Below are 144,179 nucleotides of genomic sequence, written 5' to 3' on the forward strand. Positions count from 1 at the left end.
CCCGGCTACTGGTAAGCAGAGAAGCTGCGGGAGAGCTCTGTGCCGTGTCTCTGGAGATTTCATCTGACATTCAAGCAAGATAAGAACATCACCTTGTTTACATACTGAGCACTGGGAAATCTCTTATTAACCAACCTTCTGCAAAATGTTTCTGCAAAACCATGGAATGAAGTTCTCCCGGGCAACCGAAGGAAACACCGTTTGGGCCAAACAACTCATTGCAGAATAGTAACCAAAATATTATCTATTCACATCCCATGATTTTTTATGATGTCGTTTTTATTTCTGAATTACACTATTTACACTGCAAATAATTCACTCTACAATATAAAATTTCATTCCTGAACCAGCAAGTGTATTTTTTTTTTGTGTAATATTGGTGTGTAGATGCATCTCGGGTCATTTTGCCTGGTCATGTGCTTTCAGAAAGAGCCTGCACTTTAGGATGGAACTGCTTTCTGGCAGGATGTTGTTTCTCCTACTCAATGTAACTGAATGTGTCGCAGTGGGACCTGGATTTTACTATTGAGTGCTGTTCTTAGATCTACTAAGGAGCTGTTATCTTGTGTTAGGGAGCTGCTGTCTGGTTACCTTCCCATTGTTCTGTTGTTAGGCTGCTGGGGGGAAAGGGAGGGGGGTGATATCACTCCAACTTACAATACAACAGTAAAGAGTGACTGGAGTTTATCAGAGCACAAGTCACATGACTGGGGGCAGCTGGGAAACTGACAATATGTCTAGCCCCCTATGTCAGATTTCAAAATTAAATATAAAAAAGTCTGTTTGCTCTTTTGAAAAATGGAGTGCAGAATTCTGCTGGAGCAGCACTATTATCTGATGCATTTGAAAAAAAAAAAAATTCCCATGACACTATCCATTTAAAGTGATACTGGCACAAGTAAAATGTGGCGCATTCAATCAAAAGTCTCATTGGAGGAAGAGCACTACTGGCCACAAAAAAAGGACACATTAAGGGCAATAGCACACAAGAAAATGAATCGCCAGCAGTAAATCTCTGCTTCTGCGAGACTAATCTCCCACATGTGTCGCTTCAGTCTTCCAAAATCGCTTGAAGTTTCCTCTGCAACTTCGGGCGACTTCAGAAAATGAAGCACTCCGAGTGCTCTCCCACCAGCGATTTACATTCTAACCAGCGGGAAGGCAGTTTGGGAAGATTAGTTGCCCTGAAGAATAGGAGACTTGTTGTCGGGCGACTAATCTCGCCGAATATGACCGTGTGCCTCTGCCCTTATGCCTTACTAAAGCAGCTCTGGGAGGGGTCGCTGACTCTTTAACTGTTCTAAATTGATACATTTCTTATCTTTGTCTCTGCTGAGCAGAATCCCTGAGTATCATTACAGGCAGCTGTTAGAATTGATACAATAGTTGCTAATATTCCACAGACACTGCTGAGAAATGGATCAACTGACACTGCAAATTGTAACAGTTCAGAGTCTGTAGCGGAATTACTGAGCTGCCAGTAAGAGACACATTTTAAAAAAATGGTTACACAAAATTGTAAAGCAATTGCTATAAGCCTTTATTTTTGATGAAAGATCAAAACAACTGAACTGAAGAAGTGTTTGGAAGGTGAATAACCACTTTAAAGGAGAACTGAACCCCCCAATTAAGAAAAGTCTTTACCTACTAACCTAGATAGTCCCCGCTCCCTGTTCCCCCCCTCACATACTTCATTACCCCTGAAAGTGACCCTAACATATTTATTACCTGTCAGTGCAGAGTAAGCGCAGTGGAGCTCATGGGCGCCATCTTTCAGATCTTTGGATTTCATTGGGTCCTCTTCCTTCCCTTCTGCAATTTCCGGCACTTTTGGCACATGTAATAGGTGAGTAATATGTTAGGGACACTTTCAGGGCTAATGAAGTATGCAGGGGGGCAGGGAGGGGGACTATCTAGGTTAGTAGGTAGGGGCTTTAGTTCTCCTTTAAAGGGGAAGGAAACCTAGTTGGCGCAAAAACCTCCCCCCCTCCTGTGTGTTGCCCACCCTCCCTCCTCCCCCCTGGTCTACCCATCCCACTGGGCAAAAGTACTTCGTGACTTTTGGCGCATGCGCAGTAGATCCGTACCGGCGAAATGCTCCTACTGCGCATGCGCCAAAACACCGTTCAAAGCAGGAAGAAGATCGTGTGGAAGAAAATGGTGCCTGTGAACTCCCTGGACTGGACCTGCGCAGAAGGGTAAGTAACAAGTTAGGGGCATTTGCCCAGCAGGACGGGTAGGCCCGGGGGGAGGAGGGAGGGTGGGCAACAAACGGGAGGGGGGGGAGGGTTTTTGCACCAACTAGGTTTCCTTCCCCTTTAAAGGGATACTGTCTTAGGAAAACATGATTTATACTTGTTTTTTATATTTAGTTTTGAAATCTGACATGGGGCTAGGCATAGTGTCAGTTTCCCAAGTGCCCCCAGTCATGTGACTTGTGCTCTGATAAACTTTAGTCATTCTTTACTGCAAGTTTAAGTGATATCACCCCACAGCCTAACAACAGAACAATGGGAAGGTAACCAGAAAACAGCTGCCTGGTAGATCTAAGAACAGCACTCAATAATAAAAATCCAGGTCCCTCTGTGACACATTCAGTTACATTGAGTAGGAGAAACAACAGCCTGCCTAAAAGCAGTTCCACCCTAAAGTGCTGGCTCTTTCTGAAAGCACGTGGCCAGTAGAAATCACCTGAGATGGCTGCCTACACACCAATATTACAACTAAAAAAAAAAATACACTTGTTGGGTTAGGAATGAAATTTTATATTGTAGAACGATTTATTTGTAAATAAAAACATAAAAATCATGAGCGAATCCCTTTAATCCCATGGAAATGCATGCCATACTTACTTTGGCAACTAAAGAGTTAATTCCAGTAAATGCATGGATGCCTGTATTATTGTGATCATGTGACACAGAAGCAATGTGTAAGCAGCATCTCCTTGCCAAGTGTTTTACCTTTACAGCCAATTAAGCGCTAATTATCCCTGTAACACAATGGGAGGCAAATGTCTTTTCCTGCCGGGTTATCAGTCAGGTGCAGCCTGACGTCAGGCCCGTGTTTATCCTGAATGTTCTGTTCTCTCCCTGCTGGTACTGAAGACAACATGGGGGTGGCATGGCGGCTGTGCAATGACCAACTGCAGTCGACCTGTGATAAGAAAACAATGCGTCACTGTTTCTTTGCTCTAATCTGGGCCCTTCTGTTTCTCTGGAGCTTTCAGTACAGTTGTGCCTAAAGGTTAACTTGCAATTTCAACACCTGTCCTTGAACATTGCAGTGTTTGTGGATCAATAAATTGATACGTTTATTTGGACAGATCCGGCCCAGTTCCAGAATAAACTGATTTACATGCGTCTCTGTGAACATTGTGATCTGCTCCCTGGCATGGTGGGGAGACTTTATATATAGAACAACAGTTTCACTTTGATAACAACAAAGGCTAATGAAAACCAAGTCACTGGCAGGTCTCCTCTCATGGAAGCCTTCCACTAAATACTTCCTCATAGTATCCCAGGGAATTGTGGATTATTTTGCCACCGTTGCCTCCAGACTCAACGCTTCTCCCTGTCTGTTCCAGTGTAAATAACTGTCCCAGATGTGGTTGGGGGCAGGAAAGTCAGCGCAGAGAAAACCTCTGAGCTCTACAATAGCAACATTTCTGCTAAACCCTAAAAATAAATATGCCCAAAAATGCCATATTTTATATCCTGAACTAATTGCACCAGCCTAACGTTTCAGCTTGTCAATAGCAACAATGATCCAGGACTTCAAACTTGTCACAGGGGGTCACCATCTTGGAAAGTGTCTGTGACACTCACATGCTCAGTGGGCTCTGAGCAGCTGTTGAGAAGCTGAACTTAGGGCTCGTCACTAATTATCCAGCAGAAAATGAGGTTGGTCTGTTATATAAGCTGATGCTACAGGGCTGATTATTAAATTCTGATGCTAATTGCACTGGTTTCTGTGCTGCCATGTAGTAATTATCTGTATTAATTACTAATCAGCCTTATATTGTGACATTTCTATTCTATGTGTACTGTATATTGTGAGTGGGTCCCTAAGCTCAGTAAGAGACAACAGCACAGAGCATGTGCAGTGAATCAGCAGCAAAGAAGATGGGGAGCTACTGGGGCATCTTTGGAGACACAGATCTTTACTGCTAAAGGGCTGTGGTTGCCTTGGGCTGGTACAGAAGCCCAAAACATAATGTACAACATTTCTAGCCTACTTAGGCTTTAGTTCTCCTTTAAATGTAATAGGGGCAGCAAAACAAAAGGTCATCAAAAACAAAGTGTGCATGTAGTAACTTGTAGCCACCCCCATTCTTGTATGTTCTGCTGGGAGCTCTGTTCTGAGAACTGTATCTGCTTTTGGATATGAGGCACTGTGGGACTTTCATATGATATGTAAAGCGGCGGAACTAAAGAATTTGCACAGGGCGCCTTTATATTCGCAATAAATGAACCACATATTTGGATCAGCAAATCACACGACACAAACAACATCCGCGGTATTACCGTCAGTATCTCCTTGTACATAATATTCTCATCCAATAACTAATTTATTCATGTGAATCCAGAGCAACTCCTCTCACCAATTCTACATGTTTGTGCAGCAGCAGATCACAGGGGGTCACCATCTTGTAACTTTGTTATCATCTTTGCAATATCCTATATAATAAAGTTGAAGTGTCTCTGCGTCCAGTCCCTGTGTCCATGGGATTGCGCTACTGCGCATGTGCCCCACGGACCGTCTCTGGCATAAGTGGGACACCGGTAAATAGCCATTATGGGTTGACTTTCCTTTGTGCCTCAGATAAAGCCCCAGTTGGCAGGAGAGTCCACAAGAGCCGCTATTGTGTGTGTAGGCGAGAGCAGCGGAGCAGGCGGGTTGGTAAGTAGGAGCGTCAGTCACAGTCCAGAGAAGTAACAGACAGGAGGGCTCCGTGAGAAGGAAGAGGCAGTGGCAGATCAGCTGAGCCGGGGGGGCGGGGTCACGGTCCATCTCAACTGAGCCTGGGGGCGGAGTCACGGCAGATCAGCTGAGCTGGGGGGTGGGGTCATGGTCCCTCCAATCATGGCCGCCTCCATGGACAGTGGAGATTCGCTTGGTCAGCAGCGGGAAGGTACCAGGGAGCGTCTGGCTGGGGGTCAGCGGGGTCGGGAGAGAGTGGGGGACAAGGTCTGTGAGAGGCTGGGAGTGAGGGGAGGGAAAGCAACTGATGAGCCGCGGCCCGTGTGTCTGAGAGGAGGGATATGAGAGACACGGCGTTACCTGGGAGATTATTAGTTTCACGTGTGAGTAACAACAGGACAGTGAGTGGCCCGGGCCCAATGTGTCTCCTTCACCCACGTGACTCCCAGTCTCCTGCAGCTCCCTGTGTGATCCACTGACTTGTGTGTGACTCCTCTGTACAATCAGATCTGTGTGTGACTCCTCTGTACAATCAGATCTGTGTGTGGGAATCAGCAATCCTATATAATAAAGTTTAAGTGTCTCTGCGTCCAGTCCCTGTGTCCGTAGGATTGCGCTACTGCGCATTTGCCCCACGGACTGTCTCTGGCGAATTTACGCTAGCGTGCGCAGCTCGAGCTGTGGGATGTTTTACCATTGTGGGTGATAGTCTGAAAAACTTAAATATGTTACCGTTCGCCGACCTAGAACAATTCTGTTTTTATAAATGTTTGACTACATATGTTCTAGCGCCCGTTAATTTAATGGGCTTAATGTCTAGTACTTAAATAATTCTCCAAGGCATGCTGACAAGTTAAAAAATATAGTTTATTTATATCAAAATGTTAAAATACATTAAAGAAATAACCCCTTTAGCGCCTAACGTGTTTCATGCTTACCTAGCACTTAGTCATAGGCAAAATCCAACTAGGCTCTCATAGTCCCTCCCCTCAATAAAACCAATTACGATCCAGCACGTGTTACAACTTAATTGGTTTTATTGAGGGGAGGGACTATGAGAGCTAGTATTTAAGGAACAAAGGAAAAGACACTAGTTGGATTTTGCCTATGACTAAGTGCTAGATAAGCATGAAACGCGTTATGCGCTAAAGGGGTTTTTCTTTAATGTATTTTAACATTTTGATGTAAATAAACTGTATTTTTTAACTTGTCAGCATGCCTTGGAGAATTATTTAAGTATATGATTGTACCTCTGTTTGGTCACTAGAGAACTCCGTCATGCTTAATATTAATGTTTACTGGCCTCTACTTCCAATTTGATTAAAATAAAACATCTTTGCAAGACTAAGACTGTGCACATGCTCAGTGTGGTCTGGGCTGCTTAGGGATTGTCATAAACAAAGCTGCTTGAGTTCTGCATGGCTGGGAAGTAAGGCGGGGGCTCCCCCTGCTGTTCATAAGTATGATTGTTTCCCTACTCAGCAGTTAGGGACCATCTGACAATTCCTATCCACAGCAGTAAATGAAGGGAGAATTTCACTGCATATAGTCAGGTTTCTTATAAAAACGGTACACGTTTTTAATTAAAGTATATTGGAGATATGTTTCTTTTTCATTAAAGAAAGTAAAAATGGGATTTGATTTTTTTTGTCCCTTTATATGCCCTTTAAGGCAATGGGAGAGGTCTGGGAGATCAATATGGAGTTGTTTGCAGCCTTCCTGACATGAGCTTTTTTTTTTTTTTTTCAGAGGGAAAAAAACCCCTCAAATCGAGTTTTTACAATTTGGGTCAATTTAATTCATCCGAGTTTATAAAATTTGATTTTATTAATAAACTTAGCACACGAAGGCGTCACATGTCATTTATTGTAGGACACACAATTGCCGTCTCATTCAATAAAAGTCTTACTGAATCAAGCGCCAATACAATGACAGATTTATTCTTCATATCCCACCCATCTACTGAATATAAGAGGACTCATTTATCAACTTGCACCTGGGCAGCAACCCATAGCAAACTGTCACTTTTTCCAGCCACCTGCAGGTTGTAAAATGAAAGCAAAGCTCTGATTGGCTGCCATGGGTTATTGCCTAGGTGCAAATTTGCCCAGTGTTGAGGAGTCCCAATATTTGTTTGGAGCTGGTATCAAGGCTGATTATGGTGCTTACCAGAAAGGGCCTTGCACAGGGCCACTACAATAATTAGGGTCCCTATGGGAGGAAAATAAAAAGGACAGAATATTGTGTAACAAAAGTTGAGATTTTTCTACATCAGCCTGAAGCTGTTGTTACACTGCCTTTCCTATCGTCCCACCGACAGCTCAAGGTCGTTTAGTGTTGTAGATTGAGCATTCTTTATTATTTTAATAAGTCCCAGCCTTGATGCAGCCCCTTCCTCTTTAAAGGAGAACTAAAGCCTAACTATATAAGTAGGCTAGAAATGTTGTACATTATTATGTTTTGTGCTTCTGTACCAGCCCAAGCTTAGCTTCTCAACAGCTGCTCAGAGCCCACTGAGCATGTGAGTGTCACAGACACTTTCCAAGATGGTGACCCCCTGTGACAAGTTTGAAGTCCTGGATCATTGCTGCTATTGACAAGCTGAAACTTTAGGCTGGTGAAATAAGTCCAGTATATAAAACATGGCATTTTTAGCTAAATTCAATTTTAGGGTTTTGTTCTCCTTTAACTCCACCCGTTTCCTTTTCATTCAGGTTTAGTGGACCCTTTAATCTCCTTACAGGCCCATTTGTGGCCATTAGAAATGACTTGCAATTAAAAGGAATTTCCATTTCATGTTTCCCCTCTGACACATCCCCGAGATCAACTTTAAGTCAATGTTATGGACAGAAATAATTGGGGTGCAGAGCTGCAATGGCAGGGGGTAACCTGGAGAGAGAATAAGAACGGAATGAATTCAACACGAGTTTTCTCTTTTCAAACAAACGCTGGATTAAAAAAAAAGTGATACTGGAGACTTTTATACAGTAACAAAAGATAAAAATAAATAAACGTGAAATAAAAGGTCACTGCAATATATAGGATAATAACGGATACTGTCCATTGGCTACATACCACCAACTCATTTAGTTTCTTCCTCTGACTCGGCTGGAAGTAGCCGCACAGCAGAAACAGGGGCTCACACCAAATCAGTTGAGAACAACCACAACATTAGCAGATGCTACAGCTCCAACCCCCCCCCCACTCCAGAATAAAAAGTCTGCACCCTGACAAAAATCCAGGGCCATATTTAAGTGAACAAAAGTTTTGTCCCTACTAGAATTGGTTAATTTTTTTTTTATAAATATGGACCCTAATGACCAATCATTGTTTGCAACAGACATAACGCGTGACCTATCAGCCATTGGTTGCAACATTCTTGCTGAACAATAAAGGATCTGTATTGAGCAAGAGAAGGATTCATACATGAAGCAAGCAGAAGGGCAACGCTAACATCCCATTTTCGGGTCGGTGTGAACAAGGGATGCACCGAATTCAGGATTTGGTTCCGCCAAATCGAACCAAATCCTAATTTGGCTTTGCAAATTAAGGGTGGGGAGGGAAATCGCATGACTTTTTGTCACAAAACAATTAAGTAAAAAATGTTTCCCCCCTTCCCACGCCTAATTTGCATATGCAAATTAGGATGTATTCAGCCGAAACGCTTGCAAATGATCCGGCCGAATCCCAAATAGTGGATTCGGTGCATCCCTAATGTGAAACCATTCCCAGGGCTAGGGTTGGACACAGAAAGTAACTGCTTTGGGGGATCAGAACATATACATATATAAAAGTACAAGGAACATACAGTGTAGCAATCGGTAGATATTTTCAGTATTTACATCAAAGAGGTCCAACCCAAAGTCCTTTAGTTGCTGTTAAATAACTGAAGGATGTCAGGGGAGAATCTGGGAGTTGTAGATTGCCAATAGCTGGAGGGCTGCAAGTGGTTTACGGTAATATATCCTAGAGTCCTGCAGCGGGTCGGGTACCCCCGGGTTACCCACAAAAACCTGCGGTCCCCTGCGGGTTGAAGTTCCGGGTGAGGGTTGGCGGTTCAGAGGTCGGGCCGCAGGTCTTTTCAATAGCGATTTTAACTCCTTTTTTTCTATCACGTCTACTTCTGTTGACGGCACTTCCGGTTTACAATGACTGCACTTCCTGTTTTACGCTTTTTTCCCCCTGATCACGCCAACTTCCTATGATGTCACATCCGGTTCACAATGACAACACTTCCTGATTCTTGATGGTCAGCAGGTAGTGGATAAGGTACTTGCAGGATGGGTAGCGGGTAAGAATGTGGGTTGCAGCTCCGGGTTCAAAAAAAAAATGGACCCGCGCAGGACTCTAATGTATCCTCCCCTCAGCTCTTGCTCGAGCAGTAATATAGGACCTAAGCTTTTTTTTTTTTTTAAAGGGATAATGGAACTATGTTCTAATGCAATACTTAGTGGCAATACATGTGTAAAACAATGAGATCAGATCTCTGGCAAGGAAAAATAACCCAAGAGAATATATTACATAATGGGGCTCATTTATAAACGCTGGCCAAATTTGCATTAACCCACAGCAACCAATCAGTGATTAGCTTTTTCAGCCAGCTGTAGGTTGAACATTGAAAGCAATCATCTGATTGGTTGTCACGGGTTACTGCCCGGGTGCAAATTTGCCCAGTGTTTATAAATAAACCCCCACAGAATTTTACAGCCTAGATATCGGAAAGCATAATGGTAAGTACAATAATAAAGTGACTGAGGAGTGAGCGTACCCTAATCCCAATGCTGCCTCATATCATTCCATTCCCAGTCCTTCTGGCAGTCCCTGTGTGACTTGCCTGCGGCCGAGCGCTTGTTCTTTCTATGTACAAATCAGAAGACAAACGGGTTCCTCTTATAAATTACGGCTTTTGCCCTTTCACAAAGGAACAATGCATCTTACAGATGTCCACGTGTGTCGTTGCTACAAGTACCAGAAGGGATTGTTCTGCTGCTAAAAGTACACGTGTCCGTTACAGTAACAAAAGTCAGTTGAAGAAAGTCTCGTATTCCTCTATAGTGTTTTGTTGCCGATAGTAGTTTGGGATCATTGATCTTGTGCGTCGCGTTCGTCTGTCCGATTCCACAAAACGTGATCTAATGGCTATAAAATACGTATATAAAACTATTTTACAAAAGAAAAGAAGAAAAGCGACTGATCGAGCATCCTAAGGCACGGTGTTGGGAGAGCTTTGTACAGATGGGGACAAGCTGCTGAATCAGTGTATGGTCCAAAATATCAGCAGGCTTGACTCTCACACGTAGGCTCCGAGGGCAGAGTGAAATTCCGTCAGGCACTGGACTAACTGCTGGAACTTTGGCCTTTCTTCTGGGTCCAGGGCCCAACAACAGGCCATGACAGCAAACCTGCAGAGCAAACAGCAGAGCAGTTAGACAGGTACTGAGAGAATCCTAATCAAAAACTCCTTGCATCAAATAAACTCTTTGACAAATTTTGTTTTAGGATTTTCTAACCCAAGTATGATGTTTTCACCCACTGGTGCTGGATAGCAGTCTCACTAGCAATATAAAGCTGAATGACAGACGACAAGGGCATTTCCTGGTGTTGGTCATTCTCCTAAATGTTTTTCTCTGTAATAACTTTGTTAGAACTTGTAGTCAGTATGTATACACACAGGCCTGGATTTACTAACGGGGCGCCCCTAGGCTGTCTCTGCTCATCTCCCCCTCTATGTCTCTCTCCCCTTCCCCTCCGCACCTCTCTTCCTTCCCCATCCACCTCCCCTCTGCGTCTCTCTCCCTTCCCCAAGCGCCTCCCCTTCTGCGTCGCTCTCCCTTTCCCCTCCGCGTCGCTCTCTCCCCTTCCCCTCCGATGATAAACTGTACGGACATCAGAAATACTGTATTATTCACCAATACCTGTACAGGTATGGGATCCATTATCCGGAAACCCGTTATAAAGAATGCCCTCTACCATAGACTCCATTTTGTTAAAATACAAATTTTTTAAATGATTTCCTTTTTCTCTGTAATAATAAAACAGTAACTTGCACTTGATCCAATTAAGATATAATTAATGCTTTTTGGAAGCAAAGCCAGCCTATTGGGTTTATTTAATGTTTATATTAAAGGAAAACTATACCCCCCAAACAATGTAGGTCTCTATTAAAAGATATTGCATAAAACAGCTCATGTATAAAACCCTGCTTCATGTAAATTAACCATTATCATAATAATATACTTTTTTAGTAGTATGTGCCATTGGGTAATCATAAATAGAAAATTGCCATTTTAAAAAATAAGGGCCGCCCCCTGAGATCGTAAGATTCACTGTGCACACATACAAACCACATGTAAGGTCACATGAGCCAATTAACAGACAGAGTTCTGCCTTTTGCTTCCTCACTTCTTCCTGTTACAGTTAGTGTTGTAGTATTTCTGGTCAGGTGATCTCTGAGGCAGCACAGATAGAGTCACGAAATGGTGGTTCAAGGCAAGAGATGTAAAAGGGCAATATTTATGTAAATATATATTCCAGTTTGGTAAGATTCTTTAATATGTCATTCAATTTGATATAAACTATCTCTTGCTTAAGTATTCATTTTGGGGTTATAGTTTTCCTTTAAGTAGACTTATGGTAAAAAGATCCAAATTACAGAAAGATCCATTATCTGGTCAACCCCAGGACCTGAGCATTCTGGATAACAGATCCCATACCTGTACTGTGAAAATAAGCAATTTCTTCGTTACATGAATACTTACAGCTCATCAGGACAGTTGATTGGCTGGGTTATTCTGTAGCCATCTTTTAAATAGGCGGCCATTTCAAAGGGATCGATATCAACGTATGGCGTTTGTCCCAGCGTCATCAGCTCCCACAGGGTCACTCCAAAAGCCCACTGTAAAAGTAAATATGGTAATGAACAATATGCAAAGTGACAATCTGAAACCAGCTTAAACATAGAAAACTGTAAATCAATTTGAAGGATCCGTAAAATTTGAGATGGCAAGGAAAATAAAAGTGCACAATTATATAAAAGTGTGAGGCTTTAAGCCGAGGGCAATTGAAGGGGTTGTTCACCTTTAAATTAACTTTTAGCATGTTGTAGAGAGTGGTATTTTGAGACAATTTGCCATTGGTTTTCATTTTTTAGTTATTTCAATCTTTATTCAGCAGCTATCCAGTTTGCAATTTCAGCAATGTGGTTACTAAGGTCCAAATTACCCTAGCAACCATGCATTGATGTGAATAAGAGATTGGAATATGAATAGGAGAGGTCTGAATATAAAGATGATTTAGGGTCTGGCTACATGGGAAGATTCGGGGAGATTAGTCGCCAGGCGACAAATATCCTCTTTTTCGCAGTGAATAATTTCCCCGATCTGCCTTCCCCCGGCTAAAATGAAAATCGCCTGGGGGCAGGCACACGGAGCGTTTAGCTTTCCAAAGTCACCGTAATTGCCTCACGAGGAAACTTCGGGCGACTTCGGAAAACGAAGCGCTCTGTGTGCCTGTCCCCAGGCGATTTACATTTTAGCCGGCGGAAGGCAGATGGGGGAGATTAGTCGCTGCGAAGAAGAGGAGATTTGTTGCCTGGCGACTAATATCTCCGAATCTGCCACGTGTAGCCAGACCCTAATACAAAGTAGCAGTAACAATAAATGTGTAGCCTTACAGAGCATTTGTTTTCTAAACGGGGTCAGAGACCCCCACTGGAAAGCTGGAAAGAGTCAGAAAAAGACGACAAATAATTAAAAAACTATAAAAAACAAAAAATAAAGGCCAAATGAAAAAAGTTGCTTAGAATTGGCCATTTTATAATATACTAAAAGGTGAACTACCCCTTTAAGGTCACAGAAGCAGGGAGCTACATTACTTCAAAGAGTCATATGGCATCACTAGTTTTGTAGAACACGTACATATTTCTTTGCGGAATCATACATATCGAAGGAAAGCAAATGAAATACTGTAGAACCCCCATTTTACATCCCCTGATTTTAAGTTTTCCCTTATTTTACATTGTTGTGGTCCCACTTATATATTATGCATTATACATTATACATTTCCCTGATTTTACATTTTCCTGGATTTTACAATTTTTTTCTGTTCCACTGAAAAACGTAAAATAGGGTTTCTAGTGAACAATTTATCCTGTTTCTTATATTTTTATTACACAATTACAAACTGGCTCAAGCTGTAGCCAAAGCAGAAGAAATATCACATCAGAACAAATGACAAAGAACAATTGCACAAACATTCTCAGACCAATGCCCCAGGTTCCCAGTTAGTACATTAATCACACCCTAAGTTAAGGCTGTCTCTACACTGGGAACACATTTGTGAAAGGCTCCTTGAATGGCAGGAAGTTTGTTATTTCACAGTTCTTAAGAAAACAAGAATTGCGTGTTCTGGGGACCAGTTGTCTCAAGAGGGAGGTCAGCCTGAGGATGGCAGCTGATAAGTGGAGAGCTTTCCAGATACAGAAGAATGTTAGTTCAAATAGAAAGTACTCAGAAATTGCACATATAAAACTAGGGAGGGGATTTCTTGGGCACATGGTGGGGAGAGAAGCAGGTCTATGGGGCTGACTCAGGTTGGGAAGAACTGGGTCATAAAGAAACCATGCATGGACATGTCTTAATTGTAATCTTTTGAAAGAAACATGAAAGACTTAGAGGAGAAGGAAAGGCTTTCAGCACTTGGGGGTGCCAAAAGCTAGGCACCCCAAGTGATTGTATTGACTTACCTGAAACCCCGGACCGGTGCTCCTATCAGCAGAAAACTGCACCGGACTGGGGTTATACCAATGAGCATCACGGAGCGATCCGTCTTCTTCTGTCTTCAAATTTCCCCCGGCAGACGCATGCGCAGTTGAACTAAATAGCCGACTTTTTAGTGAAAGTACGGCTTTTCATTCTAATACGCAGCTGCGTGAAGAAAGAGGAAGATGGAAAAGGATCGCTCTGTGGTGCTCACTGGTATAACCCCAGTCCGGTGCGGTTTTCTGCTGATAGGAGCACCGGCCCAGGGTTTCAGGTAAGTAACTACAATCATTTGGGGTGCCTAACATTTGGCATCCCCAAGTGCTGCAAGCCTTTCCTTCTCCTTTAAAAGGAGAAGGAAAGGCTAAAATTAAATAAGCTTTATCAGAAAGGTCTAAAGAAATACACCAGTAAACCCTCAAAGTAATGCTGCTCTGAGTCCTCTTTAAAAGAAACACCACATTTCTCTTCTTCTATTTCTCTTCTTCTATTGTGTCCACATGGGCTTCTGCATCAGACTTCCTGTTTTCAGTATAAACCTCCAGGGCGAGGGCTTGAGCATGCTCAGTTTGCTCCTCTCTCCCTTTCTTTTCCCCCCTCCCTGCTGTAATCTGAGCCCAGAGCTATGAGTGAGTAGGGAGAGACTCAGGCAGGAAGTGATGTCACATCAAGACAATATGTCAGCTGCTATCCTAAACAAACAGAGAGAGCTTCTAGAACCGTTTACTCAGGTATGGTAAAGCATTCTGCAAAATAAATATATAGTGCACTATTGTGGCTAATCTATTGGCAATAAACTGCTTTGGTTGCTTTCCTTCTCCTTTAAAGGGCATGTAAAGGCAAAAAAATAAAATCCCATTTTTACTTTCTTTAATGAAAAAAACATATCTCCAATATACTTTAATTAAAAAATGTGTACTATTTTTATAGGAAACCTGACTGTATGCAGTGAAATTCTCCCTTCATTTACTGCTGTGGATAGGAATTGTCAGATGGTCCCTAACTGCTAAGCAGGGAAACAATCATACTTATGTACAGCAGGGGGAGCCCCCGCCTTACTTCCCAGCCATGCAGAACTCAAGCAGCTTTGTTTATGATGATCCCTAAGCAGCCCAGAGCACACTGAGCATGTGCACAGTCTTAGTCTTGCAAAGATGTTTAACAAAGTTACAAGATGGTGACCCCCTGTAGCCAACTTTGAAAGCATAAATTATTTGTTTGGTTAGGCTTGTGGTGCAGTAAGTTCATGTTTATATTTAGTATACAAAATACAGCATTTCTAGCCTTATCCTATTTTAGACTTTACATGCCCTTTAAAGGAAATTCTGTATAATTTCTCTGCTATTGTGTCTGAATAGACCCTATTTCGACCCAATCATTTGGCCACACTGAGCAGAGATATGTTTTCTTGGATCCTACAGATTTACAGTTGAACTTCCATTTTTCTCATTCTGAGAATCAGCTCGTGTCACTTAGGAACACAGGCACTCACCACATCCCCTGCACTGGAGAACTCTTTGTTCACTAGACTCTCAAGAGCCATCCAGCGTACAGGTCGGTTCTCGTTGTCTCCGAGACAATGGTAATCCATGGGGAAAAGATCTCGAGAGAGAGCATTGTCTGTAATCTTTACCTGAAGAGACTCATCAATCCTGTGGAGAGAGACACAGTAAGAGTGGCACAAGGCAACTTTTGCTCAAGACAAACCATGCTTTGCAGCTGATGGCCAAAGCCGGACCAGCCCATTTCTTTCTGTTTATGCCAACTCATTTTATTGAACCGGTATAGGTCCACAAACTCTAAATGCATCTACATGCCACAAACTGATGTAAAGTCAGCCATACACGGGCACATATAAGTTGCCGATATAGGCCCTTCAGACTGATTCTGCAGCTTATCTGCCCGTGTGTGTGGATCCTCAACCAATATCTAACCCCAAAATCAGATGTTGATCCAGCAGGTTTGATTTTCCTGTAGGATTGAAGTCCACATGTGCTCGTTGATGTAGGTCTCGATCCAACCACTGCCAAAGCAGCAATAATGATCTGATCATTGGTCCAAAGGATTGGATCAGCCCAATATTTCCCACTTCAAAGTTTATTACTAATTAATTCAGACTGACATTACATAACAGTTGCCAGGAGCACACTGAGCATGTGTCACTACTAACAAACAAAATCCAAGATGGCTCCTGTCTACAACTTTAAAGCCATGGGTTATTACTATTACAGCCCTGCTGAACCTCAGGGCTTTTACATTAAGTATATAAAATCCAATATTTCAGGCTTAAATCCTCCTTTAAGCATTATGATATAAAACGTATATTGTTACCGAGAAGTAATACGTGAATGTGACGAGGCAGATCCATGGGTTACGAGAAAACGGCACATTGTGGTTAGGGTTGCCACCTGGCCGGTATTTTACCGGCCTGGCCGGTAAAAATGATGGTTGACTCAATGTTGATAATAGGGAAAAAAGACAAATATATAGGAAGGCCGGTATTTTATCCAGAAAAGGTGGCAACCCTAATTGTGGTAAGAGTTCCTGCAGTTCAGAACACACATACTTACACACAATTTCTAGCAGCAAGGTCTTTGTGAATAACTTCCCGTCGTGCCAAGTAACTCATCCCACAAGCGATCTGAATTGCCATGTGCACGAGATCTTGCTGGGAAATTGCCTGAAGGGGAGAAATAGATAAGTATATACATCAACATGTCAGGTTACATAAACAAAGAGTGTAGCTTTAATCCTAACAAGTCTGGGAAACGCTTGTGTGTGTGACAAAGCCGTCACCAGTATGGGCTCTACAGCCAATGTTTATAGGGAACATATAAATCTACTGCACCCTCACCCCTTACCTACTATAAGGAATCCTTAGTATAAAGTATATGCTGCTTAATGTTGCCTAAAACAGATATGTGAATGCCATTATGCCTTTAAAGTGAGACAGACAGCAATGTAGGCACTGGATTCAGAACACAGAACGGCTCTGGAGCCAGAACTTCTGCTTGCGGCTCTGTAGTTATTGATGCCGTGGTAGGAAGCAACTTTTTTAGAACTTTTTGTAAACTTTACATTTTATGGCCAGTTATCCTTTAACATACATTAACGGGATTCTGTCATGATTTTTATGATGTCGTTTTTATTTCTAAATTACACTGCAAATAATTCACTGATATAAAATTCCATTCCTGAACAAGCTAGTGTATTTTTTGTAGTTGTAATATTGGTGTGTAGATGCATCTCAAGTCATTTTGCCTGGTCATGTGCTTTCAGAAAGAGCCAGCACTTTAGGGTGGAACTGCTTTCTGGCAGGCTGTTGTTTCTCCTACTCAATGTAACTGAATGTGTTGCAGTGGGACCTGGATTTTACTATTGAGTGCAGTTCTTAGATCTACCAGGCAGCTGTTATCTTGAGTTAAGGTCCCCATAGACGTTTTCTTGCCGAATGACCGTTTAGCGAAGTCCGACCAATCCGTCGAAATTATCGTAAAGTTAGTGGGATTCGAACGATCGTTCATCTTACGATTGATTGGCCAGGTTAAAAAATCTATGTTTGCAGGGTCAAGCAGCTACTCTTCAGTTTTGCTGGCAATATCACTTGAAATGGTCTTTTTAGCTGATGGGACACATCGTACATTTAAACAATCGTTTCGAGATATTCGTGGTCTCACGATAACGATTGGATCTTTTAAAAATCTTTACATCTATGGCCAGCTTTAGGGTAAGGGCACACTGGGCGATTCTGGGAGATTTAGTCGCCTGGCTCCCTGAACGCCTTCAGCGCTGGTTTAAAAAAAAAAAAAACACCGGCGCTAATCATACGCGGTCGCTGTGAGAGAAAGCATTCAGGGAGATTGGTCGCCACAGAGTCGAGGCGATTAGTCGTCTGCCGACTAAATCTCTCCGAATCGCCCAGTGTGCCCTTACCCTTAGGGAGCTGCTATCTGGTTACCTTCCCATTGTTCTGTTGTTAGGCTGCTGAGGGAAGGGAGGGATGTGATATCACTCCAACTTGCAGTACAGCAGTAAAGAGTGACTGAAGTTTATCAGAGCACAAGTCACATGACCTGGGACCATCTGGGAAACGGACAATATTTTCAGCCCCATCTCAGATTTCAAAATTATATATAAAAAGATCTATTTGCTTTTTTGAGAAATGGATTTCAGTGCAGAAGTCTGCTGAAGCAGCAATATTAACTGATGTGTTTTGAAAAACTTTTTTTTCCTATGACCGTATCCCTTTAAGGAAAGTATATATAATTTTTTTGGCAAAATCTGGTGTTGACAATATCCCTCCGCTTACGGCCGTACCACAGATGGGGCACAGATAGCTCTTATAGTGTGTGTGTGTGTATTCATTCATTGGCACAAGCCAACTCTCTACAACCGAATTCAAACCGAGAGCAGTTTCCAGAGCCAAAAAGCTCAGACTTGCCCTTACTAGCAGGAATATTTCAGAGGCGTGAAAATGGATGTGTTTGGGAATGTCAGTATGGAAATAGGGGGAAGGTCACAGAAATCCATGAGCATTCAATAGATGCATGTACACACGCATGCACATAACTCATTGCACCTACCATAGAGCAAAGGGAAAAACAATTCTATAACTCCAACGCAGTACTCAAATACCGTCTCTCCTCTCATAACAATACTGACATCCCTGGGTCTATTGTTCTCTCAATGATTACATTTGTACTACCCAAAATGATTTATACCTTTAGAGTAACTGTACATGTGATCAAATGCCCGCTTGTAGATGTTATTTGGCCATTTAGCAGAAAAGAAATCTTAAAAAGCTTAGTGTTTTGTGCCAAAATTGGTACTTGGATTTGTGAGTTAGCTTTCATGACATATAACAGGCACTAGGTCCCCAACCAATGGCTAGCAAGCAACAGGTTACTCACCAACCCCTAGGATGTTGCTCCCAGTGGCCTCAAAACTGGAGCTTGTTTTTGAATTTCAGGCTTGGAGGCAAGTTTTGGTTGTATAAAAACCAGGTGTCCTACCAAACAGAGTCTCCTCTAGACTGCCAGTCCACATAGGGACCCTTATTTGGCACTTCCTAGGAACTATTTCATGCTTGTGTTGCTCCCCAACTCTTTTTACATTTGTATGTGGCTCACAGTTAAAAAAGGTTAGGGACCCCAGCACTAGGGGATGATAATGCAAGAGTGTTAATGGACACAAAACACTAGGGCAGGGGTCCCCAACCTTTTTTTACTCGTGAGCCACATTTGAATGTAAAAAAGAGTTGGAGAGCAACACAAGCATGAAAAATTCCATGGGGATGTCAATTAAGGGTTGTTGTTGGCTGTTTGGTAGTCCCTTCATGGACTGGTAGCCTACAGGAGGCTCTATTTGGCAGAACACCTGGTTTCTATGCAACCAAAACTTGCCTTGAAGCTGGGAATTCAAAAATAAGCACCTGCTTTGAGGCCACTGGGAGCAACATCCAAGGGGACGGTGAGCAACATGTTGCTCGCGAGCTACTGGTTGGGGACCACTGCACTAGGGGAAGGTTTAAGTAATTACGCAAAATGGATAGAAAGGTAAGTCAAATTGTTGATTTGGGTTGGAAAGGTGGACAGAGGATTTTTTACCATCACTGACACATCTGATGGCAATGAATTTGTGTGATTACCAGGACTAAAACTGTCGGGGGATACTGGTCTGTGTGCAGCTGATTTATTCATTTAATAATGGTGTAGTATAAACTGTGTGCAGATTATACTACACCATCTGTGAAACTCTCTGGCCACAAGTACATTGTGCACGCCGGTTACTGTAATCTCCTTTCAGCAGTGGAGCTCCTGAAGTTGTTCATTATTATTCCCAAAAGGTTGTGAGTTTTCTCCAAAAGTAAAGACCAAAATTATAATCATTTATTAGGACATACAGATGACAGCCCAACGCGTTTCATGCCTGCTGGGGCACTCACTCATAGGCCCATGAGTAAGTGCCCCAGTAGACACGAAATGCTTTAGGCGGTCATCTGTATGTACTAATAATAACTGATTCGAATTTTTAATTATAATTTTGGTCTTTACTTTTGGAGAATACTCACAACCTTTTGTTGTTCCGGATTTTTGCACAAATAGACTGGGTGAACTGTGAGTATTTTTCTCCTCTCATTAAATTGTTTGACACTTTTTATTTTTTGTTACTGGCATAGTGCACCAATTCCTTTAATGTTTGACATAATATTATTCCCATATTATTTCCACCTGCAAACAGCAGCAGCAGGACCCAGACCGGGGAGGTTTGTCAAGTGATTTAGAAAATGCACAGCTGCTATATGGTTCTTAGTTCATAAAATGCATAATTTATAGCACAGTAACAATAACAAGTAGCTACTTTTTACATATGGACAGTTTTATTCATTGCCAGGTGGGACAAAGTAAAAGAAAGGTTTTCCCCAACAGCTTGAACAAACTGAATAGAAATAAGTTCCATATGGTTTTTCGTGACACGGTAGAAAACAATAAATATTTTTAGCCTGAAACTATGTGCAACGTGAAGCTGCTGACTGGTACAGAAACAGTGTATACAGTAAACTAGATATGCTGTACATTTAGTGCTCATCTCTCTGCAACCTCTTCCTTCCTGCTCCAGACACAAAGCTGAACAAGCAACGGGCGCTCACTCTAAACATGTCATTTGTCTAAAGATAAGAATGGGAGAATGTAGATATAAAACTGCAGCGGCAAGTACAGATATAATGTAAAAGGGAAACCAGCTACAACCATTTAAGACGATGCCCCTTCATGTGCATTTCATGCGCTCAGACACAGAGGTACCATTTTGGATAAGGCTACACAGTGTGCTGTAATGTGTGTAATTTAGTGTTTTACATCAGGGTTAAATAACCTATGGGTAGGGACACATTTTTGGGTCCCCAAGGGTGGTGGCACACGTAGCTATTCAGGGAGATTCGTCGCCCAGCGACAAATCTCTACTTTGGGTGATTAATCTCCACTAAAAACTTTCCTGCTGGCTAGAATGTGAATCGCCAGCAGGATGGCACTCGGATCACTTCGGCTTTCCAACGTCGCAAAGTTTCCTCGTGAGGCCGATGGGAAGGTATTTCCGGGCGATTAGTCTCCAGAAGAAAAGGAGATTTCTCGATGGGCGGCTAATCTCCCCAAATCACAGAGTGTGCCACCACCCTTATGGAAATATCAAACTCCTTCCTAAGTGTCTCCGGAGACCAGCACACCTCCCTAGTAAGCCTTCCTACCTGGTAATAGTCAAGCTGGGAGGCTCTGTGGTTTGCACAGCAGTGTGTGATGCAAATTGCTAGTACTTATACATAGCTGTGCTGGGCTGATAAGCACAAATGGTTCTGTTCATTAATTAAAAACGTCAAACCCGATTTACAATTGCTCAGCTTCAGCAAGTTATATCAATTGATAGCCACATACAATGATGTTTTGGCAACTCTCCCTGGAAGGTTTAATGACACTTTAAAGTAGGGATGCACCGCATCCAGGATTCGGCCTTTTTCAGCAGGATTCAGCCGAATCCTTCTGCCCGGCCAAACCGAATTCGAATTTGCATATGCTAATTAGGGGTGGGAGGGAAATCGGGCTAATGACTTTTTGTCACAAAACAATAAAGTAAAAAATGTTTTTTCCCTTCCCACCCCTAATTTGCATAAGCAAATTAGGATTCCGTTCGGTATTCGGCCAAATCTTTCGGGAAGGATCCGGGGGTTCGGCCGAATCCAAAATAGTGGATTAGGTGCATCCCTACTTTAAAGCTCAAATCTTGCTAATGCAAACACCTAATTTAATGACATCATTGTGGATTATGATTAACAGATTATGCTGACTGGAGCAACATTCCAGAGGATATATAGCAAAGCAAGATCCTATGTACAAGTTATTCTGAATTGAGAAAGCCAGTTGGATGACTGGTGAAATGTCTAAGAAAAACACAGCAAGTCAAGCAAGTTCAATCATCAATGTACAATCCATCCATCCAACTACTAGTGATGCACCCTCTTCTCCAATAAAACTGGCAAATGATGAGATGCAGCCTATCCCTACTTGAAAGCTAAACTTAGTACCATATTCAATTGGTCTCCATTGATCCTACAAGTATTTCTAAAAATCCTCTGTGACAAATCAAATGCGTGTGTCTTAAAAAGTTTGGGTTAAATTGCCCTTTAAACCTTTAAGAGGGGCGCTGTAATGTGAGGATTTCAATCATGCATTATCCGATTTGCCCAAAAACAGCCAGCACCATTAACCGAATTCCCTACTCCACTAATGGAACTGGTTCAGTCTGTTTTGGGCAAATAGGAGACTGCCTGATGGTGCTGGCCATTTCATTGGTCATTTTTTGTTGATACTTGAAGAGATTGTATGTGGCCCGGCTAAACTGAAGGTTTAGCAATCAAATTATTTTCGGTTTCTGCCTCATTTCTAAAAATCCTCTTTGTTAACCTGTACCACATGCTGCCATGTAAACATCGAGGCAGCATAAATGAAAGAGAATAAAAGCATTTACGGTACTGGCACTAAGGTTCTTTTATATTCAGTACAATAAGTGATATATGGCATTAGGATGATTATCCATTTCTCTGTTTTGTGTTTACTGGTGCCGGCAACAAAGATGACACAATGGAAAGAATTCACTTTCTGCTAGAAACACAGGTCATGGCACTTCTGCATCTCTTCTATCAAACATGAACGGAATTCCCATATCCCTCTATAAAAGGGAGTCACTGCCTACAAACTACTTATACCTTTAGGGCAGAGACACTCTCAGATTTGGGGAGATTAGTCGCCTGGCGACAAATCTCCTCTTCTCCTCTTCTTCAGGGCGACTAATCTCCCCGAACTGCCTCCCAGAATGTAAATCGCCGGTGGGATGGCAATCGATGCGCTTCGTTTTCCAAAGTCGCCTCATGAGGAAACTCCAGACAACTTCGGAAAACGAAGCACTCAGAGTGCCATCCCACTGGCGATTTACATTCTAGCCGTCGGTAGGCAGTTCGGGGAGATTAGACTCCCCGAAGAAGAGGCGATTTATCGCCGGGCGACTAAATCTCCCCGAATCGGATTGCGTGTCTCTGCCCTTAAAATAAAACGATACCCCAGAACAATGTAGGTTTCTATAAAAAGATATTGCATAAAACAGCTCATATGTAAAACCCTGCTTCATGTAAATAAACCATTTTCATAATAATATACCTTTTTAGTAGTATGTGCCACTGAGTAATCCTAAATAGAAAATTGCCATTTTAAAAAAAATAAGGGCCGTCCCCTGGGATCTTAGGATTCACGGTGCACACAAACATGAGCCAATTAACATAGAGAGTTGTGTCTTTTGCTTCCACACTTCTTCCTGTCACAGTTAGAGTTGTAGTATTTCTGGTCAGGTGATCTCTGAGGCAGCACACAGACCATCACGAAATAGTGGTTCAAGGCAAGAGATGTAAAAGGGCAATATTTACTTAAATATATATTCCAGTTTGGTAAGATTCTTTAATGTGTCACTTAAAGGAACAGTTCAGTGCGAAAATAAAAACTGAGTAAATAGATGGGCTGTGCAAAATAAAAAATATTTCTAATATAGTTAGTTAGCCATAAATGTAATGTATAAAGGCTGGAGTGACCGGATGTCTAACATAATAGACAGAACATTACTTCCTGCTTTTCAGCTAACTGAGTTAGTCAGCGACTTGAAGGGGGGTCCACATGGCACATAACTGTTCAGTGAGTTTGTAATTGATCCTCAGCATTCAGTTCAGATTCAAAAGCAACAGATATGACCCATGCGGGCCCCCCCTCAAGTCTCTGAAGTGGAAAGCAAGAGAGCTGAAAAGCTGGTAGTGTTCTGGCTATTATGTTAGACATCCAGTCACTCCAGCCTTTATACATTACATTTTTGGCTAACTAACTATATTAGAACTATTTTTTTTTTTTGCACAGCCTATCTATTTACCCAGTTTTTAGTTTTACACTGAAAAATTACTTTAATAGGATAGTATATTTCTGTTGCTTAAATATTCATTTTGGGGGTAAAGTTTTCCTTTAACAAAAGGATTTGCCGTACATTTCCCACCATGTCTCCTATCTTTCACATCTACCGTTGCTTGCACCCTTTACACCTTCATTCCAGGTTACTTTGCTAATCCCCTGCTTCGAGTGCCATTAACCTACATCAGATACGGAATTCCTGCCGCACGCTCGCACGGTCGCGTTGTAAATATCATTTTACACTAAAACTATAATTGCCGCCAGATCTTCCCAAGCAGACATGGATAATTGGCATCCTGTGCACCTTTAACAGTGCTTTTAATGTCGACTCGATTTGCCTGGGATTTCCTCACTACGGGGTTCTGATTTACCCGCCAGAATAAAAGGTGAGCACAGGCAAGTGTTGTTTTAGTGCGTCTGAGCAAATGTTTCATGTGTTATTTCTCCTTAATGAGAGCAGATGGGGAGATAAAGGGAGGTAACAGTGTCATGGGAAGGGGTTCTCTGGCGGCTGACATATTCCTACAATCCTAAAATGAAGGCTCAGCACATCAGAGATTTCTACTGTGAAATGTTTATTTTGTCAGACCTCCTCATAGCTTTATAATGCTTATCTCTCCAGCTGCCTGCTATGCACAACTGCCAACTGAAAGCCTGCCAAAGACTGCAAAAATCATTTACACTCAAAGGTGTGTGTACCTATGCTTTACATGAGACTTCTGCTCCCAGAACTTGCTAGTATGTCAAACAAAAAGGTTAACTAAACTCCAATAGTTGATGCTATGAATGTTGCAGGGTCTTTTGTCTTGCAACAGCTGTAGAATATTTCCAGCATGTGAGCGACCATTTTTAGATTCCGTGGCCGACCCACTTCTTTCATTCACTTACTCAGTGTTGCACAAAGGCAAGAAGGCGGCTTCATTTAGTTGGAGTGGAGACATAACTAGATTTAGTTCTGCTAAAGGCCAAGTAGACGTCTATACGATTCCATGCAACTGCCATCATTGTCTGCCTCCAGTTTGGGTATGAGCAAGGCTGTGCCTACGTCTTTCATTCACTTACTCAGTGTTGCACAAAGGCCAGAAGGCGGCTTAATTTAGTTGGAGTGGAAACATAACTAGATATAGTTCTGCTAAAGGCCAAGTAGACGTCCATACGATTCCATGCAACTGCCATTATTGTCTGCCTCCAGTTTGGGTATCCGTAAGGCTGTGCCTACTTCTTTCATTCACATAAGGTGGCCATACACGGGCCGATAAAAGCTGCCGACAGACCGAGTCGGCAGCTTATTTGCCCGTGTATGGGGCTCCCCGAGAGGCTTCCCCGATCGAGATCTGGCCAATCAGATGGGACTAAAAATCCCGTCGGATCGCAGTCGCATCTGTTCGTTGATTCCGTTCCCATTCATTAGGATCTGACCGTTGGGCCCTAGGGCCCACGATCGGATCAGCACGATATTGCCTCAAGATTTATTTCTACTAAAGGCCAAGTAGACGTCCATACGATTCTATGCAACTGCCATTTTTGGCTGCCTCCAGTTTGGGTATCAGTAGGTCTGTGCCTACCATTTAGTTTTGCAGCAGAGCTACCAAGATCAGTGGCAAATATCGAAATAGTAAGAAGGAATAGCCTCAAAAAATGTTGCCATGAGGCCGATATATCAAGCAAATATTTACATTTATAGACATTTATACATATACAGGGAAAAAAGGGAGGAATGTGCAGTAAAAGTATTCTGTAGTATCTGTTTACAATTTTGACTACTATAAATCTTTTATTTTAAAGGAGCCATGCCCTTCTATGCAAAGGTTCTAAACACCAACTGTAAGGGTTAAACTTGAGGAAAGGTGCAATGACGTGCAGAGTTTCGGAAGTCTGGAACATTTACATAAACAAATATCTTACTAGAAATCGCACAGGCCCACGGGCTGCACAGAAGCTCAGGTTCCTGGAGTGTGTGTTAAACACGGGATTCCTGCCCAGACTTGCTAACATGGTTACTAATACATGACAGAGAGATGCAGGGATTTTCCCGACAGGTACGGGTCTGATGGGATTGCTGGGAGCAGAAGCAAACGTAGCAGAGGTGAAAGGAATTCGGGCAGCAAGTGAAATGCCCAATACAATGTGGCCTGCTGTGTACATTCAGTTCTCTCAAAGGCCAATTATCCACTTAAAAATAATTCTTTACCTGTGGGTTATTTGCTTCCACCAACTTGCACTGTCTAAGAAACAGTTTCAGGTTGCCCCAGTTCATATACGGCAGCAGTACCATGGGCTTCTCGCCATCTTCTGTACACACGTGGCCAATGGGCAGCAGGTTCCTAGAAAGCAAGCAGAAGTGGTCAGAAGTTATCAAGTCAGTCCCAGACTTTAGCTGCACCCACACATTCAGGGTCGGACTGAGGGTTCAGGGCCCCCCTCACCAGTAACAGGGCCCCCTATGTCCCTCTCCGACCGCCAGGGAAAAAACCCGGTGGGCCCCAGTCCTCGTGGGCCCGGCCCAGTCCGAAGCACATTAACAGTACACTCACATGTACAGAGCAAGACAAATGCTACAATTATCAAGATACAATTATAGATCAGCACCACAGGCTATGAAAAAAACCCAAAAGAATTTAGTACAATATTGTTAATATTCAGTGCAATCATCAAAGTGTTACAACACTAATTTGTGTGTCTTTAACCATAGAAAGTCTAGGCACAGATTTTTCATGTGTGTTTTAAAGTGCTTAAGTGATTTCTACAAGGTGCTCTCAGCAAAATAAAATTATATTTAAGTCAAACAAAATGCTTCAAAAGGTAAAATGGATTAAAGTAAGGTGCAATGGTGTTTTCTTCAATCAGTTGGGTTAAAGGAACAGTAACACCAAAAAATGAAAGTGTTTTAAAGTAATGAAAATATCATGTAGTGTTGCCCTGCACTTGTAAAACTGATGGGTTTGCTTCAGAAACACTACTATAGTTCATATAAACAAGCTGCTGTGTAGCAATGGCGGTAATTGAAAAAAGTCTATATGGCACAGGTTAAATAGTGGATAACAGATAACACCATTATGTTCTACAGATCTTATCTGCTGTGTAACTTGAGCCTTTTCTCCTTTCAATGGCTGCCCCCATGGCTACACAGCAGCTTATTTATATAAATAGTAGTGTTTCTGAAGCAAACACACCAGTTTTACCAGTGCAGAGAAAATTTTTTTTTCAAAATGAATCAGTTAATAGTGCTACTCCAGCAGAATTCTGCACTGAAATCCATTTCTCAAAAGAGCAAACAAATTTTTTGTTATACAATTTTGAAATCTGACATGGGGCTAGACATTTTTTCAATTTCCCAACTGCCCCTGGTCATGTGACTTGTGCCTGCACTTTAGGAGAGAAATGCTTTCTGGCAGGCTGCTGTTTTTCCTTCTCAATGTAACTGAATGTGTCTCAGTGGGACATGGGTTTTTACTATTGAGTGTTGTTCTTAGATCTACCAGGCAGCTGTTATCTTGTGTTAGGGAGCTGTTATCTGGTTACCTTCCCATTGTTCTTTTGTTTGGCTGCTGGGGGGAAAGGGAAGGGGTGATATCACTCCAACTTACAGTACAGCAGTAAAGAGTGATTGAAGTTTATCAGAGCACAAGTCACATGACTTGGGGCAGTTGGGAAATTGACAATATGTCTAGCCCCATGTCAGATTTCAAAATTGAATATATAAAAAATTATAAATCTGTTTGCTCTTTTGAGAAATGGATTTCAGTGCAGAATTTTGCTGGAGCAGCACTATTAACTGATTCATTTTGAAATTTTTTTTTTCCCATGACAGTATCCCTTTAAGTATAGCAAAGTCAAGGCAAAATTAAACCTACTAAGACAAAGGTTTTCAGCTTGACCCACAGAAAATTGGGGAATTGATCTGCCACAAACTAAAGCAAATTCTTTTCTACCAATCAAATGACGTCTCACATCAAATATGAGGCTGGTGAATGAATGGACTTGCTGAAATAAGGGGCAACAGTGCTGTGAAATGAAAAGGAATATTAACTGTACGGGCAATGCACAAATAAAAGAAAAAAAGGCAACAGGTTGTGTCTGGTCACACAGAAACAGGGCAAGAAAAGCTTTCTACTCATACAATGATTTCACACATGAAATAATTCAGAGTGGCCTAGAAAGGGACCTTATATGATGGATGTGGATCATCACCCGCACAGCTCTGTAACCACAAACACACCACAAAGTAATCACACTCCCATGGACCACACAGCAGCCAAAATATTATATATAATCATCACATGTAAATAAACGGCTTTCCTAGAGAATCCGCCAGAGGGAATGTTTTTCAGTGAATTGGGGAACCTGTTGCACAGACTGCAATGGGTGGGAGGGTATGACTTACCTATGGTGCAGACCTCGAAGTTTGCAGCTTTCAGTCAACATCATGGTGATCTGAACTTCCGAGGCCTGATCTAAAACAGAGGATAACGTCGTCAGTAGTGTAAATTGACTAATACATTAGATCATCATTGTATTTATAGGCAGAAAACGGCAAAACAGATTATCTACAGGCTGATGTAAGATCTGACTCTAGCCCTACCGTTAATGCAATTGTTTATAAAAGGTACAAATGTATTATACATACACACACACACACACACACACGAGAGAGACAAAAAGCCCAACACATTTCAGGTCTGTTGGGACAGTTACTCATGGGCTGGAAGTGTCCCAACAGACATAAAATGCGTTTGGCTTTTTGTCTCATGTCCTAATAAAATTATTATATGTTTTTAACCATTTTTTATTGATATTTTTGGGTAACTCACATGTTTACCTCACCTTTATAAAGATATTATTAATTCTTATTTGAAACAAAACCAGAGTGTTGAGCTTATTTAATGTTTACATGATTTTTTAGTGGACGTAAGGTATGAAGAGACATGGTACAGAAAGAACGGTTATATGCAAAACCCCAGGTCCGATTCATTCTGGATAACAGGTCCCATGACTGCACTGCAAAAGCTACTAAGGCCAGAGACACACACTCTGATTTGGGGAGATTAGTTTTCCGGTGACAAATCTCTTCTTCAGGGCGACTTATCTCCCAAACTGCCATCCCGCTGGCTAAAATGTAAATCGCCGGTGGGATGGCACTCTGAGTGCTTCATTTTCCAAGGAGTCAACTTTGCGCGACTTCGGAAAATGAAGCGCTCCAAGTGCCACCTCGCCGATGATTAACATTCTAGCCGGCGGGAAGGTAGTTCAGGGAGATTAGTTGCCCCGTGACTAATCTCCCCGAATCTGAGTGTGTGTCTCTGCCCTAAAACATGACCACATCCACAACCCAATCCTGGATTCAGCACATCACTATAATATTCACATCACTATAATCTTAAAATATGCCATGCAGCACTATGCTCCATTCTAGCTTTTCTGTTTATCTAAACCAGTGATCCCCAATCAGTAGCTCGTGAGTAACATGTTGCTCTCCAACCCCTTGGATGTTGCTCCCAGTGGCCTCAAAGCAGGTGCTTATTTTTGAATTCCAGGCTTGAAGGCAAGTTTTGGGTGTATAAAAACAAGGAATACTGCCAAACAGAGCCTCAATGTAGGTTGACAATCCACATAGGGGCTATCCAATGGCCAATCACAGCACTTATTTGGCACCTCAAGAACATTTTTCATGCTTGCGTTGCTCCTCAACTCCTTTTACTTCTGAGTATTGCTCATGAGTTCAAAAGGTTGGGGATCCCTGATCTAAAGGATAGACATTTTTCTCTGGAACTCTTGGCTTACAGACTGAGGGAGGTGTACTTACAGATGGTGAAACATCATTCCATGAATACACCCATATACACATTCTATGGAAAAGAAATATTTAAACGTGCCTCACAAGAGAAGTGAGTCTGGAGGCTTCTGCTATACCTCAACACCATGTCAGAACAAGAGGATTAGTCTTTACTTAAAAGAAAACAATATTTCAACACAAAAAGGCTTTTATTTGAAAAGCCCTGCCACAGAGGCACAGCAATGTATGGAAAACTTTCTATAGCTTGAAAGATCTGAAGATCCATGGCACACACTTCCAGCAACTTCCCAATTGATAAAGGGATGTGTGCAAGTGTTCCTATGACTGAATCCTACAGTTTCCAGTTGGCAACAGCTTTATTTTCTAAACGGCACCAGCCTTACCCAAAAATATTTCCTTAAGACCCTAAACAAAATGTAACCTTGTATGGTTCTTACCAACAGCAGCTAAAGGAACTGAAATAACCAAGACAGAGTCATCTCCACTTGCCTTTTAAGGCATGGCAGGGCCTACAGACCTAATGGATGTAATTACTTAAGGGCTCAAACCAGGTCAAGCTCATAAGGGTTTGGGTATTGAAGGTGTAGATAGCAGAGGCTTAAAGTGTGTTCTCATTCAGAAATCATGAGGGTGGGACAATTATTAACCTACCATAGTCCCATAATGAACTGTTATGAAAGCTGTGTGTTATATACAGGACATACATCTACAGTGTCTTCCAAAAGGATTAAGTCCTCTGCTTTTATGGTTCTCCCGTATCAGCTTTGCAGGCTGTTTAGGAATGATTTTGGACTATTCTTTCTGGCAGATTTGCTCCAGGTTGGTCATCTCAATACAAAAAACAGCAGTGGCAGTCGCATGCTGTGGAGTTATTGTTCATCAGCAGAGACTGGGTGCCATGTTAAAACAGATGGAAGAATATATGGTTCATCTTTATCTGGTTCAATGATCGCAAAAACACTGGAGTGATTCAGAATCAACACAGGTGAATGTCTTACAATGGCTCCATTAAATCCCAGATCTCAGCCCAAGTTCAAATCTGTTGGACGGGTCTCCTTAAAGGAGAAGGAAAGCTACCAAAGCAGTTCATTGCCATTAGAATAACTACAATAGTGCAAGCTATAACACTATATTTATTCTACAGAATGCTTTACCATACCTGAGTAAACAGCTCTAGAAACTCTGTTAGTTTAGGATAGCAGCCGCCATATTAGCTTGGTGTGACATCACTTCCTGTCCGAGTCTCCCCCTGCTCACTCTTAGCTCTGGGTTCAGATTACAGCAGAGAGGGGAGGAGGGAAACGAGAGGGGAACAAACTGAGCATGCTCAAGCCCTAGCCCTGGAGGTTTATGCTGAAAACAGGAAGTCTGATACAGAAGCCCATGTGTACACAAAAGAAGGAAAGAAATGCAGAGTTTCTTTTGACAGAGGACTCAGTAACATTACTTTGAGGGTTTACTAGTGTATTTATATAGACCTTTCTGATAAAGCGTACTTCATTTTAGCTTTTCCTTCTCCTTTAAGAGGTAGTTTTTGACATGTAAGAAGATGCTTACGTCTTACATGCTTACAGTGACAAATTACAAGGCAAAGCCCATAGGAGAGCTCTGCTCAAGTGGAAGACAAGTCACATCAAAGGAAGCACTTCACTAGACATTTCTCTTGTTCTATGGTCTACGCCAAAACATTTTAGGCCCTTAGAACTCCAGCATTTTCATTTGTTCCTAATTTGCACAAAATACCAAAGGCTTTCATGTGAGGCCAGTAGTGCAAGGACAGTAAAAGGAAATACAGGGAGAGAGCGTAGCAAAAGCATGTGCCCACGTGTTTGAGCTCATTTCATGGTTAATCCTGAGTACATCTGCTTGTGCTGAGTGAGAGTATGGGGGGACAGAAAAGGCAATGCTACATCACTAATAGAACATAAAAGCCTTCCCTTTCTTTCATTTCCTAGAGATTGCACTATAAGTGCCAGCTAATAGATTATTTCCTTGTACTGGCGTGAATAACCCAACTATATATTGGCTCCATGCTGCACCTTCTTATGAAACATCCACACCCATTTTGGTTTCTCTTCCCCCAATTCCTTTGCAATTCATAACCCATATTATTCACAGAATACAGGAAAAACTCAAGTATTATTCCCAGACAAAATTCTCATTAAAAACACAGAGGACATGTTGAGAAACGGTTGGTGCTGTAGTAAAGCAGTTGCAATTACGAGGCAGTGTTTGTGTTTTTCAGTTACTTACAATTTTGGGGGAATAGTTGTGTAAATGTGATAACATGGGCAGTTTTCATTTAGGGGCTTATTAATCAAAATCCGAATTTATCGAATTATTTTCGGATTTTTTTTTCCAAACAAATACGGACGGGTTATTTTGGCCCGAAAACCATGAAATCTTTGGATTTTTGCATGAAATCCATTGCAGATCAAGATATCGTAGGGACTTCTCCCACTGAGACGCTGGATTTTTGGATTTGGACCGTTTCCATCCTAGGGGTATAATAAATCACGAAAAATTCTAGGTTTTTTTTTACTAAAAATTCAGATTTTATAGTTTAAAAACTCAATTGTTTCGAGTTTTTGGCATTTGGACTTTAATATATAACCCCCGTAGTGTTAACTGGGGTGTGATCCGCAGAAAAACCAACTGCTTCGCAGTTGTGACTTTTCCCTGGAAAAATGATGGTGGAGGTGTAATTAAAGGCGCAAAGATACACAACGACCAATCAGCCTGTAGCATTTACTGGTCATCTGTTTAAAAGCACACATCTTATTGGTTGCTATAGGTAACTGCTCTTGGGCAAACTCAATGCCTTTAATTACATATGGATGACCGTGTCTTGTCTAATCCAGTAGTAGCATCATTGTGAATGTAAGAATAATCATCTCTAAGGGGCAGATTTTTTTTTTTTTTAACTCTAATAAATTCAAATATACTCAAAACTCAAAGGTTATCTTATTTAAGAAAAACCTTGAACGTTTAAAATTCGAACGAATGTTACGGACCCAAAAACTCAAATCGAATTCTAATGAAACTCGATTCCAGTTTTTCTCTGAAAAACCTCAAATGTCAGGAAGGCATTTTACATCTTCAAATGGGTCAATGGACCTCTGCCATTGACTTGTGAATGAATTTGGCAGGTTTTGGGTTGCGAATATTCGTACTAGAACGGTTTCCATGGTCGAGGTTGATAAATCTTACATTCGAGTTGGTGCTTTTAAATTCTAAATTTTCAGTGGTTTTTATGTGGATTTTCAAAAGAAAAAGTATAAATGCTGCATTCTCACCACTACTGAGAAAACAGTAACACTTCACAAGTCCATTGTTTACAATACGATGGAATGGAGCGCAGAGATTTATTTTTGTTGGCAATTTGGGCAGGAGATTGACATTTTTTCTAGATTTGTTGAGGAAACAGAAATCTTATCTGCACACACAGCCCCAGCTTCCATATTGTGTTGGCTTATCAATATTATTTCCTTCTTTTTCTCTGCGTTAGTTCACCCAATTCTTGGGCTACGCACAATGCGCCATCAATTCAAAATCCTAAGACGTTCTCAGAATAAATATATTTTTAAGCTGAAAAGCCAAAAACATCCAAAGAAACACATTCAGAATTATCCCTGCATGGCACAAAGACAAAGGACAGAATGGACCGTACCACCCAAACGGTTATCAAGTGCCAGATCTGCCCACAGAAGACTCCGTTAATCATAATATTCCCCAACAAAAGGGCGGAAAGGGGAAAAATTAAAAAATAACACTCATCAGAAAACAAAAATCTAACAGAGCCCGTTTTGTTCTTCTGTAATAAAAATAAGGAATTTTACAGCCTGACGCTATTGAAGGACCCCTATAAAGAGTCAGTAACACCAACTGCAGAGGGATGAAGTTGCACAACATTACACCCCTACATGCACTTATTCCACATTCTGTAAACGTGCCTGTAAGGAAAAGGGAATGATAACTAAATATAAATTTGATTTCCAGGCATGCTTACTAGCATTTAATCTCAGATCTCAATTCCCCCCAAACCATTACAGCTGAAATTATTTACATGACAGAATGTACTATATTACATTTTGGATTTATATTCCCTTTGATTTATACATACACCAGATATATGCACAGCTTTGCACTGTCTATTCAACTTTGGGTTTTGTAAAATTTTATTGCCAACAGCTCTTTACATGCTTCTACCGAGCTTTGGTGCAAATACACTAGAAGTTAATTGGTTAAAGTGGTTTTAGGGGCCACAAACACAATATTTGAGTCCTATACAAAATATCTGTGTCCTGCAGTGAACAGGCGAACTTGTGGACAAATAAAGAGCAGACTATATCCTATAACAGAAGAGATTAAACAAATCCAAAATAAATGGTGACAAAAAGAGAACTAAAGCTTAACTAAAGAAGTAGCTGGAAATGTTGAACATGATGTTTTGAGCTTCTGTACCAGCCCAAGGCAACAACAGCCCTTTAGCAGTAAAGATCTGTGTCTCCAAAGATGCCCCAGTAGCTCCTCATCTTCTGATTCACTGCACATGCTCTGTGCTGCTGTCACTTACTGAGCTTAGGGACCACTCACAATATACAGTACACATAGAATAGAAATGTCACACTATAAGGCCGATTAGTAATTAATACAGATAATTACTACATGGAAGCACAGAAACCAGTGCAATTAGCATCAGAATTTAATAACTTTCTCTGTAGCATCAGTTTATACGACAGGAAACCCCTAATTTTATTCTTGATGATTTCCCACGACCCCTACCCTAAGCTTAGCTTCTCAACAGCTGCTCAAAGCTGAGCATGTGCGGGTCAGAGAAATCCCTAACATAATCAAAGATGGGGAGCTCCTGTGACAACTCTAATGGCTGGATTATTACTACTATACAGATGCGGAACCTTTAGGCTGGTTCAGTATATAAAATATAGAATTTCAAGACATATATTTAGGGTTTAGTTCTCCTTTAAAATATTTATTATAGAATATAATATTATTTATATTTATTTACAGAAAGTCACCCAGAGACAATAGGATGTTTAAGAAAGCCTTACCTTTTATAGTCTTAACAAAAACCTCTTTCTCTTTGCTCGGGTCTTTCTCATCAACTAGGATCCCATGGAATATTCGGCCAAACGTACCTGAGAAACAGACATACTTGATCAGTCTGTAGTTCATATAAAAACAAAAGTTCAGCACTTATAACCATGCCATATAACACACAAAAGCAGTTGTCATTGCTTGCATTCCATCTTTCTTAGAGTGCCATTACAGGTATTGGACCTGCTATCCAGAATGCGGGGGCTCTCCAGATAATGGATCTTTCTGTAATTTGGATCTTCCCACCTTAAGTCTACTAGAAAATCATGTAAACATCAATAGGCTGGTTGTGCTTCCAACGAGGAGTAATTATATCTTCGTTTACATCAAGTACAATGTACCGTTTTATTATTACAGAGAAAAGGGAAATCATTTTTAAAAACGTTGATTATTTGATCATAATGGAATCTAGGGAAGACTGTCTTTCCATAATTTGGAGCTTTCCAGATAACGGACCCCATGCCTGTATATGTATCCTGATGATGGTATTTAGTAGAAAATGTATTATGTGAGATGTGTTTCCTGCTAGAAAAACACTGTTCTAAGGAATGGTTAGATATTATCTACATCAGTGATCCCCAACCAGTGGCTCATGAGCAACATGTTACTCCCCAACCCCTTGGATATTGCTTCCATTGGCCTCAAAGCAGGTGCTTATTAATCATTATTGGCTTTGAGGCAAGTTTTAATTGCATATAAACCAGATGAACTTCAAAACAGAGTCTCCTGTAACCTGCCAGACCACATAGGGGCTGCCAAATAGCCAATCACAGCCCTTATTAGGCAATTGAGGAACATTTTTCATGCTTGTGTTGATTCCCCAACTCTTTTTACATCTGAATTCTGCTCACAGGTAAAAAAAAAAAAAAGGTTGGGGACCACTGATCTACAGGTTCAGGTTATTGTTGCTGCCTCACCACAGACTGCGTAAGCAACTTTGCTCAGAACAAGCCGAGACTCAGCCTGACCCTAAAGTCAGCACCAACAATAAATAAATGTCAGCACTTTGTTTAATCTACATAATAATAATATTCCACAAACACAGTATCTGATCTTCTGATTGAACCATAAGAATGACTTGGAGAGACTTGGAGTCTATGACCAAGTAGAGGTGGCACTTGCATATATAATCTTATTTTCACTGGTTCCTGGGGTTTTAATAATTCTGCATCTGTTGGTCTTCACTGAATGGAAGATTTCAGGAATAGTGTAGTGCAACTACAACTCTCAGGCTACTGTGCAACAACAATAAGAAAAATGGGTGTCAGGAGGTTCTTGCAATATAACAAAATAACTTATTTGTCCAAGACAAATGATCCACAGGTTTACTTACATTGGCAGCATACATATGACACTCCGCTCACAGAGAGCTAGAGGTAGATGCAGAATATACAGGCACACCTGCTCACAAGAGCTTCCAAGGTAGATGCCAGGGACTTTCCTCCAGAGACAGCACAGTGTAACTCCCTGAGGCGATCGCATCCACCTGGATAGAGGCCCCTCATAATCTCAGCACCTCGACCTGGATCCTCACACAGGGGATCAGGGAACTCAGTAGACTTAATCCCTATTAGGCTGTGGCCCTATACTACAGGCCAGTCTTGCCTGAGGGGAGAGCTACCTCCTTGCTATCCCTCCTGGTTGGAGCTAAGCGGCTCCATTACAGAGTCTATTACAGATATATCCCTGCCACTTACTGGCCTCATTCACAGGGTCCCTGCTGCCCGACTTCTCATCTAGAGAACCCGGTCCCTCTAAGCACATGGCTTTTCTGGGCCTTGCTGTACCCAGGCTCCCCTGGGCACACCCTGCTGGATCAGCATCCAGCAGCCAAAGAGGAAGATCTACCCCTTCTCACTCAGTATACCAGAGTGTGACAGGATGTGGTCACAGCGCCTCCAGTCCAATAATATAACTATGCAAACTACCACTAGCTACATGGGCATCTGCCCAGCAACTAGGGAAATGAGGAAATGAAGGGAATTAAAGCCATAGGGGCACATGTAAAGGTGGCCATAGACTTAAAGATCCGCTCGTTTGGCGACATCGCCAAACGAGCGGATCTTTCTCCGATATGCCACTAAACTGCGTGGCTATATCGGGGGTAATATTCTGGCTATATTCGGCCATACGGCCGAACGCTCGAATTACGATGCACGATGCGGGTAAAAATCCAACCTTCCCGATCGATATCGTGGCCAGATATCGATCGGGATGACCCGTCGGAAGCCCCCATACACGGGCAGATAGCTGTCAAATTGGTCCAAACGACCGATATCGGCAGCTTTATCTGCCTGTGTATGGCCACCTTAACCGTACGGGTCCCTACATATAGTAAAGCAGATGAGGTTGAAAAAAAATAAAATAAAAACTCATGCCCATCAAGTTCAACCTAATAATTAGCTAAAACAGCTGCTGAGCGAAGGGAAAGTGCACTGTTGGTCTTACTAGTCACATTGGATGCTGGGGGACTTGATTTTAAATGCACTTCAAACTTAGAATGCGAATAGATAGTATAAGAAGAGAATGATTTACAGGTTAATTGACTGGGTCTTAAAAGCTCCTGAGTGAAGGGTAAGTGAACAATAGTCTTATTACTGAATGCACCAAACACTTCCTTTTATAGACCAGCTCCGCCGATTATGTCACAAAAGGGATGGGCGAGCAGGCGCATTTAAAGGTGGCCGGCGGAGAGAGCAGGAGAAGAGCTCAGCCCGCACACGTCGGCGAAGAAGAGTGTGAGGTTGACCCGAACCCGCTGGTATCAGGCCAGCACGCACATCAATTCTCCGGAGTGAAGGGTAAGTGCACAATGTTCTTACTACCGCACTGCCAATTTTTCTCTCTTTTAACTAGTTAGTCTGACTGCATGCCACATCCTTACGTGCGGCAGGTCACCACTGCCACGTTTCACCTAAACAGGCTTCTTTCCTGAACGCTCACAGACGAAGCCCTGTGATGTCATCATGCAAGGAAGTGACAAGCAGATTTGGGGCATAGACTCGTGAACGTCGGCAAAAGAATGAAGTGCAACAGAGAACTTTTTTTGCCAACGGATAGGCATTTTAGATTGAAGTTGCTTTGTGAGCACAATCTTTTATACTGTTAAAGTCGTTTTAAACGGTCCTCGCACATGCCACTTTTATTGTTTTAGTGGAGTTAAGAGAAAGCCAGATAAAACGATCCAGCTGTTAAATCTTGGTGTGCCGGATGCTGTTCAGTGAAACTTCTGTGAGTATAACTACTAGAATGAACATAACAGAGACTACACATTTCTATGCTATCCTTCCTAATGGACGTCTATTATTTTTACTATATCGAATCTCATCACTGAAGTGGTAGATTTAATATGGAGCAGGCACTTTGGGAATTAACCTCCACCTAGTCCACTTGAATGAATTTGCTGCACAATACACTGTGGTGTTATAAAGAATAGATAAAATACGGCACTACAGTCACTAGCTTTTTTTCCCCTTTTGCTCTGATTTGATACATCTGAAATTTCAAGCTGGAAGTTAAAGACTTTTTACCTGTCTTTGAAGCATGGGCAACACTTGAAAAGCTCAAACTGGCCACTGCCTGCTAGGATCTAAGGCCGAAAATGTGCTCCCCCTGCTGCCTGCCACCAGAAACTTTACCTCCACTTGGCTGCCGGCCCTAGCCTAAAGGTCTCCCTTGGCAGACTGTTTTGACGATAAGTGGGCAAGACAATCTTGCAACCTATGCATGTGTTAAATAATGGACTCCATGGCAACTAGCACATTGCTCAGCACCTAAAAGCACGGCTGCAATTCTTGGGCCACATTCTAAAGCACCGGATCAAACCATTTCCAGAGAAGGAAATTACAGAAATGTGCCGTGTTGAACTTATTCCTAACGAATGCCATCTTTTGAAGTATTATCCATTTTTACCTACAGAATGAAAAATAGCAGTCATACCACAGATGAGGGCTGGATAAAATTGAAATGATGATGTCCTACAATAAAGTTTATGGAGTCTTTAAAAAGACTAGGGCCATACAAATCATTTGAAGGGCCACATCCCGCCCACAGGCCTCCAGTTGGACAGTCCTGCTTTAATCTATTGGAATCAATTGAATTGCATTCCTTTAAGGAAATAATACACACACACAAGCACTGCTCCTAAAGCCAGCTAATCATTCATCTGAGCCAAAAACTTTAAACACCTGGAACAAGGTAACCCGAGGCTACGATTCTCTGAACACAAGAACAGCTCAGGTATACAATAGCATTTTGTTTTCTGTTTTTCCCCTTATGTAAGCCATTTACCACAACTTCGAGGCTTCTGCGTCTTTTATAAGAAGGAAAAAAAGACTAACAAATTTAAGGTTTAAACCAGTTTAGGTATATTATACATGAAAAGCGGTTACTGTTTTTAAACTAAAATTAAAGCAAGTAAATGTCCCTATTTTTATATACCTGTAAATTACCTGTAAATTTTAAACATTACATATGGAAAAAAGTTTACTGTGCATCAAGATTAACACCTGCAAAAACTTCAATGTATTATGTGCTAAAATACGAAACCCTGCCCATCCCTGTTAGCTAGTCTTCTTTTGTACACAAATAGCTATGTACTAACACTTTTTTGCTTTGAATGCTCAGCAGGAATTGCACATTTTAAAAAAAACATTGGAGGGAGTAGCGGTAATTCAAATTACTAAAAGTGTTGCAGTTCTTGCTCCCATGTATCCAGGGCTGCATTTTGATCATCCAGCTTTATCTGCGCTGCCAGATTTGGCCAGCAAGTATCCAGCGGCAGCTTGAAGAAAAATTTTCTGCACAATTTTTTTTTTTTTAACTATATAGACACTTGAGGGCCACCTCCTTAAAGCTGGCACCCAGGAACGGGCCCTTGAGTGCCTATATGGTAATTATGGCCCTGCATATATCATGAGCCGTGTAAAGAATAAACTGTATCATGTCAATGTAGGTTTTATAGAAAATGATTGTACATACGTATAGAGTAGGGAGCACCTTCAATTGAGTAGAGAAACAATAAATTGTGTGCAGGGTCAAGTAAAATACTTATTAAACATAACCATTGGGAAAAGAAAGACCCATTAGATTGAACCTACCCATTCATTAGTCACCGATTCCCACCACAGATAAAACTTACCTTTTAATAATAACCAAAATAAAATGAATGTCCAGAAATCATAACTTAAAGTTAAAATTCCAATTAGGAAGGAGCGCTATATATGCTTTTAATTAACTACCCGAATTAATGAGGGTTAACTGCGTTTAAATACCAAACAGAAGCTGTATATAAAGCCCCTCCAGCGGGAATAACTTTAGCAGTTTTAGTAGCCAGGCAATAAGTGCAGATATCCAGAATATCCCAGCAATATTTGAGGCAGAGAAGGGTCACTTTTCAGCAAGAGTTCCGACGCCCTGACTGATTAAGCTAGGAGGTATGCGTCCACTACTCAGTCCCCTGTACGATACATCGGTTATAACTGCTACCCAGAAACAACCCCCACCACCTGTGAGTTGCTCCCTCATTAACTAGGTAGATTTAAGGCCATTTAAACCAAGTTCCGATGCCCTGCCTAATTAAACTAAAAGAAAATGTGCCTCAGTGAAAAAGTGACTAATGAATGGGTAGGTGCAATGTAATGGGTCATTCTTTTCCTAATGTTTATGTTTTATAGAAAATGAACACGTTTTAGAATATTGCAGTGATATTACAATGATTTCCTATAATATTGAATCATTTCAAAGCATTCTGTCACCCCCTGCAAGTAGCCCTGTTATACCTTCGTGCAGGACGTCCTTCAGGGTGACCCTCTCCCGAGAGATGGAGATGTCCTTCACCTTTGCCTTGGCTTCCTGAAGAGTTACACTTTTCAGGTCATTCTTCTCGATCCGTAGTGTTGGATAACCTGAGGAGCCAACGGAGCCAAACAAGACTAATATGAATACCCAGGTTGCACTTGCTGAATGTTAGATTTTGATACCTCTTATTGTCGCATAATCATTTTTACTTTTTTTGCAGATATAGTGCTGGCTAAAACAAGGCTGGAAAAAGCTCAAGGGCCTTCACATGTCACTTACCAGGATAGGACATGGCAGCCCTTAGTTATTAGCAGGTTGGATAATCAAAATGGTTGAATTACAAATCAATTTGTTTCTAATCATGGCTCGATTAAGTTAAAACCTGGTCATTACAAGATTACTGAAGTTTTAAAGGAACAGGAAAATATAATGTACTGTTGTGCTGCACTGGTTACTTTAAGGTGAACCACCCTTTAAAACTCAATGCACACATTCTGTATAAAAATGTATACCGTGTAGGAAAGCTACATAAAACCGGTGCTACTGTTCTTCCCATGAATTCCCTAGTGAATTTGATATTGCATTATCTAGATGATTATGCCAATTTAGATTTGGATTAGCTCTCAGGTTCAAAAACAGACAAAATCAACTCGGCTGATGAGCCCCATCTGGAAATGTATTGGGGATACATACTAACCAGAAATAGAATGAACATGGCCGAACACACAGTGACCCGACAGAGCCCGTGGGCCAGGGAAAGTAGGCCATGAACGCATGCAAACATAATGTCAGTGATCCAGTCAGGCCATGCAGTCAGAACCCAAACACTGCCCATGCTAGCATACCATAAATACTGTGACATGTGAGAAGAACTATGTGTGTCCACCCTCCAAAATATATTCCAGCAGCACTCCGGTTCAGTGAAAAAATAATTTGTGCGACAAGTGAAGCAACGTTTCGGGCATTACCAGCCCTTTATTAAGCTTTATCCACTATGTGTGTCCAGCATTCGAATTCTCTGCACTAATCCATCTTTACAAATGGAAGAATTCTTAGCTGTGCCTGCACACTAATCAGACCTCTAATATGGAATATATCAGATGCGTTAGAAGAGGTTTAATGCCCAGTTCAAGCTGCTGTCTATTGATTATACTGGGAAGCCTGCCTACTGTTCTGCGATAACTCCTACGTAATCCATTAAAGTGGACCTGTCACCCAGACACAAAAATCGGTATAATTAAAGTTCTTTTCAAATTAAACATGAAATCCAATTTCTATTTTTTATTAAAGCATTCATAGCTGTTGTAAGTTCATTTATAAATCTCAGCTGTCAGTCAAATATTGTCTGTCCCTCCTTTATGCCTTTAGGTGGCCATACATGGGCCGATAAAAGCTGCAGACAGACCGAGTCGGCATCTTATTGGCCCGTGTATGAGGCCCTCCGACGGGCTTTTTAAAGTCGGCCAGACGTCGATCGGACGGGACTAAAAATCCCGTCGGATCGTGGCCGCATCTGTTCATTGATGCGTTCCCATGATCTGACCTCCCGTTAGGCATCGTTAGGATCCGATCGTTGGGCCCTATGGCCCACGATCGGATCAGCCCAACTCAAGTCGCCAAACGAACGGATCTCTCCGTGTATGGCCACCTTTAGGCATAGAGGCGGGGCAGACAATTACTTTTTCTTTCCATTCAGCACTTCACTGCTCTCCTCACATTCCCCTGTTCTCTTCACCATTTAATTGTGTAGTCAGGGCATGGGGATGGACATCAGGTCCCCCATTCTGGTTCACAACAAGATTCTGAGAAGGCTTGTCTTAATAACAGTGTCCACAAAATGGCTCCTTATCCTTACTATAATTATGAATTCCCAGACTGAAAGAAACAAGATTCAAATAATATAAATATATATATATATATATATATATATATAGTGTTAATAAAGTTCATTTTGCTTGACTAATGTGATAAAATAGGATTTTGAACAGTTTTTTTGGGCGACGGGTCCCCTTTAACAAACATGAACCCTCAAAGACATATGAGATGCCAAAGAACATCCTCTCGTCTAAAATGCTCAGAAACAGGAATCTTTCCGAATAAAACAGACAAGAGAAGGTTGGGCAACCTCTGGCCTCTAGATTCGGTCTAGTTCCAGCAACAGTCTTTAGTTGTCAGTATAATGTCAGGAGCCGGATATCTAAAGAGTTACAAACTGCCTGACAACATAGAAAATATGGCATATCCAATACCCATGGGAAACATTTAGATTCCCCTTTACTTGTAACCCAGAAGATTTTGGCCAAAGGAAAACCTGTACTTCCCAGGTATTTACTTTGAACCGCTCTAGATCTGCCATAACCCACGGAAGTCAATGGAACAAAGTTTGGCATAAATGTGGTATAAATAGAAGTTATATTATAGCAATCCATTCCAATTTTAACACAGCAGGCGGTTTTTATGCCAGAATTGTATACTTGGCTACACATTTGACAGGTTTAGAGACAGGTGATTTTTTTTTTATGGCATTAATGCGGCACTAACTGGTGTGTATAGAAATATGCCCCTTTAAATAAAACAAAGGCAGGTATTTTTAAATGTTTAAAGATAATAAACACAATGTGCAAAGACTAAACAGTTGGGACAATTCTGGAATCTAGAATGAATGAATTTATGAAATGTATGAAAGATCCATCCTTACCCAAATATTTCTATAACTTTTCATGCACAGTCTATGGCGCCACCTACTGCTTAATAAATGTAAAAATGCCCTTAAAGGGGTTGTTCACCTTTGAGTAAACTTTTAATGCAATACCTCTAGGGAGTGATATTCTGAGACAATTCGTTATTGGTTTTAATTCCTTACTCAATTTATTATATGTTTTTGAGTTATTTAGCGGTTTATCGAGAAGCTCTCCGGTTTCCTATTTAAGCAATATGGTTACTAGGGTCCAAATTACCCTAGCAACTATGTACTGATGCACAGGTCTATATCATCATGCAATTAACTAATAATCGTTGCTTATTTATGCAATGGCAGCAACCTTTGAGAACTGTTTTGAGAACAATTTGTAAATGAATATGCTTTTCAATCATATTTTGACCATTTCTATTTTCCTGCAGATGGCAGGGATAATCCAAATGCCCCATGCAATATTAGCCTAAGGATAAAGTCACTAGTCACAGGCAATTTTCTCTATACTCATAGAGCCAGTTCTGTCCATTTCTGCACCAAAACGAAATACACTTGTAAAGAAACTGTCTTTTAACAGGGCATTTTAGCTGCATCTGAACCCATGATTTATTATAATTTAGACGGTGGTGCCAAATCTCCAAATATAACAGCCCATTGCCTATTTTATCAATATCCACAATTTCATATGCAAGAAGTGACTGCCACCTGAAAATGCAGAACCAGCTAATGGGGATGATTTGGGACAATTTTATGTTGACTTCTGTGCTACTGCCCATAATGTGACAGAAAATAACACTGCTGCTATTAAAGCCTACTTACAGTCCTCACCTTACTCCAATTCTATCCTGTGTAGAGGCCCCCATACACTGGGCCAATAAAAGCAGTGCACAGAGCCAGCAGCTTATTGGCCCGTGTGTGGGGCCCTCCGATGGGCTTCCCCGATCGATATCTGTCTGAAAGCCGGCCAGATCTCAATCGGGCAGGTTAAAAAATCCCATCGGATCGCGGCCGCATCAGTCAGTTGATGCCGTCCCGTGATCCGACCACCCGTATGGACTGCATTGTGATGTGATCGTTAGGCCCTAGGGCCCACAATCAGATCAGCACAATATCGCCCACCTCTATGTGGGCATATCGGGGAGAGATCCGCCCTGTGTATGGGAGACTTAGGACTCCACATCATAAATTGGAGAAAAAGGGATGTTTTGAGTCTGACACAGGTCAGTTGAATGGGGCTCATATCAATAAAATGTAGGTTGTGCCCGGTTTAAATGTCATCCTGAATAAAAGGTATCCGTGTATCTTTGTATCACCGATAATATAAGCAACCACAAATCTAAGCTCCCTGTATATAGCTGTATATGTTACTCATAGAACTCTTACTGGTGACTGGCGTTGCATTGTTGGGGGTGTCTGCTCTCAGGTACTGTGTTGTCTGAGTGGAGGGCTGAGAGAGACCCTGGGAACTGCTGCTGTCACTCATGCTGCAAACAGAAAACACAAAAGCAAATTAAATTCAGAAAAATAAACATGGATGACTTGATTTTACAAAGTTATCAACAATAAAGCTGAACCGTTGGACACAGGGCATCAACGTATAATACATGTAGCTAGCTAGAAATACACTGCATGGCTTTCCAAGGGTCAAGAGGTATTCTTCCCCAAAGGAAAACAATTGTACCTTCGTGATATTAGCAGTGTAAAAAGTGGTACTATTACATAATCTGAAATCTGTGCATATTTAATTGGGTAGACAACAAACTTACCCATAGCCTGCATTTTCACAGACAAAGTGTTTTATCTGCAACCCAACCTGCTGTCCACTGGTCACCATTAAATGGAGCATGGTATGATCTTAGACCAGAAGTGAGGTAGCCATAAACATGGAGGTAATGGCATTGAACGGTAAGGGAAGGTAGCAAGTTAAGACATAGAAGCCTACCTAGAAACTTGAGACACCTGCACCCATACTCTACCTGCCAAATACTCACATTAGTTTTCAGGTGATTTTTGTGATATTGTATATTGACATCACACATCTATGTGCTCTATAAGATGCAATACCAGAAACCTGTTATCCAGAAAGCTTCAAATTACAGAAAGGCTGCCTCCCATAGAATCCATTTGATCAAAATAATTTACATTTTAACAACAAATTACCTTTTCTCTGTAATAATAAAGCAGTATATTGTACTTGAACTAAGATATAATTAATCCTAGCTTGAAGCAAAATCAGCCTATTGGGTTTATTTAATGTTTAGATTAATTTGGACTAAGATCCAAATTACGGAAAGATCTGTAATCTGGAAAGCCCCAGGCGCCAAGCATTCTGAATAACATATCTCATACCTGTAATAATAATCAAACTTGATTTTCAGTTGTGACCAAATGTGATCTGAGGGGTAAACCAGTCTGGGGTTTACACAATACATAAGAGTTGAACAACGTAGCTAAAAATGGTATTTATCAGCCCAAGCACTTATGACTGCAAAATGGGTGAACCCATTAGTTTTTGTAGCGGATTCTGAAATGCACCTGTCATCAAGTTCCACGCGTTTCATGCTGTGGAGATGTAGAACCGCCAAAATGATGGCAACCAGGAAAATCACTGCACAGCATACACCCACGCTGATGTAGAACACACGAGTCGAAGTTGTTGGGGCAATATTGACAGGATCATCTGAAATAGAAAAAGATCATGAAGAAGGAGGCAAGACCTGGTTACAGATAAAACCCTCATTATCCTTTAGCCATTCTGAACTGCAGTAGAACAGATGTTTTTTTCTACAGAATGGGGCACACAGATGACAGTTTCTGTAAAATCCCAATGTTACCACCTGGCCGTGAGCCTTGTGTGTGGGGATGTGAGCAGATCGTACAAGTAATTTTTTGCCCCTACACAAATTCATAGGCTTATTTGTTGCTAGTAAGTAAGATTTGGATATCAGTGTACTAGCTCAATGAGTTTCATAAAGCTTTAATAAAACTTAATGTAAACAAGGCTCCAGGGCCTGATGGCATACACCCCCGGGTTCTAAGAGAGCTTAGTTCAGTTTTAGACCAGCCCAGAGTTCTGATTTTCTCAGATTCGCTTTCATATGGTATGGTGGCTATGGATTGGAGAAAAGCTGATGTTATTCCAATATTTAAAAAGGGATTACGATCTCAGCCTGGCAATTATAGGCCAGTTAGTTTGGAGTCCTTATAGATAATAAACTTGGCTGTAGCAAGCAATGCCAGTCAGCAGCATCAAGGGCAAATAAGGTCTTGAGCTGTATTAAAGGGACATAGAGTCACGGGAGGAGGGGTCATTCTTCCACTGTATAGAGCACTTGTAAGGCCCCATCTAGAATATGCCGTACAGTTTTGGTCTCCATCACTCAAACAGGACATTATTGTATTAGAGAGGGTACAGAGAAGGGCAACTAAGCTGGTAAAAGGTATGGAAAATCTTAGCTATAAGGAAAAAACTGGTCAAATTGGAGATGTTCACACTATATGTATATATGTATATATATGTATAAATATATAAGGTGATCATATAATAATCTCTCTAATGCTTTATTTACCAGTAGGTCTTTCCAGCTGACACAAGGTCACCCATTCCGATTAGAAGAAAAGAGGTTCCGACTAAATATTCGGAAGGGGATTTTTACAGTGAGAGCTGTGAAGATGTGGAATTCTCTCCCTGAATCAGTTGTACAGGCTGATACATTAGATAGCTTTAAGAAGGGGTTGGATGGCTTTTTAGCAAGTGAGGGAATACAGGGTTATGGGAAATAGCTCATAGTACAAGTTGATCCAGGGACTGGTCTGATTGCCATTTTGGAGTCAGGAAGGAATTTTTTCTCCCTCTGAGGCAAATTGGAGAGGCTTCAGGTGTTTTTTTTTTTGCCTTCCTCTCAACTAGCAGTTAGGCAGATTAAAAAAAAAAACTTGAACTTGATGGACATGTCTTTTTTCAACCTTACTTACTATTTTACTTTGTCAATATGTTACTGCTTAACACATACCATGCAAACCTCTCCTTAAATCTGATTTTAGTTGGGGATTCTTTTTGCCCATCTGAGTGAAAATATAACCAAGCTCGCCCATCATGTCAGGGCAAAAATTCTACAAGCACAAAAAACAGCTGGCAAGAGGGGTATATCTGTGAAAGGGAGCAATTCATTTAACAGAAGAATTACATGTAGTGTGTGTTAGCTTAAGTATCCAAGTCAGATACTTGTGTCACTTGATTTTTTTATGGTTGGGTTGCTAGGTGTCAAATCAGAACAAACGTCTCTATTATTTACACCATTTTCAGCCATTCTGGGCAGCTTTCCTTAAAGGGGTCCAAGTTTGCTGTGTCACCTGCTGCAAGTAACTAACACCAAGGATGTTTGCAGAGGGGAGAACTTATTGTTAAAGGACTGCTGTACATCAGTGTAGCCCTATGGCAACAGTAAAAAAAATATTGTACCATTTGCAGCAAGTTAAAGCAACGTGTCCACCTTCACAAGACTTACAATGAATCCTGGTGCTGTTTTTGTCCTGGAGCATTGGTACCTTGAGGTCCTCCAGCTCTGTGAAAAGATTTGATATTAGCACCTTGCAGGAACCACTCAGCATAAAGAAATTTTTCACAAATTAAGACACTAATTCCCATAATACGAACTAGTCTAATTTTGAGGAATTCTCTTCCCTCCAAATAATTCCTAGCCATCCCACAACTTTCAGGCTCAGAAGTTGGTTCATAAGAAAAACCCAAAACACAAGTGGCACGAATGAATGTTCAGAACAAAACCTGGTTTAAAGGAAGCAGAGAGTCCCCAGGCTGAAATACTTACTCCTGTAGCACATTTTCCTTCGTTTGAAGTTAAGAACTGTGATGTTTTTGGCAGAGTTGATGGTGATGTTGAGCTGCATGAGGAACAAGACTTCGGAGTCCATTTTTCCAGAGCAGTAAAGATCGACCCTAAACACTGTGGATAAAATTGTCAGCCACATCAAACTGTTCCATCAAGAACATACACAACATTTTTACAGAACAGAATGCATTTGTCCGTGATAAATCATTATGGTGTAAGCATTTCCTAAAGGTGTGAGACGTCAGTTACTTTGTGCACTTTTTCATCTCTAATTTGTGCCTGTAAGTTAGCCTCCCACCCACTTAGACTGTAAGCTCTACAGGGCAGGGAACTCCTTCCCACTATGTCTCTTACCACATAGCACTTAAGTTCTTTGTATGTGATTTGGCATGTGTGTGTGTCTGTCTGTCATGTACAGTGTTTGCACTCTTACCGGATTAAAGTCACTGTCCGGGTACAATGGTCAAAGTTTGCCATACATCTTAATTGAAGGACTAGCACTCCATTTCCATGAACAGTGTTTTATTTAATATATATATATATATATATATATATATATATATATATATATATATATATATATATATATATATATATATATATATATATATATATATATATATATATATATAATATATTTATATTTATTATAAAAGTTCGAAAGGGACCAGCACTCCATTTTTCAAAGTTACAAAAAATTATAATAACATCACAGTTCCTCCAATGTTTTGGCCCGCATGAAGTGCTTAGTGATACATCAAATATTTAAATACCCATAAACCCTCCAAAAAAGGCGCCAAAATGACAAACTTTCATATACATTAAATTGACCAAGCACCCGGAAAGTGAAAGCTGGTGACGTATGGGTACCACCAGAACTATTATTATTATATATATATATATATATCAATGCGTTTCAGTTCCTTCTGAGCCATCATCAGGATACATATACATACATATAGATATAGATATAGATATATAGACAAATACAAGATTCCTCTGCACTCAACCCATTATCAATATATTTAAGACAGCGACATTTTGTGCATACTGCTACTGAAAAATGCCTTACCCTTTAAACAAAACAGGGATTGTTTGTCCATATATTGCAATATATTTAAGCTGGCCAACTACGTCACAGTCATCCCATTTTTATAAAATGTATAATTAAACCATAGAATTCTTAATGAATCAGATGAAAATTGAGCATAGGACTGGCCAGATATGGGATGACTTTGACGTAGTTGGCCAGCTTAAATATATTGCAATATATGGACAAACAATCCCTGTGTTGTTTAAAGGGTAAGGCATTTTTTAGTAGCTGTGTGCACAAAATGTCTCTGTCTTAAATATATTGATAATGGGTTGAGTGCAGAGGAATCTTGTATTTGTCTATATGTTTTTTGTGGTCACACCCTCATTGCACCCCCGCCTAATGATTTTAAAAACTAGTGGTGAGCACAACTTTCCCCTGTTTGTTTTATATATATATATATATATATATATATATATATATATATATATATATATATATATATATATATATATATATATATATATATATATATATATATATATATATATATATATACACACACACACATATATTGTAATAGTATGCACTGTACAGCGATGCGGCTCCTTAACAACGCTTTACAAATAAAGTTATACATATGTGTATAGTGCCCCTCCCCTCAAAGGTAAAGTGGTATTGTGCTAGAGATGCTGGTTCAAATACATAAAGTAATGTATAAATGTATAACTGTAGAAAGCGATTTCATAAGTATGAGGGTAGGCAGCTGGGTTGGAATGCCATACGTCATAACAACAAGCAGTCTGTGAATCTATTTGCGACAATCTCTAATTACACTGTTCTCTTGCATTTCCATCACTGAATTAAAAAAAAAAAATACAAATATCTAGGGGATTTGAACCTTCGTTTATGATGTGCTTACCAGTTAAGAAGGATGGAACCTCCCCCTGCATGGAAATGTTGGTCAATGGCATGGTCATGGCTATTGGGTTGTCCACCTGAAATCCCAATTTATACTCCACCTGCCATTAAAACAAAAATAATGTATAACCTAAGTGACAGGACCTTTCATCTGGGCCACCATGTGGGCCTGTTTAAATGCCTATGGGTGTGCTTCAAGCAAAGAATTCATTCACTGGCCAATGCATATCAAAATTTTTAAATATTCATTTTATTTGATCAATATGTGATGTGTTATAAAGAGGGCCCCTTCTAATAAGAGAGGTCTATCCACCAAAAGGTGAGATTGTGTTTAATGATATTTAAAGTAAAAGATGAAGTGCAGGTTTAAGTCCTTTATATACTTTATGTTTCACTTTCTATTGGGATATGCTCAGAATCAGGTATTGTACTGATATTTGTATAACATTTAGCTGTGCTGCACTTGATTAAAGGAAAACTATACCCCTCAAACAATGTAGGTCTCTGTAAAAAGATATTGCATAAAACAGCTCATATATAAAACCCTGCTTCATGTAAATAAATAGTTTTCGCAACAATATACTTGTTTAGTAGTATGTGCCGTTGGGTAATCCCAAATAGAAAATTGCCTTTTTAAGAACGAAGGGCTGCCCCCTGGGATCCTACAATTCACGGTGCACACAAACAAACCATACATGTTAGGTCACATGAGCCAATTAACAGACAGAGTTGTGTCTTTTGCTTCCACACTTCTTCCTGTTACAGTTAGAGTTGTAGTATTTCTGGTCAGGTGATCTCTGAGACAGCACAGAGACCATCACAAAATGGTGGTTCAAGGCAACACATGTAAAAGGGCAATATTTACTTGAATATATACCAGTTTAATAAGATTCTTGATATAAACTATAATCTGTTTCTTTAGTATTCATTTTGGGGGTATAGTTTTCCTTTAACATGCCCATATACTAACAATACACCCAATATCCTTCAAAGAAACATGAATAAAAATGATTCCCTTTTCTCTGTAATAATAAAACAGTAGCTTGTACTTCATCCCAACTAAGATATAATTAATCCTTATTGGAAGCAACACCGGCCTATTGGGTTTATTTAATGTTTACATGATTTTCTAGTAGACTTAAGGTATGAAGATCCAAATTACAGAGAGATCAGTTATCTGGAAAACCCCAGGTTCTGAGCATTCTGAATAGCAGATCCCATTCCTGTATAATAAAAACCTTAAAGAAAGAGGAGCACGTCACATACCTTAGATTTGGAATGCCAGGTAAAGTGAAGGCTGTTGGTCTCGCTTGGCACCAGCAGGTTGAAGGACAGAGCATAGTGATTAATGATGTCATTCCTTATGTAATAGAGTTCAGCATCAAGTCCTACAGGGGAAAGAGGGATGGAAAGGTCAGTATGTCAATGTGCACATAATAAATTATTCAGAATCCTTTTATGTAAATAGCCAGGCAGATACTGATTTTTAGCGGCAATGACATTTACAAATAACTTCAAGCACTGGAAAGGTTTATTTAAAGTATATTAGAACTTTCTTTAAAATTAAATTTTTTCCATTATTCAAAAGAACAGTTTTTGAGTGTGAACTAAACTTTCAGTACCATGTTGATACATATTCTAAAACCATTTACAGTTGGTTTACACTTTTAGGGTTTTTCAATGGTATTCAGTTAACTTCCGCAGTTATCTGGTTAAGGCAATTATTTGGTTTTCATTTTTAAGGTTTATCGATGGTATTCAGTAACTTCAGCAGTTATCTATTTCCGTCAATTATTATTTTTTTTTTTATTAAGGTTTTTGTGGTACTCCGTCATTTCAGCAGTTATCTGGTTTCGGCAATTTGTTTTTCAATAGTATTCAGTAACTTCAGCAGTCATCTGGTTTCAGCAATTATTTGGTTTTCACTTTTAGGGTTTTTCAATGGTATTCAGTAACTTCAGCAGTTATCTGGTTTCACCAATTATTTGGTTTTCATTTTTTAAAATTTTTGATGGTATTCAGTAACTTCAGCAGTTATATGGTTTCGGCAGTTATCTGGTCAATTTTACACTAGGGACCAGGATGTGGTTAATGAGAGACTGGAAGATGAATAGGAGAGGGGCTGAATAAAAAGAGAAGCAATCAATAACAACAAAAATAAAATTGTAACCTCCCAGAGCAGCTGCTGGGCCTTTTGCAGCAGGAAAGAGGCAGAAAAAAAAGACAAATGATTCAAAAACCACAAAAATCTAAAAAGTGAATGCCAGTTGAAACGTTGCTAAAAATAGGGCATTTTATTACATACAGGTATAGAATCCCTTCTCCAAAATCCTGTTGTCCAGAAAGCTCAGAATTATAGGAAGTCCGTCTTCCATAGACTATTTTAATCAAATTATTCAAATTTTAATAAAGCATTTCCTTTATTGCTGTAATAATAAAACAGTAGCTTGTACTTGATCCCAACTAAGATATAATTAATCCTTATTGGAGGCAAAAGCCCTGTTGGGTTTAATTAATGTAGAAATTATTTTTCAGTAGACGTAAGGTGGAGATCCAAATTAGAAAGACCTCTTACCTGGAAAACCCTAGTCCCTGAGCATTCTGGATAACAGGTCTCATACAAAGGTAAACAACCCCTTCAATATTAAATTGTATTAGCGGTTATAATATGCATGGACACAAGGGGTCGCTCCTGTGCCACAACACAAATCTGAGGACTTAAAGGGGTGGTTCACCTTTAAAGTAACTTTTAATATGTTATAGAACAGCCAATTCTAAGCAACTTTTCAATTGGTTTTCATTATTTATTTTTTATAGTTTTTTAGTTAGTTGCTTTTTCTTCTGACTCTTTGCAGCTATCATATGGGCGTCGTTGACTCCCTTCTAAAAAACAAATGCTCTGTAAGGCTACAAATGAATTGTTAGTGTTACTTTTTAAAACTGATCCTACTATTCAGGCCAATCCTATTCATATTCCAGTCTTGCATTCTACTTGCTGCATTCAACCTGGATTCAGCACTTACAGATGTCCTTGTGAGTACAGGCCCCTTCAAAAGAATAGATTGTGTTTTGTCTTACGATCCCTTGTGGTGGAAACGCATTAAGGGCTATTCCACACGGGGAGATAGCGACGCGTTTGCGGTCGCGGCGACAAAGCGCCGCGACAGTCGCCGCGACCGGCGCAGGCGACAGTTTTGTATGGGCGCCTATGTAAAAACGCCTGTGCTAACCACACGAGGCGATGCGCTTTTCAACAGTCGCCTGAAAATGCCTCGCCAGGCTTTTTCAGGCGACTGTTGAAAAGCGCATCGCCTCGTGTGGTTAGCACAGGCGTTTTTACATAGGCGCCCATACAAAACTGTCGCCTGCGCCGGTCGCGGCGACTGTCGCGGCGCTTTGTCGCCGCGACCGCAAACGCGTCGCTATCTCCCCGTGTGGACTAGCCCTTAAACTAACTGCAGGGGAACGCAGGGCAAAACTCCTGTGAGTAGGAGCCCTTAGATCCCTGCTCTGTCCATGGGCTGATAAGATTAATTGAGCCAATCCAATGCACAAGAAATATGCTTTCCTAAGGCAGGAATCGCCCACATGCTCCAAGCAGTAAAAAACATCATAATATTTATAAGACCCCTATTCTAAACAAGTCACAGGTCATTCAGGCAATAAAAGACTTCCTGTCGGAACAGATTGCTAGATGCTCTACCCACGATACAGATTGGACTCATCCAGCTGGTTGGAATATCAGGCCTATAGAGGGTGAAGTAAAGACAAGGCATGCCACAGTGTACCCTTGCAATACTTGAAAGGACATCATTCTTCGGATGAAAATTATATGGATTATGGATAGGGATGCAGGGATGCCGTGAAGGAAGGATTCGGCCGAGTGCGAAACGCGCGTCAGCAACTTCCTTACATAGACGGTTCATACCATTTAATTGAAATCCTTGGTTTTTTTTTTAGTGAAATCTTTTTTAAAAGGTTTCCTTTTTATCCTGCTCAGAAAATCTTCTACTCAATCTAATACTGTTTTTTCTACTAAGGGCCAGGGGATCTGTGGTTTTATAGGAATCAACCACAATATCATTACACCAGCACTTTATTGATTATAAGAAATGTAATTTCATCCGCAATTACGTCTTATTGTTATCAATTATAATGGAACAATAATTTAATAGAAAGTATAAGCATCCAGTGTTTTATAGAAACTGTGTTAGTGAATTAATTTTGATTGGTAAATAAGGGATACTTCTTATAATTTAAAGCCTAAAGCTAGGGAGACAAGCCTTAAAGGAATTGTCCAGTGTAAAAATAAAAACAGGGTAAATAGATGCAGAATAAAAAAAAATTCTAATATAGTTAGCCAAAAATGTACTGTATAAAGCCTGGAGTGACTGGATGTCTAACATAATAGCCAGAACACTACTTCCTGCTTTTCAGCTCTCTTGGTTTCCACTGACTGGTTACCCTGGTTACCAGTCAGTTAGCAATCAGAGACTTGAAGGGGGGCCACATGGGTCATAACAGTTGCTTTTGAATCTGAGCTGAATGCCGAGGATCAATTAGAAACTCACTGAACAGAAATGTACCATGTGGCCCCCTTCAAGTCGCTGACTAACTCAGAGTTAGAGAGCTGAAAAGCAGGAAGTAATGTTCTGGCTATTATGTTACACTTCCAGTCACTCCAGCCTTTATACATTACATTTTTGGCAAACTAACCATATTAGAAACAGTTTTTATTTTGCACAGCCTATTTACACAGTTTTTATTTAAACACTGAACTGTTCCTTTAACAAATCTGCAAAGATGAAAGGTACCTTTAAACTTGTATAAGAGTTCCTAGTCACAGACATGGCTGGTAGTGATGTGCGGGTTGGGTTTTTCCCAACCCCTCTTAGCCTGCCTGCATTAGACTTCCGGGTTCCTTTTATAGACCCACCCCGTCGATGACACCACAAAACGGTCAGCGCAAGCAGGCGCGCGGCTATAAATCTGGCATTTGAAGGTGGCGGAAAACAGGAGAAGAGCTCAACCCGCATCCACCCGCCGCGAAGAGGAGTGCGGGGTCGGCCCGAACCCACCCGACCCGAATCTCCTCGTCTGGCCTTACCCTTAAAATGTGCAGTTTATTACTGCTACAGATTGCAACAAACATATATCACATTACTTACAATGAAAAAAAAGAAAGGATTTTTTTTTTACAATAGAATTGCCAGGGACACTTGGGAATAAGACTTAACACCTAATAAATGAATATCATATAGCAGTCCTAACAAGATCACTCAGCTTGCCCTCTACTGAACAATCAAGCACAACTAAGGGAGCAGACACATGCTGCTTAAAACTGGCTTTATCTGAACTTAAAGGGACGCCCCATTACTGATAACCTAAAGCACAATGTCACCAGTCCTAATGTTTATGTTTTGATTATTTAATGGATTAAATTAAATAAACATATCAACTGGAGAGAGTACGAGAGCCACAAATGGTATTGTCCTCCATCAGGTCAGGTACTGGTGGGTTAGCCACAAAAAAAGTGGGCAAGCTGCAGGTAGGAAATTCGGATGGGGGTATGGATGCAGGTTGGTGGATCTAACCTATGGGAAATTTTACCCCTTTACACTTTTACCCCCTGCCCACTTCTGAAGATGTCACTTCTGGTTTGTAGCAACAATACTTCCTGGTTCATCGAGATCAGCAAGTCTCCTGGGTCAGGTTGCGGATTTGGGTCAAAGTTTCAAAAATTGGTTCCGCACAAAACTCATGACACAGCCATCTTCCTATTGTGCACAACTTGCCACTGATGCACTATGGGGCAGATTTATCAGGGGTCAAAATTAAAATTAAAATCTGAAATTCGAAGTTTTGCGTTTTTTTTTTTTATGATCACTGTGATCCATCCTTGGCCCCTAGGCCTATTAGCAGAATGACCACATCAAATGAGTGCATCTTAAGTTGTGGTCAGTCTGGACTTCATCAAACCTAGTGTTTTTGTGATACTATGGTAGAGAAATTAAGGGTTTAAGGCTAAGGCTGGACTTATTTGATCTTGGCCTGCAGAGAAACAAGAAATGCTAAATTGCATTTGAGTTTGTGCCAAAACTAGGGATGCACCGAATCCACTATTTGGGATTCAGCCGAATCCCTGAATCCTTGGTGAAAGATTCGGCCGAATAGCGAACTGAATTTGCATAGGCAAATTAGGGGCAGGAAATTAAAAAGTGGCAAAAATTCTTTTGTGATGAAGTCATGTGATTTCCCTACCCACCCCTAATTTACATATGTAAATTAGGATTTGGTTTGACCAGGCACAAAGATTCAGCCGAATCCTGCTGAAAAAGGCCGAATCCAGAACAGAATCCTGGATTCGGTGCATCCCCAGCCAAAACCCACCTCGTCTGCCTGCATCCAATCGAAGGTAATATTTTCTCTTGAATCTCATCCAGCCCTAGCTAAACTGCAACAGGGACTGGTGTGAATGGCTAAACATTTTCTGTAAAGGGCTACATAAAAAAAAAAGCCTAAAAAGACTGACGTATAGTTTAAAATGCTGATGCTCCTAAAGATATGCAAAGTGTTGTCAGATGTATTTTATGAGAGACAAGTGATATGGCAGCCCTGTCTCTCACTACTCAATGTAAATATGCATACAATTGAGGCTTCTGATCATCTCTGATGTCTGGAGATCCCTTCTCCTGAGCATAAACAAACACCTAAACATTCAGTCTATTGTTTCAATAGCACGTTAGATAACACGTCACTTGAGATTAGTCGCCCGGCGATTAGTTGCTCTAAACGATTAGTTTTCTGAAGTCGCCCGAAGTTTCGTGCGGCAACTTCAGACGACTTTGGCGATTTACATTCTAGCCGGTGGGAGGCAGTTCAGGGTGGTTTGTCGCCCTGAAGAAGAGATTTGTCGCCGGGCAACTAGTCTCCCTGACCCGTAGAAAGCCCACACAGCTCACATCGGGAAAGTAAAGATAATGGGAATGCTATAAAACAACAACGTGTGGATTAAGGCTATTTACCAAGGCAGAAAATGAGATGTAAAGTTCATACACCAAAGCGCCAGAAATTGCTGAACCCTTGGCCGTAAAGTCGGAGTTGGGAGAACTGGTCCTTTCATCAGAACACATAGCTGAACAGTAGTGGTAGGCAACGGAATCCCATATATTACATAAAGAGTTCCACTAATTGAGAGACAAGTCTGAAAGATCATTCATTCAAAAATTAAAAAAAAAAAAAAAAAACTACCATTGTCTGGAAGAGAATCTTATTCCTAGATTACCAAAGACCTGGCAAAAGCTATGACTAATCCAACCTTATACTGCCAACAACAGTGATGTGAAAAGATTTTAAAGATCAACAGGTAGATCATTTATTAGCAGACACAGGGTTACTATCCCTTTCATTCTCATTGTCCCTGTAGCACATGGGCTTTTCTACACGGGCAGACAAAATGCAGATCTGCTGCTTTCTGCCCCGTCTTTAGTATAAAGCAGACCTGCCTTTCACTGCAGAGTAAAGATGGCCGCATGACTCTTCGTGCCCAAGTGCAAGGACCCCACAGTTATTAAAGGGCTGTCAGATTATTTTTTTTAAAGGGGAACTATCGCAAAAATGAAAATTTAATATAAGCTTCCTCATACTGAAGAACTTTCTAAATACAATCAAAATTAAAAATTCTGCATCGTTTCTGAAATAATCAAGTTTATATTCACTATCCTTCTCTCAGCATCTGTTTCTCTTCATTCTGTCTTCATGCGGGAGTTGGGTGTCAGAAATGTATTGACTGTTACATCCAATATGTCATATAAGGGGGCTTCCTTTCCTAGCAGAAATAACGGATTGCAGTACAAACAAAATCTAACAAAATAACACTTTTGCGCAAATCCTGCATGTAGAGACATTTTGTCTGGTGATTTTAATAGTAGGCTAAAATATATCTTCTAGGCAAAAGGAGCCCCCCTATAAGATATATTGGATCATTCATCGGACACCCAACTCCTGAATGAAGACAGAATGAGGAGAAACAGATGCTGAGAGAGGGATAGTGAAGATAAACTTGATTATTTCAGAAACGGTACAGAATTAATTGAATTGTATTTAGAAAGTTTCTTATTTCAGTATGCCAAAGCTTATATTAAATTTTCATTTCCGCGATAGTTACCCCTTTAAATACCTGTAACCTTATTATGAGCAAAGAGGGACCAAAAAACATTGTGTACCACAAATGGGGGGGGGGGGCCTGTAAACGCCGTGACCATTTGGAAATACTCCATAGTAGGATTGCTAGAGTAGTTTCCTGGTGTGGAACGTGTTGCTTTAAGGCACATTACAGACATACGGCAGTTGCAAAGATAAACAGAATACTTGACAGACTAAACTGATTGTGCAAGCGCTGTGTCCGACTGCATATGCTTAATGCAATTCTCAGTAACAGCTATTAAACGTCTTTAGCACATTGTATGTCTGCTTACTGGGTAATGGGCAATAAACATACGACAAGCAGAAATATTACATCCAGATGGCTACCACCCCAGCACAAGCAATGCAATGAAATGGCAGCCCCGCAATGAAGATGCTCTATTTCAGTTTTTACACTTGCCAAACTATGTCCGGAATATCGTCCGCCCCGAGGCTGAGAGCTGTTTCATCCCAGATGTCACATAACATAGAAAAGAAATATTACACTGTGCCTCAAATGTCACCCAAATGGCTGCCAAAAGAATCTGGGCCTCAGTATGAACTAATCAGCCTCAGCCAAATTGGAACATTCTAAAGCAAAACCGCTCATAGGTCAACAGTTATGGCTACCACAAGCCCACATTTCTACTGAGTTTATTTTGAAAAATTTTGCGGTTTACGTAATTTTTTTTTTTTAAACACATAAGCAGTTTTACACTGCCAATATCAGGAGCGCCCACTACTGTTCTGTCTGGCCAATATTAAAGGGGAATTATCGCGAAAATTAAAATGTAATATAAGATTCCTCATGCCGAAGTAAAAAACTTTCTAAATACAATAAATAAATGGGCGACATCTTCTTCTTCTAGCGCTATGGAATTTTCGTAACTTTCGGCGCATGCGCAGTTGACAAAAACCCAAAGACTGCTCCAACTGTGTATGCGCCGATACGGAACTTACTTCCCGATGAAAACCGAAAAGAAGAAGATGGCTGCCGTGAACTCCGATGCTGTGAATCTGCACTGAGGGGTAACTGAAAAGTTAGGGGCATTTGCCCGGGGTAGCAGCTAGACTGGGTGGGGGGGAGGAGCGAGGGGGGGGTACGGTAGGGGTTTTTATAATAAGGGGTTTACTTCTCCTTTAAAGAACACTTGCAATTTTTAATTACTTTCCCTTTGTAGCATTTTAATTAAGTTGTTTGGTTGGGTGTTTTTCTCCTTTAAAGAAGCTATATGCACATATATTCAATTCAAGAAAAGATAAATATGCCTATTAAATACACTGTGTCTATTATTAAAAGAGCTTTTTTTCTTTATTACATGGTGTTGTTTTTGACTCTTCATACACGACCTACTGCCCTCCATTGATATTAGTTGGCCATAGGCATGAACATAATGATTGGACTTTGTCCAATCTAGTCACCATGGTGGTCCTGAAAGCCTAATCAGGGTCTAAATGTACCATACTACATTCACCAGTTTCATTGTAGTAAGCGCATAGGCCATTCCATTCATGGAAATGACAAGTCGGTCAGGCTGGACATCTGGCAGTTAGAGCAAGGAACACAGTAAATGCCTCTGATGCTGGCAGTCAGACCTGGATGAGCTCCTAAAAGAAGTAGAATTAATTCACAAAGCACTGGTAGGGACAGCATCTGAGTTAATTTATATTCACCCTGCAGCAAAATAAGTTTTTTTTTTATTAAAAGGCTCAATAATAAGTCCTCTCTGTCTATATAGGCATCAACTTGTCAATCTGGGTTCCTCAACTGGAGATGTTTCTCATCCATCGCTCTTGGTCTGCCTTTACCAATTCAACGCTGAGAGAGATGGATAACAACAGAAACTCCATGAGTGACTGCATGAGACACTGCTGGAGGCAAAACAAGGGACTGCTTGGAATAAAAACAAAACAAAAAATTATTTCCGGGCACTGTCCTTTCTATTCAGATGTAAATCCTTGATCCTTGCCACTGCCTCACCTATTTACCCATACCCCATCCCTGGCCCCTGCAACAAGCCTACAGCTGAGGCTAGAACAGGGCCCCAATGTGGCATGGATACACCCCTAACAGGTGCCAGAATCCGGCATGGATACATAACAGGGGCCACGAATGTTTATTAAGTGCTACGAATACATTTCTCATTTACATATAGTTACAGTTGCCAGAGTAAATGATTAGCATCCGCCTACAACAAAGGTATTAAAGGAGACATTTTAGTGTAAAAAAAAAAAAAAAAATAAGAACATACCAGTGTGTTATACTCATTTAGATATAGAAGAATTGTGCTGGAAAAAAGTAGTGTTTCAGGCAGATTTATTGAATATTTCTGCAAAATCCCTCCCTTCTCTTCAATTTCCTGCTCCCTGAATTCCCAGGCTGGCGGATCTCAGCTCACTGCACTGTAGGACAGGAACCAATCAGCAGCTAGCAGGACCTGATAGGGAACTGAATCATGTCTTTGCTTGTGTGACTGCAGGGCTGTAATTGGCTGTCCCCCATGGCTTCTGGCAGGGAACGTTAGGAGATGCCCATCCTTCATTTGAAACAGGGACCAGTTAACTATAGGGAGCTCTAATAAAGGGGCTGTTTTTAGACAATATTTTTAGCACCATGTAAAAGCAACACCATATATTACTCATAAGTGTCTACAAAATTAGGGGTTTTTCATTTATCCTATATGTCGCCTTTAATGGTTGCGTTCAGTAACTTCACCATTGCAATTTTGGCAGCTATTTAAGTAAATTACATTGATTGTTATAAGTTAGAGTACATAGGAATGTTTTTTGTATGCATATTTGCAATTGAGTAGGGGCAGCCATGTTTCCTCTACCTTTCCCCAACCTTTTTTTTTTTTTTTTTTTTTTTTTTAACCTGTGAGCCACATTCAAATGTAAAAAGAGTTGGGGAGCAACACAAGCATGAAAAAAGTTCCTGGGGTGCCAAATAAGGGCTGTGATTGGCTATTTGATAGCCCCTGTGTGAACTGGCAGCCTATAGGAGGCTCTATTTGGTGGTACATCTGGTTTTAATGCAACCAATAGTTGCTGCCAAGTCTTAAATTAAAAAATAGGCACCTGCTTTGGAGCCAAAGGAAGCAACATCCAGGGGGTTGGGGAACAACATGTTGCTCACAAGCCACTGGTTGGGATCACTGCTCTAATGAGTAAACTTTGTCCAAGAAGCTTTAAGGTATTATGAATTGCAATAAGCACATAATATAGTGAATAAAGAACCCCCACTTGTAAAATATAAGGATATTATAAGTTCCTGAGAAGTTCCAAGACCATATAAAAACACAAGGCAGAAGGCCGAGTGTTTTTATACAGGTCGTGGAACTCCGAGGTGACTTCTAATATCCTCATATTTTGCAACATGGTGTACTTTATTTATTATAATACACAAGTTTCAGCAGTGAATCGTGTGCCAGAAATGACATCACTAAACTTCGATTACAACCGATGAAATCACTAAGCACCGTTTGTAAGGATATAATTTACAGGATACTCGTGCCTGTTTTTATATTATAGGCCGATATACAGTGAAAGTCCATGTTTATGTTGCTGACAACAAATAGGGTGCACAGACCGAGGTCTTAGCGCTCCACACCATTATCATTTAAAGAACATAGAATAGTATGCAGGCATAGAAACCTTTATGACATGATGTTAGTGGACAGATAGATGTACCACATCCAGGGTGTACGTGATGAGACAGAGAATGAGCGCACTGCTCCAATAAATCTCTTTTCAGCTTTTGTGCGAATGTAAAACAAGCATAACAATGTGCAGGCCGCTTAATGGAAAAAGGGGTGCTTCTCTGAAGGTTAAGAAAAGAATTCCTGAAAAGATCCAGAACTGAAGAATGTGCTTTCTCCCAGGCAAAAAGTGGTAAGTCTGTGTGAATGCAGCTCATATAAGATTTAAAAGGCATATTGGTATTTTACTAGTTAACTCCACCAGTCCAGGCTGCACTGGTAATGTCTTGCCTGGAATTCTTGCACTGCCCTTCGGTACTTTTGAACCCAGTATAATAATATTTTTACACCTAATAATGTGTCACCATTGCCACAACAAATACGAAGCTCTCTCCTCAAAGCCTTACTTTACACTGCAAATAATCCACTCTACAATATAAAATTTCATTCCTCAACCAGCAAGTGTATTTTTTTTAGTTGTAATATTGGTGTGTAGGCAGCCATCTCAGGTCATTTTGCCTGATCATGTGATTTCAGTAAGAGCCAGCACTTTAGGATGGAACTGCTTTCTGACAGGCTTTACTCAATGTAACTGAATGTGTTGCAGTGGGACCTGGATTTTACTATTGAGTGCTGTTCTTAGATCTACCAAGGAGCTGTTATCTTGCGTCAGGGAGCTGCTATCTGGTTACCTTCCCATTGTTCTGTTATGCTGCTGGGGGGGGGGGTGATATCACTCCAATTTGCAGTACAGTAGTAAAGAGTGACTGAAGTTTAACAGAGCACAAGTCACATGACTGGGGGCAGCTAGGAAACTGACAATATGTCCAGCCCCATGTCAGATTTCAAAATTAAATATAAAAAAATCTGTTCTTTTGAGAAATGGATTTCAGTACAGAATTCTGCTGGAGCAGCACTATTAACTGATGCATTTTGATGTGAGTGACGTGAGGTCCATTTAGGAAAAAACAGAAATTCATTGGCATGTGCCAATGTTGCATAGAGCAACTGCTTGGAGCTAAGCCAACTGAAAGCTTTTCCCTCACCACTTGGGGCAAATGCAGGCCTATGCAAGAAAGAAACGGCAGCCGCCAGGTGGGCAAACTGCATACTTGGCAACATCCAATCAAGTCTGAGCCTCCATTGCTGCTACTGCCAACCAGGCACGTTTACTGAAAGCCTTCTTGTTCCAAGCTTTTAATAGCTGCAGCTTGGTGAAGTCAGCAATGGAAGCTCTGAAAGGATCCAATAGTTACCAAACACGGCATCCTCCCATCCCGCAGCACAGCCCTGCATTGGGTCCTGATGTATTGTGAAATGGGGCCCCCTGTAGGAGTTTGGGTGATGGAAAAAAGGGCCTGGGCAGGTGCCCTATGTGTATAAAGCAATGCAGTATTCTTTACTTCACATTTAAATTACAAGTGCTTTGAGATTTTAAAGAAAACTGCATTGCTTTTCCTTACGGAGTACCACTGAAACAATATAGCAGTAGACCGTCCTCCATTGGCCAGCACTCCAATGACCACAACGCCTTTTATGAATCTTTTTCTTCATGCAAAAACGGAAGGCATTGGGGGAACTGGGTGGAAAGGGGATAACTACTGCTGGATTATTTTAATGGTATATGTTGTCAAAACTCGTTTGAGAAATCAGATCTGCTTTTGTACAACAGAAATGATTACTGAGCAAGACCCTCTAAACTCACGAATCAGTCTATATCTGTATGTAATCTGTATGATTCATCCATTGTACAGGGCTAGAAATACCCGTTATTACACATTATAATTATATAGTGCCTTGCATTAAATCTGTAGATGATTTATTGATGATTTCATTGCAGCATGGGTAAGAGATTCCCAAATAATGCTATCTGTACAGTGGGGCCTGAATAGGCCACTTAAAAAATCAAGGGCAAGATTTTAAAGGCCACTAGAACCAGAAACAGAATCCTCAGTTGTTCTCTGTGCACCTATTTCTACCCAAAATGTCTCTCATAGGACACAGAAAGTGTGAAGAATGTTCCCATCTCCCTCCCCCCAAGGAGGCATGTGCTGTGCGAGAGAGGAGAGAAAGGAACTGGCCTCTCGCGTTTCACTTTTGTGCCAGAGAACAAATGGCTCTGCACTCAAGTTTATTTGAAACGATTCTCTGAAACCCTCTTCGTAAAATTAATGGAATTCCTTAGTCAGAAATGAGTCCCAGATTAATGGTTTTCATAATTACAGAGAAAGGGAAAAAAAAATAGATACCGCCCGTCCCAAACTGGTACATTTATTCATGGCTGGAAAAGGAAATTAAGGACATGAGGGGGGGAAAAAAGTATGTGTTAGGAGTTTAATTTTCTTCTGCCAAGATTCGGGAACGGCTGCCTGGAGCAGAAATGCTTTGAGTGTACTTGTCATGTAGTCGGTGACACGAAAACAAATAGAGGTGATGTCATTCGGAACTGTCCCACGTGCCATGTCTCTGGAATATCCTATTCTGCTAAACAACTCCCTTACTTAGGGCAACAGCACCCATAGCAAATCCAGGCCCTTTGTCATTCTCAAAGGATTTGAAAGAATCAGAAGATTTCACAAGGGTGCCATGAATTACTACATGAGCCATTGCCCTTAATCTCCATGTTAGGGTTTCTCAAGCGTTGTCCACCAATGTTCTGCAAGCTTATCCTCAACACCTGGCAACAATTTTATATCACTATAAAAATGATAGTTTGGTTTATAGGCAATATACTCATGGAGCAACTGACTTTTTTTCAATTGCTTTCCATTTTTTATAATCTTTCCAAAATTGAAGTTTAAAGTAGAGTCCTGCAGACTTGCACCAGGGGGCAGATTTACTAAAGGGCGAAGTGGCCAATGCGAGCGAAAATTCACCTGGTGCAAATTCACTACGTTTTTGATTTTACTGACCGTTACCTCTGTCGCCAGACTTGCCTTTCGCCACTTCAGACCAGGCGAAGTGCAATGGAGTAGATAGGACTTACTTGAAATTTTGTTGAAAACGCTGGCATTTTTTCCTTTTTTCAGAGCGATAGCCTACAAAAGTGCATAATGTAATGTTCCTGTCTCTGGCGTTTTAGTCTGGCAGCTCTGTGATCCAGGTGCACATTCTGAATTGTTACAATTTGCTTCATTAGTCACTACATTTCTATTAGGATCTGTAGGCGATTATAGGATTGTGGGGCCATAGATGTACAGATAATATCCTAGAAAACTTTGGTCATATGATATTCATTACATGCATATGGGGGGGGGGGTGATCCAACTGATATCAGCAGAAGACTTGAATATCAGTCGGCTAGTCAATAAGGCAGGTTGGACATTTTTGATAAGATGCCATATTGTTACTGCTGAATCGTCAGATACAGGTAGCATTATACTGTGTCTGTATATCGGACAATGCAGCGCTAAATGTCTGAAAATTAATCATCTTTCCCACAATGAATGGTCGCAGGAAAGATCGTAATTGCTACATCTATAGTCACCTTTACAATCAAACCTCAGAAACAAGGCAGGCATAATTTTAAAACCGCCATCCCAACGTACCCTGCTTTCCTAAGAAACACCAAAAACATACAGGCAAGTTCATGGACTGCTAGTGTGTGTAAACGTGACTTTAGACTTGTAGGCTTCTCTGGGGCAAGGACTGATGTAAATAAAGAACAACAATAATATAGTGAATAAAGTACCTCTTGTAAAATATAAGGATATTCATGACCATATTCATGACCATGAGTGTTTTTATACAGGTCATGGAACTCCGAGGTAACTAATATCCTCATATTTTACAACTGGGGTACTTTATTTATTATAATACACAAATTTCAGTGAGTCATGTGACAGAAATGACGACAGAACTCCCCGTTTATAAGGATATAATTTACAAGATATTCATGGCTTTTGTGTATTATAAAATGTTTATGTATGGTTAGCACACAATCCTCATTAGGTTATTAAAACTAAACCCATTTGTTTGGCACCCCCCTCCGCTCAGGCTGATTGATATATGCAGGTCAATAGCCTATTCACAGTACTAAATGAATTTAAATGATACTACAAAGTAGTTCCATCCTACCCCATACAGGGGTGTAGAAAAGACATGATTGCAAGATTATGTAGGAAAGGCCCAAAGACTGGCTATATATAGGCCCAGATGGTTGGGTAGAAGGATCAATACCAGCCAATGTGACTGACCAAATCTGGGCATGTATGGCACGCTTCAGACCAATGGAACAGGGGCAATTTCAGGCATTTTGCCACCATGTATTCTTTAAAATATTTTCCATTACCCTTGATAATGCGTACCTGAAAGCACCAGCTTTTTAAATGTGCTTTTCAGGGGAGAAATTAGCTCGAGCTAGTGCTCTCAGTTGACTGTCTGAAGTCAACGATCAAATACTGCCATGTGCTAAGGCCCTATGATACTATAACCAAGCCACAAGTCATTGTCCACATGACTACCACAGACAAAAAGAATAGGGCTGACATGTCTCTCACTGGTACAGCTAGACTTCCCATACAGATCTAATTATTTACAATAACCTCTGAGCATGAGGATAGGTGCATATTTCATACTTTTTCCATTCTGTGCTGGAAGGGGCCAAGTTTATTGTCCAGATCATGTCATGCAGCCAGAACGCTGAGGAATGAGACAAAGCCTGGCACATACTCAAGGCTTTGGATTGTCTGGCAGAAACATTACTGTACCAGACTTACTTGCTCCATCAGTGCTATATAGAATATTTATGGCTAATTGCATAGCGCAAAGAGCCATGGTATGAGAGACGGCGAAAATGACAATCATAATGTTAAACAAAATTCCACACTGGAAAAAATGTATCTATTCAAACTGACTACAAACTGCACATATAAACTGCTAATATAATCATCTTCAGAATATAACCCTGAATTTTCCTTTAAATGTGAAGCTGGCTTAGAAAATCCAGTATCCAGACCGAGAACCTGCCTCTGGCTTCTCATAGGCACACAGCAGCTTCATCCTATTGGGTCAAAAAAATATTTGGCTCATGGGATAATCAAACAGCAAGCTTGAAGGAGATGTTGCAGCATATTACTGTTTATACACATAATATATGGTTAAAGATAAAGATATTTATTTTTTCAGTTGGAAGTTCCAAACTGTATCCAGAAGCAGTGTCATCACTGTCATAATAACCCCATGGACAAAGCAAGGTCTATACAGAATGTGGTTGGAGGAGTGAAAATATCTTGACTGACATGCAGAGCCCTGACCTCAACCCAATTGACTACTTGTGGGATGTATTGAAAGAACACAGACAAGAGTCAGGCTATAATCTCATCAATGCTCTTGTAGCTAAATAAAAGCAAATCCCACCATCAATGTCCCACCATCAATGTTCCACTGGAAGCCTGGCTAAAAGAGTAGAAACTTAGGAGGATCAACTCCATATTAATCCCCTTGGCTATGTAATGAATAGATGGGCAGGAAGGTGACCGCTTACTTTAAGCAACACAATGAGTTAGTGAAGGAGCAGAGATGAAGGATGCTTCCTAAGCGTCAAGGAATATTCAGAGAGCCACTCAGTACCAGGTCAGAGATGTCATGCTGGCTGAACAGTAATCATATGCTCCATTATCAAGAGCCCTTCATTTAAAGGTATACGAGGATCATTTGCTGAATTAAATCTTAAAAGTTTTAGATTCAGCATTATAATGAGCCATGGACATGAACGGTGGTGGTATGAGCAAGGTGATGAGCTGTGTTTCCAAACAGACAAAATAAAAGCAACAACAAGCACTTAATTACTATTTATTTTGAGCAAAACAAGCCTGAGGCTCGGAATGTGTATTAGGCTGAGCAGATACATTTACTCTACATAACTGCTGACAGCTCCACTCATATTTATGTGCAGTGCCAATCTATTTCCTCTTAGCGAAGATGGACAGGACAATGCCCCTGGGGATTTTCACAGATACTGAAACATTCTAATAACATTCCCCACATAACTGCGCTACCCTCATCTATATAGTGAGGGTTCTAAATGGCTGCAGCTACATGGGTATGAGGATGCAGTACAAATTGTATAACTGCAAATTGGAGGCACCAGTGAGTTCTAGAAAGTACGCAAGCACCTACTCTGGTGAAAAATGTTTCTGATGTTATAAATGCCAACTTGCCAAACTAGACTTTTCCTAAAGGTGCTTCCAGAATTGCCAATTTCTGTATTGCGAAGTACAACAAAGCCATACAAGCTGAAATAACACACGTTTCAGGAGCCAGATTCTCACTTGTGGCACCAATTCCTATGAACCAAGAGTAGCCTTACTTGGGCTACAGCCTGAAGCCATTCAAAGGCCATCTTTCTTCTTTTCCTTTGTTTACAAGGCAAGCTTCATAAATCTTACAAGTCAATTATGTCAGAGCAGATGAGCATAGCCCTAAGCAACTTGGGACCTGCTGTACAAACAAACCTATTCAGTACAACGGCCCATTAATCTGCTTCTTACAAAAGAATACTTCCCATTTACCAGCAATTTAAACACTTCCTACCGTTGAAGTAAATTTTTATTATTATTATACTCACCTGGGGTCGCTCACATTTTACCATAGTAATCCTAAACCTGGCCACAAAGAGATCACAGAGTATGCTGTTGGCTACTTTGGGCAACTTGATCCAGGCTAGCATCGTCACAACATTCTGTTGGGTTTCCATCCTTGCTGTTCTGTTGGACTGTTCTCTTCTCTTGGAAGCTTTCAGAATATATCACAGCTAACCATACACCAGTACAGTCGATAGAATTCATGCTGCTCATGCCACACCGAGACAACGCTCTCCAAAATGGACTTCCAACAGCATGCAACCTGTACGAATTCATCATTTACCGATTCTAAGACATGCCAAAATGGAATAAGACATGCTGAAAGGCACGGTCTAGCAGAGTACATTACACACTGCGGGGGTTACTGCAAGTTTTATTTTAACAAGACATGCTTTGAACAACTGTCTTGGTACCTTATTCCACACTTGTTGGCTCAGGACAGACATACTTTATCTGTATGCTCTCCCTGTGCTTGTGTGGGTTTCCCAGTTTCCTCCCACGCACCAAAAACACAGGAAGGTCAACAGACTCCTGATAAATTTACCATGCTATGTGAAAATATTATAGGGACTGGGGTCCTGACCCAGCTTCACTAGGATAGGGTTTGAGGTGAGAGAAGGATAATCTCTGTAAAGTGACGTTGGATATGTCGGCGCTAAATAAAGAATACTATTCTACAAGCCAGTTCATTACTGCCAATATTGTGGGACATCTCTAAGTAATTTAAAGGGGTTGTTCACTTTTAAGTTTACTTTTAGTATGTTATAGAAAGCCCAATTCTAATCAACTTTTCAATTGGTCTTCATTATTTATTTTTTATAGTATTTTTAAATTATTTGCCTCCTTCTTCTGACTCTTTCCAGCTTTCAAATGGGGGTCACTGACCCCGTCTAAGAAACAATACATTTGTAGCCTTACGTAACATTTTGTTATTGCTACTATTACTCATCTTTCTATTCTGGCCCTCTACTATTCATATTCTCTTAATCAAATCAGTGCATGGTTACCAAGTACAGTTTGACCCTAGCAACAAGATTGCTGACTGCAAACTGGAGAGCTGCTGAATAAAAAGCGAAATAACAAACCACACATAATAAAAAATGAAAACCAATTGCAAATTGTCTCAGAATATTACTCTCCGTCATACTAAATGGTAACTCAAAGGTGAACAACCCCTCTAATGCAAGTTACTCAAAGCAGGGTCACTACACCAAAAAAGTCTAATTTTTTTTATTAATCAAAGTGAGAGACTGCATACAGATACAAATGAGAGTGTGTAAAGATAACATATTGCACATTTGAGCAGCTTATCCATATCCAAGCACTCGGTTTGGCCTCAGTACTAAAAACCATTGTATTCTGAATAACCTGTCATCTACAAAACAAAGTAGGTCCTATAGCCCTATTGATCCTTAATGTCTACCCTCTTAGTAGATTTGTTAACGGATATAAATGCTCTCAAATCATCCAATACAACTTTTTAAAAAAACAAAAAAACACAGGGTAATGGTACATTCATTTAAAATGCATTTGAAGCCACTTCATTTTGTTCTTACTGTCTCTTAAGGGTAAGGTCACACTGGGCATTTCTCCCGGAACACCTTCCCTCGCTCTTGCGCTGCCTAAAATGAAAAAGCACCGGCGCTAAGCACACGAGGCAATTCATTTTCTGAAGTCGCCCGAAGTATCTTCGTGAGGCAATTTCGGAAAACGAAACGCTGTGTGTGCTTAGCGCCGGCGATTTTTCATTTTAGCCAGCGCAAGAGCGAGGGAAGGCGTTCGGGGAGATTTTGTAGCCGCAAAGATGAGTCGATTAGTCGCCAGGCGACTAAATCTCCCCCGAAACGCTCAGTTTGACCTTACCCTTAAGAAGCAGCCAGAGAACCAGAATGAGCACTTAAAAATTAGAGGCAACAAACATTTAATTAGACAAGTGAGCAAGGAAGTCAGTGTTTATATAACTATCTATCTGGAGGCTCCTTAAAGACTGGCTTCCATAAACACTGGACACTTTCTAGTCTCAATTACTGCACTTGCCTAAATTGGAACATCCTTCATTCTAAGTATTAAGGCCTGTATGTTATTTTAATCTGCACGGACTGAAAATAAACTTTGCATGGACTTCTCGGTGGCCACAACTCAGAAACCCACCATGAAAACATATAGCAGGCTCCATGCTAAATCTACTCAAGGCAATGGAGCTGCAAAGGAATAAGAGGATTTCCCATGAATAAAACCCTTATGTTATCAATCTGCTAAATAGGACACTGTACTTGTTTACTTTCCTTATTTACAGAAACCAAATCATTACTCAAGGATTTGGAGAGATTGGTCAATCACACCTTTCTATTACAAGAGATCCTCTGCGCTCAACCATTTATCAATATTTTAAGGACATTTTGTGTTTTATGCCATCAAAAAATGCCCCACTACCCTACATAGACGCCCCTCCCTTCCCCCCCAGCTTAGTTGCTACTACGGGCAAATGCCACCATAAACATAAAGATTTTAGTGCATTCCAACCAATCCGTCAAATTATTGTGAGGTTAGTGGGAATCGAACGATCGTGCATCTAACGACTTTTCATCCTACATCTATGGCCAACGTAACTCTTTACTTTACCCCTCAGTGCATATTCTCTCCAGCGGAGTTCATGGCAGCCTTCTTCCGGCGCTATGGTAATCATCGGAATGAGAGCGGTGCTTCGTTGGTTTTCGGCGCATGTGCAGTTGTCGCGAAACAGAAAATATTTTCAACTGCGCATGTGCCGATACAGCACTTACGTCTCGAAGATTACCAAAGAGAACAACTTTAAAACAAAACAGATTGTTTGTCCATAGATTGCAATATATTTAAGCTACGTCAAAGTCATCCCTGGTCCTGCCAGCCCTATGCTTAACTTTCATCTGATTCATTAAGAATATTCATGTAATAAACAAAAGCCATGAATATCTTGTAAATGATATCCATATACACAGTGAATTTTGATGTCATCAGTTATAAACGTTGAGTTCTGATGTCATTTCTGTCACATGACTCACTGAAACTTGTGTATTATAATAAATAAAGTACCCCCAGTTGCAAAATATGAGGATATTAGAAGTTACCTCGGAGTTCCATGACCTGTATAAAAACACTCGGCCTTCGGTCATGAAACTCCTCGGTAACTTATAATATCCTTATATTTTACAAGAGGGGTTACTTTATTCACTATATAATTCACATCTTAACTGTCCCAGTGGAGCTTACAATCTAACAAAACAAAATACTCAGATGCACACACCTGGCAGTCAAATGCCAACCTACCCACCTACTTAATCCTGATCAGCAAGAGGTGGTACAATGCACATGGTGGCAAAATAAGAGAATGTAATAAATTTTAACGGAAACTGGTTACATCTAGTTCAGTGATCCCTGACCAGTGTCTCATGAGCAACATGTTGCTCCTCAACCTCTTGGATGTTACGCTCAGTGGACTTAAAGGTGCTCAGGTGCTTATTTCTGAATTCCAGGCATGGGGCAAGTTTTGGTTGCATAAAAACCAGGTGTACTGCCAAAAAGAACCTCCTGTAGGCTGTCAAGACCACATAGGGGCTACCAAATCGCCAATCACAGACCTTACTTGGCACCTGGGACTTTTTTCATGCTTGTGTTGCTCCCCAACTCTTTTTTTACATTTGAATATTTCTCACAGGTAAAAAGTTTGGGGACCCCAGATTTATGGTCTTACATACATCATGTGCATATATGTGGGAACTATAATGGATTTCCTTCATTAGCCAACATACATTTATAGGTGCAGTCAATATAGAATCCCTATGCCATGGCAATCAATATGAACCTTAATACATTTGAGTTTTACCAGCCTACCCAAAGATTTATGGATCTCACAGTAGCACATAATTCCAAAGGATAATGGTACATGCCTGGGCTGGATTCAATGCACCTCTCACTGAATGTGTGTGCATGATGCTGTATTGATATAAAAGAGTAAAAAGTGCTTACTGTTTTTGCTCCATAGTTTACTGCATGATTACTAGACATATTGCCATCCACTGACAGATCTATAAAAACAAGTTTTTAGTTTGTGCCTCACTGACTTAATATCATAAATAGCCTCTAAAATTACACTACAGAAATATCACACCAGGCAACATTAGCAGAAAGCCACTACAAAAACATATCTGAAGTTGTTAAAGGGGAACAGCAACTATTCAAAGAAAAAAAAAACTCACTAGAGGGAAGCAGTTATTTAATAAAGTGGTTATACAAATTGATTTTCAAGTCTAGCCTTTATCCCTGTCTGAAACCAACATACTCATGCTGTGAATCATTGACAGCAATCACAAGCTCTTCTACTCTCTCTAAGGCTAAGGCCACACTAGGCGATAGCGCCGCGATTTGACTCGCGGCGACTTTTCGCCGCGACTTTTAAGCCGCAATCGCTGGGGAAACTTTTGCGCTGGCGTCTATGGGGAATCGCGAAAAATCGCCAGCGTAAAAACACACGCGGCGATCTTTTTTCTATTGTCGCTCGAAATCGCCTAGCGAGGCAATTTCGAGCGACAGTAGAGAAAAGATCGCCGCGTGTGTTTTTACGCTGGCGATTTTTCGCGATTCCCCATAGACGCCAGCGCAAAAGTTTCCCCAGCGATTGCGGCTTAAAAGTCGCGGCGAAAAGTCGCCGCGAGTCAAATTGCGGCGCTATCGCCTAGTGTGGCCTTAGCCTAAAGGTGGCCATACACGGAGAGATCCGCCCGTTTGGCGATGTCGTCAAATGAGCGGATCTCTCCCCGATATCGGGCTGATCCGTTTGTGGGACCTAGAGCCCAATGATCGGATCCTAACGATGGGCAACGGGCGGTCGGATCAACGAACAGATACGGCCGCGATCCGATGGGATTTTTAGTCCCGTCCAATCGACTTTCGGCCAGATATCGATCGGGGAGGCCCGTCGGAGGGCCCCATACACGGGGCAATAAACTGGCGACTCGGTCTGTCAGCAGCTTTTATCGGCCCGTGTATGGGCACCTTAAATCAGCAGCCAATCAAAAGGGCATAACATACTAAGGGAATATGGCTTTTGCTGAACATACTTTTTACCTGTTGGCTTAACAATAAAACATAATGCAAGATCATGTTTAAATCATGGAAAAAAAATGCAAGGTAGATAATTGGATTACTCGTGCATATATAACCCCCCCCCCCCGCGTAATGGATTTATTCTAATCCTGTAAGCAAACCGTGAGGACAAATGGGTGAGGGGAGTTATTTACACAGAGCTCAGTATTATCTCTAGTTAAATTAATTCATTTAGCTAAGGGTGGTGGCACAGGGGTAGATTAGTCACCAAGCGACAAATCTTTGCTACTGCAGGTGACTATCTCCCCGAAATGCCTTCCTGCTAGCAAGTATATGAATCACCGGCGGGATGGCATACATTTCCGAAACAGCACGAAGTTGCCTCACGAGGAAACTTTGGGGCGACTTCGGAAATCCGAAGAGATTCGTATGCCATCCCGCCGGCGATTCATATTCTTGCCGACGGGAAGGCATTTCGGGGGGAGATTAGTCACTCAAAGTAGAGAAGATTTGTCGCTGGGTGACTAATCCTCCCCATCTGCCACTACCCTAAACTCCCCAAATTGCCATTTGGGGAGATTAGTCGCCCACAGTCTCCGCGTCGGTCACAGGTCTGCATGGTGACAGTCAGTGATTGGCCAATTCATTGTCATTCATTGAAGCATAATGATGAAGCAATGTTGTTCGCTGTGCAACTTTTACAACATTGATAAGAAAGTGCATACGAGAGTATCAGAACAAGACGTAGGACAAGAAAATTTGTGGTGAAGGGAGCCAAAGTGCAAAACATCAGTGGAACTGGCACTTATGCGCCGTGTCCTATACATAGCTGGCATGCAACTGCAGGGTAACTAGGGGCGGCGACACACTATGTCAGTCGATCATTGCATCCATCAAGTAATAGTGATCTGGACCGATATACGGAGGAATTTTTTTTTGAAACATTGGATTTCAAGCAATAGAATAACATTGCACATATGCTACAACTGGTCCATTGGCAGACAGTATTTTCTATTTATTTTGCTCATGCCCCTTTAAAATTGGGGAATTAGGGCTGCAGCTCAAGCAATAGCCACTAGCTCTGTTCTTTCTACTTCCATTGAGCAGCCCTCATCCCATCCTATTGTTGAGCCGCTTTTAGTTGCTTACAATAGGCACACAGTTGCAGCAACCCACACGCTCTATTTAAATTTAAATAACATAACCCCCATCCAGGGCTGAAATGAGGGGGCCACACACACACACACACACACAAACAGAAGGGACCACAACATATACTTTTATCATCCACAACACTGAAAATGTGAGATCCCATAGACCATTTTGTGACAGTTGCTGATAACTGTACTGGAATGTCAGCACACATTTACATTTCTAACAAGCAAAACAGAAAGGTGCCCCATTAGCCCCAAGTCAGAAGACTAGCCACTGCTAGCCAAAAATCAGGTATTGGTCAAACATCCACAAATACTCTAACACTCTGCTACACAGCACAAGAGAAGAAGCACACAAGGCAGAAAAGTGCCACAGTGTGGATACAGAACAGGATCAGGAATATACACTAGGCTTGCTTTTAACTAGACTTAAATAATGACACAACTGTTGAATATGAAATGAAATATAACAAAGTATCAGCAGCAACAGTAGATTTTTAGTAGACATTTATAGTGAGCAGAGGTGTGTTTCATATGAACAGAAAGAGCAGTTAGACCAATAGTGACTATGGTGATTAATAAATGCCAATAATGGTTTTTCCTATAGGTTAAATCTAGGGATGGGCGATTTTTTTTGTCTTGTTTTGCCGAAAAAATGACACCCATAGACTTGTTGGTGTTGTGCGTCAAAATAAAAATTTGCCTCGCGACAATTTTTTGGCCGGCGGCAAATTTCTCTGTTAAAAATCAACACAGAAATGAAAAAAAGCCCAATAAAAGAAAAGATAATTCTAAGCTTCAAACACTTTTTTTAAGTTGTCGGTTTTAGTTCACCAGAAATAGACTTTTTCCAATTACTTCCTATTTTCGAACGATGATTTTTGTAATATTGAAGTGTAAAGCTTCATTTTTCACCTTCTAAAACAGCTCTGGGAGGGTGGGTCGCCGACTCTTTAACGGTTTATATAGTTACAGAGTCGGCGAATGTCCTATATATAGAGAAAGGTCCCAAGAGGGACCAAACGTTGGAGCTCTGTGATGTGTGTAAAATAAAAAGACACTTGTTTCACTAAGGGAAGTGCTGGCCCAGGAATGCTTTATTCCAAACTTTGATTTTATATATATATATATATATATATATATATATATATATATATATATATATATATATATATATATATATATATATATATATATATATATGTTGTAGAAAGGATCAGCACGCACTGTATGTCAGGTGAAAAATCTTGTCATTTATTGTGAAAATAACATCATAATCAATGGATTATGATGTTATTTTCACAATAAATGACAAGATTTTTCACCTGACATACAGTGCGTGCTGATCCTTTCTACAACATACATACTTCAATTGATCTTGCACCACTGGAATTACCTTCGTCTGGAGTGCTGGTACTGTGGGAAAATATATATATATATATATATTATATATAATTATATATATATATATATATATATATATATATATATATATATATATTATATATATATATATATATATATATATATATATATATTTATTAATACAGAACTAATTTTGATTTTCTACCTTTGAGCTAATAATGATTTGAATTTTCACTTTGGCATCAATACAGTTCATTTTTTTACTATATAATATGAAATTGTGAAATTTACAATCTTAAATAATCTTGTCTGTACAAAAATATTAATATGTTCTCATGGTATTTAAAAATCTACGTTTTTGTAAATATTTAAAAAAAACAAAAAAACTTTTTCTACTTCTATTTATATTGGTATTTCCCTCTGGTTAAACCTTTCTTGTAAGCAACGATTGCTCTGATTGGTTATCCAGAACACTTTTCTGATTGATGTTTTTTCATTTAAATATCACAGGTTGTATGGTGTAACTCTAACCTATGACTAAGTGCCCAGAAGGCGCGAAATGCGCAAGTCCGCCCGATGAGAGGATTCTTTTTGTACAATAAAAACTTTTTTTTTTTATTTGCATCTATTTTTGGAGTGAAGTCCAGTTTTTGTGCCAGCCTACCATTGCAATTTAAATGTCTAGCCCTATGTGAGATTTCAAAATGAAATATAAAAAAATTAAGTTTGTTCTTTTGAGAAACGGATTTCAGCGCAGAATTCTGCTGGAGCACCACTATTAACTGATACATTTTGGGGAAATAACATGTTTTCCCACGACAGTATCCTTTTGAGGGCAAATGAAGACCCACCAATATGTCGCCCCAGGTCACGACTTACGATTTCCATTGGTTTGCTCAGTTCCACAATCCCCTGACCTCTCTAAGTGTACAGGTGCTCTGTCGCCCTATGCCAGGGGACCCATTCATACACCCGAATGTTATACAGTGGTACAGGCAGGGCATTAGCAAATATGACAGACCAGTTGCTGGTGAATAGAACATAAAGCAGACAAGCATCAGAACTAAATTAAGCAGGAGGAGTCTGGCTGACAAGTTTATTATGCGGTGCTGCTGCTTATGGGACATTATACAGATGCACCTGGAGCTATAAAACACCCAAATGTCTTATTTCTACCTGTTTATTCAGCATGTACATCCCCTGAGACAGGCACCATGAGATAGGGGTGAGCTACTCCTGTGTATACCGGCCTATGGGTGGGAGCAGATATAAACTGCACATGGTGCTTTATTATGGTTAGGTTTCCCTTTAAACGACTGGAAGTGGAGTCAGGAGCACTAGGGAGGCCCACCTTGGAGCACAAGGGTCTGTAGGATAATTTTGTATTGTTTTCATGCCCAGTTCGATGCCATCCGGTTGGTTTCTGAACTACAATTCCCAGCAGCCCCAGTAGGTGGGGGGGAGGCTTGGAAACAAAAGATTGTGGGGAGGGGGGAACAATCAAAATCCATATGAATTTAACAGAACGCCAGAAACTACCGTAATCTTTACAGCAGCCCCCGCCTCCTCCCGTAACTCACCGATTAGCCGCCGCACCTCCTCCTCGCTCAAGTACAAGTTCAGCCCCGGGTCAGTAGACGGGCCAGGTCCGGAATGAGCTTTCTCCGGTTGCTGAAGGAGGACGGACAGAAGCAATGGCCACCAGCACCACAGCCCGGGGCCCGGCAGCTTCCCCCTTCTTCTCCTCCTACTCTCCTGGGGGTCCGGGGCCCCGGGCAGCATGTCTCTCACAGGCCGTGATGAGGAGGGGCGCCCCGGACCATCCCAGCGATATTCACCCTTTACTTTCCCCGTTACCCCTGCTCGCCGAAGGGTTAAATCGGCCAAATCACAAGAACCGCCAGATCTCCGTCTCCTGACGCGCGTTCACTCACTCGTCTGTGTGCGCCAAACGCACGCGCTATACGGCCGCCAACGCTACGCTTTTCCGCTACTTCGGGAACCAGCCGGCCACCGTTACCATAGCCCACTATACGTGCCTCTTTTTTTTTTTTTTTTCATTCATCTTTATTGTTCCAGCTGAAACGAACACGTGACGTGCTTCCCCGGTGATAGGCTCGGCTTGCTGTTTGTATTTACTTTCTGAGGTGGATTTTTTTCTCAAGTTACAGGGGGACGAAACTGCGCGGGTTTTATAAGAAAAATATATGAATAATTTGAATTAATTCAACCCAAAACTGTCATTTATAAGGGACGGCGAAAGATAATGTTCTAAGAGACTATCATTTAAAATATAGAACGGCTTTTCTGTTCTTTGGGTTGGACTCATGCAACAGTGTCTGTTCTCCTGCTGCTGGTCTGTGGGAATCAGCTGAATTATGTTGATTCAGGAGTCAGAACCAGCAGTGCAGAGAATATACCTCCCAACTGTCCCGTTTTTAGAGGGACAGTCCCTCTTTTGACAGCTCAACCTGAGGTCCCTCATTTGTACTGGAAAGTCCCGTTTTTCTCTGCACTGAACAGCCAGAAAAAGAAACAAAGTTTCTAATTTAATTGGCTTTTGGCAGAGAGCCCAGAACAGCCACATAATCAGATAAAATATTTTTGTAACAATTTCAAGATAAGCAAATAAGTAATTGTAACAATATAAGATAACAGGTCCCCTGGGAAACGTTAGACTCACAGCTTAAAGGGCAATTCACCTTCATTAGCAAAACTGTAATAACTGGAAAAAAAAACCACAGAAATATGTTCAAACTTTCATAACCTGCCAAATTTAATGGTAATTAGGGGGTGTGGCCACAAAAAATGTGCGTGGTCAAAAAAATTGCCTCGCTACGCGCGCCAACTTTTTTGTCCCTCTTTTTATTTCCAAAGTGTTGGGAGGTATGTATAAACAGCCAGGCTGAGGGGCACATTTACTAAGCTTGAGTGAAGGATTAGAATGAAAAATACTTTGAATTCTGAAGGTTTTTTTTGGCTACTTCGACTTTCAACTACGACTTCATCTTCTAATCGAACGATTCAAACTAAAAATCGCTCGACTATTACGACCATTCGATAGTTGAAGTACTGTCTCTAAAAAAAAACTTCAACCACCTACTTCGCCACCTAAAACCTACCAAGCACAAATGTTAGCCTATGGGGGCCTTCCCCATCATTCGATCCAGCTAAATGCAGTAAATCCTTCGACTTCAATATTCGAAGTTGAAGGATTTTACTTCGATGGTCGAATATCGAGGGTTAATTAACCCTCGATATTTGACCCTTTGTAAATGTGCCAATGAGTGTGGGGGGAAACTCATGCAGACATAGATATTTGTTGAATTATACCTAGGGAAGCTCCTTTTGCCTAGAATATGTATTAGAGCTCACTCTATTAAAATCACCAGACATCATGTCTCTCTTCATGCAGAATTTGTGCAAAAGGCAGTTATTTTGTTAGATTTTATTTGTACTGGAATCAGTTATTTGAGTGAGCTCTAATACATTTGCAAAGGGAGCCCCCCTCCATAAGATATATTGGATCTGTCAATGAATATCTGACACCCAACTGCTGAATGAAGACAGAATGAAGAGAAACAGATGCTGAGAGAGGAATAGTGAACATAAACTTGATTATTTCAAGACCTATGCAGAATATTTAATAATAATTTTCTTATTTCAGTATGCTGAAGCTTATATTAATTGTTCATTTTCGCGATAGTTCCCCTTTAACACATATACTGTCACATATTTGGCCTGTATTTTAATTTCAAGCATTAGCCTCTCCCAATATTGTTTTGTTTCCACCATTGACTTAAATGCCTCCAAAGACATAGCCATTACAATATTTTGTGAGAGTTTTAAACATCCTATAAGTAATGTAACCATAAAATACTTTCAGAGTACAGGAAGAGTAAAAGTTAAAGAGGATCACAAATCTATCATATCAAAGTGTTTTCTCATTCTTATTAGCAGCATAGCAGGGAAGAACCAGGCTGCTATATTATCTGTCCCTACCAAGACCTTGAGCATTAATGCAACAGAGAGACCATTACATATTCATAATTTATATTAACTTTTAATAAGAAAAATATTAAAAAATTTAGTGTAGAAGAAAACAACCGTTAGTAGATATTAAAAACCATCACACAAAGCAGATCTACTAAGTTTAGATTTTTGTCAAATATAACCAATAGACTTGTGGAACAAATGAATCCTGTAACAGCGAATCAGGAGAGGGAATGAATTTGATACAGTAAGCGGTTAAAGCAGAAGTTACAGTAAATTAAATGTGAATTAGTATTAAGACTAAATAGTTACATTTAAATTGCACAGAAAAGTACTTAACAACTGGGTTATTGGCCATAATCTATGAAAATGCTTGCTTTTCCTTTTGAATAAGCGTCTCTCTGAAAGTGCTGGAAAACAGGAGAAGCTAGTGAATTAAATGCAGAAAGGGGCAAAAGCCTCTAATTTGTTTAGAATTAGGGCAGTTAAATTGGTCACAAGTCAAGGGCCACACCGTCTCTTGCTTGGCAGTATGGAATATTGTCTATTGCCTGGCAATATGAGATATTGTAGGGTCCATTGGTCTTTTTACAAGGTATATGTATGTCTTATGAATTGTTACAATTTGTATCTTCTGTAAAGTGGAATTAACCAGCACTATCTGAAGCATTCTTTCATTTTCCTCTACTGTATTTCAACAATGTTGCCCTCACAACAACACAAAGTAGCTGTGTCTGTCTTAGGAGGGCCTGACATCTGTGGGTGATTTTCTCTATAAGGAGCCATATTGTTGGTAGGACTGGAAGCAGAGTTTTTCTTATGAGGGCTTGACTTCTCCAGGTCATTCTCTCCAAAAAGAGGCCTACTATCCGCAGAGCTACATGTGTAGTTTGTCTCAAGAGAACATAACTTCTCCAGGTCATTTTGTCCAGAAGGAGGCATACAATGAGCAGAACTGAGAGTAGTATTTATCTCTGGAATTTGTGACTTTTCCAGGTTATTTTCTCCAGAAGGAGACATATATTGAGCAGAGGTGGGAGTAGAGTATATCCCTGGAAGGACTGACTTCTCCAGGTCATTGTCTCCAGAAAGAGGAGTACAACCAGAAGAATGGGGAGTAGGGTTTATCTCTGGAAGGCTTAGCTTCCCCAGGCTATTCTCTCCAGATTGAGTTACAGATTCAGCAGAGGAGGGAGTAGGGGTTTTCTCTGGAAGGTCTGACTTCTTCAGAATATTCTCTCCAGACTGAGGCATATGTTCAGGAGAGGTGGAAGAAGGGTTTATCTCTGGAAGGCCTGCCTCGTTAAGGATATTCTCTCTAGATGGTTGCATGTATTCATCAGAGGTGGGGAAAGGTATAATCTCTGGAAGACCTGACTTCTTTTGGGTATTCTCTCCAGATGGAGGCAAATATTCATAAGAGATGGGAGCAGGGTTTATCTCTAGAAGACCTGACTTTTCCAGTATATTCTCTCCAGATGAAGACATATATTCAGCAGAGGTGGGAGTAGGGTTTACCTCTTGAAGGCCTGACTTCTTTACAATATTCTCTCCAGATGGAGGCATGTATTCAGCAGAGGTGGGAGTAGGGTTTACCTCTGGAAGGTCTGACTTCTGCATAGTATCAGATTGAGGCATATATTCATCAGAGATGGGATTAGGGTTTACCTCTGAAAGGCCTGACTTCTCCAGTATATTCTCTGCAGATGGAGGCATATATTCAGCAGAGGTGAGATTGGAGTTTGCCTCTGGAAGGCCTGACTTCTCCAGGTTATTGTCTCCAGATGAAGGCATATATTCAGCAGACATGGGTGTAGAGCGTATCTCTGGAAGGCCTGATGTTTTTGGGTCATTTGCTTTAGCCGGAAGCATAAAGTCGCCATGGCTTGATGTAGATATTGTCTCAGGAGGGCTTTGCTTCTCCAGTCCATTCTCTACAGAAGGAGGCATAACATCAGCAGTGCTGGGAATAGGGGTTTTCCTTAGGGTTCCAGTATAATCATGTGATGCAGCAGAAGGGAGATCCTGCTCCAGACAGGCATCTGTAGAAGGAGTGGAGTGTGTAGGACTAGACCGTGGGGAAGGGATAACCTGTTGTTTCTTAGGAGGTATATCAATTGTATCAGTAGATATGTTGATCCCATGTTCCTGTAGTAGCACCCTGCAAGCATCATCCAATGTTGTAAACTGATAGATCCAACCCTTAAATTCAAATGCAATTGCAAAGGGAAACAGCCAACGGTATTTGACAGAATTCTGTTGCAGCCAGATCACCAGGGGCCTCATAGCCTTTCTCTTTTCTAAAGTAGAAGGTGATAAATCAGCATACAGTTGTACTTTGGTGCCTTTGAATTGATTCATGTTTATTTTCCTTGCAGCCTTCAGCAGAGCTTCCCTTTGTGATATCAGGGGTAACCTAACTAAGATGTCACGGGGCATATGAGAGTTTTTAGTTTTGTGCTGTATCCTGAATAGATAATCCACCTGGACAGTCTCATTGGGCAACAGGCTTTTGAATAAGTCAGCTGCAAAACTGGATAAATCTGACACTGAATTGGGGACACCACGGAGGCGGATGTTGTGTCTCCTCTGAGTATTATCAATGTCCTCCATGCATTCCTGAGTTACAGCCAAGTTTTTAGAGGCATGTAGGATTTCCCCCTCATTGACATTCATGGCTGATTCAGTTAGTTCTATGCGCTGTTCAGTTGCTCCATTTCGACCCCATAATTCACTCACCTCAGCTCTCACTGCCTCTAGAGTCTGCTGCATATTAACAACAATGCGGTCGTGGAAATGATCCAGCATGAGCTGTAGAGTTAGGGTAGAAGTAGCCATCATGTCCTCAGGCAAAGGGTTGATGGTTATGTCCTTCTAGTTTAATCCTTGGACCGTGGGCTTTAGTTCTGCTGTGCCAAATTCCTGTAGGATTGGAGCCTCTTGGTTATATTCACCTTCTTTCAAGCAAATCTGGTCAGGAGAATCAGTGCAATGATGCTAGGCAAGCTGTTCAACTGACATGGGGCCCCTCAAACCATGCTACCATGTGACCTAACCTGTACCAATAAGAAGGGGGGGTTTATGCTTTTTAGGGGGTTCTGCATGTGCCATTGTTATATAGTGCATTCTTCATTGTACTATGTGTATTGATCTGCTAAGATTTACACACAAAAAAGGGTATATGAATGTACTTACCATGGACCAGAAGTTTAATATACATGAAGACATGTAACTGTGATGAATCCTGCTCATGCACCCTACCTACGCAACAGGGGGACCCATTTTTTGTTTTGTTTTGTTTTGTTTCAATGTAAGGGTTATATCTTTGATTCTAAGGTGTTTTAAAGGGGAATTAAACCCCCAAATAATAAAAACCCCTAACCTCCATAATCCCCTCCTCCCTGCACTCCCCCACACAGATGTTAAAACCTGTTAATGCCCCTAAGACTGTAATTACCCCTCGTTACAGAGTCAGAGCAACAGAGCGCAACGGCAACATCTTCCGCCACTTCGGTAATCTTTAGGTCTACTTCTGGCGATTCTGTAATTTCTGACGCATACGCAATTATCACGAAGTGGAAGACTGCTCCAACTGCACATGTGCTGATACGACGATTACCTAACTAAGATTATGAAGCACTGAAGATGGCGCCCGTGCACTGACTCTGCAACGAGGGATAATTACAGGCTTAGGGGCGTTTACAGGGTGTTAACTTATGTGTGGGGGGAGAGCAGAGAGGGGGGACTATGGAGGGTAGGGGTTTTTATTAGTTGGGGGTGTTGAATTCTCCTATAAGAGAGTAAGCTGCAGGCTGCACTGGCAAGGATTCTATAACCATGGCCTGTGTGCAAATTATATGCTATTGCTTGGCCCATTCTAAGGAGCTATTGGCTGTTAGGGTATTTGTGTGTGGTAAGTGTTCCTTAGCTCCCTAGAAAATATTTAATTCTAGGTTTACACTAGCATCATTCTATCCTACAGAAATGCTGTCCTGGTAAGTAAGTTTCATGCCATCAATGTATGGGGAATATAAAGAAAAAGACAGATGTATACATCACTGCACATTGTAATCATATGTGGATGGGTAGCAGTTTAGGGTTAATGTCATTTTGTTTGCTTCTCAGCTGTCACTAAAAACTGAGAGAAATCACCCAAAATGCAGCATTGTCTCTGATGAAAGAAGACATAAGTGGGTGCCTGCATTGCATGCATTCAATGGCTGAGACTGCTTGATGTCCCCTGAAAGATCCAACCTGGATGGGCTTCAGATAGCAGTACATTCATCTGCCAGTCTGACTTCTATCACCCACGTACTGTGTTGGTTTCATGGAAAGGGTTAATAACCACCATAAGGCTTAGTCCACACCAGGCGATTCGGGGAGATTTAGCACCCTGGCGACTAATCGGCTCTTCTTTGAGGCGACTAATCTCCCCGAAACGCTTCCTCTTCTCCTGCGCCGGCTGTAATGAGAGTCGCCTGCGTTATGACACACACGGCGCTTAGTTTTCCGAAGTTGCTTGAAGTTTCCTCGTGAGGCCAAGAAGAGGCGATTAGTCGCCAGGCGCTACATCTTCTCGAATCGCCTGCTGTGGACTAAGCCTTAGTATGCAGAGTTATTTAAACTCTTCTCTGATAACTGGACGTGTCTGTGTTAATTACTGAGCAAAGAGACTTTAAAGGAAAACTAACCCTAAATATGAATATGCCTAAAATCGCCATATTTTATATACTGCACTTATTGCACCAGCCTAAAGTTTCAGCTTGTCAATAGCCGCAATGATCCAGGACTTCAAACTTGTCACAGGGGGTCACCATCTTGGAAAGTGTCTGTGACACTCACATGCTCAGTGGGCTCTGAGCAGCTGTTGAGAAGCTAAGCTTAGTGTTGGTCTGTTATTAGGGTTGCCACCTTTTCTGAAAAAAAAATAAATACCATCCTTCCGATATATATTTATCTTTTTTCCCTATTAACAATGCTAGGCCAGTAAAATGCCGGCCAGGTGGCAACCCTATCTGTAATATAAGCTGATGCTGCAAGGCTGATTATTAAATTCTGATGCTAATTGCACTGGTTTGTGTGCTGCCATGTAGTAATTATCTGTATTAATTACTGATCAGCCTTATAGTGTGACATTTCTATTCTATGTGTACTGTATATTGTGAGTGGGTCCCTAAGCTCAGTAAGTGACAGCAGCACAGAGCATGTGCAGTGAATCAGTAGAAAAGAAGGTGGGGAGCTACTGGGGCATCTTTGGGGACACAGATCAAAGGGTTGTGGTTGCCTTGGGCTGGTAGAGAAGAAATGTACAACATTTCTAGCCTACTTCTTCATTTAGGCTTTACTTCTCCTTTAAGCAACACAATTGAAATAACCTTGGCCATTTGTCTTCTGAAGTATGGTTTGTACAGTGCAATATTACAGGTTTGTGTGTATCTTCAATGTGATCCACCAGTGCTCTGCCAGAACATCCCTGCAAATTATTTTAAAATGATGGCAGCTATGTAGGTTCCTGCTATGTTCATATTTCCTTCTCTAAACATATACTGCCACCTTGTGGACAGCTTCAGACTTCTTTAGATTTTTTGCCAGAAATAAACTTCTTTTTTCAATAGCTTTCAATTTTTTACTGTTTTTTCAAACTTGAAGATTACATTTTAATGTTTCTGTCCCTGGTGTTTGAGTGGGACAGCTCAGTAATACAGGTGTGGAATCTGAACTGTTACAATTTGCTGCATTAATTGGTACATTTCTCAGCAGCATCTGTGGAATAGTAGCAACTATTGTATCAATTCAGCTGCCTTTAATGAAATTCAGGGATTCTGCTCAGCAGGGACAAAGATAACAAATGCATCAACTAAATGTATCAATTTAAAGCAGTTAAAGAGTCGGCGACCCCCTCTCCTAGAGCTGTTTTAGAAGGTGAAAAATTAAACTTTACTCTTCAATAATAGAAAAACGGTCACAAATAGATAATAGAAAGTGATTGGAAAAGTCTTTATTTCTGGTGAACTTTCTGGACCCCTCCCAGAGCAGCTTCATAAGGACATAAGGAAAAATGAAACTTTAAACATCAATATTAGAAAAATAGCCACAAATAGTAAGTGATTGAAAAAAAAGTCTTTATTTCTGGTGAACTATTTGGAAACCTAAAATAAATAAAAGTATTGGAAGGTAAATAACCTCTTTAACTGTAGATATTGCTGGTAGTCAGTGAGAATAAAAACGATAAGAACATAAGCCATACTAACTTATTGTGAGTTACAAGAGGGGACATGATATTGGGCCAATAAAAAAAAAGCCGGAACCTTAAATGTTATAGATGTTTGGCTGCTAATAAAATTGACCATTGTGCGTGTGATATGGACCTTAGGTTGTAAGATCCACTGGGCAAGGACTGATGGAATGATGTCTTAATCTCTTTGAACAGATATTGGGGCTATGTAAATACATAATAATAATATGTACCATGGTAGTATGTGCTGTGTCTTGGCAAAGCTTTTCTCTTCTCATATTCTGTTAATTCTGGCCTATGGCACTGGAGTCATAATGACCAAAATGGTGATGTTCCATGTCCCAACTCCCTGCCTTTTTTTCACTGTCATGCATTGATAGGTGGGGAGCAATAGTTTTTCCTGAGGGCACCCTGCTGGTGTGCCATAATGGGCATATCAAACCATATGTAAAGATTTCATATAAAGCCCAGCAGCGGCTTCACATCAACTCCAATACCCAAACCATCACCACTACACCACAGCTGATGGTGAATGGCTGTCTTGGATACAGAATGTTTTGTTTGGCCTCATGCCTTAAAGGAGAACTAAACCTTGAAAAATAAAAATGCCATATTTTATATACTGAACTTATTGCACCAACCTAAAGTTTCAGCTTCTCAATAGCAGCAATGATCCAGGACTTCACACTTGTCACAGGGAGTCACCATCTTGGAAAGTGTCTGCGACACTCACATGCTCAGTGGGCTCTGAGCAGCTGTTGAAGCTAAACTTAGGGGTCGTCGCAAATTATCAATCAGAAAATGAGGATGGCCTGTAATATAAACTGATGCTACAAGGCGGATTATTACATTCTGATGCTAATTGCACTGTTTTCTGTGTTGCCATGTAGTAATTATCTCTATCTCTAATTATCCTGGGCTGGTACAGAAGCCCAAAACATAATATACAACATTTCTAGGCTACCTCTTTAGTTAGACTTTAGTTCTCCTTTAAAATAGAATAAACCCACTTCCCTGGAGTCTTTTGTCTTTTTAGGTGCCATTTTGCAAATCCTGACTCGTCTACTTACCCTGCTCTCGTTCAAATCTTAAAACTAGTGATATACAGGGAGATGTAGCTGAATGGCAAGCTTTCCTTTATCTGATTAAGCCAGCAAAGTGTTGGCCTTATTAGGCTAGTCTAATTCGTTTAGGCAAACATAGGACCTAAAACAGCCTCACACATTTTGTGCACCAGGACACTTAATCATAGCCTATGATTAAATGCCCATGCATGAAATGTTTAAGACTTTATTTAAAATTGTATGTTTTCTTAAAATAAAGCTTGTTCTTTTACTGTACCTGTCCGTGGGTTCTGTAAGCGCCTGCTATTTCTCTGTGGTATGATCCTTCTTCTCAAGCAGTAGGTCTGGAGCAGGTGTACCCAAACCCCATGGGGTTACTGATAAGCAAATTGCCCTTTTTGTGGATAAACTTAAAGGGCATGTAAAGGCAAAAAAATAAAACCCCATTTTTACTTTCTTTAATGAAAAAGAAACCTATCTCCAATATACTTTAATTAAAAAATGTGTACCATTTTTATAAGAAACCTGACTGTATGCAGTGAAATTCTCCCTTCATTTACTGCTGTAAATTGTCAGATGGTCCCTAACTGCTGAGCAGGGAAACAATCATACTTATGAACAGCAGGGGGAGCTGTTTTATGCAATATTTTTTTTTATAGAGACCTACATTGTTCGGGGGTATAGTTTTCCTTTAAGCCCCCTAGTCTCTCCTAGACCCCTGGTGTTACAACTGTGGACACCGCATGGCACATTCTGTAAACAGAACCCCTGCTTTATTCCCACTGAACACACACAGCCTGTCTGCATGCTAAGTAGGCTTGTTACTATATTAGTCAGAGAACTTGCACTTAGAACTTGATACTGTACAGATGAACTGAATGAGAATACAGCATTATAGTTGCATACATTTTTTTTTTATTGCAAATGGTCTATTGTAGACTGAAATATGCCTTGTTTTGTTTCCTTTTAGTGCCAGACATAACCTAGAGTAAAGTACAAAGCCTGTTTATTTACCTCTGTTATCAGTGAGTGCAGTATATTGTGAAACACGGGAGCAATTGGGCATGGAACTGTGGATGTTTAAGTCGTCACGTAACCATAATGAATTCATAAATAACATAAAAACATTTTTAGGAACTGACCTTGAAAATTCAGTGTAATGTAGTGTGAAGTATCTAAACAATGTTGAAATGCCTTTTTATATAGTGATACACCAGCAGCAGAGGGCAGTGCAGCATAAGCTCTATGTATAATGTCAGGCCCATAGCACTATATGAGTAACTCTCAACACAGAACAGCGGCCTGTAACATGGAATGTATCATTTGTTTATTTTGTATATTAACCGCAGGGCAGATCCTCTGAGCATAACACAGGGATTGGTATGTTTGCACAATCACACTAATCTTGGAGCTGATCTCTTATTATTTTAGCTGCTGGGATGTAGGTCCTTAAGAGGTTTGTCCAGTGTCCAATATTTTCCAAATTAATGGAGGTAGGCAGGCGCTTTCTTGGAAACTTTCTAAATTTACTCCCCCGGCAATGTTTCCAAGTATTAACCCTTTGTATTCACCAAGGAACAAATGCTTGGCAGTAAATACTTTCTTAATTAGGAGGGGGCACTGATGTTTTTATTTACATGTTGTACCATTTGACCTTTAACACAGTAAAAATGCAATTGCATATATACAAAGAGCACTGTTTCTAAAGAGCAGTATTTTTCCTGCTTTTGATGGTATTGGCTTGCTTTAACAGCTGCCTTGCTGTCTGTGAACACAGTTCCTAGGTCTCATATATGCATCGCCTGCTATAAACTCATTCGGGTCTGCTGATTTGCTAACCCTTGTGACTATCCAAGTGGTGTACCACAATGGGCTGGTCCAATATTTTTTCCCCATAGTCTAACAAGTAGACCCATAGGGGTAAATTTATCAAAGAGTGAAGTTCCGCCACTAGATTAAAATTCCGCAGCTCTCAATTCATTTCTATGGTATTGAAAGGCGTATTTATCAATGGGTGAAGTTTACCCTTTAAAAAATACGCCTATAAAAATCCCATAGAAATGAATGGAGAGTGGCGGAATTTCACTCTAGTGGCGGAACTTGACTATTAACTTCACTCACTCTGAGAAGCATGCAGACCCATAGGGTGAGAACTGAATCAACCACCCAATGCAACCCTCACCCAATGGAATTTTTCAGTCTGTCAGAACAAAAGCTGTCTGAGCCCAAATCAAACAGATGGAGGCTGGACCCATAAACAAGCCAATAAGCTGCCCACTCGAGTTAAGCTGGCAGCCATTACTGACCCAAGTCTGGTCAGGTGTTTATGGAGGCAGTATAACCCACTTATTATAGTTCATTTATACAGGGGTGATATGATAATAATAATGACAATGCTGTTTTTTGTGAGATCTGGTGCCTTTGCAGCAAAGCCATTTTCCAAGGATGTTAGCAGTCTTTCCTTAGTTTTCAATGTATGCTCCATCTAGTGGCAGAGTGCAGAATATATTAATAAATATTCACATGGGTCCCAAACGTATGTATAGGGCTGTATTCAGTGATCCCCAACCAGTGGCTCGTGAACATGTTGCTCACAATCCCTTGGATGTTGCTCCCAGTGCTTTTTTTTTTTTAAATTCCTGGCATGGAGGCATATTTTGGTTACATAAAAACCAGGTGACCTGCCAAATAGAACCTCCTGTAGACTGACAGTTCACATATGTTTACAAAATAGCCAATTATATTCTTTATTTGGCACCCCTAGGAACTTTTTTCATGCTTGTGTTGCGCCCCGACTCTTTTTAAATTTGAACGTGACTCATGGGTAAAAGAAGGTTGGGGACCCCTGATTTAGGGGAACAAATAGGGGAGACTACCCAAGACTGCATGTAGTGGAGGCTCTGTAGGGCAGCAATAGGAAGAGTGCAGGATGATATGTATAGTAAGACAAGATAAAAACATTAATACTTTATAACTTGTTGCCCTGTCTGTTGCTATGAGATGTATCAGTCAAGTGCTGCTTATGGGAACTGGTATTACCTAAAACAGGTAATCATTGTAGCTACTAATATATTAAAACTGCAGGGTGATAAAATGATCATAAACTCTGAGCTCTGACTTTACACCAAAGCAAAATATCCTGATAAAGTTCTAAAGAAGCAATAGGTGGCATGGGAGCTCTGGGTCAAACTTCTTCCTTAGAGTTAATTATTCATATAATTGCTCATAAATCTTTATTAATACAATAGATTGATCATTGATGCTAAACTATATGATCATGCGGTCTCTTACAATACTTGTATTTATCACTAAATTGTCCAATATTTACAGCAGAAATGGCTTTCACCCTAATGGTTACCAAAACACAGCAACTTGCTAACATTGAAAAACAAGTCAAAGTAAACATTACATATAATTATTCATGCATTATTACTCTTTAGATTCATTTTTGTTCCCAAGCTCAATGTATGAATTAGTTAGAGCAGGTGTAAATGAATTCTTACAGTTGCAGGATATATTGTTAGCTACAGCATGTAAGGAATGGCAGCGGAACCAGTGATTGACATCTGAAGTGACATAGATTTTAGTTGGGGTTGTACAAAGCTTCACTATATCTCCCAGGAGGTAGGGAAAAACAGTTGTATAGGCCCCTACATTATGTGAAGTTACATTATCTGTGATTAGAAGCTCCCCTGCATTGATAAGCCGCTAGTTACAATAATGTATGCTACTGATGAGCCCATGATAAATGATTGGATTTTAGTGGAACCTTTTAACACATGGATAGCCACAGAATTTAAGAGATCTGCAGTTATTTCTGCAAAGTCAATCATTTTTGGAGCCCGCACACTCACATTGATGATTATCTGCTGGTAACTCGGTTGTGGCATTCAGTTGTGGCTACCTTAGACACTGGTTATGTCCCTGGGACTTGTTTGCCGTCCTAAAGTACAAGTCCAAGCAGGTCTGGACTGAGAATTAAAATAAGCCCTGGCATTTCAGGTACACAGAGGCCCAAACAGCCGACATATAGGCAAAACAGCCCCCACTAGCCCACTAAAAACTGACTTTCTATGGCACCTTATAGCAGCCTCTTTGGCATTTGCCAGAAGCCACAGATTGCCAGTCCGGGCCTGCGTCCAAGGGCAACTCAAGCCACATCACCTACTAATTCTTCATAGAAGAGAATTAGTGCAAACACCCAGTGGTGTTACGATTGGGGTGCATGTACCTGCACCCCCTTGGGACCTGCTGGTAATTTGGATTTTAGCAACCAGAACTGGAAAGCTGTTGAATAATAAGCTAAATAACTCAAAATACACAAATAATAAAAAATGAAACCAAATTGCAAATTGTCTCAGAATATCACTTTCTACACCATACTAAAAGGGTGAACAGCTCCTTTAATAGGTCCCCCTTATGGAATCTGACATCCTTATATTTTGGAGTTTTCTGTATTAAAGGGGTTTCAGGTAATAAATGCCAATATCCGTGTAAGCTAAGCATGTTATATACTGCATTGAATAGGGCAATAACTGGATTTATTAGCAGCTGAGGGTTTGAAATCCAAACAAGATAAGTCCAGCTCATCACCGACACTCAGGGAATGAACAGAAAAGGGCAGTGTGAGGTTTATGGCTGTTTTATAGAGGATTATTAAAAACAAATAAGAGTTTTCCTTATACGCAACTCTCTGTTCATATTAGGCAGCTAAAAACCCTTGCCATGCCATTATATAAGCTCTGAAAGTTTTCAAATCATTGCCATGGAGACTCCAAAATGTTATTTTCTGTGTAATCCCAAATATGACTGAGGTGGGAGGGGGGAGGGAATGGAAGAGGGGGAATTCTAAGAAAATGAAATAAGGCAGGAAGAGAAGAAATTCAGCAGCCAGATGACTGGAAAATACATTCCAGCTTTCTCTCCCTGCATTACACTCTATTGCTCACTGTTATATAGCCAAGCACCCCTTGCACTCCTCACAAGTGCCATGTTTATTCACTCTTTACATATCTGTATATGTATTCCAGCAACTAGCAGGTTAAGGAAGAACATGTTATGCTTGTTTTTGCAAATAGGAGCCTTATAAAGCATGTGGGGTGCTAGGAGATGTACCCATTATCCAAGGCTATGGTTCAGCCACAGTGAAATGCGTAATAGGGGTCATTTACTAAATGCAAGCCGTGGTGCAAAGTGTGAAGGCACATGTTTCGCACTTTGCACCCTTCTGTCCCATTTCCTGAATTGTTGTGGGTCTCTATGCACCATTTTGGAACATGTGCTGGCATGAATACATTGCTGCCTGTATTCATGAGAAGTGGTTAGGAAACACAAATTAGTGAAGACTGACTAGGCCACAATAGATCTTTCTACTTAAAGGGATAATGTTATGTATTATTTTTTTTTCCCCAAAATGCATCAGATAATAGTGCTGCTCCAGCAGACTTCTGCACTGAAATCCATTGTCTGTTTCCCAGCTGCCCCCAGTCATGTGACTTGTGCTCTGATAAACTTCAGTCACTCTTTACTGCTCCACTGCACATTGGAGTGATATCACACTTCTCCCTTCCCCCACCCAGCATCCCACTAGCAGAACAATGGGAAGGTAAACAGCTAACAGCTCCCTGGTAGATATAAGAACTGTTGCTCACCAACTCCTTGGATGTTGCTCTCAGTGGAGGAGCTTATTTTTAAATTCCAGGCTTGGAGGAAAGTTTTGATTGCATAAACCCAGGTGTTCTGCCAAACAGAGCCTTCTGTTGGCTGCCAGTCCACATAGGGGCCACCATATAGCTAATCACAGCCATTATTTTGCACCCCCAGGGACTTCTTTCATGCTTGTCATTGGTGGAACTACCAGGGATGCGAGCGGGCCAGGGTCCGCACCCCCCTCAGGGCCCCCCGGCAGCTCGCACGCCACTGAAATGCGGGCCGAGGGGTGCGGGGGGCCTGGACCCTCATATGAGAAGATTCCTGAGGACTGAACTGCTCTAGGAAGGTTGATAGAAGCAACATCTAACATCTCTGGTGGTTTTTGTGGCTCAAGTATAAGGCTTATGATTAAGGTTACCACTTGGCCGGTATTTTACCGGCCTGACCGGTAAAAATGATGCCTGACCCCAATGTTATTAATAGGGAAATAATCTAAATATACAGGAAGGCTGGTATTTATTTCCAAAAAAGGTGGCAACCCTACTTATGATACAGTTGGCTCATTTAGTGGCAATTAAGTATGGTATCAAAGCCTTGACTTTTTTACCATTTGTGCTTAGTGTTGTTAAAGGGGTTATTCACATTTAAATGAACTTTTGGTATGATGTATAGAGTGATATTCTGAGACAATTTGCAATTGGTTTTAATTTTTTAATATTTGTGGTTATATACCCTAACAACCATGCATTGGTTTAAATAAGAGACTGGAATATGAATAGGAGAGGCCTGAATTAAAAAAAATATTAATAAAAAGTAGCAACAGTGAATCTGCAGCTTTACAGAGCATTTGTTTTTAGATGGGGGTCAGTGACGGCCATTTGAAAGCTGGAAAGAGTCAGAAGAAGAAGGCAAATGATTCAAAAACTATAAAAACAAATAATGAGGACAAACTGAAAAGTTTCTTAGAACTATTCTATAACATACTAAAAGTTAACTTAAATGTGAACCACCCCTTTAAAGGAGAACTAACACTAAAAATGCCATATTTTATATACTGAAATTATTGTACCAGCCTAAAGTTTCAGCTTGTCAATAGCAGCAATGATCCAGGACTTCAAACTTGTCACAGGGGGTCACCATCTTGGAAAGTGTCTGTGAGACTCACATGCTCAGTGGGCTCTGAGCAGCTGTTGAGAAGCTAAGCTTAGGGGTCGTTGCTAATTATCAAGCAGAAAATTAGGTTTGTCTGTAATTTAAGCTGATGCTACAGGTCTAATTATAGAATTCTAATGCTAATTGCACTGGTTTCTGTGCTGCCATGTAGTAATTATCTGTATTAATTACTAATCAGCCTTATATTGTGACATTTCTATTCTATGTGTACTGTATATTGTGAGTGGGTCCCTAAGCTCAGTAAGTGACAGCAGCACAGAGCATGCGCAGTGAATCAGCGGAAAAGAAGATGGGGAGCTACTGGGGCAGCTTTGGAGACACAAATCTTCCCTGATAAAAGGCTGTGGTTGCCTTGGGCTGGTAAAGAAGCATAAAACACAATGTACAACATTTCTAGTTACTTCTTTAGTTAAACTTTAGTTCTCCTTTAAGAAGGAGCTCTTCAACTGGGACACTCAAGAGGGGATGTCCCTTATTTTCCTTCAGTAAATTAAGACAAAAAAGATTTACTGTCAGGGAGATTGGAAAATCTTACACATCTCAATATAGTAGGTTTTTACTGAAGGATCACAGACCTGTGTGAACCGTTGTGGCTAAGCAGCTAATTACCACCCACACTGTCTACTTTGGAGATGTTCTATTTGCTGACAACAGGGTTTACTTGTCCATAATACCCTTCATAATGGTGTATATTTGATTTTTCTTCATATTCTAATTGACTGCGGTGCCCCAGTTTCCCTAGTGTGTACATGAACATATTTTATTTTACATCCAGCCACGCTAGGAATGCGGTGGAATGAGATATAAATCCTATGCAAGGCCCTGGGAGGCTCCAGTCTTACATCATCTATAGATATAGAACTAAGGAGAGGCAGCAATTTCTCTTACAATCACAGGCCAAATACTGGCAGATAAATGAGGCCTGTGCAAACGATTGCTACAATGAAACTGTAATTAGACACTTTTACTGTATCGGGAGGAACATCCCAAGCAGCAATTTCTACCTGTGACTGGAAGAGCAAGGAGAGGCTGCCAGGCATGTTCATAGCGTATACCAATGAAATAAGGAGGATGGTGGATGACATAAGTCATTTCCTGAAAGAAGCCTTCTTACATAAAGTGATGACTCCTGCCAATTTAGCTTCCAGGTTGCTCGGAAGTATGCGCCCTAACTTGTTACATGTTTGGTGTAAGAGATTTTCCCACACCTATGGAATGCATTACTTGTTAGAAACAGCCCTCTGCATACCTTGATAATATACAATTTATTCCCTTACAACTTGTTTATGACTTTATTCCATATCAGACATGCTTCTTGCACCTCCCCCTTCCCTAGGAAAAGATTTTATTGACAGTGGTGTAACTACTACTGGGTGCAGAATGTCCCTCAAACTCTGCACAGGTTTGCACAGAAATCCCCAGCCTTTCCATCTGCAATATACCACCCTAAGGGGATGCGGGCTTCGGTGTGATCACACTCTCAAACCCCAGTAGTTACGCCACTGTTCATTAATCTGTAAGCAGTGGAGTATCTGTTGTATAGTTTGTTGGTTCTCAACACATAGGGGATTGTTTTCTAAGTGCAATCTGCCATGTTTTTTGCACTTTCTTCTGTGCATTTCTGCAGATCTCTGCACTCCAAAATATAGAGTATAGAGACCTGCATTCTCTCCATGACTACAGGGCTGCCTGCATTTTGTATTGTTGTATTCATCAAGATATATATATATATATATATATATATATATATATATATATATATATATATGTGTGTATATATATATATATATATATATATATATATATATATATATATATATATATATATATATATATATATATATATATATATATGGCTGCAATGGAGCCCTGTACTTCTACCTGCCATAAGGCACAAGACTGCCTTGCTCATGTCTGTTCTGCGCTCTGTCCTTAACACCCCATTTCCAATCCAGTACCAGGTACAGTGCACAGCCAGACCTCTGACTCAAATGCTTTTTAAATGAACACTAAGGGGCATGCTTTGCACCCGTACTGCTCTAGCACTCGCGTCCCTGGTAGTAAATGACCTCAGTTGTTTCCTATTATGATACAAGGCATTTAAAATAATTTCTGCATAAAAACTATGTATTCTGTTTGGGCTGGATACCAATAATAAAGTTCTGGATTAACCCTAATCCTAACAATTATTTGTAAATTTGGCACAACCAATTATACCTGAAGCCATACCTCCCAAAAGTCCAGATTTTGACAGCTCAACCCACAGTCCCGGATTTTTACTGAAATGTACCGTCTTTCTCTTTGATCTCCTGCACTGAACAGCAGGAAAAAGATTTAAAATTTCTAAATGAATTGGCTTTTGGCAGAGAGCCCAGAACAGCCACCAGGTGCACTTGGATACTTTTGTAACAATTTCAGATAAGCAAATAAGTAATTGTAACAATTTAAGATAAGCAGGCCTCTTGGGGAAACTGACTTGCAGCTTAAAGGGCAATTCACCTTCATTAGCAAAAACTGTAATAACATAAAAAACATTAAAATGTATTCAAACTTTCATAACCTGCCAAATTTTGTAAAATTAACATGTAATTAGGGGTGTGTCTTGGGAGGTTTGCTGAAGCCATTTATTATTTAATGGAAAAACCTTTAAGCACAAGGAATAACCTTGCAAGAAATTAAAATAATACCAAGATACAACCGCAAAAAATACATGCAAATAATGCTAGGATTTAGCCAACTCTTAGATTTAGCAAATCCATTTAAATGTACAAGTAAGGGATCTGTTATCTGGAAACCCATTATCCAGAAAGAAGATTGTCTCGCATAGACTCCTTATTAATTAAATAATTCAAAATTTTAAAATAAACTTCCTTTTGCTATTCAGTAACAAAACGAGAAAAAAAATGATCCTCATTGGTAGGAAAATAATCATATTTGGTTTATTCAAAGGAAAACTATACCCCCAAACAATGTAGGTCTCTATAAAAAGATATTGCATAAAACAGCTCATATGTAAAACCCTGCTTCATGTAAATAAACCATTTTCATAATAATATACTTTTCTAGTAGTATGTGCCATTGGTTAATACTAAATAGAAAATTGCCATTTTAAAAAATAAGGGCCGCCCCCTGGGATCATACAATTCACTGTGCACACAAACAAACCATACTTGTTAGGTCACATGAGCCAATTAACAGACAGAGTTGTGTCTTTTGCTTCCACACTTCTTCCTGTTACAGTTAGAGCTGTAGTATTTCTGGTCAGGTGATCTCTGAGGCAGCACACAGACCATCACAAAATGGTGGTTCAAGGCAAGAGATGTAAAAGGACAATATTTACTTAAGTATATATACCAGTTTCATTTTGGGGGGTATAGTTTTCCTTTAATGTTTAAATTATTTTCAAACTGAAGGTACGAAGAAGGTATGACGTTCCAAATTACAGAATGACCCCTTATCCAGAAAACCCCAAGCATTCTGGATAACAGGTCCTATACCTGTATATACCTGTAATAAAACTGGTTGTTTTATTACTTAAATCTAGCAAGAAGAGGGGAAGTTTGTTAATACAGGTATGGGACCTATTATCCAGAATGCTTGGGACCTGGAGCTTTCCGGATAATGGATCTTTCTGTAAGTTGGATCTTCATACTTTAAATGTAATAGAAAATCATGAAATTATTTGATGTCGAATAAGCACAATAGTGACATTCTATACCCATCTAGGCCAAGCATGTCTCAAGCTGTTGAAATCAATGTGACATTCAGGACAGACAAACAATTTCTCAGGGCGGCCTAGTAAAGCTGAGCACAACCCAAGTAGGAATTCTTAAGGTCCAGAATCAGCAGGGCCGGATTTACATAGTGCCCTAGGCCCACTGCCGTTCGTTGCCCCTGTCCCCTCCCCTTTATTCGTGCAAATTTTCATCATCAATGGGGAAATTTAAAAAAATATTGTATCTCCAGCCCATCCCCAGTGTTTTTGAACCAAAGTGGGTGTGGTTGGGCATCATGCCGCCCCCCTAAAATCCTGCCGCCCTAGGCCTGGGCCTAGGTGGCCTTTCCACAAATCCGGGCCTGAGAATCAGGACCTCATGGCTATAGAGTATTGTTCATTCCTGTGGTCTTAATAATAACCCAAAACCAGGTCAATGTGTTCGGTAATGGAATGACAACTCACAGCAAGTGGAGTGATTATTGTGTTATTAATGGTTTGGGAGTGAGGAGAGAAAAATCCCAGGAATGTTTTTGCAATGGCAGTAATAACTTAGAGCAGTCTAGCAGAAGTCTGAAGAAGAAGACACTGTCTCATGTTTAGCCATTTACTACAAATAGCTTATAGTAGAGAATTTGTTGGCAGTGATTATATGGAGCACATTTATTGCTAATGAGAGAAAGCCTGGCTGTCTGTGCTAAATGGGCCCCTGGCTTTCTTTGTGAAGAAATGTTTACTAATCAGATCTAAATACCAAGTATTATCCTTTTTTCTGATATTCTGTGTTGGACTGGACTTCATGTGCATTTGCTCCTCTGCATCAGATCGATCACTTTTGTGTTCTATAAGCTGGCCATAGATGTATAGACTTTTAAAAGATCCAATCGTTATCGTGAGACCACGATTATCTCGAAATGATCGATGTCCATCAACTAAAAAGACCATTTCAGGCGATATTGCCAGCAAAACTGAAGAGTAGCTGCCTGCTTGGCCCTGCAAACAGGATTGCACTGGGGCCGTTAAAGATTTTTAAACTTGGCCGATCAATTTTCTGACAGATGTCGGCCGAAAAATCGTAAGATGTACGATCGTTCAAATCCCACTAACTGTGTACTTTTGAGCACTAGTGTTTCTATTGTGCTTTCCCTGAAGTATGTCCTAGTAAATTCCGCCATACAGCACCATACTGGTTAAATAGTTTATTTCTTCCTCCTTGGTCTGTACCAATGAGGACAGACATAATGAAAGCATACCATGATTTTGATAATGTCTATTGAGCTCAGGATTGGTCATTGTACCAACAGGTAATGTACACTTTCACTTAAAGGACAAGGAAAGTTAAACTAAAGAAGTAGCTAGAAATGTTGTACATTATGTTTTGAGCTTCTGTACCAGCCTAAGGCAACCACAGCCCTTTAGCAGTAAAGATCTGTGTCTCCAAAGATGCCCCAGTAGCTTCCCATCTTCTCTTCTGCTGATTTACTGCACATGCGCCATGGTGCTGTCAGTTACTGAGCTTAGGGACTGACTCAAAATATACAGTACACATAGAATATAAATGTCACAGTATATGGTTGATTAGTAATTAATACAGATAATTACTACATGGCAGTACATAAACCAGTGCAATTAGCATCACAATTTGATAATCAGCCCTGTAGCATCAGCTTATATTACAAGCCAACCTCATTTTCTGCTGGATAATTAGTGACGAGCCCTAAGCTTAGCTTCTCAACAGCTGCTCAGAGCCCACTGAGCATGTGAGTGTCACAGACACTTTCCAAGATGGTGACCCCCTGTGACAAGTTTGAAGTCCTGGATCATTGCTGCTATTGACAAGCTGAAACTTTAGGCTGGTGCAATAAGTGCAGTAAATAAAATATGGCATTTGTAGCCCTATTCATTTTTAGGTTTTAGTTCTCCTTTAAGCAAACCTGTGTGTGTTTTCCTGCCATGCCCATTGGAAAGCAACTTGTAACAGGCGGCACTGATACAGCCTGGGACTGACTGATGAATCTTTTTTAAGTGAAGTAGGAGACTGCTGCTAGCACTGGTCTTCACGTGCAACTTTCCTCTGCGGGTTCAACAGGGTACCTGAACAAAGTGTAGTATGTATGTAAGGTAAGCTGAAGCTATGTCAATAACCAGCTTCAAGTCAGGGCAGGCAGCAATCAGGATTACACACAGAGTGAAAACCAAATGAGCTTTCAGAGTTGAAAGCTTAAGCACAGCTCTGGGATCCCAGTGCCAACTTGGGCAATATAATGGTCCTAGGGGGCTTTCTAAACACTAAAGTCAAAAAAAGTCTCAGAATATGCACTGATGTGACAATGCAACGCCAAGATGTATGCAGACATAGACATCACAATGCAGTGTAGTACGTTGAATTACATGCAGTCGTCACACAATTGCATCTAGCCACAAGCCGCTGGCTTAAACGGCAGCTGAGCTTGCAACCAGGGACTGGCGCATCCAGATTTCACAAGACACGCCGGTCTCCTGGTGAGCCTAATAGGCACTTTGGTGCCTCAACATTTTTCTATATATGTGGCAGTGTCAGGGAGCTGGGAGCCCCCTCTGGGGAGTAGTCCGGATCTAGGAGGAAGCCCCTCAGGAGGGATCAGGATCGTGGTATCCAGGGATTAAGCAGAAAGGGTAATCGGGTTCAGGCAACAGGTCACAAGGCAGGCAGAATATAATCAAAGTCCAAAGTCCAGGCAGGGGGTCAATAGCAGGCAGAGTATCAGCGAAGTCCAGGTCCAGGCAAAGGGTCACAACAAGGAATCAGGCAGATATAAGTAGGGAAAACAGCAAGGGAACCCAGGAAACTCTCAGGGAACAGAATCCTATTTTCGGGCGCCATCTTGGCGTCTCAGGCGTCCTTTTATGTTTGAATTTGGCGCCCTTGCGCCAGCGTCAGCGCGCCTGCGACCGTCGTGCCGCGCTGACGTCACGTCGCCGGCGTCGGAACCCACGTGGGTTGACTGGGCGCCGCCATCTTGAATTCTTCGCCGCCGGGAGCGGACGCGACTCCTCGCGCTCCCGGCGGTCTTGACAGGCAGAGAGTGTGCGGCACTGCATGAATAACGCTGCCACCCAAATAAAATTGTTAGCACAAAGTATTCATGCCAAGACATTCCACAGTGCTATACAGTTGAAGCATGTATAAGTAAACATACACATTACAACTACTGACTGATACAGCTAGTCAATAGGGTACTGCCCTATCTTCCCATTGCCCTTCTGTATTTTTATACCCCTCTAGAATTAATGTTCTGGAGTTCACTAATATCAAATAATTGCATTGTTGTAAATGTACAATACTATTAGGCCTCAACAGCAGGTAATTGCTTAGTTTGTTGGGCCAAATCTGGAGGTGTTTGCTGTTTGGCCCATTGACCTGATCACATGGCCAAAACACAGATCTGTGTATCATCATTAAAAGTGCCCCTCTTTGCTCCTTCTGCTAAAGAATTAAAGCCACTCCAGTAGCCACATGATCTGCAAACAGAACTTTGGAGCTGATGGTTGCAAGGTCTTTGTGGTGCTCTTCTGACCAACTGAGGTGCATGTTTGATACCTTCCTACTAACATTTAAAGAATCGCAGGGCTTTTTACACTATAAATCATATTATAATTTCTAAAACAAAAACATTGTATTATAAGAACATTTGCATCTGATTTTTAGATTTTTTTTACCATTTTTTGGTCTTTGAATAAGTTAAGGTTTTTTGCCAACTCTCCTTGCCAAGAGTAGTTTTGGCAGGGCAAGTTTAAATGCCAGAAAATGATTTGTCGAGGGCTTGAACAGACTATATATAATTAAAAAATAATATTTATAAACAGGCTACAGAGGCATCATACCTTTGTGCAACATCTTGCCACATGCAGCCATGCGGCACCAAGCACATGGCTGCAGATGTGAGCACATTTACGTTAAAGAGGACGACCTAAAAATCGGACTCATCGGCATATTCTGAGAATGCCTCATCTCTGTAGGAAAGTAGTTGCTGCCTAAATATGCCTTTGCTTATTATTAAACATAAATTAATATTAATGAGCCTGGCTCCACTGGTGACTAACTGCTGGCCCTATATACAGCACCGAGAGTAAAATAATGAAGATAGAATTAGGTCAACAGTCAATGGAGGCATTACAGACATACTCAGAAGATGCATTCCTAGCATTGCATTAATTTATTTAACGGCATCCAATGGAATGTTTGCGTTTCCTAACACATGACTTGGGAATTTGGGATATTTTTTTTTACGTAAGGAGATTTTATTAGAACATACCTTACAGGTTGGCTCACTGTGCATATCCATGGGTTCATATTGCATTAGACATAATAGAACTCATTGCCAATCAGACTTTCTTGTATATAACCTGTCCTTCTAAATCAGAAAAGCTCAGCTCAGTCTCCAAACCTTGAGATTATATTCTTTGATCAACTGACAGAAGAAAATTCCTGGAAGTGTGTGCAGTTCTAAGATCACATTGCTACAGATTGTTTCATATTCGCTGTAACAACTTTGAAGACGCCTACCAAAGTGTTGCATATTGTCCACCTTCAAGCCCTCATAGATGATCTTCTGGACACTTCTGCAAAATCTAGCTAGAAGAGTTGTTTAATTCAAATGCAATCAACTTTTCATGAGTGCATTTATTAGACATGTCGTTGATTTTCATGGGGATCTGGCCTGGAGCCTTAGGTATTCAGCAGAAAATAGAAATTAGGAGAAGACCCACTGAGGTTGAGAATGAAGCCAGAGGAGGGCTACATAGCAAATTCCTCTTTATCTACGATAAATGCTTCTTGTACCATTTAGACGAATGTCTGTATATGGATCTCCATACCTTAAGTCCACTAAAAATAATTTAAACCTTAAATAAACCAAATAGGCTGGTTTTGCCTCCATTGAGGATTAATTGTATCTTAGTTTGGATCAAGTACAAGGTACTGTTTTATTATTACAGAGAAAAAAGGAAATAGTAAAAAGATTAAATTATTTAATTAAAATTGAGTCTATGGGAGATGGCCTTCCAGTAGTTCAGAGCTTTCTGGATAATGGGTTTCCAGATAACTGATCCCATAGCTATACGAGTAAACCTTTGCTCCTTATCCTCGGGTTTAATGATAAAGTACTGTATGCAGGTTCTGTATAAGCTTACTCTTCTACTCTCCCTGCAAAGACTCATTGTTTCCAGCAGTTCAGACTTTCCTAATTCTTGTCTTTGTACTTATTCTGTTCTGGGAAACACCTAAAACACAGAAACACAGCAACTGGTTTCTTAGTGACTGATTCCTGCACAATCCAACTATTTCAAATAAGGGCTTAAAACAGCATTGTGTGCATTTGGCCGCACAGCATGACATCAGTGAAGAATTTCAATTTAGAAATCCACTTTCTTATTGGGCAGTGACCTCCAAGACCCATCAACAGAGGTCATTGGCTTACAGAGTGGTCATGATTGTGTATGGTCCCCACAAAACAGGCAGCAGTTATGCAAACTGACCATACAGGCTAGCTGTATTGCTTGATGTGTTTCCAATATATGCAACTCTCCTAATCATGACCAACATTCCATTCTAGTCTATAAGCAACTTCCTTCTCTCTATTAAACCTGAAGGCAAATTTCTGAATGGGAATTGCAAGAACTGAACTTGAGTATCAACAACATCTGTAAAGTTTTAACAAATGACTAATTACTTGAAAACATTCCCTGCCTCTACCGGGACCAGTTTAACCTTATGACTTTCTGTTGCCAAAGCAGTCATTAAATCTAATCTTCATAGTTATTATAATAGTTGTGCGACAGAGTTACTATAGTGAATCTTAATAACCTGTAAACTGGAGCATTGCATAACTAGTGACTCAAGAGAGAAACAAAAACTATTTAAAAGAATATATGATAGATGGTTAAAGTCATTATTAAGTCAAAGGAGTAATGTTGGGGTTACAAGGTGCAAAAGAGGATACTCCCTGGCAAGTGTGAATCACCCTTTTCCAGTGTCTGCTTTTCTTACCACATCCAAGTTTCCTCATATGTTAGTCAGCCTGGAAGTATGTGGAGCACTGCATGTTAAGAAGGTCAGAAAGTACAAAAAAGTGTCATTCCTCCCAGCCCTGAAGAGCTTGCAGTCTAGTTAGTGGTCTCCCAGTCATATGGTGTGCAAAAAGAGTTATATATAATTGCATATCTTGCAGGTACTAAATGCTACACAGCATGGGACTGGACTACCAGTCTTTAAACTACATTGTCCTACCATGCACTGATAATGATATAATTAGATCATGTTTTCAATACCAGTAGATATGGTTTTGGAAATGAAGTGAAGCCATAAATTATCTTGACATTGTGTAATACTTACATATCTAAGTAAATGACTAAAGAAATAACAGTCACAAAAATTGGAGTGCTCACCTCCCAAACAAACACCGTTGAAGTGCCAGGTGCTGAACTAGAAGACCCAATCCTGTCCTCGGGTCACATCAGGCCCTTTATCAAGCTTGATAAAGGGCCTGGTTGGCTCGAAACGTTGCCTTTGTATGCTATGGGCTAAATAAATTATGCACTTGAGCACTTTTGCAACTTAACAGTGTGCTGCTAATTTTTGTCTATATAAAGAAATAACAGTATCATATAAACATAGCATCAGGTCAAAATGATGGGGTGTCATAGGTAGAACATAAAGACTGATGTCTTGCATAAGGTCCTAGCTAATATAAAACACGTTTGAGATTCCTACACCTATTTTTTGGGAAATATAAGGCTATAAGAATTCAGTGAGGTGTTCTTTGATCATGGCTGTGGCTTTACTTACTCACATACAGATGCTGTACATGATAGCAACAACTCAATAATTCCGGTAGATTCTGAATAATAAAGAGATCATACAAGTTGAGATGTAACTAGTTTCCATACCCCTAAGGTACAGCAGAGCCCTGCTGTAACACGTCTGTCTCCTTTACTCACGTCGTGGGAACTTTTTCTCTCTGGGCACGTGTGAGACCAGGTATCAGAACTAATGCACCAAGCAAAGACTTTCTAAAGGAAAAGGAAAGGCAACAATCACTGGGCGTGTCAAAAGTTAGGCATGTATTCAGCTACATGATACCCCAGGCCAGTGCTCCTATCAGCAGAAGATTGCCTTAGCCTGGGGTTCTTTTCATCGAGCACCAAGGAGCAATCCTCTTCCTGATTATTTTTCCTTTGTTGGGGTGTACATGCGCAGTTGAGTGAAAAGTGGAACTTTAAAGGAGAAAAAAAAACCTTAATAAAAAAAAAACCCTACCCCCCTACCCTGCATAGACCCCACTCCCTCCTCCCCCCCAGCCTAGCTGCTCCCCTGGGCAAATTCCCCTAACTCTTTATTTACCCCTCCGTGCAGATTCTTTCCAGCCGAGTTCACGGGTGCCATCTTGAGCCGCTTTGGAATGAGACCAGGGGCTTCGGCAATTTTCATGAGTTTCGACACATGCGCAGTTGTAAAACACAAAAATGCTCCAACTGCGCATTGCCGATCTCATTCCGAAGATTACAGAAGAGAAGAGGATGGCTGACGTGAACTCTGCTGGACAGAATCTGCACGGAGGGGGGGGGCAGCTAGGCTGGGGGGGAGAAGGAAGGGGGGTCTATGTAGTGTAGGGGGATAGGGTTTTTTTTAATTAATTGTTTGTTTCTCCTTTAACACTTTACTGTGCATGTATATGCCCTGGGATTTTGAAGAAAGAAGAAGTGGAAGAAGATGATTGCTTTGTGGGGCTCACTGAAAAGAACCCTGGACCAGGGCAGTTTTCAGCTAACAGGAGCACCAGCCTAGGGTATCAGGTAAGTAATTGCAATCACTTGGGGATGCCTAACTTTTGGCGCCCCCAAGTGATTTTGACTTTCCTTCTCCTTTAAGATCTTTCTTGTTTTTTTTTCAGATGTAAGTGCTGGAGCAATACGGCTGCAAAATTGTCATTCTCCAAGCAATTGCTTCTAGGTCCTTGCTGCTGGATAAAAAAATCTGGCACGAGGTTTAGAGTGCAGTGCCAATGAACAAAAGTAGCCATGTCTTTACTAGTGCTCCCTGACTTGTAATATGTGACAATGGTATATCGAAAATAGAATACTACTAAAACAGCATGAAACAATTCCGTTGAATGTTCATCCAACATAACCTCCATTGGAATCAGTGCTATTAATGACTACCCTCCCATAGTCAATGCCATTATTTACTGCTCTTGAAAGATTTCTATATATCATTGACTTTTAAAGAGGTGATACGCTTAGAATTTCATTTCTTTGCCCAGGTCTCTCTCAATATATATTCCTTTTGGAGACACTTAACAAGGCTGTGTGTAGTTGTTGTGTATTTAATCTGCAGTAACACATAACTCTTCCTGGACCGGTTGCCTAATGCTATATGATTCACTATATGATTTGTATTCATATATCTGTTCCCCAAAGGCATAAACCTGTATTTATCAATGGTGGATCTCTTCTTTTCTTGCTGTCAATCCTTCCTTTTGCCTAAACCTAGCTGTAGGGATCAACAATCCTGATAAAGCCTCCCTGTTACATATGTTAAGCATATTATCCTCTAGATGATCTATTTGCCTACAAACACTAAAAAGTATTGCATATCTACACGCATATACAGGTATGGGACTCCATTATTCAGGCTAATCTGGTTTTTGGATAACAGATCCCATACCATAGATTCTTGCCTTGTCTTCTAAATTTTGCCACCAGGTCTCCCATGCCCTTGCCATACAGTTCTTTTTTTCTTCAGGGTTAAAGAAAAAAAGGGTTCAAGCACACAAGCAGATTCAGGGACTAATCGACTAAGCGCCTCTTCTGCAGGACGACAATCTCCCTGAACTGCCTTCCCCCTCCCTGCAGCCTGCTATAATGACAAAACGCCAGCGCCAATGCACTCGCGGCACTCTGATTTCCAAAGTCGCCCCAAGTTGCCTCATGAGGAAACTTTGGACGACTTCGGAAATCGAACCGACGCGAGTGCACCTGCTAAAGCTCCCTGAATCTGCCCGTGTGCTTAAACCCTAAAGGGTAGTTTACCTTCAAATTAACTTTTAATATGATATTGTGAGTGATATTCCGAGACAATTTTCAATTAGTGCTTATCTTTTAGGTAGTGTTTGAACAAGAGATTGGAAGATGAATAAGAGCCCTAGACAGAATGATAAGTAATAAAAAGTCACAAGAACAACAAAAGTGTAGAGTGGCTGTAGGGGTCAGCGACCCCCCATGAGAAAGCTGGGGGCACATTTTCTAAAAGGCAAATTGTGTTTTTTTGGCGAAAATTCACCAAAATGACAATTTCCTAAAACATTGCCTATTCACTAAAAGGCGAGTAAAACAATTCGCTAGCGAAGCAGCAAAAGTTTTGTGCCTTCTCACCAGGTGAATTCTTGTCCAGGCGAATGTTGATCTGCAAATTTATCAAAGCTTGAACTTTTTGATATCTTACCCTTTTCACCAAAGTATATTTCGTCAAGCGCTGGCTGGTGAATTGAAAAGATGAAGCTACATCCTCAACATTATTATGTCAGTGACATCATATCCTGTACGCCAAAAAAGTCATAAAAAAATACAAAACGGTTTTGTTTTTCCAAACATTATTGTGGGATGATTTTTACAAGTTGTAACTGTTAAATATATGTTATTTATTTACACTTTTTTTTAACCTTTTGAAGCTTATGCCAGATTTGTTTTAGGGTGGGCTCATGTCTAGGATAATAAAGGATCTCTTTTGTCTTTATTTTACTTTTTTGGACATTTTTAATAGTAAGAGGCCACTTCAAGCATTTGCACCAACATCACTAATAAATACATATGTACCAGCCATATTTAAATTGACTAGTAAGAGGCCAGTTCAAGCATTTGCACCAACATCTCTAATCTCTAATCTCTAATACATACATACAGTATAATATTTATGTACCAGCCATATTCAAATTGACTTAAGTGTATGTTAACGAAGTTTTGCTAGGAACAAAGTAACGCTAAATAAAATCCACTAAGAAAGTTTTGTGCTGACAAATTTTTACTGGTGAAAGTATCTGAGATTAAGTTTTCGCATTTTTGATGAATATGCACAGTCGTCACACAATTATGTCAGATGTAGTTGAGGGAAGTATGGTGAAGATTTCTGAATCAAAAATTTGGATGTTAGTAAATCTGCCCCCAGGAAAGAGGCCAAAGAAGCAAGCACATTATTTCAAAATGATAAAAAATGAAGACATTTATAAATTGTTTAGAACAGGCTATTCTATAAAATATTTAGGGGGTTATTTATCAAAATCCGAATTTATCTGATTTTTTTTTTAAATAAAAAAGTCCGACCAAACTAGAATCCACTATTTGACCTTATTTATTATAAAAGCACAATTTAATCAGATCGGGGAAAAACTCAATAAAATCGAGAGAAAACCCGAATTGTTCGATTTTTCCGGATTGTTTTCTCGAATCGCTCGATTTTATTCTGTCTAATTCCAGTGCAGACCACAGAAACTTCCAAATAAGATAGGGACCTCTCCCATTGACTTATATACAACCTCAGCAGGAGATGGCAGATTTTCAGATTTGGACTTTTTGCATCCTCGGGGTATAATAAATCTTGAAAAATTCAAGCTTTTTTTTTTTTTTACAAAAAATGTGGATTTTCTAGTAAAAAAACTTTTTGACTTTTCGGCATTCAGACTTTAATAAATAACCATTTTAAAGTTAACTTAAATGTGAAAATGATCTGGAACATATTATGTAACCACTACACTTGTTACTAAGGGAAATTATTCCATTGTTTGGGCAACAACATGATTATAGATGGAATGGAAAGTCACACCACAAATGAATTCACATTGTAAGTCATTTGTTCTGTGAGCCGATTTATGGCAGTACATGGTGAAGTTTCCCCAATAGAGATGGCTGGTTTATGTTTCCACTGCTGCACCTGTTTGTAAAGGAGATCGCAGCATTTTGGTATTTGAAAACTGTTTAAAGTCCTTCAACTGCAGGGTCACCATTCAGGAAAGTATTCCTTTGACCAGTCAGGAGCCTTCCGCTAATCACGGAATGATGTTATCAGTCATTTTGTTATCATTGAACTTCTGACATGTGTCTGATTACAGCTGATAAACGGAACGCTTTGAGAAATAGCCCAGTGGACTGATTGCTGTTGCTGATTGCAAAGTCCAAATTAATTCTCATTCTGGTCTGTGACATTGGTTTGTTCCAAGATATGATCTCTTGACCATATAGAGGATTATAAGGGTAAGGGCACACGCTAAGATTCGGGGAGATTTAGTCTCCCGGCGGCAAATCGCTTGTTCTTCGTGTGAATAATCACCTCCAAAAAGCCTTCCCGCCAGCTAGATTAGAAAACGCCAGGTGGGATGGTACTCAGAGCGCTTCATTTTCCGAAGTCGTCTGAAGTTTCCTCGTCTGAAGAAGAGGTGATTTGTCGCCGGGTGACTAAATCTCCCTGAATCTTAGCGTGTGCCTTTACCCTTAGAAGGTATTGGAGATAGTGTTTATTTGCCTTAATCCCTTTTTCATAAACATGTATGGGATACGTTATCCGGAAACTAGTTATCCAGAAGTTATGGAAAGGCCATCTTCCATAGATTTAATTTTACCCAAATAATCCAAATTTTTAAAAATGATTTCCTTTTTCTCTGTAATAATAAAACAGTACCTTATAATTAATCCAGACTAAGATATAATCAATCCTTATTTGAAGCAAAACCAGCCTATTGGGTTTATTTAATGTTTACATGATTTTATAGTAGACTTAAGGTATGAAGATCACAATTACGGAAAGATGTTATCCAGAAAACGCCAGCACTGGATCTTTAAAAACAGAATTTTAGGATGCAATGTATTCTGAGAAATTAAAAGGCTCACAATATAATGAAATTCCATTTGACATAAAGGATACCCCTTTCTTTTTGACATGAGCTCATTTACTTGGGATTATGTAGAAAAGTTGCATAGACACTGTCCGAGCTTCCAAAATTGAATATAAACATACGTATAATTTCTTTTACACAGACATGTCTGATTCCACAGATTGAAAGGAACCAGGTTATACTGACAGACCATTCCAACTTCCCGTTACATATAACCCCTAGGTCCCGGCCTTGTCTCGTGCTTCCGCCTTTAACAGCCGCTTTTCGATTCGGGACAAGCTATCCGTTACTCGGATGCTGCCAGGTTTTATAGTGAGAGGAACAAGGAAAGAGTTCTGAGCAGACAACGGAACCAAACATTTGCCCGAAGAATGGAGAATAAGGAGGGACAGGCCAGGTCAATACCAGGCAGAGAAGTACTAAATAAGAAGTCAGGAACATAGTCAAGGTCATGGGCCAGAGTCAAAACCAACAGTGGTGCAGTATATAAATGGGATTTGAGAGAGAATGGTCAATAAACAGGCAGAGGTCAGGACAGGCAGCAAACTAGGGAAACTCAGGGACAGACTAGGTTAGAAACAGACAGCATAGACTAGAAGTGCACCCAGGAACTATTACAAATATATCTACTACCAGGGGAGCAGGGGGTGCAATTGTACCAGGGTCCATCGGTAGTTTGCGCAGGCTTAAAAAAACACGACAGTAAATCGCGCGTGCTTTAAAGAAACGCTGACGGAGGGGGGTGGACAGGCCTGGCGTCACAGTCTGCACCCAGTCTCCACCACTCCATCATTATGTTACTGCGTGTAACACTGAATCGTCAGATATACAGGTAGAAACAATAGAATTCTACCTGTATCTGACGATTCAGCGCTAACAATGGCCGATGTTCGGGTTACTTCAAAGACGCCCAATTAAAAATTTCCAGCCAGCGCGATTAACGAGCTGACCGATATTCATCTTCTAGCGATACTGCATGGCTCGTTTCCCGCATTACACGCACCAACTATCGTATGAAAATTTGTTACGTATGATATCGGTGCGTTTATGGCAACCTAACACTACACATCAGAGTCTGCTCCATTGCCTCTGCTGTGCTCCAACAAACATTACACTCTTGCAAATGTTTCCTTGTTATTCCTGAAAATACAAATAGTATAGAACTGCTACAAACCATCTCCTACTAATGGCAACAACACAAGGAGTGGTTTTACAGTGGATCTAAAATGTAGAGTGGAACATGGCACACAGATCTCGGTCTTTCTTTTTAAAAAATACTTGCTTTTTATGCAAGCCAAAATCAATACATCTACTAAAAGAGTAGTTTGCCCTACTCCATTACATCAGAGCAACCAATGAAGGCACAACCTTTACATGCAGTCAGAATAATGAAAGCAAACATCTTATTGGCTCTATTTTTTTATAATCATAGCTGCTACTCTGCATCCCTCTTCATATCTCTCTTGGGCTTGCAAGAATACATGCCCTTCACTATTTTCATTATTTTGCTTACTAATATTGCACAACTATTAAAATAATGTGTGTGTGTGAAAAGGTTTGCATAGTAATGCTTGGGGATTATAGTGTGGAAAGTTCTATTCATAAATTATAGTCAAGCTATTAATATATTCCATTGGGTTGGGACCTAGACAGCTGCTTACTACAATGGCAAAACTGTATGAATCAAGGTAGATCTTGGCAAAGCAATAAAAACAAGTTGAATCTTTTCAAATCTGCTCAGTGGGAGGGGGTGTTGGTTCTCAGTGTTTTATTATATTTAGTGCTGAAAGCGGCAGGGATGATAGTATATTATGATTCACCCTATGTGAAAGCAGACATACATTCAGCATCAGAGTGCAGACAGTGCCATTCATCCTTATTTATGTGATGATACAGCCCAGCGTAAATGACTTAATCCACCCAAATGTAAGGTCAGACATTCCCATAGTCTATAAACTCATCTGGGATGTGTCCCTTTGCATATGCTAATCAGAAATACTGAGGAAGAGTGAAACAAGGCAGTAATTTGAATCATTACCTACTGTAACTGTCCATTAAAAAAGGGAAATATTTCCCTGAACACAAATTGAAGGTAGATTTATTGAACATCAGGTCTGGACTGAGAATTAAAATAGGCATTTCAGGTACACAGAGGCCCAATCAGCCAACATAGAGGACCAAACACCCCCACCAGCCCACTAAATAGTGACCTTCTATGGGACCTTATAGCAGCCCCTCTGGCATTTGCCAGAACCCACAGATTGCCAGTCCGTGCCTGCTGAACATTTTGGGGCCGATTCATTAACTTCGAGTGAAGGATTCAAAGGTAAAAAGCTTCGAATTTCAAAGTTTTTTTGGGCTACTTCGACCATTGAATGGGCTACTTCGACCTTCGACTACGACTATCGAAGGATTCAAAGTAAAAATCGTTCGACTATTTGACCATTCGATAGTCGAAGTACTGTCTCTTTAAAAAAAAATTCGACCCCCTAGTTCGGCAGCTAAAAGCTACTGAAGTCAATGTTAGCCTATGGGGAAGGTCCCCATAGGCTTTCCTAAGTTTTTTTGATCGAAGGATATTCCTTCAATCGTTGGATTTAAATCCTTCGAATCGTTAGATTCGAAGGATTTAATCGTTCGATCGAAGGAATAATCCTTCGATCATACGATCGCAGAATTTGCGCTAAATCCTTCGACTTCGATATTCGAAGTCGAAGGATTTCAATTCCTAGTCGAATATCGAGGGTTAATTAACCCTCGATATTCGACCCTTGATGAATCGGCCCCTTAATCTCTGATGGTTCTTTAACCTTTTCTTACCCCCCTTTTTGTTACCCTTCTCCTCTAATGTAATAAGCAAGACACCAATGTCATTCTAACCCAAGAAGCTCATGCCAAGCTCTGGGGGCGCAGTTCACCTTGAGGTGTGTGACATTGGGCCCCCTAGGGCCAAACAATTGGATCCTTATGATGGGGACCAAATCAATGTGCCAACAGAATTTTTAAACCTGCCCAATTATTGGACTGAAATTAGTTGGATAGGCTAGTTGGAGGGCCCCATAAATTGGATGATAAGCTTTCAGCTGTGTCCCTTGGAAGCTTTTATTAGCCATGTATGACCACTTTTACATATCACTATAGGGCCAATTTATTAGCATTCATATTATTTTCATTTCCACGAATCAAACTTTGTAGTGCTAAAATCATGTATTAAAACAGCGACCCCCCAACCAGTGGCTCGTGAACAACATGTTTGAAGCTTTCATGTTCTTATAAGGATTCATTCTGCATTTTTAGATGTTTGTGCTTTTTAAATTTGGATCTTTGGATAAATAAGTAGATATTCGTGGTTTTTAAAAATCAGGTTGAAAAAAATCCTCTAAAACTACACAAATCTGAATTTTAATATGTAAGGCCCTATATGTGACATAAATTAAAGGGATACTGTCATGGGAAAACATGTTTTTTTAAAAAAAAATGCATCAGTAAATAGTGCTGCTCCCGCAGAATTCATTGAAATTCATTTTCAAAAGAGCAAACAGATTTTTGAAAATTGAAATCTGATATGGGGCTAGACATAATGGGGTATATTTATCAAATGGTGAAGTTAAAGATCGCCACAGTCTGCTAGCGTGAAATTCCACCACTCTCCATTAATTTCTATGGGATTTTGAAAGGCGTATTTATCAAAGGATGAACTTTCACTTTCACCCATTGATAAATACTCTTTTAAAAATCCAATAGAAATGAATGGAGAGTGGCAGAATTTCACTCTAGAGGACTGTGGTGATCTCGAACTTCACTCTTTGATAAATATACCCCCATTGTCCATTTAACAGGTGCCCCTAGTCATGTGACTTGTGCTCTGATAAACTTTTACTTTTACTCTTTACTGTTGCACTGCAAGTTGGAGTGATATCACCCCCTCCCATCCCTCTCCCCCAGCAGCCCATCAGCAGAACAATAGGAAGGTAACCACATAACAGCTCCCTGCTAGATATAATAACAGCACTCAATAGTAAAAATCCATGTCTCACTGAGACACATTCAGTTACATTGAGTAGGAGAAACAACAGCCTGCCAGAAAGCAGTTCCATCCTAAAGTGTTGGTTCTTTCTGAAAGCACATGACCAGGCAAAATGACCTGAGATGGCTGCCTACACACCTATATTACAACTACAAAAAAAGATACACTTGTTGGTTCAGGAATTAAATTTTACATGGTAGAGTGAATTATCTGCAGGGTAATTTAGAAAAACAAACTAAATCATTAAAATCATGATAGAATCCCTTTAAGCTACACTAGCACACCCTGATGGGTTAAACTCCACCAGTTCTAATCTGGGGGGCAAATTTGCAGTAGAGTTTTCTAAATTAATTATTTGTGGTGAGGTCACAGTACTAGGGCAGGTTTTGCTCTCTAATTAGAAATATGTTATTAGAGACATAAGCACAATATTGCATTCGATTAAATACAAATATTTCTTATGAAGGTGTTGCAGAACATGATCTTGTGGCCAGCTATTTTAGTGCCCGTCCCTGGGGTGATCTGGAAGGCTGGATGTTCCAAATAGATATAAATACCATGTCCATATCAGTTTCAAAAGTCCTGCGATTAAAGCATTGTCGGGAATTCTGGTTCATGCCACCTATTGCTGTTACAGAGCAGTGTAGCCTCGCACGATATCTATGCAGTAGCTCACAACATCTGTGCAAATAAAATCCTTGACGTGGCACATGAAATTACATATTTTGGCAAAAGTGTGGTACAAACGTCTCATTTTATGGTAAGAATTATTTATAAGGGTAGCAACTGTGTGCTGGCAATCATTCTCCTTCTCCTCGTGTGCAACGAATGGGCTTGTTATCTTTTTTAGCAGCTGGTTAACGTCAGAGTGTAGATTAGACCAAACGCTGGCATAGGGGTGTTCTAGCAGCTGCTCAAGGCTACAAAGTTCTTTGTTTCATGTAAAATAATAATATACTAAATATGAACTGCAAGCAGGGGTTATCAGTCATTATGAGGGCCCTGAGAACCTATATTTATTAATATTTAATATGACACAGGGAGACCAGTATGTTTAAACTTTATATGGTCCCAGTGGACAAATGGGTTTCTGATGACATTCTTGATTATACCGGGAAGGTGGATATTGTTTCCGGAAGCTAATTAATGTAAAGCTGGAGAACATTTCTCAATGACATTCAAAACGAATGTGCCACTTGTTGTCTGTTTGAAGGAGAACTAAATCTAAACTAAAGAAATAGGCTAGAAATGTTCTATATTATGGTGCAGGTTTCTATAACAGCCCAAGGCAACTATAGCCCTTTAGGAGGGGAGATCTATGTCTCCAAAGATGCCCCAGTAGCTCCCCATCTTCTTTTCTGCTGATTCACTGCACATGCTCTGTGCTGCTGTCACTTACTGAGCTCAGGGACCCACTCACAATATACAGTACACATAGAATATAAATGTCACAATATATGGCTGATTAGTAATTAATACAGATAATAACTATATGGCAGCACAGAAACCAGTGCAATTAGCATCATAATTTAATAATCAGCCCTGTAGCATCAGCTTATATTACAAACAAACCTAATTTTTCTGCTTGATAATTTGCAACGACCCCTAAGCTTCGCTTCTCAACAGCTGCTCAGAGCCCACTGAGCATGTGAGTGTCACAGACACTTTCCAAGATGGTGACCCCCTGTGACAAGTTTGAAGTCCTGGATCATTGCTGCTATTGACAAGCTGATGGCTGGTGCGATAAATTCAGTATATAAAATATGGCATTTTTAGCCATATTCATTTTTATGGTTTAAAGTGAAAATATACCCCCTGAACTGAGTTCATTCAGTTTGGCTTATGTAAAAAAAAGAGCAGAAACAAAACTGTACTTTAAAAAATAAATATAAAGGTTTTTTTGTAATAGACATAAAAAATGGGGAAACAAATACAGATTGAGACCCATGACAGGCTGTCTTTGTAGTAAGTAAGTAATAAACCCCTCCCTTGCCTGGTTTCATTGTGAAGTGATGGATTCTGGGGCTAAAAGTCCCTTTACTTTACATAGTGGGTACTTTACAATAGTCAGAATCCAGTAATCAGTAAGCGTGATGGCATTAATCATTGTCAGCAGAAGACAATCACCTTGCACTGGAGCATAGACCTCGGTGTCTATTTACTCTAAATGCGCAAGCTTGAATGCATGCGCGAGTGTGTCTATATGCATGCTTGAACGCGGGCCTGTGCAAAAGTGTGCATGAATGCCAACATGCAACGATTGACACCATACCTCCCTATACCATATCATACCTCAGGGTTTTCCTGACCCGCACCCGACCCTAACCCGCCCTGCTCCAGCCCGTGCCCAACTGCACCCGCGCTTCTGGGGTCCTTTTATAGACCCGCGCCGACCTGCCCCCGCCGATGATGTCACAAAAGGGGCGGGCCGAGCAAACGTGAGACCATAAAACTGGAACCTGGAAGTCGGAAGGTGGCAGGCGGGGGAGAGCAGAAGAAGAGCTCAACCCGCCCACCACCAGCGAGGAGCAGTGCAAGGTCTACCTGAACCCGCCCGACCCGCGGGGTTGAGAGTGGGCCTGAGTCGATGGGGCCCATGAGGGCCTGGGCCCTTTTCTTTTTTTCTTGGTGTCCCACCAGCCCAGTCTGACCCTGCGAGCCAATGAACTCATTGGGGGAAATTCACTAAAGGATGAAATGACTAACGTTAGCGAAAATTCACCAGCGTGACGTCATATCGGGACTTTGCCGATTTACTAACGGGCGCAGGCATAACTTCGCTAGCAAAGGAGATAGACTCTAGCGTTACTTTGCACTCTTATGCCAGGCGAAGTTTCGCTCTGGCATAAGAGCGTTACTTCGCAAATAAGATGCGCCTTTTACTGAACGTTACCTGTTCCGCCAGACTTGCCTTCACCAGCTCAGACCAGGCAAAGTGCAATGGAATGTATAGGGCTTCAATTTTTAGTTGAAAAAATTTCAAAAAAATGCTGGCTTCTTTTACTTTTTCAGGGTGATAGGCTGCAAAAGTCTGCAAAATTTTTGGGTACCCGGGCTCACCAATACATTTCCTAACTTATGGAACATAAACTATACACTGGGCTCATGTGTAGGGCATTATAACAACTTTATTTTATTAAAGGGATCCTGTCATCGGAAAACATGTTTTTTTCAAAAAGCACAGTTAATACTGCTGCTCCAGCAGAATTCTGCACTGAAATCCATTTCTCAAAAGAGCAAACAGATTTTTTTTGTATTCAATTTTGAAATCTGACATGGGGCTAGACATATTGTCAATTTACCAGCTGCCCCTGGTTATGTGACTTGTGCCTGCACTTTAGGAGAGAAATGCTTTCTGGCAGGCTGATGTTTTTCCTTCTCAATGTAACTGAATGTGTCTCAGTGAGACATGGGTTTTTACTATTGAGTGTTGTTCTTAGATCTACCAGGGAGCTGTTATCTTGTGTTAGGGAGCTGTTATCTGGTTACCTTCCCCTTTTTCTGTTGTTTGGCTGCTGGGGGGGGGGAAAGGGAGGGGGTGATATTATTCCAACTTGTAGTGCAGCAGTAAAGAGTGACTGAAGTTTATCAGAGCACAAGTCACATGACTTGGGGCAGCTGGGAAATTGACAATATGTCTATCCCCATGTCAGATTTCAAAATTGAATATAAAAAAATCTGTTTGCTCTTTTGAGAAATGGATTTCAGTGCAGAATTCTGCTGGAGCAGCACTATTAACTGATTCATTTTGAAAACATTTTTTTTCCCATGACAGTTTCCCTTTTTCCCTGGGCTTGTGTAGTGTAATGTATTTGCTGCAACATATACGTCCATTCAACTTTAACTTTCCGTCGTATGCAAATTAGCCAACGCTAATGCAACTTCGCTTCACTTGGTGCAGTAAATCTAGCGTAACTGGAGTTCGCGCCCTGGACGCAACTTCGGATTTTAGTGAATTAGTGTTGTCCTGGCGAATCTACATCTGGCGAAGTGTGTGTATTTATGAGGGACAGGGTTCAGGAGGCATCACCTTACCCACAAGCTTTTCCCCATTAATGTTTTAATAATTACGACAGGGGGTGTGGTATATGATCTTTTGGCCTGTGGGATGAACAACAATTCCACCTGACAGAAGTATGACTGAAGGTATAGAAGATCTCACAGCCTATTAGTATAAAACATTACTGACACTATCATGCCATGCTATACATACCATTCTAGGTTTGCAGCTCCTTCTCTACATTCCCTTGTGTTAAAATATCTGCCTGTGGACCTCAAATAAGACAGAGACAAGCTATATTACCCCTTCATGCCCATAAAGACCCCCCTGCATATAGGTTTAGCCCCACTTGCAAGTTGACAGATGGTTCTACTCACTCAGACTGGTGTCAGCAACCAACTGGACTTTCCATTTTAGATTTCCTATGAATAATCCCGTGTGGCAACAATTTATGAGTACCGACATCTCCATGAGATGGTGAATATTTCTGTGGTTTCCCTTTTTGCCATTTGTAAATTGCTGAGCGCATTATTAGCAATTTATAAATGAGATGATAAATTTAGAAAAAAGCCTAGTTAGTAAGCTGCAAGGTCAGAGAGGTTATGGGAAAGATTAGAAGAGTAGGTTGGCTAAAAGAAATTGCAGGGAATAGTTGGCCTTTCTTGAATTCTGGGAAGAGGGAAATAAGAAATAGCCACAAGTATGTGAAGTATGTCAGGGGAAAAGAGAAGTGTTTACTGTTTATATGCAAAGAATCCAGAGCTGGCAAGAGAAGAGGGAGAAAGAATGATCAGACTGTGACACCAGAGAGGAACCTGCAGCTGCGCATCTTGTGCAACCGGCCCATTTATACTCATTTACAATGTACAGTATGTGCAATTTATAAAGGTCGGCCCAGAATCAAGGACTGGTTTTAGAGCAGGTCAGAAATGGAATCTGCCCTGGGTCTTTACTATCAAAGGGACCTATTTTGTTTGAGAAAGTGCAAAGGAAAATGCTGGTAATATCTGTTAAAAATATACTGTATATACATCAGGGAAGTAAACGCACCAGCATGCTACACACTATGGTCAGATTCATCATGCCACATAACCCATCTAGTATTAGTAATTCTAAATCAACTAGACTTGATAACAGTCATAATCCAAGAATGTGCCTGTTGGTGACAATGACATTCTTTGTGCTCCTACTTGAAACATTTGCACAAAATGCCTGTGCTTTATCTTTATTGCATATTTCAACTTGCTGATATGAAATGGGGACTCAAAATCCATACATCATGACTTTGGCGGAAATAACAAAAGAAATAAAATAGAGCTTAGATTGCAATGCTGATTTGGATACATACTACCCAGAACTATGTAATGTTATAGCTCCAAACGTTTTATGTTATCAAGGTTGGGGTTGGAGAAAAGACACTTGTCGAGAGGACATTAAAGGGTATTATAGACAGCTAGCGAGAACTGGATCAGTAGACCAGAGGCCATCCCTTTAGACTAAAGGAACAGAACTTTCATATGAAGCAGCTTAGGTGGTTCTTCACAGTGAGGACAGTGGGGTTGTGGAATGCACTGCCAGGTGTGAGTAGCACCCAACGGCATTCCTCTCCCCGCATGTCACTCGCACAATGTTGGAAGACGCCGCGGCGCGGTGACATCATCGTGCCATCATGTGATGGCGGCGTCAACACACAGCACAATGGTGCCAAATTCAAACTTTAAAAGCCGGCAAGAGACCTGATACACTGCCCGTATATAGGATTAGAATTCTGCTTTCCTGGTTGTGCTTTGCTTCTATTTTTGGACTGTTTCCCGATCTTGATCTTGGCTTTCCGTCTGGCCATGAATCTAGCTGCCTGCCTTTGACCCTTTGCCTGGATAAAGACCACAAAATGTGTTTACCCCCTCGGATACCTCGCTTGTACTTTGTTACCCTATTTGGCTTCCTCCTTGGTCCTGACTTCGGCATCTAAACTGGTAAGGCCCTGACACCGGGTGATGTTATGATGACTGATTCTGTTAATCCCTTTAAGAGGGCCTTAAATTAATTTTTTGAACAAGCAGGGCTACAGTGGTCTCAAGGTCTACAGTTTTGGATATGTGTATATACAGTAGTTCTATATGTGTGTAGAGACCTACATGGATGTGAAACTAATGGTGGTGGATAAAGAAATACAAACTACTATCTTTAGGAAGCCATGTAGTGGGAACACGCTTCTACATGCCACCTCCTGCCATCCGAAAAATTTGGTGGGTGGGATACCTGTGGGCCAGTTCCTCAGGCTCAGGAGGAATTGCTCCACAGATATGACATTCCAGGAACAAGCAGAAGAGATGAAGGAGAGATTTCTAGATCGAGGGTATGGACGAAAAATTGTGGACAGGGCCTATCAGAGAGCGAGACAAACAGAAAGGATGAGTCTATTAAGTGTGAATCCAATGGGGGGAAAAAAGCAAAACAGGGGCTATCAGAAAAGGTCCCATTTGTAACTAGGTATAGTAAACAGTTCTATATGGTACTAGATATAGTTAAGAAATACATCCCGATCCTGTTTGCAGATGATGATTTTCATAAAATATTGAAAGGAGGAGTTAACAGTATACCAAGGCGGTCTCATACTTTGAGGGACCATTTATCACCAAGTATGTACAGGGAAATGAATAAGGGAGACCAAAGGAATAGGAGCTTTCTGAAGATAGAAGGGAGCCATAAGTGTGGTAGTCGTAGATGTATAACTTGTCAACATATGAAAATTTCTAAAGAATTCAAGTCTACGGTGACAAATACTAGCTTTAAAATAAGAGATTATATCAATTGCAATACATCCACAATGGTTTACTTGATAGCATGTCTGAAATGTCAGAAGCAATATGTGGGCTGCACAAGTAGAACGCTAAAGGAGCGAATACGAGAACAGTCAAATAAAAAATCCAAAAACAGTTGAAAAGAGTAATATAACGAGACATTTTTCTAGATGTAATGGAAGTGATGTAGCGTATTTTTCTGTACAGGGAATAGAAAAAGTTAGATTGGGTAGTAGAGGGGGTAATCTGGCAGGGCTGCTAGCAAAAAGAGAACTTTTTTAGATTTTTACCACTTGGTTTGAACTACGAGTTTGATGTAACATGCTTTACGTAAATTATAATGTAATTGGTTATGCTTATAACGAGGTGGGTATATAGAAGTGTATGGGGCAGACAAGAAAATGTGATATATACTGGTAATAACATTAGGAGTGAAAATATAATGCTAATGGGGCAGTAATTGCCTCTGAATATTTGCTTAACCCTTTGCCTGCCAAGCACGTACGGCGTACGTGCTGGCAGGCAAATGCTCAGGCTGCCAAGAACGTACATTGTACGTTCTTTAGCAGCTGAGCGCTCTCTCTGCTTCGGCGGCTTTTGCCGCCTCCGCAGAGAGTGGGGAGAGAAGACAGCCCCCTAGGCAACGAGGCTGGGGGGCTGTCAAGTCGGATCTGCGACTCGATTGTCGCAGATCCGACTTCAAAGTAGCAGACGCATCGCATGGAGCGTCTGCTACTACACTCACCTTCTTCCTGCCTGCAGAGCCGCCCACGCACTTCCTGCTGCGCAGCAACTCTGCAGACACGCTGCCAGGACTCCTCCAAAGAAGACAGCGATTCTCCTGCTCCAAAAACGGTAAGTGCACGTTTTTTTTACACACTTACCTGCACCTACACATACTTACAGTACATTTATGCATTTTAGAAAAGATTGGAATTTTTTAAAAAATTTTTTTTTAATTTTAGCACACTTGGTCCCTTTTGTACAGTTATTTACACTTATTTACACTTATTTACATGTATTTGCACACTCAGATAACTTTTATTAGTGCACAAATATGTATACACAAACAGGTGTTTTTTTTTTTTTTTACGAATTCATTATACTGTTATCTTTTGTTTTTTTTTGCCTAAAAACGTGTTATTTTGGCAGCGTAACTATTGGATAATCGATTTCGGCCACTAATTACGCTGTCAGAACAATTATTTTGTTATTTCATTGATTTACGCTATTTTTGTGGTTTTATTGCAATTTTATCCCTGCATTATTGTTCCTTATGTATCTTTAGTATCGTTTTGCTGTTTGGTGCTTTGGTATAGAAAGATAGATTTTACTTAGTTTGATCCGCCAAAATATGTGCTTTCCAAAAATATATGGGTTTCTGGGGGTCTTTTTACAGTTTGGGGGTCTTACGGCACATAACGTACAGTTAGGGTTCTCTTTTCTGCAGCTTAGTTGGCTAGCGTGAAAATTCATAGGCACGTTTTTCATTTGGGGTCCATACACAACACATACTTTGGTAAATCTATACATATTGGGCATCAAACTATTTATTAGACCTCTGACGTCCATATTTAGAGAGATTTTTCTTTGTACGTAAAACCTTGTGTGTGATAAATGCGGCAAACTGCAACATTTTTAGGCGATTTTCAGAAATGTTGTAAAAACCTATATGTTTAGAAAAGCTTTGCAGTTTGGTAGTTTCGTGTAGAAAGAAGTCGTTATCTTTGTTGGAATCGGCAGAATGTGTACTTTCCAAAAATGTATGGTTTTGGGGGGTCATTGCTGTTAGGAGGGTCTTGAGGCAAATAATATGAAGTCAAGGGTCTATGTTCACAGAAGGCGAATCGGCAGCGGAGAAAAATCATATTCACTATTTTTATTTGGGGTCCGCACATGCCAGCTGCCTTGGTATATCTATGCATATTGGGCATCAAACTGTTCAGTAGACCCTTGGCATCAATATTTATGGTGTTTTACAATTGTATGTAAGAAATTGTGTGAGATAAATGCGGCCAATTGCAATATTTTTAGGCGATTTTCAGAAATGTAAAAACAGTTGCTTTTATCGCCAAATTTAGGAAAGGCTTGCGACTTGGTACTTTGGAGTACAAAGACATGCATACCCAATTTGGATTCGCAGGAATGTGTAATTTCCAAAAATATATGGTTTTATGGGGTGAACGCACTTTTTTCTACCTTTGCCCCCCCCAAAACAATGTAAATGTGTTGATTTTGCAGTACCTGAAATGACAGACCATTTGGGGGTCTTTGTTTTGGGGCCCTATATGCCACGTGCTTGGGTACACCTATACATATTGGGCATCAAACTGTTCAGAGGACCCCAGGCTTTCATATTTGGGGTGATTTCTCTTGATACCTAAAAGTATGTGGGAACTACGATGCTAGAGGGTGAAAATTTTGAGGTGATTTTTGGAAATGTCACCAAAATCACCAAATTTAGAAATGGTTTGCGGCTTGGTACTTTGGAGTACAAAGACATCCATACCCGATTTGGATTTGCAGGAATGTGTACTTTCCGAAAATATATGGTTTTATGGGGTGAACTTACTTTTTTCTACCTTTGCCCCCCCCAAAAACAATGTAAATGTGTTGATTTTGCAGTACCTGAAATGACAGACCATATGGGGGTCTTCGTTTTGGGGCCCCTATACGCCACGTGCTTGGGTACACCTATACATATTGGGCATCAAACTGTTCAGAGGACCCCAGGCTTTCATATTTGGGGTGATTTGTCTTGATACCTAAAAGTATGTGGGTAATACAATGCTGCAGGGTCGAAATTTTGAAGTCATTTTTGGAAATGTCCCCAAAATCACCAAATTTAGGAATGGTTTGCGGCTTGGTACTTTGGAGTACAAAGACATGCATACCCAATTTAGATCCGTGGGAATGTGTACTTTCCGAAAATATATGGTTTTCTGGGGTGAACTTACTTTTTTCTACATTTGCCCCCCTCAAAACAATGTAAATGTGTTGATTTTGCAGTACCTGAAATGACAGACCATATGGGGGTCTTCGTTTTGGGGCCCCTATACGCCACGTGCTTGGGTACACCTATACATATTGGGCATCAAACTGTTCAGAGGACCCCAGGCTTTCATATTTGGGGTGATTTGTCTTGATACCTAAAAGTATGTGGGTAATACGATGCTGCAGGGTCGAAATTTTGAAGTCATTTTTGGAAATGTCCCCAAAATCACCAAATTTAGGAATGGTTTGCGGCTTGGTACTTTGTAGTAGAAAGACATGCATACCCAATTTAGATTCGTGGGAATGTGTACTTTCCGAAAATATATGGTTTTCTGGGGTGAACTTACTTTTTTCTACCTTTGCCCCCCCAAAACGATGTAAATGTGTTGATTTTGCAGTACCTGAAATGACAGAACATACAAGGGGGGGTCTTCATTTTGGGGCCCCTATATGCCACGTGCTTGGGTACACCTATACATATTGGGCATCAAACTGTTCAGAGGACCCTAGGCTTTCATATTTGGGGTGATTTCTCTTGATACCTAAAAGTATGTGGGTAATACGATGCTGCAGAGTAGATATTTTGAGGTGATTTTTGGAAATGTCACCAAAATCACCAAATTTAGGAATGATTTGCGGCTTGGTACTTTGGCGTAGAAAGACATGCATACCCAATTTGGATTCGTTGGAATGTGTACTTTCCGAAAATATATGGTTTTCTGGGGTAAACTTACTGTTTTCTACTTTTGCCCCCCCCCCAAAACGATGTAAATGTGTTGATTTTGCAGTACCTGAAATGACAGACTATATGGGGGTCTTCCTTTTGGGGCCCCTGTATGCCACGTGCTTGGGTACACCTATACATATCGGGCATCAAACTGTTCAGAGGACCCTAGGCTTTCATATTTGGGGTGATTTCTCTGGATACCTAAAAGTATGTGGGTAATACGATGCTGCAGGGTAGATATTTTGAGGTGATTTTTGGAAATGTCATCAAAATCACCAAATTTAGGAATGATTTGCGGCTTGGTACTTTGGCGTAGAAAGACATGCATACCCAATTTGAATTCGTGGGAATGTGTACTTTCCGAAAATATATGGTTTTCTGGGGTGAACTTACTGTTTTCTACTTTTGGCCCCCCAAAACAATGTAAATGTGTTGATTTTGCAGTACCTGAAATGTCAGACTATATGGGGGTCTTCATTTTAGGGCCCCTATATGCCACATGCTTGGGTACACCTATACATATTGGGCATCAAACTGTTCAGAGGACCCTAGACTTTCATATTTGGGGTGATTTGTCTTGATACCTAAAAGTATGTGTGTAATACGATGCTGCAGGGTAGATATTTTGAGGTGATTTTTGGAAATGTCACCTAAATCACCAAATTTAGGAATGATTTGCGGCTTGGTACTTTGGCGTAGAAAGACATGCATACCCAATTTGGATTCGTTGGAATGTGTACTTTCCGAAAATATATGGTTTTCTGGGGTGAACTTACTGTTTTCTACTTTTGCCCCCCCCAAATCGATGTAAATGTGTTGATTTTGCAGTACCTGAAATGACAGACTATATGGGGGTCTTCCTTTTGGGGCCCCTGTATGCCACGTGCTTGGGTACACCTATACATATCGGGCATCAAACTGTTCAGAGGACCCTAGGCTTTCATATTTGGGGTGATTTGTCTTGATACCTAAAAGTGTGTGGGTAATACGATGCTGCAGGGTAGATATTTTGAGGTGATTTTTGGAAATGTCACCTAAAGCACCAAATTTAGGAATGGTTTGCGGCTTGGTACTTTGGCGTAGAAAGACATGCACACCCAATTTGGATTCGTTGGAATGTGTACTTTCCGAAAATATATGGTTTTCTGGGGTGAACTTACTGTTTTCTACTTTTGCCCCCCCCCTAACGATGTAAATGTGTTGATTTTGCAGTACCTGAAATGACAGACTATATGGGGGTCTTCGTTTTGGGGCCCCTGTATGCCACGTGCTTGGGTACACCTATACATATTGGGCATCAAACTGTTCAAAGGACCCTAGGCTTTCATATTTGGGGTGATTTCTCTTGATACCTAAAAGTATGTGGGTAATACGATGCTGCAGGGTAGATATTTTGAGGTGATTTTTGGAAATGTCACCAAAATCACCAAATTTAGGAATGATTTGCGGCTTGGTACTTTGGCGTAGAAAGACATGCATACCCAATTTGAATTCGTGGGAATGTGTACTTTCCGAAAATATATGGTTTTCTGGGGTGAACTTACTGTTTTCTACTTTTGCCCCCCCAAAACAATGTAAATGTGTTGATTTTGCAGTACCTGAAATGTCAGACTATATGGGGGTCTTCCTTTTAGGGCCCCTATATGCCACATGCTTGGGTACACCTATACATATTGGGCATCAAACTGTTCAGAGGACCCTAGGCTTTCATATTTGGGGTGATTTGTCTTGATACCTAAAAGTATGTGGGTAATACGATGCTGCAGAGTAGATATTTTGAGGTGATTTTTGGAAATGTCACCTAAATCACCAAATTTAGGAATGATTTGCGGCTTGGTACTTTGGCGTAGAAAGACATGCATACCCAATTTGGATTCGTTGGAATGTGTACTTTCCGAAAATATATGGTTTTCTGGGGTGAACTTACTGTTTTCTACTTTTGCCCCCCCCAAAACGATGTAAATGTGTTGATTTTGCAGTACCTGAAATGACAGACTATATGGGGGTCTTCCTTTTGTGGCCCCTGTATGCACGTGCTTGGGTACACCTATACATATCGGGCATCAAACTGTTCAGAGGACCCTAGGCTTTCATATTTGGGGTGATTTCTCTTGATACCTAAAAGTATGTGGGTAATACGATGCTGCAGGGTAGATATTTTGAGGTGATTTTTGGAAATGTCACCAAAATCACCAAATTTAGGAATGATTTGCGGCTTGGTACTTTGGAGTACAAAGACATGCATACCCAATTTAGATTCGTGGCAATGTGTACTTTCCGAAAATATATGGTTTTCTGGGGTGAACTTACTTTTTTCTACATTTGCCCCCCTCAAAACGATGTAAATGTGTTGATTTTGAAGTATCTGAAATTACAGAACAAACGGGGGGTCTTCCTTTTGGGGCCTCCTATGCCACGTGCTTGGGTACATCTATTCATATTGGGCATCAAACTGTTCAGTGGACCCAGGATTTTATATTTGGGGTGTTTTACATTGATACCTAATGATGTGTGGGAGATATGTTGCTGTAGAGTGGAAGCTTTGAGGTCATTTTTCAAAAAATTCACCAATTTCTATAAAACATTATAACTTTAGGAAACAATTGCAACTTGGTGGTTTGGAGTACAAAGATATTTCTACCCATTTTTGATTCACCAGAATCTGTTCTTTCTAGTAATGGGTAGTTTTCTAGGGTAAACCTACTGTTAGCGGAATGTTTGGCCTTGAAATCAAAAGTATGCCGTTTGGGGAGTGTTGCTTTGGAAATTTGGTTGTGTACTGCTTTTAGATTTTGAGCTATACAAGTGAGAAATCTCCATAAAACTATATATATTTGGTATTGTCGCGTTCAGGAGACATAGACCTTTCTAAATCGGCTGTGTTCTCGTACATAAAATGAATGATGTTTCTGATATATGTGATTGTTCTTCGTGCAACATGATTTTTTTCATTTTATTTGACACTTAGAATCCAATATTTTTTTAGAGAAGTAGAATTACACCAAAATTCTTGCATATTGTGAAAGTTCAGGTTGTCCTGAAAAAAACAATATATTGTTTTCCTGGGTTAACTAAAAGACCACCCCAGGAAAGGCCCTTAAAGTGAAAGAGTGCAAAATATCTAAAAACTGCTTGGCAGTAGATGTTCGCATCTAGGACAAAACGGCTGGCAGGGAAAGGGTTAAATGTGGACATCCTAATAAAATGGTTGTGAGAAAAAATAGAGTATAGGCAGAAAAACAATGTTAATAGGACCAATTTGATATGTATGTTGCTTTAAGAAAAGAAACGTGAGGTGGCAACACGTGATTGGTTTTGTCAGGATCGTAAGGGTTCTGGCTCCGCCCCTCGAGTCATTCCAGGCGCAGTCACGCAGCGCGTCGGAAGCGACGCAGCGCGTCGGAAGCGACGCAGGCGCGGTGACGTCGACGCAAGTGCGACGGCACTGACGCAAGCGCGACGGTACTGACGCCGGCGCGGTGACGCTGACGCCGACGCTGACGCCATTTGGACGCTGGGCCTATTTAAACCATCTTTTTAGAGCAGGACCTTGCTCAGACATCGTCTTTGCTACTCTGAAGATTCCTGTGAATTATCCAAGCTTGATTCTTTTCGACCTGATCCACTTGACTACGCCTCTTGCCTACTCCTCCTGTTTTGACGTTCCGGTTGCTGTTTTTCTGGTTTGACCCTGCCTGACCTTGACTTCGCTGACCTCTCCGTTCCTGACCCGGCCTGCCTGACCAATCTTCTTGTTCTCCGCTGGGAGCTGTGCTTCAACATCCTACTGCTATCGGCTCTCATACCTTCCCCTACCAGTCTCTCCTCTGTTCATATCGAGGGTATACCGTGTGGGGTACTGTAGGAGCGGCCTTCTATCAGCATATTGGTTCCAGATTCCTGGTAAGCCTGACAGTATGTCTGAGCCAAGCAGAATGGAACCAGCTGAGGAAGTAACTGCTTTAGAGACTTTAGCCCAGCAGATCGCAGCCCTCACACAAGCAGTGCAAGAACTTCAAGGGGGGTATCATGGTTTGCAAGCTCGGCTTACCGAACTTCCACCTTCTGATCCAGATACTGCCTCGGCTTCCACATCCAGCGCCACTCCTTCCCAAGCAGCTTCAGGGGAGGTACACCCTGAACCAAAGATTGCACTGCCGGATAAATTTTCTGGTGACCGAAGCCAATTTCGGACCTTCTGGAACAGCTGCAGACTTCTGTTTTCGCTCCAGCCTAGAACCTACTATGACGAACGCACTAAGGTCGGGGCAGTGATCTCTTTCCTTGCGGGAGAGCCACAAATCTGGGCCCATCGCCTGTTGGAGCTCAACAGCCCGCTCCTGGCTGATGCTAAGACTTTCTTTGCTACTATGGCCTCCCTATACGATGACCCACAGAGGCCAACTACTGCCGAAACCGCCATTCAGTATTTGACCCAAGGCAAGAGACCCGTCGAGGACTATGCGGCTGAATTCCGGAGGTGGGCTGTTGACACCTCATGGAATGAATCGGCATTAAGACATCACTACCGGTTCGGTCTGTCTGTTCCGTTGAAAGATGAGCTAGCAAGAATTGGAGTTCCGGACAGCCTGGAAGAGTTGATCCAATTATCCATCCAATTGGATCGGCGGTTAAGGGAACGCCAGGTTGAGAAGTTTTCTCCTCAAGTTTCGTGGGTCATGCCCAAGGCTCCCCCACCGATTCCTAGCACCTCTTCACTTCCTGCAGCTGAACCAATGCAACTGGGGTTAATTCGGCCAAGTTTGTCCCCTGAGGAGAAGTTGAGAAGACGACGCCGTAACCTCTGCCTCTATTGTGGCTCGGCTGATCACCTTCTGCGCACCTGTCCTGTTCGCCCAGAGGGTAATGGTCCTACAAAGACTGAAATTAGGTCCCAGCTCCAATTTTCAAGTGCCCATATTTCTCTGTTTATCTCTTTGCAGTGGGGAACAAACCGTCTGCAAGTGGCGGCAATCCTTGACTCAGGCGCTAGCAGTTGTTTCATGGATTCAACTTTCGCAAGGGACCATCAAGTTCCATTAATAACGAAGTCTCAGCCGATCCTTATCAAGAATGGCCAATGGGTCTCCTCTTCGTTCCGGTCCAGTTACTTTAGAGACTTCACCTTTGTTTTCTTCAATAAATGAGATGCATTTTGAGTTTATTCGCTTTGATGTGGTCTCTTCTCCTTTATTTCCAATTATTATTGGACTGCCATGGTTAAAGGCACATAACCCGGTGGTTGATTGGGCATTAGGAACTGTAACATTTTCTTCTCCATATTGCCTCCAAAATTGTTTTCATCCACAGGCCCCTCCTAAGACTGTGGCTTGTACTACAACTGAACAAAAACTGCTGTTGACAGTGCCTGCGGTTTACCATGAATTCTTGGACATCTTTAATGAGAGGAGTGCTGATGTCCTTCCACCCCATAGGGCATACGATTGTCCGATCGACTTGCTGCCCGGTGCTCCTATACCGTTTGGACGTATCTTTCCTCTTTCAGAAAGGGAGCTAGGGGTCCTTCTCGAATACATTAACGAAAACTTAAAGAAAGGTTTCATTAGACCATCCACGTCACCTGCCGGAGCTGGAATTTTTTTTGTAGAGAAGAAGGACCATTCTCTTCGTCCTTGCATAGATTATCGGGAGCTTAATAAGGTAACCATCAAGAACCGTTATCCGCTTCCGTTGATCCACGAACTGTTTCAGAGATTTCGTTCTGCTTCTGTATTTTCAAAATTGGATTTGAAGGGAGCTTATAATCTCATCCGAATCAGGAGAGGGGATGAATGGAAGACAGCCTTCAGAACCAGATACGGACACTTTGAGTATCTCGTTATGCCCTTTGGGTTATGTAACGCTCCAGCAACTTTCCAACATTTCATTAACGACATTTTCAGGGACATTCTGGACATTTATGTGGTTGCATATCTTGATGATATTTTAGTATTCTCCTCATCACTGGAGGAACACCGTTGTCATATGAGAGAAGTGTTTCGTCATTTACGCCTTCATGATCTGATAGCGAAGGCAGAGAAATGTGAGTTTGAGAAAGACACCATTGAGTTCTTGGGGTTCATTATTTCTGTTAATGGAATCATCATGGATCCAAAGAAGACGTCGGCAATCCTAGATTGGCCTATTCCTACAGATCGTAAAACAGTACAAAGATTTGTGGGGTTCGCCAACTTCTACCGTAAATTTATTAAAAACTTTTCCATGATTATCCGACCAATTACTGACCTAACGAAGAAATGTTCTAAATTTCTGTGGTCTTCCCAAGCGCAGGAAGCATTTGACACCTTGAAGAAGAGTTTTACTTCGGCCCCTATTCTTGCACATCCTGACCCTTCCCAACCATTCGTTCTGGAAGTGGATGCTTCTGAAGTTGCCGTAGGGGCAGTTCTATCTCAACGTCTGGGGATCCAAAACCTTCTTCACCCGGTTGCCTTCTTTTCAAAGAAATTGTCCAGTTCGGAATGTAACTATGACGTCGGAGATAGAGAGCTGTTAGCAATTAAATTGGCTGTAGAAGAATGGAGACACTTGCTGGAGGGTGCAGTCCATCCTATCTTGGTGTATACAGACCATAAGAACCTTGAGTACTTGCGAACTGCCAAAAGATTAAGACCTAGACAAGCAAGGTGGGCCCTTTTCTTTTCGAGGTTCCAGTTACACATTACCTATCGTCCAGGCTCACGAAACAACAAGGCTGATGCTTTGTCCCGTTTGGGTTCTCAAGAAGTAGCTCCAGTAAAGTCCCCTGAAACTATTCTCTCAGCCAACAGCTTCTTACTGTTGCAATCTTCATTGTTACATAAGATTCGAGAGAAGTCGGGGAGTTCTCCCCCTTCTACAGAAGTTCCCTTACACCTTCGGGAAGGACTTTACTTCAATAAAGGAAGACTATTTGTTCCTGAAACTTTAAGGACTGAAGCATTAGAAGCCATCCATGATTCTCCTTTGGCTGGACATTTTGGGTTACGTAAGACTCTAGATTTGGCACGGCGGCATTTCTGGTGGCCAAAATTGGGCAGTGACTGTTCCAGATTTATTCGATCTTGTGACATCTGTGCCCGTTGTAAGTCTTCTACGGGGAAACCAATTGGACTTCTTCATCCGTTACCCATCCCAAATTGTCCTTGGACTTCCATCTCAATGGATTTTATTACGGATCTTCCTCCTTCCCAAGGTTGCTCAGTTATATTTGTAGTCTTAGACCGGTTGACTAAATGGGCGTATTTTATTCCTCTATCTGGAGTTCCAACGGCAGCAGAGACAGCGGACACCTTCATTAGAGAGGTGGTACGACTTCATGGGCTGCCAAAAGACATTGTGTCTGATCGAGGAGTCCAGTTCACTTCAAGGTTTTGGAAAGCTCTCTGTAGGGGGTTACAAATTAAGTTATCCCTTTCATCTGGATACCATCCACAGTCAAATGGTCAGACTGAAAGGACTAATCAGACCTTAGAGCAATACTTAAGATGCTTTTCGTGCTTTCTTCATGACGACTGGGTCAAACTCCTACCTATGGCGGAGTTTGCCTATAATAATTCCGTACATTCATCCACCAAGCAAACTCCCTTCTACGCTAATTTTGGTTATCATCCCTCCATGATTCCTGGGTTACTCAAGGAGGAATCTGTTCCTGCTGCACAAGATAGGCTTGCCCTGTTAAGATCTAATGTTGAGATGTTACACGAGAATTTGTTAAAGGCACAGGCTGATACCAAATACTTTGCTGACAAAGGCAGAAATCCAGATCCGGAGTTTGTGGTCGGAGACAAGGTGTGGCTGTCTACCCAAAACCTGAAGCTGAATTGTCCATCCAAGAAATTGACGCAACGTTTTCTGGGGCCTTTCGAGATTATACAACGAATCAACCCAGTAGCCTTTAGGTTACAATTACCTGATTCCTTTCGGATACATCCAGTTTTTCATTCTTCATTGCTGAAGTCTGTAGTACCAAATCAATTTCCGGGGCGGAGGAAGTCTACTCCTGATCCTATCCTGGTGGAAGATCATATGGAGTTCGAGGTTGAGTCTATCGTGGATTCCAGACGTAGAGGAGGTAAAACTCAGTATCTCATAAAGTGTAAGGGCTTTGGCCCAGAAGAGAATTCATGGGAACCAGCAGCTAATGTTCACGCCCCTAGACTGGTGGAAATCTTTCAGTCTCGGAGGTCTGGTAATACTACTAAGGACCGCGTCCGGAGGCCGCGCCTAGGGGGGGGGCACTGTCAGGATCGTAAGGGTTCTGGCTCCGCCCCTCGAGTCATTCCAGGCGCAGTCACGCAGCGCGTCGGAAGCGACGCAGCGCGTCGGAAGCGACGCAGGCGCGGTGACGTCGACGCAGGCGCGGTGACGTCGACGCAAGTGCGACGGCACTGACGCAAGCGCGACGGTACTGACGCCGGCGCGGTGACGCTGACGCCGACGCTGACGCCATTTGGACGCTGGGTCTATTTAAACCATCTTTTTAGAGCAGGACCTTGCTCAGACATCGTCTTTGCTACTCTGAAGATTCCTGTGAATTATCCAAGCTTGATTCTTTTCGACCTGATCCACTTGACTACGCCTCTTGCCTACTCCTCCTGTTTTGACGTTCCGGTTGCTGTTTTTCTGGTTTGACCCTGCCTGACCTTGACTTCGCTGACCTCTCCGTTCCTGACCCGGCCTGCCTGACCAATCTTCTTGTTCTCCGCTGGGAGCTGTGCTTCAACATCCTACTGCTATCGGCTCTCATACCTTCCCCTACCAGTCTCTCCTCTGTTCATATCGAGGGTATACCGTGTGGGGTACTGTAGGAGCGGCCTTCTATCAGCATATTGGTTCCAGATTCCTGGTAAGCCTGACAGGTTTTAACGTTTGGGGAGGGATTTCCTCCTGGGGTATAAATTTTGTGACCAAATGTAACAACAGTAATGCCTATGAATAAGTGCCTGTGGGTGCGAAACGCGTAAGGCGGAGCATCAATTGGTCTGTATGCCTACTTTTTAATATTTATGATAAATAAAGAGTGATTTTTTTAACTTTAAGAATTGACTGGAAATATATTTTTGAATTTTTGATTACAGTGGTCTCAAGGTCTACAGTTTTGGATATGTGTATATACAGTAGTTCTATATGTGTGTAGAGACCTTGAAGGTATGTATTTGGAGATCAGATGTAGAGTATATAGTAGAGTTAATTCGAAAGCAACCTGGATTAGCTGAGTTTTCTGAAAACCTTTCACCACTCTTCTGAGTGGCTTCTTTAGTTCAACTGAAAAAGTTGAAGAGGGGATGCGTGACTTAGACAGCAGCGCACTTTAATATGCTGCTCCGGGAAACTGATGGTGGAAATGAAGTTTGTTTTTTACTGTGACATCCAGGAAGAGACAGTGGAAAGTCAATCTGTAATATAGCATAGAACAGAAGCTGTCTAAAGATGGTATTGGAATCACAAGACTGAATTGACTCCTAGGGCTGTGGTGTAGAGTGAGAAGAGCAGGTGATCTAAGAAAGAGCTTTGAACGCCAACAATGAGAGAGGGAGTGAGTGAAGTGCAATTGAAAAATATTAAAGAAGAAGGCCACAACCTCTCATGGAGAATTTGTGCCATATGCACCTTCCCAGCTGACTCTATATATTTATTTGTAGCAGCTAGTTTATGGCAAATACTTGTTCTATTTACAGCCTTGGTACTGAAAGGACCGATCTTTGTGTTTCCACTGGGATGCGTATTTATCTGCAAAAGGCTGTATGGCTTATGTTTTATCCGAATGCTCAAACACTGCGCTGCTGTACCCGTCTTTCCTTTTTTTCCCCTTTTTTTTGCAGAAATATTGACAAATGGCTCACAGATGAGATGGGTGTTTGCATGAGCGCAGCCATGGTGTGAGGTTCTTGTGCGCAATTAGAAAATAAACAATAATTTACATTTGCAAATTTCGAAAAACTGGTTTGTGAATATTTTCTCTCATGACGTAACCCGAACGCAGAGTGTGGGCATAAATATTTGCAATTTGTGATTATGCCATATTTAAAAGCTCTTGAGGACATTTGCAGTTCAAATAAAAATGTGCAATTCGGCTTGCATGTTAAAAACTCCGATCTTATCCAGCTTTATAAATATACCCATGCACAGGGAAAATAAGTTTGTGAATCATTCAACACTGCGCAAAGTTTATAAATGAGTCTCAGTAATTCAGACTTTCCTTCTACTTTAAAATGAAATCTTTCATTTCAGGCTATTAAAAAAACCATAATAGATAAAGCCAGGTACTGCCTGATTCTTCAGACACTCTAGGTCCTTAAAGGGATACTGTCATGGGAAAAAAAATTTTTTTCAAAATGAATCAGTTAATAGTGTTGCGCCAGCAGAATTCTGCACTGAAATCCATTTCTCAAAAGAGCAAACAGATTTTTTTATATTCAGTTTTAAAATCCGACATGGGGCTAGACATATTGTAAATTTCCCAGCTGCCCCCAGTCATGCGACTTGTGCCTGCACTTTAGGAGAGAAATGCTTTCTGGCAGGCTGCTGTTTTTCTTTCTCAATGTAACTGAATGTGTCTCAGTGGGACATGGGTTTTTACTATTGAGTGTTGTTCTTAGATCTACCAGGCAGCTGTTATCTTGTGTTAGGGAGCTGTTATCTGGTTACCTTCCCATTGTTCTTTTGTTTGGCTGCTGGGGGGAAAAAGGGAGGGGGTGAAATCACTCCAACTTGCAGTACAGTGGTAAAGAGTGATTGAAGTTCATCAGAGCACAAGTCACATGACTTGGGGCAGCTGGGAAATTGACAATATGTCTAGCCCCATGTCAGATTTCAAAATTGAATATAAAAAAATCTGTTTGCTCTTTTGAGAAATGGATTTCAGTGCAGAATTCTACTGGAGCGGCACTATCAACTGATGACAGTACCCATGACAGTATCCCTTTAATCATAGGATTAAAATGTGTAGCTGCTGCTGATGTCCTCATCCTCTCCATAAAATCTCAGCCTCCATAAGCACACCACTTTCTTTCTCCCCTATATCACATGGAACCAAGTTACTTTCAAGAGTTCTTAAAGAAAACCTTTTGGAGTCCGCTTTCTATGAGGGTTTCTAAGAAGAGTTATTTTATTATTTTCTAAAGCATCTGTACTTCTCCTACTCTCAGTTTCATTTAAATCCTCATCATGTATACATGTATACTGATCTTTATTTAGATTTGGTTCCTTTTATACAATGTACACTATTTATACACTGCTTCCTTCCATATTTATGTTATTACAAATAATATCCAAACTCACTGCACTGCTCAAAGATATTTATATATAAATAGATTGCAAGCCGATTCTTTCTGGGAATCATACGTCCTCATTGTTTGAGGAGCAAAGTGAAAAAAGCTTTGTTGTACCTTGTCCCAGTGAAATATACATCTGGAATTTTTACCCCGATTGGAGCACAGACACAGCAGAACTGCATACAGCAAAGGTGGGAGGTGCTTAAGTGTTAAAGGAGAACTAAAGCTTAACTAAAAAAGTAGGCTACAAATGTTGTGCATAGAAAATATAATATAAATGTCACAATATAAGGTTGATTAGCAATTAATACAGATACCAGTGCATTTTGTCTTAGAATTTTATTATCACCTGTGTAACATCAGTTTCTATGACTGACAAACCTCATTTTCAGCTTGATAAATTAAAACGACCCCAAAACTTAGATTCCCAACAGCTGCTCAGAGCCCACTGACCATGTGCATGTGATTGACCCTGCCAATATGGTGAGCTCCTGCGCTCAAGGCCCCAATCATTACTGTTATGAGAGACAGTTCCACATCCAAAATATGGCATTTCTAGCCATTTTCATTTTTAGGGCTTCGAGTGCTTCCTCTGTTCCTTGCACCAGAGTTTTAATCTGATTCAGGGTGCAGAGTGCAGTGCTGTTTGGGTGGTACGTTGGTAGGCACAAGTGCTTTGTGCATGGGCTCTAGACGTCATAATTTTGCTTTCCTACACTAACCCCAGGGTCGGACTGGGCCGGTGGGCACCCGGTTCTAGTGGGCTCCGTCGGCCCAGATCCACACCCTTATTTTCTTCCTGCTGCGATGGGCCGGTCCCAGCAAAAAGCAGTGCGAGTGTGCACACGTGACGGTTAGGTTGCCGGACGGGGGCCCTGAGTCTGCAGCCCCCAGAACTTTATGGGGGGCCCTGAGGCAGAAGCCCCGGTGGGCCCTGGGCCCCCCAGTCCAACTCTGAATATCAACTAGCCCTTTATACACAACCCTTATATTCTTTGATTTTTCTTAAGCATTAGTGTGTCTATGCACTCCATGTAAAAGAGAAAACAGGGGGAACATACTAGCTTCTTACTAGGGCCTATTCTACCCCCCAAACCACCCTGAAGTGGCCTGTCGTATGATTACCTGTTTTAGCTTTTCTACAGGAGCGAGGAGGGTCTCATATCTGCACTATAATTGGTAGTTTAAACCCCCCACAGTCTCAGCACTTTTACCGAGATAGATTTTGGCAGGAGTGCCCCGCTCTGCAAGTCAGAAGGAATAATCACTTAGGGGTTTATATATTAAAGTCCAAATGGCAAAAACTTGAAAAATGATTACTATAAAATCCAAATTTTAGTGGGACAAAAAACCCTTGCATTTTCGGAATTTATTAAACCCTGAGGCTGTTTAAAGTCAGAATAAAAAAGTACTCCAACACAGACCTACCGAGTTCATGTAGAAGTCAATGGGAGAAATCCTGAAGATATCTTGATCTGCGTGGATTTCGTGCAATAATCCAGAGATTTCTTGGTTTTTGGGCAAAAATCCAAAAAGATCTGAGTTTTAGGTCGCACTATTTGTACTGTTGGAATCTTTCTCAATTTGCTTTTGAGTTTTTTCCCGCACAGGAAATTTTCAGAAAAATGTAGTGATAAATAAGGGGAAATTTGGTAGGAGTAGCTTTCAGAAAACAATGAAATATTTTCAGATTCTGATAAGTAACCCCCTTAACTTTTTTGAGGGATGAGGAGATCAGGTTATCATGGACAGAGTGCTGGAGATTATTTGGCTTTCACGGCTGTTTAGAGCTGTGCAGATTTTATGTACTTTATAATAATGCATAGTCATAATTACTATTTTCCTGGGCAAAATAGTTCAAGAAGAGTTATTTTCTAGGTAAATGAGCCTAGCATCAGGATATAGCATAGAATACAGAAAGTACAATAAAAAGAGTAAAGCATTATTGGGGGTTGCAATACATCAGACATGGAAGAGTGAGTGTGAGGCTGGCAAGTTCATTGTCTGGGATCAGGCAAAGAATAAGAGAAGGGTCTGACTGGAGCATTGGGGCCCCCTAGCAGTCACTTCCAAACATCGGACCCAAATGCTGTGTCCCCCCCGCGCGTGCATGTGTTCGTTCGGCTTCGCTACGCTGCACGTGTCGCACTTTAGGGGCAAGCCAATCAGAGGAGCGGTGTCCCGCCGGTCCAAGTCTGACCCTGAATAAGAGCAAAACAAAAAACAAGCAAGGCAGAAATCACTTGTCAGAGCAGATGAATAACAGGAACAGGTTCAGGATTCATTATCCAGAAACCCATTATCCAGAAAGATCTGACTTACGGAAAGGCCATTTCCCATAGACTCTATTGTAAGCAAATAATTCTAATTTTTACAAATTATTTTCTTTTTGCTTTTAATAATAAAACAATACCTTGTAACTGATTCCAACTAAGATATAATTAATCCTTCTAGCAGGCAAACTACTGGGATTAAAGGGGTTGTTCACCTTCCAAACACTTTTTAAATTCAGTTGTTTTCAGATGGGGGGACCTTCTAGAGCATTTTTCTAAGTTTTTGGAAGTCGAAGTAAAATCATTCAATGAAATCCTTCGAATCATTCGATTTTACTTTGACCGCAGGATACCCAAACTCACTGAAAAAAAACGTCAACTTCAATATATTTCAATTCGATAATCGAATTTCGAAGTATTTTTAACTTCGAAATTCAACCCTTGATAAATCTGCCCCTTACTGTATGGTGGATCCAAATTATGGAAAGATCCCTTATCTTGAAAACCCCAGATCCTGATTATTCTGGATAAGGGGTCCCATACCTGTATACAGAAAGACCATTTGTGTTCAGGTCAGATTCCCAATTTATACAGAGCATGTCAGGCAAGCAATCAAAGAAGGTATTTTTCAAGAAGAAAATAAATGGTGATTCTTACACATTTTTCTTTTGTTACTAATCATTCTGTTCTCAGTCAAACAAAAACCACAAAGGGTTAGAATCCTCTTGCAAAAACAGAGTAGGATGATGTAACAAATGCCCTTTTATTTTAGAATCTGGTGTCAAGAGAGTGCACCCAGTCTTTTATAGATATCAGCAAGTAAAGTGGTGTATGTGACCCCCACCCAGTAGGGATAGGAGGTGAAACATCTGCAAAACTATGTGAGAGGAATGCAATGTCATAGGGTCAGAGAATGAAGTCACGTTAGCGACCTATCGCTTTTATAGGAAGAGTCTTGCAGAAATATTTGCAGTGATAATAAGCAACAAAAGTCTTTCAAATGTAAATGAAGAGAAAACATAGGCAAAATGACAATAAAAATGCTTGAGAATTGATTTGCACCTATAGACCCGCACACAGAGACATGTTCTATTAGTTTAGTCTTAATTAGTGGTGCTTGCGAAGCAAAGCATCACTACTGTTATCTTGCAAACTTATTTTTATTCTTCTTCCGTATGAAAGTTTGGCGCGTAACTAGTCCCGCACCGTTTGTCCTAGACCCATGAATGAGGTGTCAAATCGTGCGGCTTAATCGGGAATGGGGTGGTATGACTTTTCTAAGGGGTGGGTGGTTAATTGCCCCTTGCGGGGGCAATTAACCACCCCGAAAAGTCCCATAGATTAACATTGAGGCCAACTTTTGACGGATTCTAGCGCAGAGAGGGAATCTTGTAGAAACGTTAAATTTACCACATTTGAAGAGGTTTGCGACCTGTGTCAGATGATACCCCACACGAGGGTATAAGTTTTACCCCCGGGGCAGGAGAGGTCCCCAAATTTGCCCCATTGACTTATAATGGGGAATTTATCGAATAATTAGTTTGTCGCAGACCCATGAATGAGGTGTCAAACCGTTCAGCTTATTCGGGAATGGGGTGTTGTGACTTTTCTGTCCTATTTTGGGGACCCAAAAAAGTGAGCGGAGCCGCAAACAACCAATCAGATTTTCCCTATTGACTTCAATGAGAAAATGTAAACAGCTGTAATTCTCACAGTAATAAAGCCAGAGCTCCCAAACTTGGCACCGTGGGTCACTGGGTGACTGCGGCCAAAATTTACAAAAAGTGGGCGGAGTCTACAACAGCCAATCAAATTTCAGCCATTCAATTAAATAGGAAAATTTTAAACTGCTGCCGCTCTTAGACGGTTAATGGCAGCCTCCTCAAAGTTGGCACAGTTGGTCACTGGGGGACTGGGATTAAAATTAAGAAAAGTGGGTGGAGCCAAAACCAACCAATCAGATTTCTTTGATTGGTTTTAATGGGAAAAATTAAGAAGGCTGCCATTCTCTCAGTATTGATGTCAGGGACCTTGAATATCACAAATGTGGTCGCTGGGGGTTTCCACTTCAAGTTTAGAAAAAGTGGGCAGAGCCACCAACAACCAATCAAATTTCATTCATTGATTTTCAATAGAAAAAAATAGAAATGCTGCCATTTTTACACATTAAATGACAGCATTCCCAAACTTTGGTATGTTAGTCACTGAGTGACTGTGGTTCACAATTAGGAAAAAAAGGGGCGGGGCAACAACAGCCAATCAGATTTGGGCCTGAGTTTTGCCACGGCAAGCACCACTCACATTTTCTTCAGGAAATGTACCTCTCTAGTTAATCTTATTATGCAAAATTGGCACAAATACATAAAGCAACAAGTCTGACTCTGCCTTATCTCCCATAACACAACTGTCAAAAAAATGATCATACCAGACCCAAAAGTTTCACTCAGAAAACTCTCAAGTCAACAGGAAACATTGTGATAAGTCTGTTAAGAAACGGATTATGCATTGAGTTTTCAGAACAATGACCCGGGCCAGGGACACAATGTGATCTGACGCTGAAAGGAGGAAATGGAGAGGGAAAGGAAATCAATTATATATAAACCCAATTAACTGTATTTTTCTGATAAATACACGGACCATGATTCTTTTGTGTAGGGAGGCTAGTTAAGGACATTTTCTTTATATTTTTTTTTTATAGTGTCCCAGGGCAGATTTCATGTACCATACCCCAGAACACATAACAGGATAAATACAGTGGCAATTTAATGTATATCACCAGGCCTGGACTAAGAAGCAAAATAGGCCCTGGCATTTTAGGTACACAGAGGCCCAAACAGCCTCTCACCAGCCCAATAAATAGTAATTTTCTGTGGCAACTTACAGCAGCCTCTCCGATTGCCAGTCATTGCCTGTATTTCGTCCAAAACACAATAAAGCAAAATGATATGCCAATGCCCATGGCTGAATTTCCCTCTGCGGCTAGGGTTGCCAACTTTTCTAAAAGTTTTTACCGGCCAGTGGGGGGGGGGGCAGGAACAAAAGGAGCATTCCGTGATGCAAAAAGGGGCAGAGCCACGTAACGTGACACAGAAAGGGACAGAGCCACGTCTCGCGATGGCCAGAAGGCCGAAAAAAAGGTAAGTTCTAAGTGGCGGGCCAAGAGCTTTTTTTAAGGCAACTACATTGCCAATAAATTTGTAATACCAGCCCCGGCCTTGGCAGGTGTTTTACCGGTTAGGCCGGTAAAATACCGGCCAGGTGGCAACTAGCCGGCCTGGCCAGTAAAAATTATGGTTGATCCCAATTTTATTAATAGAGAAAAAAGAAAAAAATAAGGGAAGGCCGGTATTTTTTTCCAGAAAAGGTGGAAACCCTAGTGGCAACCCTATCTGCAGCCTCCCTAGGACCCATGTTCCTAGCACTCTCCCCTTCCGCCTTCGCATTCACCCCCTCCCAGCATGCACCAGAGCACTGGAGAACTTAGGGATGCAGCTGAAATTTTGCCACTCTAGGCCTGGACCTTTATGGCTTTACCACAAATCTGGTCTTGCCAATGCATGGAGGATAAATGCAGCAACAGTGTTATGTATTAAAAACCACGGCAGGATAAATGCGGAGGCCCACTGTCGAGTTTTGGTGGTTTTAGAGGTTTTAGAAACCACAAATAAACTCACTTTCTTTAAAACCACAAATCTCACGAAATTTATGAAAAGATCCAAATATAAAAAGCACGAAAAAAAAAAACTAATCACTAAAGGATCCAAATAAAAGTACAAAAAAACCTCTACGAATTTGAGTTTTTCTGATAATTACTATTGAGAAAAAAATACAAAAACCTTAAAAAGTCTTATTTGATTAAAAATGGTTCGATTGGATCAGTGCAGCTCCCACTGACTTCTATAGGACCTCGACTATTTCAACTTGGGAAAATTTTGTATTCGAGGTTTTCGAATTTTTCATGTGTAATAAAGTTAGAATTTTTAGAGTTTTCGAAAAATAGAAAAAAACACGAATTTGTGAAAAAATATAGATGTTGATAAATGTTAATAAATAGGCCCTTGACTATGAAATCCATGTATAATACTTCCATCCAGTTTGTTGTTAGATAAGAGAAAAAAAAAGATAAGTGGAAGAGATACGTAGCCATAACCTTGTGTGGGTGTGGTTTAAATAGGGAATGGTGAAAAATACTGGATTTGGCTCATACATTTACAAGGCATGCTTAGGGCACCCTTATGTCATATCCAGTATCCAGAATTTGGAACCATTCAAGCTATGTGACTTTTCTAATGTACCAATTACACTTTTCTTATTTAGCTCCACTACAAGCAAACAGTATTTTTTGCAAAATAAAAAGCCATATGCAAATACAGGTATGGGATCTGTTATCCAGAATGCTTGGGACCTGGGGTTTCCTGCAGAAGGGATTTTTCCGTAAGTCCTCATGTCTATTAAAAAATACTTAAACATTCATTAACCAATAGATTGTCTTTGCCTTCCATAAGGATTAATTAAATCTTAGTTGGAATCAAATACTGTTTGATTATTACAGGTACGGGACCTGTTATCCAGAATGCTGGGGTTTTCTGGATAATGTATCTTTCCGTAATTTGGATCTTCATACCGTAAGTCTGCTAGAAAATCATGTAAACATTAAATAAACCCAATAGGCTGGTTTTGCTTCCAATAAGGATTAATTATATCTTAGTTTGGATCAAGTACAACCTACTGTTTTATTATTAAAGAGAAAAGGGGAATCATTTTTAAAAATGTAGAATATTTTGATAAAATGAAGTCTATGGGAGACGGCCTTTCCATAATTTGGAGTTTTTAGGATAACGGGTTTTCAGATAACTGATCCCATACTTGTACAGGGAAAAAAATAACTTTTTTTAAGCCAAAGTCCTAAGCCTCAAAAGGAGCTGAAGCTGAAGACCCAAAGCCGTGAAATTGTTATTTTCTAATGGCGGCCCTGCACCCCACCCTTGCCTTTTTTTTTTTTTTTTTGAAACATACCAACAACTTGTAATTTAGGATTGAGAAACGTATACATTCACGCAACAGAGATATTATAATAACCGCTGTAAAATGTCCCTTAAGGATTTTTGTAAATAACAAGAAGATCACCGTAGAACTATGCGAAAAATGCGGTAACAACTCTGCGCTGAACCCTGGTGAAAATGTCAAGTAATATGAGAAGTTGATTATTTACGTGGAATGTTGCAAGAAAGTGACGCGGTGGAATAATCATACCCAGAAAATATGCTGAGAAAAAAAAAGGCAATTGGTATAAAAATATTAAGGCTAGAATTGCAGGAATGATCGAATGAGCAGGGAGGTACTAAAAAGGATAGAAATTGTGCGGCACCGGCACAAGGACAACTAGGAACAGTCCCAACAGGGTCCCCAAAGCCAAAGATTGACTCCATTAGGTTAATTAAGCTCCTTGGCTTTAAATGTCATCCATTTCCCTTTCCTTTCTAATTCTTTGCTCATGAAAGCAAGAGATCATTATCAATCAGTCCGGAATGTGAAAAATCGAAAAATGTTTCTCAAAATTATGCCGGGACCATTTGGGAACCATTGTGACAACATTTGTCTAATGATTAAGAAACGACTTCAAATGACTGTTTTATGACACTGATTTTGAATGAAATTCGTTGGAATTGTTTTGTGCTCTGCGCAATGGAAAGGAATTTGAGATGTTTAATAGATGGCTGCCAATTGTAATAACAATGATATACAGGAGTCTTTGATATTTCAACTGATATTGTTTCAAGAGATCTTGAAGGGTTTGTCTGTATTCTGTAATAACAATATTGTTTTTACCAGGGAGGTAATGAATCTATAACAATCCAAACAGAATACTTTGGAATAAAACTATAAGTCTCATTGACAAATACAAATGCACCTGAACTTAGATGGATGTAAGGCTGTGCTCATGCGGAAAAACACAGCCATGAATGTTCTGTTTCATGTTTTTAAAGGAATAACATCAAAAAATAGAAGTGTTTTTAAGTAATGAATAAAAAATGTAGCACAGGATACACAGTAGATCAGTGATCCCCAACCAGTCGCTCGTGAACAACATGTTGCTCTCCAACCCCTCGGATGTTGATCCCAGTGGCCTCAAAGCAGGTGCTTATTTTTAAATTCCAGGCTTTGAGGCAGGGTCGGACCCACCGGGACTATTGTCCAGGGCCCCCCGACCCCCTACCGTGATGCGCACTGCACGCCTGCGTGACGGCGCGGCTCGACGCTCCTTCTTGAAAGGCGCCGCTCAGGGCTCTGTATGAATGTTGCTGTGCGCATGCGCAGATGGCGTGGCGCCTAAAGAAATCTTTTTTCTGGACGGGAGAGGGGTCTGGCCCATTAAGGGT

The 144,179-nt window shown here is 40.8% G+C and overlaps 2 protein-coding genes across 3 annotated transcripts; both read right to left on the reverse strand.

Moving 5' to 3' along the window:
- Nucleotides 1-7,885: 7,885 nt before the first annotated feature.
- On the reverse strand, nucleotides 7,886-77,997 carry ryk.S (receptor like tyrosine kinase S homeolog). 2 transcript variants are annotated; one of them, XM_018264567.2, is made up of 15 exons: nucleotides 77,526-77,997; nucleotides 51,145-51,266; nucleotides 49,880-49,979; nucleotides 47,904-48,038; nucleotides 47,583-47,639; nucleotides 45,610-45,754; nucleotides 44,458-44,558; nucleotides 40,364-40,498; nucleotides 34,538-34,624; nucleotides 28,056-28,125; nucleotides 25,863-25,995; nucleotides 16,250-16,359; nucleotides 15,172-15,331; nucleotides 11,679-11,815; nucleotides 7,886-10,322 (listed from the first exon to the last, which is right to left on the reverse strand). In XM_018264567.2, exons 1-15 carry the CDS (start codon nucleotides 77,725-77,727, stop codon nucleotides 10,211-10,213), a joined length of 1,806 nt encoding a protein of 601 aa, XP_018120056.1. In that variant the 5' UTR covers nucleotides 77,728-77,997; the 3' UTR covers nucleotides 7,886-10,210.
- A 2,625-nt stretch (nucleotides 77,998-80,622) lies between these two features.
- LOC108718201 (flocculation protein FLO11) lies at nucleotides 80,623-82,656 on the reverse strand. Its single transcript, XM_018265887.2, has one exon. It carries the CDS (start codon nucleotides 82,612-82,614, stop codon nucleotides 80,623-80,625), a length of 1,992 nt encoding a protein of 663 aa, XP_018121376.2. The 5' UTR covers nucleotides 82,615-82,656.
- Nucleotides 82,657-144,179: the final 61,523 nt, after the last annotated feature.

Source organism: Xenopus laevis, chromosome 5S (assembly GCF_017654675.1).
Source record: "Xenopus laevis strain J_2021 chromosome 5S, Xenopus_laevis_v10.1, whole genome shotgun sequence".
Classification (NCBI taxonomy): domain Eukaryota; kingdom Metazoa; phylum Chordata; class Amphibia; order Anura; family Pipidae; genus Xenopus; species Xenopus laevis.

Coding starts and splice junctions, on each gene's coding strand:
- ryk.S (XM_018264567.2), bottom strand. CDS start 77,727: ATGCTGCCCGGGGCCCCGGACCCCCAGGAGAGTAGGAGGAGAAGAAGG. Junction 51,267..77,525: donor GGAGGTGCGGCGGCTAATCG/GTGAGTTACGGG, acceptor TTTCCCCTGTAG/GACTTGATGCTGAACTCTAT. Junction 25,996..28,055: donor CTTCGAGGTCTGCACCATAG/GTAAGTCATACC, acceptor CTTGCTTTCTAG/GAACCTGCTGCCCATTGGCC.
- LOC108718201 (XM_018265887.2), bottom strand. CDS start 82,614: ATGAATGTCAATGAGGGGGAAATCCTACATGCCTCTAAAAACTTGGCT.